Source organism: Pelobates fuscus, chromosome 8 (genome assembly GCF_036172605.1).
Source record: "Pelobates fuscus isolate aPelFus1 chromosome 8, aPelFus1.pri, whole genome shotgun sequence".
In the NCBI taxonomy this organism is placed as follows: Eukaryota; Metazoa; Chordata; class Amphibia; order Anura; family Pelobatidae; genus Pelobates; species Pelobates fuscus.
In genome coordinates, this window is record NC_086324.1 from 129,743,763 (window position 1) to 129,865,658 (window position 121,896).

The following is a 121,896-nucleotide window of genomic DNA, read 5'->3' on the forward strand; positions in this document are numbered from 1 at the left end:
ATTAATTTTTAAGCTGGTTTGTTTCTGTCTGATGCAACCATGAGAAGCACTGTGCGCCTGATTAGTAAGTCCTACACACAGCTCCCTCTTGGGTCCACTGTAGTGACGTCACACATCACTACATTTCGAGTCACCTAGAGCTGTGTGTAGAACTCTGTATGGCTTGGCTTTCTGGTGTGGCTACGAATGACACTGGCAGAGGTGGAAGATGCCGATTATGTCCAAAAAGTTGAGGGTCTTGTACGGTGCAGTTGTTGGGCCTGATGTAGCACACGGGCCATAAGTTGCCGACCTGCTCTAGAGAATGACCCTGAATGTTTTAATATTTCAGATGGCCAACCAGTGGTGTCATATATTTATATTATCAGTTTGTTTATTTTTAAGAGGGTTATTCACTAAAATAAGAAATATTGGGAAATCAAAATTTTAGACCTAAATATTAGAACTGGAAGCATAGGTGACTTGGAGAATTTTTCCAATTCAGCTTTTTTCCCCATCAATTTGATTTTGCCAGGGACTGATCAACTTGCGTTTTAGCACTTTTTGCAGTTCATACCTTTGCTGTCATTTAAAACAAATCATTTTCATTTATCCATTAGATTAAACATTTTAGTCCCCTTGGAGAAAAGCTCTACAGACAGATTTGTATGAATAAATTCAGGGCGGGATAACTTTTGCTTCTTGTTTGAATTGGATCGCTGTCATTGTTATCATTTAATAGAATATTAAGATGTTTGTTCCATCCTACAGATCTGAAATATCACTCACCTTACAGGTCACTCCCACTGAGGCTGCTCATATCCTAGTCTGTAATTCACACAGGTGAGGGTTTCATCTTCCTCTTACCTTCTGCTGTAAAGCAAATCATCTCTCCATCAGGATTTGTGGGGGAATGAGAGGGAAGATTGATAATTTCGTGCAATAATCAGGTATGTTACTATCCTATATGCAATCCTCTTTTCAGGAATCTAGATTTTCATTATTAGAACTTATTTTTTTAACAAAACGCTTATTCTGTAAAATATGACACGTTTGCATAACCTGCTTTGCTTTGGCTTAATGCTTTGCATGAACAAAACTAAGCAAACGCCATCGTGTGCTTATAGATGTCTATGGTAACCTTCTAGGCACGTCCGTTTTTAGAGAGGAAAATATTAAACTTTAACATTTAACTTAATGTCACCCTATTAAACGTTTTATCTACCTATCTAGCCTTAGAACACCTTCTTGGGGGCTAAATAAATTGGGAAATGTGGAGAATTGATTTGAACTGAACTGGCAAACTAGCAGAGTTAGACAATTAATACAGTGTGGTTTTGAAATAAAATTGGCAATTCTTTGTCAATTCTTCGCAATGCACAGTCTGTTAATAATCCGCTGCATTATATATATAAATATTGTATGTACCTGGATCAGGCAATCTGTGTTAGTTTGTGGATATACAAAGGTTGTCTAGACAACCAGAAACCTGGGCACTTTTACCTTTATTGATTGACATTGTATATTTCAAAATGCTCTCGAGGAGTAGTCTAGAAATAGATATTAAATTACAATCCCACTTTCCTTATTCAATTAGGATTATATCATTTGTTAGGTCCCCAAAACCTTGTTTGTTTGTCTCTTTTACGGAAATGTAGAATTTCTATTTCACAATTAATAATAATAATAATAATCTCTGTGTTAGTGTTTTATACAGTATATCTGCTGAGACAATATACTACAAAAATGTTCCGTTGCAAACTATTGTACAATTTCGGGTTAAAAAAACATAGAAAATTATCCTATCTTCAGTGAATGACTCGTTTAACCCCTTAAGGACCAAACTTCTGGAATAAAAGGGAATCATGACATGTCACACATGTCATGTGTCCTTAAGGGGTTAAGTCAATACGAATATGGTAATTATATAAAAACAACAACAAAATGTGTGCGAGGCGCTTAGCAAAACAAATATGTGCTCAGTGATTATCAAACTTGCACTTCACACAATGCAGACAATTCCCAAATTAACAACCCCATTAAATTCTTGCACTGTACAATTCTGTCTTATGTATGTGTCCCTATTTAGGAAGGACAGTCCTTATTTTTGGCCCAAATCCCCCTGTCCCTCTTTTCTGTTCTAATGTCCCTATTTTCTAGGAGCTCCATATTGTTGGCGTGTCTGGGTGTATACCAGAGTTCCACAGCAATAATACTCACAGTAATGTGTCTTTAAACTACAGTGAATGTGTTTAGAAATCAGTCAATGTAAATGGGATAATTGTTCTTGTTTAAATTACATTTTAGTTGAAAAATTGTTATTAAGTCACCTAAAAACTTTCAGAAAAGCCTCGTCACTTGGTCACACCAACACAAAAATTAAAGGGATCATGCAGTCATCAGCACAACTACAGCTTAATGTAGTTGTTTTGGTGAGCATAGTATGTCCCTGCAGGCTTTTTAATGTTAATGCTGCTTTTTTAAAAGGCAACGTTTACGTTACAGCCTAGGAATACCTCTAGTGGTCACTCCTCAGACGGCCTGCTTCCGGTGCATCTCTATAGGGTAATGTTCAGAACCTCCATGCAGAGCGTGGAGACACTGTGCAGCACTGATTCAATTCCTATGGGAAAGCAATGGATTGGCAGAGATCGTCAAACTGAAAAGAATGATGGTGGGTGGGGTGATGGTGGGGCCAGCCGTGGCGAGAAAAGTGCGGTATGGGAGAAAAGATGAGTAAAATCACCTTTTCAGAGCGATCTACATATTTGTATTCCTGATAGTGATGTCCCGAACGGTTCACTGGCGAATAGTTCCTGGCGAATAGTTCCTGGCGAACATAGCGTGATCTCGTTCGCCACGGACGGCGGACGTATGCGATGTTCGGTCCGCCCCCTATTCGTCATCATTGAGTAAACTTTGACCCTGTACCTCACAGTCAGCAGACACATTCCAGCCAATCAGCAGCAGACCCTCCCTCCCAGACCCTCCCACCTCCTAGACAGCATACAATTTAGATTAATTCTGAAGCTGCATTCATTTTTTATTTATTTATTTATTTTTGTTTGTGTTTATTATACATTATCCTCCATAGCCAGTAACCTGTGTTTATTATACATTATCCCCCATAACCAGTAACCTATGTTTATTATACATTATCCCCCCATAGCCAGTAACATGTGTTTATTATACATTATCCTCCCATAGCCAGTAACCTGTTTTTATTATACATTATCCCCCCCCCCCATAGCCATTTATCGTTGGACCCAGGGCCGGCGCGTCCATAAGGCGGCACAGGCGGCCGCCTTAGGGCGCACGGGCTCTGGGGGCGCAATATTTGAGTGGCCGGCAGGAGGGAAGCTCTCCCTCCTGCCGGCCACCATCTGGACCCCGGTGCGGCAGTGCTGTGGTGTGATAAGGCGTCATATTCCGGCTCCCGCAGTATCAGCAGACAGCCCGCGAGGGAGCAGAGCGGTGAGATTAGAGCTCCCTCGCCGCGCCTGATCACAGCACTGCCGCACGCCGCCCAGCAGCCCCACTGGATCACAGGGAATTTTTTCCAGGTACGGAGGCTGGGTGGAAATTTTTTATTTATTAAAATAATTAGTGAATGTATGTCATGTGTCTGTGTGTGAGTGTCTGTGTCTGTGAGTGACAGTGTGTGTGTCTGTGAGTGACAGCGTGTGTGTCTGTGAGTGACAGCGTGTGTCTGTGTGTGAGTGTGTGTCTGTGAGTGACAGCGTGTGTCTGTGTGTGAGTGTCTGTCTGTGAGTGACAGTGTGTGTGTCTGTGAGTGACAGAGTGTGTGTCTGTGAGTGAAAGTGTGTGTCTGTGAGTGACAGCGTGTGTGTCTGTGAGTGACAGCGTGTGTGTCTGTGAGTGACAGCGTCTGTCTGTGAGTGACAGCGTCTGTCTGTGAGTGAGTGTGTCTGTGTGTGTCTGTGAGTGATTGTATGAGTGTGTGTGCATGTGAGTGTATGAGTGTGTCTGTCAGTGTATGATGAGTGTGTGTCTGTCAAATCAGTGAGAGTATGTTTGTCATTGAGTCTGTGTGTGACTATCAGTGTGTCAGTGTCAATGAATGAGTGTGTGTCAGATCAATGAGTCTGTGCCGGTCAGTGACGTCTGTGTGTTTGTCATTGAGTGTGTGACTGTCAGTGTGTACAGAGTGTAGCGGAGCGGAGCGCAGGACAGGAGCTTCTGTTTCCTGTACCTGGCCAGACTGACAGGAGGTGCTCACAGAGAGAGCACTCTCTGTCAGTCCGGCCGGGTACAGAAAACTGATGCTCCTTTAGGGGATCTGCTCCGCTCGGCAATGCAACAATAGAAGTAGGAGGCACACCAGGAAGGGGAGTGTGACCACTAAAGGGGTGTGGGGTGCACCAAGGAACAGGGAGGGAATGGGAGAGAAACACCAAGAGACAGGGAAAAGAGGGGGGAGGGAACAGGGAAGGGACCACTAATGATTGGGGAGGGGAGAGGGGCTGGTTAAGAGGCACATAGGTTAAGATTTTTTTGGGGGGGGAGGCGGAAAAATGCATCTTCGCCTATGTACCTAAAAATCCAAGCACCGGCCCTGGTTGGACCTAGGCAGCATGATGTCTTAAGCCGGCCCAGAGAGTGAGTGAGTGAGTGAGTGAGTGAATAATATAATTTATATGTTCAGAAACATATTAGTAATATATGTAAATCGGGTTCATGCAAAGAGGGTGAAAAGGTATTAAAGAAAAACACACTTATTGCATCAAATTTACAAAGCCAAACTTTTAAAAGCTTTCATCATTTCTTTCTCAGGATGAGGAATATATCGGTTGTAGACTGAGGATTTCCATCTGCCCAATCTTTTAATAATATGCACTGGAGTGTCAGTGTTGAAGGAGACCGAAGCTGCCCCTATTCTAAATGAAAGACCCGAGACATGGATACAACCCAATCTTAGGAGTAGTGTTCTGATGTAGAATATGAATTTAGCCGTAGTCAGAGGGATTCAGTGAGAGTAGTGGTGAAATGTGTGTGGCATGACTGAGTGTGGGTAAGTAAGAGTCAAGTATTTTAACTGGGCACTAGTTCTAGGTGGGATAAAGTGGTATAGCGGATGGATGAGTAGTTTGTTTCGTTTTTAGAGGTTTGTAGAGAAAGTATATAGTGATCATGATTTTTAGCGATATCCAATATTTTTAAGGTGGTCCCAGTTCCACCACTCATATCTGGTGTCACAATAGCTTGCATTTAAAAAAAAACAAAAACTTTTTTGACTGTAATATAATAGCAGTCAGTTTCCTTCACACGTGTGCGTTTCAGGGCCTGCCAGGGCACAGTGTCACACCAGTGCAACTCATATCTGGTGTAACAGTAGTGTACATTTAAAAAAAAAAATACAGGGGGCTTGTTGTCACCTTTCGGGGACCCTTGGTGTTGTGCGTGGCTGGGTGGAGGAAGATACCTTCAATGACATCAGTGAGGACAAGGAACGGGACATGGCTAGCTTGGTATCCAACCTTGTGCAAATGGGGAGTTTGCGGTTGTGCAAATGGACTGTTTGCAGTGGTTTGCGGTGCGTTAAACGGGGAGTTTGGTCTGTCACTGTGAAGCGGGCATAACCCTTACACTACCTGATCGATACAACATCATACCTGATGTTTTAAAGCACGTTATTCCAAACAATTTAGGAATGTTAGGTGATCTATGCCCTTTATGGATTAAAACCAGACTCTGCATCAACTATGTAATTTTCCATGGGAGTTTTGCCATGGATCCCCCTCCAGCATGCCACAGTCCAGGTGTTAGTCCCCTTGAAACAACTTTTCCATCACTATTGTAGCCAGAAAGAGTCCCTGTGGGTTTTAAAATTTGCCTGCCTATTGAAGTCTATGGCGGTTCGCCGGGTTCGCCCGTTCGCGAACATTTGCGGAAATTTTATGTTCGCGACATCACTAATTCCTGACACTAGTGTTACTTTACATTGTCCATCTTTGTCCATTTGAAATGTTGAGAGGCATGCTAGTCTGATAGTTGTGACTTCAATCTGGATAGATTCGTAATAAACAAACATATAGTGCAAAAATATCTCAGTTCAGTGCACCCCTAAGTGAATAAACACCAGTAGAGAGCCACCAAGGCCAGCACTAGTTATATTGGTGTAGAGGGAGGGGAGATAGCCCTCATTTGAGGGCATTCCAGGAAAGTGGAGAAATGTGCTTACTTCAAAAGAAGGTGAGCACCCACATGGGAGACTTACAGACAGGAATATACAACAAATCTGAGGCTCCAGAAGACAACTGGCATGGTTTGAGAAGAGGTAGAAGATTTTAAAATGGTGGAGACCATGCCACACAGTACCGGAAGAAGCCCAGGTAGCACAGGGGAACACATCACTTGACATCTGGCGTTATAGAAGACGGGGGAGTAAGCACAGCGAGGAAACAACCATACAGCCGTGCCAGTTCTCTTATTACAAATCTATCCAGACTGAAGTTCGAACTATCACATATTGCATACGTTTATACATACTTGTTTTCGATTGCACAGCACAGCACTTTTTATGGGGTTGTCAATAAATATATGGATCTAATTTATATTAACAGCCTATAACTTTAATATTATATGTTAATTTTATGATATATATATATTTTTTTTTATCTAAGGCAGCCCAAGATTATTTGTGCCCTATATAAAGTACATTTTGGCAAAAAAAATCCAGTATATTTAGTATATATAGCAGTTTGATCCATAGATGGACTGATCCACTGAACAATGCTATGAAGTTCAAATTGTATTTTCAAAAAGTTAAAAAAAATTAAAAAGCAGACCTACCACTTTGTCCTAAAATATCTTGGCCAGATATTGTATCACAAAGTTTTATAAAGTACCAGCCTGGAAGCCTGGGAAAACATAAGCCTACAATGCACCCTTTTGCTCATGTTCGAGTGCCTGCCTGGGTGCATACCAGATGATTAAAGCACTTTATGAAATACTTATATTGACAGTTGGAATATCACTGAAATTCTAAACCAGTCAAAAGATAAACTGAGACAAAGTAGGGACTCAAATCTCGAGCATGCTGAAACGCCAGTAGCATAACATGACCATCCGAAGGAAGATGGTGACCAGGGACAAGTTCAGGTAAGTTATATTTTGTCTACCCCGAGCAGTGATGTCACCATTAGGAGTCTTTGCCAATTATGCAAAGTCCCCAAATGTTGACAGTGCTGCTTTAATAGAAAACTTTGCAACAAAATATAATTTGATCGTTACATGTGTTGGTAATTGGAATTTCATAACCGGCAGATCATAATTATGCTCTTGAAAAACAGTAAGATTTCTTGCACATCAGATATCATTGACATACAGAAGGTGGGTTGCTTGTTAAATGGAGTGGTTTAAACAACATATATGTATATAATGTAGCACTCTATGACCATAATATTTGATTTTGCAGAATGTCCCTGGTAATAAGTCCGATCCTGTCAGAGCACACCTGTGATGACGGAACTGCAACCTTCAGACACACCTTACGAAAGCGTCCAACAGAGGTCATCATACAGGAGAAGACTAAATGGTCTTACTACCACAAGCCCATCACTATCACCATTTTTGGAGTAATAGTCCTGCTAACTGGAATACTTTACACAATCTTCTACTTCACTAAATTCGTGGATGTACCTTATGCCTTGGGGCCAGTCTTCCTCTCGATTGGGCTTATGTTTTTGGTGACTGGATTAGTCTGGTTGCCCATTGTTACAGAATCTGTTAGACGTAAAGGTCTTCTGAGAAAGATTAATGCACATACAGCTACCGTGACTTGACTGTCAAACCTCCATGCAGTGTATTTACTTTCGCTACATATATTAAAATAGCACATGGGTTATATCCTTATTCAAGACTATTGATAATGAAAGCAACATACCGTCCTACAAACAATTTTTAATTTTGTCTTTCTTTACATTTGGTCTTATTAATATTCATCCCAATCATAACATTTCATATTGATTAACTATTTTAATCATATACTATAACATGCTGTCCCTAAATAAAATTTCTTTACCAAGGCTCTATTCTTCCCTCTGAACTTGTGCAGATAGAATGCAAATTGTGTCTGTAACGGACACCTTCCGTTGACGGATGCTCCTAGTGCTTCCTGAGGACTCCCAGCACTGCAGACGACACCACAACCACCGCAGACTCCACAACCGCCGTAGCTTAACTGGAGCCGCGCCGTCTTCATTCCACCCTGAATGAACCTCCAGCATTCAGGACCGTGTGGGAAAGACCTCTCCTCCAAGGAGAGCGTAACAGGAACAAGAGTTAAGTGATTAAAGCTCAAGGGAGTATGCAGAGCATAGCAATACCCAGTGTGATATAGCAGTTCCCTCCAATAACGAGACAAGGCTACGTATTGAGGGTCAAGAAGATCTCTGATGTTTAATGACAGGGACTCTCCTTTTATGCAGTGCTCCCCTGCAAGGGAGACGCCCACAGGCAATCAGGCATTAGCCAATCACATATTGGTTACATCCCACATATTCCCTCCCCTCTGCTTGGGAGATAATTGAGTTTCTTACTGTATCTACTAAATTATCTCCAAGCTAAAACGTATACATTTTTATAACTCCAAAACTATACATTCAATCATAAAAAACACATATTAATAATCAGCATACTTTACTTACAAACATATCCAAAATTCAGCTAATTCTATACAGGGGTTGAAGAGTTAGCTGGAAGTCCTTTATGACCGACCGCAAGCACATTTTCATGCCCAAAACAGTTCCACAGATTCAGGCTGTGCAGTCGGTCTATTTCTGCCCTGAAAAGTTACAAAGTCCCATCCGAAGGCGGCGTTCGAATCGTCGAACTCACTTCAACTTTTGTCGAAGTGTCGAAGTGGAACCGGGGTTGCGTTTCCGTGGTGTTATTTTGTCTACCAGAGGTCTATTTTACACCCAGAAATGACAAAGTCCCGTTCGAACGTGTGTTCGATTCTTCGAATGGGACTTAGTCTCCAGCCGCAGTGTCGAAGGGTAGGGGAAGGTACAGCTCACCACGTTCGACTGGATTAAAATGCCCGCCGCCACGTGTTCGACTGTAATGGCGGCCACTTCGACGACTTCGGCACTTCGACTGCATCCGAAGTGCCAGTTTAAAAGTTGTAATACTGCTCCACAGTATTTAACCCCTTAACCCCTTTTATACCAGACCCCTTTTATACCAGAAGTTTGGTCCTTAAGGGGTTAAAGGGCCAGGAACAGCATACAAACATCCATTGTGCCCAAATACCCTTCTTACAGGGTTAACACACCCCAGGGCCATAGTCGCAGGGCAGGAGGCTAGCAACCAGGCTTCTCCAGTTCACAGTGGCGAGGTTGGTTCCGCCACAGTGTCTGCTTTCCTTTTCCAACAATCTACAGCAACTATTGTATATCAAACTTCATGTTCACTTTCTAACAAGCTAGCCGGGAAGGAGCGAATGAGTTTGCTGAACACACAAAGCATACTTCAGGGATTTGCTAAGAGCATTATCAGTGTGTATTGTGCTATACAAAATGCACATGCTATGTGTTAATATTTACTTTATGTGAGTATTATGCTCAAATATAGGTATTTTTACTTTGTGTTTTTAAATTTAAAGGAACACTGACATTATCAGAAATATCAGAAATATGTTATATCGCAGATTGTTTGTCTGCATGAGACTCATTTCTGCATTAAAAATCCACCTAAATTTAAATTTAAGCAGTATCCCCAGACTTATCATGCTTATTCTCCAAAAAAGACTAAAGGTGCATCTATTTTATTCCAAATGGACTGGATGTTCCAAGTAGACTAACAACACGTGGATCCTATGGGTCGTCTATTGGTACTAGTGGGCACTTTAAATGGTATTTTGCACAACCCAAATTTTGTTGTGAAAGCCTTTAAGATAATACAGAAAATTGAGGTAGGACATGTTATTATATGTGGGGACTTTAATAGTACTCTCGACTAGGGATGTGCATGGGCAAAAAATTTGGTTATGGAAATTCGGGTAAGGAAAACAATTTGTCTGCTTCGGCAATTTGGACAAATGTCAGTCGGTTCGGCACTTCGGAACTGCTGAACGTCGTCACTTCGGACATTTGTAAGCATCCGAATGTCCAAATTGCATTAAATTTGGAACAAAACAAATTGCACATGTCTACTTTATATATCCTATATAATAATTGGCTAAGGATGTTTGTCCGATGCAGTCATGCGCAGTAGAGACTGCGAGAGATTGAATGGGACAAACATCCCATGGCAGGCAGCTAGGGAGCAAAGTACTTATTGTGCTCTTGCAGCACAGCTCCCTTTCACGTCCATCAGGGTCCGCTGGTAGCCACGATGTGATGCGTACAGGATATGACATCGTTGCACAAAATGAATTAGCTTATTGGTTAAGATTCCTGTCATCATTCACGTAATTTTCCCTCCCTCTCTCTTTTTTTGCCACTTTTCAGAAATCCGAATAGCTTTGGCGCTTCGGCACTTCCGAAGTACCGAACTTCCGAAGAACCGAACTTCGGACATTCGTAAGCATCCGAATTTCCGAATGGCATAAAATCCATACGAATGTACATTCGGAACGAAACTAATCGCACATGTCTACTCTCGACCCTTCAGTCAATGTATTATAAACAGATGGAAGAAGCCTACACTCTTCTACCATTTATGCCAATCAGAAGCTTGCCACGCTGCTCCATAATAACAACTTATTTGATACTTGGCAATGCTTGTACCCTATGGCTAAAGAATATACATACAGTATTATTCATCTCTACATTTGACCGATTCACATATAGATGCGTGCATAGTGGATCAACCTACCCTTAAAAACTTTCTGGCAGTAGAGATTGGGCAACGTACTTGGTCTGACCACGCACCTCTCATTGTCACCTTCCACTCACAATACCCTGCCAGGGGTAAGTGGAGAGTGAATAAGAGTGATCACCCAATGGTTGGCCTGTAAGGCTGTAGTCCGAGGTGTTCTGATTAAACTTGGATCTCAGGAAAAAAGGAAGGCGTGCACGATTCGATCATGACTTCGATCAAGCTTCCTCAACAGTTTTAAGTAAACGTATGATCAAAGTTAAACAAGAATTGGACACATTGGCACTCTAGGATACTGAAAAACACTTAAGAGCCCTGAAACGCACATGTTATATACATGGTAATAAATCTGGGAAATTATTGGCTAGGAAATTAAACTATAAACTATCTAAAATTCCCTATTAAAATTCAACTACAAATTCCAAGTTATTCGATCCAAATGATATTGTAGAAGAATTGGCCAGATATTATACTACACCAACCTTCTAGTATAGAAATTGAGACATTTCTGGGAGAAATATATTTGCCAAGCATTACATTAGACCAATGCAAACTATTAGATGAACTGTTAAGTAAAGAAGAGGTCGTTAGTAATTAAATCACTTCCTAAGCATAAAGCCCCGGACCCGACGGGTTCTCAAACTATTATTTAAAAAAAATAAAAAAAAAATTAATTCTTTATTTTTCTTTGTGCATGTAAGAACAGGTAACAGTTTATCTTGCAGTGCCACAACAGCAACTGCAGGCTCATCTTAGACATTAAAACAATATGGCATGCGATTGAACAGCACATTTTTTGTTATTTAATCACGCTAAATTATCATGCTATATATATATATGAATAGTATGGGCTTTGAATCTAACCAGAGTGTTCTGTGTCATTTTACACAGCGTGGGAAAGTTCTTTGGAATTTTCCCACGCTGTGTAAAATGACACAGAGCACTCTGATTGGTTAGATTCCAAGCCCACCAATCAGAGTTCTCTTTGTCATTTTACACAGCGTGGGAAAATTCCAAAGAACTTTCCCACGCTGTGTAAAATTACACAGAACACTCTGATTGGTTAGATTCAAAACCCACCAATCAGAGTTCTCTTTGTCATTTTACACAGCATGGGAAAGTTCTTTGGAATTTTACCACGCTGTGTAAAACGACACAGAGCACTCTGATTGGTTAGATTCCAAGCCCACCAATCAGAGTGCTCTTTGTCATTTTACACAGCGTGGGAAAATTCCAAAGAACTTTCCCACGCTGTGTAAAATGACAGAGAGCACTCTGATTGGTTAGATTCCAAGCCCACCAATCAGAGTGCTCTTTGTCATTTTACACAGCGTGGGAAAATTCCAAAGAACTTTCCCACGCTGTGTAAAATGACACAAAGCACTGTGATTGGTGGGCTAGGAATCGAACCAATCAGAGTGCTCTGTGTCATTTTACACAGCGTGGGAAAGTTCTTTGGAATTTTCCCACGCTGTGTAAAATGACAAAGAGCACTCTGATTGGCTTAAACCAGCCAATCAGAGTGTTCTTAGCCTAATTGCAGGGCGTGGCAAGGCTTTATAAGCCTTCCCCCGCCCTGCAGAGCTCAGTCTGCGCGGAGCCCTCCATAGGTGAAGATGGATACAAAAAATTTGCGCTCGTTTTTTTTTTTTTTTGGAAATTGCGTCGGTTCTTATGGCTTTTTATTTGGCCTTTTTTGGGGCTGAAAAAAAGAAGATTTTAGAAAAAAGAAGACATCAAATGGTAAGATGAATTTTTCTTTACAGGTTAGTTATTTTATTCCCCCTTCACTATTTTTTAGGGTGAGGGGGGTTAGGTAGGGGTAACTTTTTTGGGGTGGGGTGGGGGGTGACTAGGGGCTTGGGGACCCCTAGTCACCTTTGATTGGGGGGGATTTTTATTTAGGGCCCCCACCCACCACTAAGGGGTGGGGGCTGGGGGGGGACAGTAGGCCCCCCCTTATTGTTTTTTTTAGGGCCCCACCCACCGCTCAGGGGTGGGGGCAAAGGGGGAGGACAGTAGGTCCCCCCGCTCATTATTTTTATGGCCCCCACCCACCGCGCAGGGGTGGGGGCCGGCGGGAGGACAGTAGGTCCTCCCCCCATTGTGATTTATGGCCCCCACCCACCGTGCAGGGGTGAGGGCAAGGGGGAGGACAGTAGGTCTCCCCCTCATTATTTTTATGGCCCCCACCCACCACGCAGGGGTGGGGGCGGGGAGAGGACAGTAGGTCCCCCCCCAGTGTGTATCAGGGTCCCTGAGGGCAGGTGTCAATCCATATCTGCCAAGTGACCCTATGTAGGGGGAACAGTCCCTATTCTGCTCTGTGTCAGTGTGTATCAGGGTCCCTGAGGGCAGGTGTCAATCCATATCTGCCAAGTGACCCTATGTAGGGGGAACAGTCCCTATTCTGCTCTGTGTCAGTGTGTATCAGGGATCCTTAGGATAGGTGTCAATCCATATCTGCCAAGTGACCCTATGTAGGGGGAACAGTCCCTATTCTGCTCTGTGTCAGTGTCTGGGGCGAGTATCTGCAGTAACACAGAGTGTCTGGAGGGAGTATCTGCAGTAACACAGAGTGTCTGGAGGGAGTATCTGCAGTAACACAGAGTGTCTGGAGGGAGTATCTGCAGTAACACAGGGTGTCTGGAGGGAGTATCTGCAATAACACAGGGTGTCTGGAGGGAGTATCTGCAGTAACACAGAGTGTCTGGGGGGAGTATCTGCAGTAATACAGAGTGTCTAGGGGGAGTATCTGCAGTAATACAGAGTGTCTGGGGGGAGTATCTGCTTGTAACATTTATATGCTGAAAAAAAAATAATAAATTGAAAAAATAAAATAAAATGGTTGCAGCTTCCGTACGAATCTAAAATGGATGCTGTCCAGTAGGTGGGAGGGTCTGCTAGGGAGGGTGTGCTGCTGATTGGCTGGAATGTGTCTGCTGACTGTGAGGTACAGGGTCAAACTTTACTCAATAATAAAAAATAGGGGGCGGACCAAACATCGCATGTGTTCGCCCGCGGTGGCGAACGCGAACATGCTATGTTCGCCAGGAACTATTCGCCACGAACCGTTCGGGACATCACTACTCCACTGGGTCCCTGCATGCTATTCCCCCCGCTCCTCAGGTCGTGCTCCGACAGGCTACTGTAAGTGGCAGGCTGTGGGCCAAACTTGGTCTCCCGGGCTTGTGGCTTCCCTGCCTCTGCCCTGTTTCTAGAGAGTGTCCGCTGGGCTCAGGATTCCTCAGGAGGTATGTAGCCGGTTGTCTTTGTGATAGTCTCTGTGAGGCTGAGTAGTGTATTATTAGGCAGTTCATCTATGTCCCGTGCTGGACGTGCGATGTCCTCCCGTTGCTTTTCCTACTCGGCAGCTGCCTTTGCCTGTCCCAGCCTCAATGTGGTATTGTGGGTGGTCTGCCGACGGTCAAGAGCTAGAAGCGTGGCTCATCCGCTATACACATCCAGGGGTGTACCGCTGCCTTGTGCTGTGTCAAGTCGCCTGGTTTACGGCTGGAGCAGGAAGCCCCTTAGTTGGTTGCCTGCATTACTCGGGGTACTCCCCAGTTGGCCGCGTGGCGGAGATGCAGTGCGGCGGCCATTTTAAAGTTGGAGTCTCAGAGTGTACCCTGCAGAGCTTGGTGAGGATCGCCTTGGTGTCCTCCAGTGGGGACTGGGATGACCCCCCCGGCCCAAAAGGGGGGGGGGTAGGGGCCTGTAAGATGCATCACAGAGCCGTTGTGTCCAGGGACCCCAAAGCTCCCAGTCTCAGAGCCCGCTGTTGTGCCCACTTGAGCTCCCGCACATTCCTGCGTTCCTCTGGTTCAGTTAAGGGCTGTGAGCTCAAATTATCGGTCAAAAAGGCCAGGTTCAGCAGGAGCCTCTCCCTCATGCGACCGATCAGCAACTAATCAACTAATATTATATTTTGAATGTATGTATAATATATATATATTTTTTTTTACTTTTTAGCAGCCTGGGGGACTGCCTGACAGCTCAGACATTCCCCCTGCTGGCAGCTCCATAGACTCCTATTGCGGCCATGTGATCATGGTGATCACATGGCCCTGGAGAGCCGGGGTGGCCGGAACTGCTGCAGGGGGATTGCTGGGGGCTCAGGCAGTCCCCCCGACGGGATCGCTGGTCCAGGTAAGTCCAGAGCTCCTATTTGCCACGGACGTACTAGTACTTCCGCGGTTGTTTAGGAGATATATGTATTTATAATGTCATTCTAAATGTATTTTGATTTAAATATATATGTATATTAATATCAAAATACAGTTAGAACAAATTTAAACCAGTATATAATTTTTTTTTAATGTAATTTTATTTTTTTACATTTATTATATATATATATATATATATATATATATATATATATATATATATAAAATTAACGTCAAGTGTATTGTAATAATATATATATATCATTATATATATTAATATTAAAATACACTTAGAATAATGGATTGTGTATGTGTATCTAAAAGTACTTACCGTATATACTCGAGTATAAGTCAACCCGAATATAAGTCGAGACCCCTAATTTTACCCCAAAAAACTGGGAAAACGTATTGACTCGAGTATAAGACTAGGGTGGGAAATGCAGCAGCTACTGGTAAATTTCTAAATAAAATTATATCCCCAAAAAATTACATTAATTGAATATTTATTTACAGTGTGTGTATATAATGAATGCATTGTGTGTGTGTATGAGTGCAGTGTGTGTATGAGTTTTTTTTTTATTTTTTTCGCCCCCCCTCCCTGCTTGATACATGGCCAGGGAGGGGGGCTCTCATTCCCTGGTGGTCCAGTGGTGTGCACAGTGTAGGAAGGGGGCTGGCAGAGAGCTGTTACTTACCTTCACAGCAGCTCCTGTCAGCTCCTTTCTCTCTCCTCCGGTCCGGTCAGCTCCCCTGACAGCTCCCACTGTAAGTCTCGCGGCCGTGCGGTTCGTTGCCACGGTAACCCGTGGCAACACTCTGACTCCGCGGCTCTCGCAAGACTTACACTGGAGGAGAAGGGAGCTGACCGGACCGGATGAGAGAGAAGGGAGCTGACAGGAGCTGCTGTGAAGGTAAATAACAGCTTCCTTGTGGCGAAACCAACCTCGCCACTGGGCCCTGGAGAAGCCTGTTTGCTAGCCTCCTACCTACTGACTATGGCCCCTGGGTTATTTGGGGTGTAACGAACGAAGCAGGAACAAGCTCTTACAAGAGCTCAGTCATTATAGCAAGGGAATATGCCTAGCATAGCAATCCCTTGTAGCAGATTCCCCCAATAAGAGACAGGACTCAAGTTGAGGGTAAAAATAGAACTCCCTGGCTGCTAGCTTGCAGCCCTTTTTATTAGGTGCTCCCATGAAGGGGAGGGACACACACAGTAACGTACATTAACCAATCACACAATAGTTACATCCCACACATAGCCCTCCCCTCTACCTGTAAACTAATTATCTGTACACACAGGAAAATACAATTATCCTAGGTAGGGAAAATACAGTTTTTACACAACATTCATAACTCCCAAAATATACATCACATTCGCATAAAAATACATATACACAATCAATCCATTCGGGGGAACAACATACTCAAAAATCATACGAATTGGACCAGGGGTTCAAAAGTTAGTACAAATGTGCATTTGACCTTCTGGAAGCATGGTTTTTAGAAGCTCAAACTAGTTCCCCAGAATCCTCTATCCTGGAGACAATGGAGAAGCTGATTTAATTATATCCAGGGACAAACACAGCCTCCATTAAGCACATGTTACCAGCAACCACCAAAAGACATAAAAATACATAACTCCTGTTATACTAAACAGAACCCCCACATTCAACCCATCCCCAGATGGCTTGGATCTGAGCGCTCAACATATCCAAACAGCGTTTAGATGCCACAAACACAGTTCAAACGCCATGGGGTTTAAGTTTCGTATGGGCTGATGAGAGGGCCCATAATCCTGGGGCAGCCCAATAACCCACAGTATGCCCAAATACCGTGCATAAAGGGCCAAATCGCCCAGGGACCGTAGTCACAGGGTAAGAGGCGGGCAAGCAGCCCCCTCCAAACCACAGTGGCGAAGTGGCTTTCGCTACATGGGGCATATTGTACTTTATATGGCGGCTACTGGCCCTTTAAAATCATCTATGGACAGATTGGGACTTTTGGGACTACTGTCCCTTTAAGACTGTGGAGCATATTTCAGTATATTGCCTTTCATATTATATATGTTATACTGTGTTCAGTTTTACCTGGGATATGTATGCAGCATTCATCTGATTGTTCGGTAGAATCACTCCATTCAGTATATTGAGTGAAACTACCGAACAACCAGACCACCCAGGAATAAGTGTGCCTCCAATTACCGTTTGCAACAATGTTGCAAATGGGTAATTGGCAATCAGTGTAATGTATGCTTTGTCCTCTGGGTGGCCGCCATTCGGGAAACGAACACGTGGCGGCGGCCATCTTAAACTACCGAACAGCGGTGTTTTGCCGTCGAGTGTCTGGAACTAAAATCGGACACTCGACTAGGCAAACACCGCTGAGACCTCCATACTTCCAGAAATTCGTATAGAAACTACCGAATGACCCGCCGTTCGGTAGAAAGAACCCCACAAACAAGGGAATTCATTCAAACCCTCTCCAGGCTCTATAACACAGGCAATTCGTCTGTTTTCATTCCCTTGTCTGTGACCGACCGCAGGGCCAAAATGCATGGAACTGTTTTCGGATACTTTACCCATGCGGTCAGTCAAATCTTTGGAACCCCATATCTCCCGAACCATTCATCCGAATGACTTGAATTTTGAATATGTTGTCCCTCTGAATATGGGCTATCCAGCGATGCTGGATTTAAAGGTGTACCCCCGGGTTTTGGGGTACATCCAGAACTTGGCTGGAAAGGTGTACCAGATAATTGGGTTTAATGTTATCTGAGGGGAGGGGATGTGTGGGCTGAACCATGTATGTGATTGGGTATTTTATGCCTCCCCCTGGGTGTGGACTGTATGTGTATTATTGTAATAAAAGCCAGGCTGGATGAGCCAGTCCAGAGTTCCTGTTTTACCCTCAAAGTGAAGTGTCGTCTCATTATTGGGGGAAGGATTTATTGCATGCTGTTCCAGTTGACTGCTAGGAGTGTAAGCCTATTCGTATGGTTCCTATTCAACGGTCTACAGCATTCATATGCTAGAGAGGATTCCTATTATGTAAGTATTACATATTATGTAAGTTGCCATAATACAGACACTGACTCGAGTATGAGTCGAGTTGGGGTTTTTCAGCACAAAAAATGTGCTGAAAAACTCGACTTATACTCGAGTATATACGGTACCATAGATTATAATGGTCCAATCCAGTGCTCCCCCAATAAGATTGGGGACATGAAGCGCATGCACCCAGGGCCGGCGCTTCCTATAAGGCGAACTAGGTAGCCGCCTAGGGCGCCATATAGGAGGGGGCGCCCTGCGCCCCCATCGCCGTCCCTTTAAATAATGCAGCCGTCTGAGCGCTCTATAGAGAGCACTCAGGCGGCTGCCGCACTGCCTCACCTCCCCTTCCTGTAGTGTGGCCGAGCTCCTCTCCGGTCCGCGACCCGGCCGGACTGACAGGAAGTGCACACACAAAGATTGGAGTGAGGGAGGGGGAGAAGATTGGAGTGAGGGAGGGGGAAGAAGATTGGAGGGGGGAGTGGAGAAGATTGGAATGAGGGAGGGGGGGAGAAGATTGGAGGGGGAGTGGAGAAGATTGGAGTGAGGGGGGGGAGAAGATTGGAGGGGGAGTGGAGAAGATTGGAGTGAGGGAGGGGGGAGAAGATTGGAGGGGGAGTGGAGAAGAATGTAGGGGGAGAAGATTGTAGGGGGAGTGGAGAAGATTGGAGGAGGGAGTGGAGAAGATTGGAGGGGGGAGAAGATTGGAGGGGGGGAGTGGAGAAGATTGGAGGGAGGGTGGAGAAGATTGGAGGGGGGGGAGAAGAAGAGAAGATTACAGAGGGGGAGGGGGAGTGGAGAAGATTACAGGGAGGGAGGGGGGAGAAGAAGAGGAGAACACGAGGAGGGGGGATGAAGTGGAGAACACGGGGGGTGGAGAAGAGGAGAATATGGGGGGAGAAGAAGAGAACACGGGGAGATGAAAACCCATGGAGGGGGGGTTGAGGAGAACGTGGGGAAGGAGAGACCACTATAGGAGGGAGGGGGTGGTGGAGAGACCACTAGGGGAGGGGGGTGAGATGAGACCGCTAAGGGAGGGGGTGGAGAGAGGAGAGACCACTAATGGAAGGGGGGGGCAGAGGAGAGCAGAGACCACTAAGGGGGAGACGAGAGAAAACTAATGGAAAGTCGGGGAGAAAAGGAGACCACTAAGGGAGGTGGGGGGGAGAGGAGAGACCACTAAGGGGCACAATGTCTCATTACACACACAAACACACACACACACACACAATGCAACCCTTACACATAAAGACAATGCATCCTTTGCACATATAGACAGAAACACACAATGCATCCCTTACACACACATGCAAACACACACTCCTTCTCTTACACACACACAAACACAATGCATCTCTTACACACACTCAACGCACCCCTTACAGACACACACACTGCATCCCTTATGCATACAAACACACATTCACACAATGCATCCCTTACACACAACGAGAAACACACAATACATCCCTTATACACAAACACACTGCTTCCACTACACACACACACACTGGATCACCTACACAAACTAGTATCCCTATATATTCCATAAGCACACACATTAGCTCCTCTACAGTAACACATAACACATCCCTTTCACACTCCACTCCCTGTGAGCGAACTCATGGGTGGAACATATAGGTGGACTTATGAGTGGGCCTTATGGGCATACTCACCGTCAGGCCCTGGGGCCCAGACCTTGAGCTACGTAAAAGGCCCCAAAAAATGGTGCTGCTTCCTGTTCTCCCAGAACATTGAATTTTGTGACCACAGTTACAAAAAGCCTCCAGAGATCCTGTTCTACACCAGACCAGTGGAGCCAAACTGCAGTCAGAGCCCATCACCTGAGTTTTAATTGGTCAGTACATTTAAAGCGGCTATAGTTTCTGTCAGTATGACACACACTACAAGTGGAATTAACCAAGCAATGTAAACACGGACGTTTCTATCATAAATTATTTTTTTTAAGTGTTTTACAATGCAGGGTTAACAGGACAGGGACCACTTAAGATAAAGTGGTCTGGGTGGTGATGGTGTTCCTTGTAATTGATCAACTACTACATCATAATAATGATCCCTATAGCTACTGCTTGAGGGTGCAAAGCAGTGGTTTCCAAACCAGTCCTCAAGGCACGGCTACAAGTCCAGGATTTAGGGATTACCCAGTTGTGTCAAGGTTTTTTTTCTCTCTCTCTGAAAACACCTTAGACATAACTCTGTAACCCCTAAAGCCTGGACTGGTAGCATGCCTTGAGGACTGGTTTGGGTAACTGTTTTGTAAATACCTCATTGCATGTGCCACAAATAGTAAATGAATAAAAGCTGGCATGTATTGGGCACAAGTTTGGCTCTGAAAGAGTTAAGCAAAAACCTGCACGTTTCATTCCAACATTTGCCAGGTCACTCACTGTATAGATAACTTTGCCTATATGCAAATTGAACTTGCTGCTTACAAAGCGATTTACTGGGTTTACATTGAAAAGTGTGGAGGGACAGTTTATAGACACGAGAACAACTACATTAAGTTGTAGTAGTTCTGGTGACTATAGTGTCCCTTTAACCCCTTAGTGAGCAGAAAAATTTTCTTACTGCTAAGGACCAGGGCTGTTTTTAAATTTCTGCTGTGTTTGTGTTTAGGTGTAATTTTCCTCTTACTCATTTACTGTACCCACTCATATTATATACCATTTTTCTCGCCATTAAATGGTCTTTCTAAAGATACCATTATTTTCATCATATCACATACTATAAAAATTATAAAATATGATGAAAAAAAATGTAAAAAGCCCCCACACTTTTTCTAACGTTGAACCCCAAATTCTGTTACACATCTACAACCACCAAAAAACACCTGTGCTAAATAGTTTCTACATTTTGTACTGAATTTAGAAATACCCAAATTAACTAAAGTTACATTGTAACACTGATATCTGTCAGGAATCCCTGAATAACCCTTCACATGTATATATTTTTTAAAAGAAGACAACCTAAGGTATTAAACGTGGCGTATCTTGACTTTTGTCATGCAACCATTTACAACCAATCTATGCCAAATTAACCCCTTAAGACCGGAGGGCGTACAATTACGTCCTTTTTAAAGCGGCTCTAAATGCCGCCGGGCGTAATTGTACGCCCTCTGTTTTTTTTTTAAATTACCCGGTCGCCGGCGATCGCGGTTGGGGGGACTCCCAGGGAGCCCCCTGCGGCAGGTCCGCCCTCCAGCAGCCCCCCCGGCCATGTGAGAGTGAGGTCATTGCGAGGACCTCACAATCACATGGGCGGTATAGCTGGCTCAGGCATTGCCAGCAGTTTGCGGTGCGTTAAACGGGGAGTTTGGTCTGTCACTGTGATGCGGGCGTAACCCTTACACTACCTGATCGATACATCATACCTAATGTTTTAAAGCACGTTATTCCAAACAATTTAAGAATGTTAGGTGATTTATGCCCTTTATGGATTAAAACCAGACTCTGCATCAACTATGTAATTTTCCATGGGAGTTTTGCCATGGATCCCCCTCCGGCATGCCACAGTCCAGGTGTTAGTCCCCTTGAAACAAATTTTCCATCACTATTGTTGCCAGAAAGAGTCCCTGTGGGTTTTAAAATTCGCCTGCCTATTGAAGTCTATGGCGGTTCGCCCGTTCGCGAACATTTGCGGAAATTCGCGTTCGCCGTTTGCGAACGGAAAATTTTATGTTCGCGACATCTCTAGTCATGTGTCCTTAAGGGGTTAATCCTACCGTTTGACAGATAGGAGTCAGTATAAAAGCGAAAATGCTGTAGTTAGTTTGTTTGCTTATGAAGTGAAATAAAGTCTGAGAAGCCTGTAGTATACCGATTGACCGGCAGGGGTCAGCATGTAGGCGAAAATGCTGTGGTTCGTTGGTTTGTACATGAAATGCAATAATGTCTGAGAAGCCTGTAGTACACTGAATGACCGGTAGGGGTCAGTGTGTAGGTGAAAATGAGGGGGTTTATTGTTTTGTACATGAAAAGCAAAAACGTCTAAGAAAACTGTAGTACACCGAATGACTGGTAGGGGTCAGTGTGTAGGCGCAAATGCAGTGGTTCATTGATTTGTACATGAAATGCGATATCTAAGAAGCCTGTAGTACACCAAAAGACCAGTAGGGGTCAGTGTGTAGGCGCAATTGCAGTGGTTCGTTGATTTGTACATGAAATGCGATAATGTCTAAGACGCCTGTAGTACACCGAATGACCAATAGGGGTCAGTGTGTAGGTGAAAAATGCGGTGGTTCGTTGGTTTGCACATGAAATGTAATAATGTCTGAGAAGCCTGTAGTACACCGAATGACCGGTGGGGGTCAGTGTGTAGTCGAAAATGCAGTGGTTCGTTGGTTTGTACATGAAATGCGATAATGTCTAAGAAGCCTGTAGTACACCGAATGACCAATAGGGGTCAGTGTGTAGGTGAAAAATGCGGTGGTTCGTTGGTTTGCACATGAAATGTAATAATGTCTGAGAAGCCTGTAGTACACCCAAAGACCGGTAGGGGGTTTAAACGAATGATATGCATGAACATGCAATGGTTTTAGAACAGACTTAGACATGCAGCCGTTAAGTGAGGACCTGACCCGTGCATGGTGCCGTGGGACTGATGCCTGGCGTAACGGGTAGGTCGACTTACGGTGTGTGAGTCACTTGACACCATCCACGGCGATGGATTGAAGAAAGAAGGTGGTAGGCCGGAAAAGCCTGTGGCTGGATTCATGACACAGCTCAGCTTAGAAAACCTCATGGAGTAATCAGGTAAAATGGCGTCTGGATGACCCGGAAGTGGAAATCATTCTGATGCTGACCTCAAGCGATATGAGTCAGGTAAGGGGTGTCCCTTATATAGGGGAGTGAATTAATTTAAGCCACTCCCACAAATACAGGCCAAACGGCCTTAATACATATATTTATTTTATTTTTAGGCAGCCTGGGAGGGAGGGTAGGGGTTAACTTTGGTTTTAAATGTCAACAAAACCATGCCACATTTACTAAAGGGGTTTTCTATGCACCATAACTACAATCCGCTGTTAATGGTTTCAGTGTATGCAGAATAAATAACGGTTCAGGCCCTCTGGGATAACAGAAATAGCAGCTTTATTGGGGCAAAAGCAGCAATGTTTCGACCATTCCGGGTCTTTATCAAGAGCTTGATAAAGCCCTGGTAGGGTCAAAACATTGCTGCATTTGCCTCAATAAAGCTGATATTTCTGTTATCCCAGAGTGCCTGCACCATTATTTATTCTGCATATCTTGGAAGGGAGGCATGGCCAGCCCTGGCTTCAGATCAACTGGGTAATTTGGTGATTGCGGTGTCCAGTACGTCTCTACTGTTAATGGTAAAAGTGGAAGGAATCCCCTGGTGTCATCCCCCAGTAAGGAATCATACCATTTGTTAAAGATTTGACACTTACATGGGATCCCTCCAGTCATTCAGGACTTTTTGATACAGCGAATGGATAGTTTCTCATTCTACATGAATTTTGTGTAACTTTTGACAGTGTTCATTAGGGGAAGGTGCGAGATGACACTTTGCACAAAACTATTATATTGGTTATGGTGCTAAAAATATTAATTCAAAAGGATACTATAGTTACACGAATAACTACAGCTTAATGTAATTGGTGTAGTGTCTATAGCATGTCCCTGTAGGCATTTTAAAGGTAAACACTGCCTTTTCAGAGAAAAGTCTAGTAACACCTATAGTGGCAGTCACATGAGGTGCTTCTCCTAGCTCAGGCATAGGCAACCTTCGGCTCTGCAGATGTTTTGGACTACACCTCCCATGATGCTTTGCCAGCATTATGTGTGTAAGAGCATTAAGGGGGATGTAGTCCACAACATCTGGAGAGCCGAAGGTTGCCTATCCCTGTCCTAGCTGAACGTTCCCCATACAATGCATCTCTATGAGTAAAGAGTAGTACGTTTGTGTTCCTGACACTATATAGTGTTCCTTTAAGTATTTTCCAGAAAACAAAACAAGGTCAACGAGAAGAAGCAAAAAAAATGTTCTCCATATATTCACAATGAATGACTTGGTACCACTTTAATAAAAATGTATGTACTTACTATAGCTAGCAAAACTGCTAGGACACCCACAGAGCACATTTTATTTTAGACAATGCCTAAACCTGGATGTACATGTCTGTTTTTCCCATACAACCAATTTGTAGCAGTAGGCTGCACAAAGCATTAAGAGGCAGGCAGAAGCTTTTGCATGTAATGTGGCAACCATTTTGGTAATGGAGGAGGTATCTTGAAAGGACAAGTAAAAACATTTCATGAATGGTTTATAGGCAACCTGGAAATAGTTTTTAACTCTGATAGTTGAACCTTAAAAGGACAGTTTAGGCACCATAACAACTTCATCTAAATTAAGTTATGGTGCCAGGAGGACCCCTGGAGCACTCTTAGCTGAAGCGGTTAAACCGCTCTCAAACGGTTTATACCCAAAGCTGCCCCCAGTTTCAAGAAGCGCAGAGTGCAGCCGGTCAGCTGACAATCTCAGTAACTCCCCGTTCATGAAGGGGGGGGGGGGGGGAGGGGTGGAGGGGAGCTGGAGGCAAATTTGGGTTTAAAATATTCAGGAACAGTTAAACCTTTTCAGGTGTGACTGTGCCTGAGGGTCTCCTGGCATCACAACTTCATTTAGATTAAGTTGTTATGGTGCCTAAAGTGTTCCTTGAAGAGGTTGCAAGTTTCCTTTCTCTTTTTTAAAATTCATTACACCTCAGTACTCAAAAAAAAAACCTTACAAGATTCGCTAAAACAATAATTGGAAAATATTATTTTAATCCTCTTTTATACTAATACAGGATTGCCTTTAACCCATAGAAATATAGAGGCCACCAGTACACAGAAAACCTTCAATTTATTTCAGTAGATTTACAGCTACAATGCACATTCAAAACAACTAATTTATTTGGAGAGAATTCACTAAAAAGAACACATCTTTGAGGAGCAGCAAAGTCACTCAAAGTATTAAAGCGGCGCTGTCACTGTCAGTAAGAGTATTTCATAAATATTTGGTCTTTGTGAAATACTCATTTTCCGGGGGGTTTGGGGAGGGGGTTTACAGTGCTGCTCCAATGGATGTAAACATTAAGTGAATTTCTCATTTTAGGGTATATTAGCCAAAAAAAAAAAACAACGAACAGGTAAAGTTGCACTATTTTGGTTTCAAATGTTACATTTACGTCACATTTCCTACAACTCAAACTTTGGTGAATAGACCTGGAGTATTGGCAGATATAGAGTGGCTGCTTCCTGGATGAAACATATAACTGGAATTAGCGGTTTGCTCTAGGAAAGCAAATAGTTTATTCATTAAAAAATGAAACGTGAACAACATTTTCAACTAAGCCAAAACAGTCAAGTTGAGAATACAGGTGAATACAACCTTTCTTGTTGATTTACTTTAAAAAAAAAAAAACAAAAAAAAAAAAAAACCAAACTTTTTTTTGGTGCCAAATAATGAATTAAAAAAACAAACAAACAGTTTTATACGTATATAAAAAAATGCTTTAACAATTGGTGGTAAAATCCACCCTGGTATGTCTTTCAAAAAATACATTACTGTTAAATACATAGAAAGCGGCACATTTAAGTTTTCACTTTTTTATATATCTTCTTCTTGCCAAATCTTTTCTTTTTGATGCCTCTAGAATGTCGATCATTCAGCCAGTTATCTCTATCTGATTCCCACTTGAGTTGCTTGACACTTGAATTGTCCCTATTGGCCACTGCGTTTATCCCAATATTATTTAATTTTGAGCCAGAATTTTCATCCAAGATGTCACCAAACTCCTCTGCAACGGCAAACACGTCCTCATTCTTTACCTTTCTCTTCTTTGCTTTCTGTGCCTCTGGTTTTTTATCCTCATCATTATCTGAAGGATCCATAAAAAGTCCACCAGATTCATCTTCAAAATCTTCCTCACACATACTGCCCAAAGAGACTTCTTCATCTTCGTCTTCAGCATCAACATCCCAATCTGAGTCAGAATTCTCTTCTTCTGTGGACTTCTTTCCAGTTTTCTTGTCTGGTTTGACATTACCAGCAAAATCAAGATCAGCAGGATCAGTGTTCCCGTTGTAAAAACTGTCCCCTTCAAATGTATCGAGAATCTGATCAAATTCATCATCATCTACATCTTCTATGCTACCTTCGTCTTCATCTCGTTTAACCCTCTTTTGGTCTTTTGATACCTTTTTAAAGTATCTGTGAAAGAATACGTCATCTACAGGTATTTCCGTTTCTTCCTTTTCAAGAAACTCAGCACTGTTAACAAGTTGCCTCTGTTCAGTCATGTACAACTTCTTCTTTTGATGCATTAGGTAGCCACGATTTTCTCCTACTTTTGGCAATTTTGGATTACGATACACAAAACGATCCAAAAATCTCATCAGTGTGAAGTCTTGCAAAGGGTCACCTGTATATTGAACTGGATTTCCCTCCAAGATGGTTTTTGCAAACATGGCCACCGTTGGATGAAAATGATCAGAAAGCTTCCTGAGTTCCCAAAGACTGGTGTTATCGGCTCCACAAAATAATGGGTTTCTATTAAGGGGATCATAAGTATTGGCATTTTTTAAACCTTGGAGCGTTTGCTGGTGTATCCATGAACCAGCATTATCTTTCGTTGGAGATGTCAAGGTTTTCTTCTGTTCTTGCTCATCATCTTCCTCATCTGGTGCATCGCAGAAATGTTCTTCATCATCCTCTTCCCCGTTTTCTTGAAGCAGAACTTTCAAACCTGGTTTAAGTCTTATAATCTCTGAGATTAGATATAAGGCTCCACAGACAAACGATGGCTTTTGACAACAGGTGATTTGTAACAGTCTCTTCACAAATGCCTTCACTCGCCTCAGTACAACATCTGCTTTCATAGACTTGAAGAGAAGATTAAGAAACATGGTCTGCTTTGAACCCTGTGACAGGCCAGGATCCAGTAGCTTTTTGTACAGTGCTGCATAGTATCTATTTGACACTGTTTGTTGAGAGTCCATGACTTGAAAGAGCAACATGAGAATTTGCACCCCTGTATTAAAGTTGACAACATGTACAATTTTGAAAAGTGTATCCAACTGCTCTTTAACTTTTTCACTCCCAATATTTGCATACGGATAAGCTCTGTTAACGCCAGTCAATAGACCCCGAAGGATTTTAGAATCAATATCCTTTTTTTTAATGCATGACTTGAAAAAACAAAAATACAACGTTATCAGTTGATTTGCCAAGTCGGCTTCTTCGTGTGAGAACATGATTTGGTTTAGAAAGCAGATTCCGTAATACTGCGCTTTTTCACTTACATTGGGGCGATGCAGCAGCCTTTCAATTTCTAGGCAAACAACGACTTTCATGTTTGGATGCTTGTTAAGCAATACTTCAAGCAAATAGGAAGCTTTGGTGGCAATTCTGTATTGAGGATCACCTAGTTTATTAACCAGCAGTACTAGGAGAGTTTTCTCCTCTTCTGGCTTATTGCAGAGAAGCTCATGAGCCACATTCAACGCCTTTGCCTTGGTTGCAAACAATTGGTCATGTGATAAGCCTTCGAGGACTTTCACAAACTCCACTACTTGCTTCTTCAGCTGTTCTTCAAAATACCACAGTACGAGTCTCCGATCTCTTGCATCCCTGTTGCCACTGGACATTTCTTCCAGCTTGTCAAAAGGATGATTTTCAAATGCAAAGAGTTTGCGGTTGTCAGGCAAAAGATCTGAGAGAAGCAGATCTTTAAAAGTGTCCAATGCCATTAGGTTCTGGCGTTTGCTACCCTTCTTCCTTAACATGTTCAGTAGGTTTTCCAGTAATCGAACTGTGTGTATGGGTGCATCTTGAAGGAGTACTGTCATGGCTGCCATTCTATCAGGAATTGTGCCGGTAGATACCACAGTATTCATCCAAGCAGAGTTTGCTCCTTTCCGGTGTTCCTTCTTAGTTTTATACAGGATCACTTCATGTTCATACAGCTTTTCAGCCAAAGATTTATATTTGTTTACGTCTTCTGCATTTTGAGGCTGCGAACTATATTCTTTCGTGTACTCGTGGTCATACCATTTTCCACCTGGTTTAATAAGCAATAGTGTCCTTTCAATAAATTCAAATGTTGGCCTCCCTTTGGTTTTGGAGGCAGTGGATGTACTCGCTTCTTTCTTCTTAGCCTTTTTCTTTGCTTTTTTTTCGGACTCTTTATTTAATTCTGTGTCGGCTTCTGTTTTCTGACCTTTCTTTGGTTTGGTCTTCCCTGGGCCAGCCTGTGTCTCTTTCTCTTCCCCCTCTGCTTCTGTCTCATCCTCCTTTGCAACAGCCATGGATAATTTGGGTAACCCCAACTTGTTAATGAAAGCCTGCAGTTCTCCATCTTCCAGATCATCAATGACACCCGCTTTCTTCCCACCATCCACCAACTCATCCACCTCCTCCAGACCTGCCAGCATGACGAAGTCATGCTTGGTGCCTCCTAAACGCAGCACCTCTTCCAGAGTGAAGTCTCCCTCCTGGCCACCTTCCTCCATGTCCCCGTCCTCCTCCATGTTCGCGGTTCCGGGGCTCGGCCCCAGGGTCGAGGTTTTCATGCTGCGCTGGCTGTGCACGGGGACTCGCTGTCTGAGACTGGCCCGAGAGAAGACCCACGTGTGTCTCGCGACCTGTGAAGCCGGAAGTAGCTAGGTCCTGCCCGCACCGTGCATGGCCGAACTTGCTTCTCCATGGCAGAGTATTGTAACATCGCTCTAGTGGGCAGACAGACCCCGTGTAACGTTACTGTCTGCAACCATCACGTGATAAAAAAAATGTATTTGGCTCTATTTCAGTGTATTATGTGGGTTTATTATCAACCTGTTCTATGGCCTGACAGGACCTGAGTGCAAAGGTCACAGTGCTAATAGGAACGCCTATAGGAACTGCAACCTTACTGAAAGTATGTCTGACTTGGCAGCAATGAGAAATGGCTATAGTGTCATTATGCATCACCAGGGATACTTTATACCATTTATAAATGGGGCAAAATCGCTGTAACACACCTGGACTGTGAATTGTTATCATAATAAATGTTATTAATTTAATTAGAACTGTTGTACACATTGGGATAATTCACTGATTCAGAGTCTGACACTCAGACAGAGGATTATTGAGTTCCTGGCCGAGCATCATAGGAAACGTTGTTCATGTAGTGCCATAGGTTTTATATATATATATATATATATATATATATATATATATATATATATATATATATATATATATATATATATATCCCTGCCATAGGTTATATATATCCCTGCCATAGGTTATATATAACCCTGCCATAGGTTATATATATCCCTACCATAGGTTATATATATATATCCCTACCATAGGTTATATATATATATATATATATCCCTGCCATAGGTTATATATATCCCTGCCATAGGTTATATATATATATCCCTGCCATAGGTTATACATAGCTTAGACCAGAGCGTCCCTTCCCCTGCATGAGAGGAGCATGTCAGGGTTTGAAGTACCCCTGCCTCCCCTCCTCTAAAATAAATAAATCTAGGGGTGCAGACTATTTTTTAAACATAACATATTGAGCTGCTGTGGGAGCTGGTACCTCCAACATGGCGGCAGCGTCCTGACAGTTACGTCACACGGCTTCCTGCGCACAGCACTGACCCACTTCCGGTTCTGGGTTCGTTCTGCGTGGTGGATCCCGAGCACGTTGTTGTATCTGGAAGTTGTACTCCGGTCTGTCTGCTCCCGGTATGAGATCTCACTCACTGCCCCGCGCTGTCATGTTATCCACTGACTTTCTAAGGAAGTTATTCCAAAACTCAACATTCTAATGGCAACATTCGGACTAAAATATCCCAGATTCCATAAACTGGAGAATTTCTTACCCGGAATTGTTGCCTAAACGTTGTCTTTCTGATTTTAATTCACTACAATTTGGTGTTGGTGAATGTCTCCTTACACGTTTGAGGTTTGCTTTTTAAACTCCAGTTTGTAGTGAAAGTAAATCTGAATTTAGGGAATTATTACTGATCTGGAAAAATACTCCTTCTCCCCTATAAGCAAAGCTCGGCTATATTAACGTAAAAAGGACCGTAACGGGTTCTGTAACCACAATAACCCGCTGTCAAACCATTTTAGAACTGTTTGACAACTTACCGTTAGCCGGATGTCTTTACTGAGCGTACGGTTAGTACAGGATTGCACTCATTGGCTGAGAGTGTTAAAGTGACACTATCCACCAATCAGCGCAGACTTGCGCAACGCTGCTTATCTCAGTGAAACTGCGGTCACAGTTGCCTGGTGAGACCCAGGTGAGTTGTCAAACCATTCTAAAACAGAATGGCAGATTCCTCTGGAAGGGAAGCAGGGCACTCCTAGCACCATAACCACGACAAGGTTTGGGTGTTAACGGTGTTGGTTATTCTTTTTAAACTTTGCCGTTAGGTCTTCAATTTGGAATCTAGTTAAAGCCATCAATTTTCCAGTGTCTCCAACCCCATGCATACCCTGTTAAGGGTTAATAAGTGCCCCGTTCTGTCTCAATAGAAATATTGCCTTTTAGCTGAAATCAGTAAGGTGGATAATTTGTGCAGGACTCCTCTAAGATGTTTGCTTTGACACAACAGGTTCATGACCACTGGAATGATAGTAAAAATGTCCTGTTATATTAGTGTGCATAGGGGTTTATGATAGTGCACTGGTAACTTGCTGTTGCATGCGACCGATGAATCAAATCCTTCTATCAAACACCGGGACCCCTTAGCCAAATGCCACTATCCTAGCTCATAGTGAAAAACAGAACATTGTACCTTCTAATACACTAGAACTAGTTTTCCAAACTCTGGCCCTGCAGATGTTGCTGAACTACAACTTCCATGATTCTTTGAATGAAATAGTCTGGGAATCATTGGCGTTATAATTCAGCAACATCTGGAGGGCTAGATTTTGGAGAACCCTACTCTAGAATAATCTGGTTTGAGGCTGAGGACCAACGTTTCTGTAGAAATCAATTAACACTCAAAGCACCATAATCACTAAAGCTCACTGTGGTGGTCATGGTGCCAGGGAAGTCCCGAAGCCGTCCCACGGTAAGTTGTCAAACTAATTTAGTACAGGTGCCCCATGCAGGCGAATCAGGATTGTTCTCCAGAGACTTTTTTTCATATTGCCCAAGAAATGTGCAAATATATATTAAATGCAGGTTTTAGGTGCAATATTTATTTTAAATAGTATTCCTTTAAATTCCCTGCTTATCTCCATTTGTGCCCCCCTTTGCTTCCCTCGTCTTGGTCCCCATCCTTTAAAATGTCATGTTCTCTCATCCATCTGTTCCAACTTTTCCAGGTTTGCTTCCTATGTATGTAGCCCATTGTGGTTATATTTAGGCATTGTATAATGTATTACATTTCAATAGTTTGCTTTCTTCCCCCAGCAAGTGTCAAGATGCTGTGTGAAAGTGATGACTTTTTGAACTCTCCGCCCAAGAAAACTGTGAGGTTTGGTGGGAAAGTAACAGAAGTCTTGTCCAACTATTCACAGGTAAAATATCTTTTTTTCCCCTGCAAAATAAGGGTAGAAAATGTCAAAGAATTGGTGTAATATTTTAACTTAAAGGTTGATATCAAATTAGGTGGTTGGCCATGTACCTTTCCAATAAATATATTTTATAACTTTGTAGAGGGTTTTGTGAACTGAAAGCGTAATTATTAGTGCCACAGTTGATGAACTTGCTTACAATTCATTAGATGACGTCTTGTGTGTGTGTATATATATATATATATATATATATATATATAACATATTTTTGGCACTGGTAGCTGTGTTAAAGCATTTATGGGGTGCACCTTTGCAGTTCGTATTGGAATACATTTAACACTGGATAAATTGCAAAGCATGCTGGAATGTGTGCGCATGGTCATGGAACACGCAGATTTCAAAAGCAAAATGCTGCATTTGACATTTACCTACACATATAGTAAGTCTTCATTCCTCTCTATAAACCTTATCGTGTTATGATGTATGGAAAACAGTACAAGCTCTGGGTACTTCCATCTTGGAGGCAGGATAGAGGTAGAATGTTATCTTTTCTGAGGGGATCTCAACGTTTACTTGATTAGAAAAGCTTCCCTCTTAACACTGTTATAAAATGAACAGAATCTTATTGGCTAAGAGTATCATGTGCCACTTAAAATGGCTTGTTGAATCCACATCTCTGTCTTGCCACGGCAACCTAGAAATGGGACCCAGTGTCCTGAAATTGTCTACCTGGATGTAGGCAGCAGTCACGGGAGTTCAGAGATCTTTCCTTACTAGGCTTATTATCTGCAACAGAATGGACTTTTCCTGTCTGCTGCAGCTTAAAAACAGTTTCCATGCTCCCTTACTGACTCTCACATGCAATCACATCAATCGGAGCATGGAGCGACAGCCTGGCATCGTTTGGTATATTTGTAATTGTTTACGTAGAAAAATGTTAGTAACTAGGTGTGCGTTAAAGACTGGTTGCATTGTGTGACTTTGTCACTAGGTGAATTACTGTGAGTTCGGTAGTTGCTGATATCCTTTTTGTCACTAGGTGAATTACTGTGAGTTCGGTAGTTGCTGATATCCTTTTTGTCACTAGGTGAATTACTGTGAGTTCGGTAGTTGCTGATATCCTTTTTGTCAGTAGGTGAATTACTGTGAGTTCAGTAGTTGCTGATATCCTTTTTGTCACTAGGTGAATTACTGTGAGTTCGGTAGTTGCTGATATCCTTTTTGTCAATAGGTGAATTACTGTGAGTTCGGTAGTTGCTGATATCCTTTTTTGTCACTAGGTGAATTACTGTGAGTTCGGTAGTTGCTGATATCCTTATTGTCACTAGGTGAATTACTGTGAGTTCGGTAGTTGCTGATATCCTTTTTGTCAGTAGGTGAATTACTGTGAGTTCAGTAGTTGCTGATATTCTTTTTGTCACTAGGTGAATTACTGTGAGTTCGGTAGTTGCTGATATCCTTTTTGTCAATAGGTGAATTACTGTGAGTTTGGTAGTTGCTGATATCCTTTTTGTCACTAGGTGAATTACTGTGAGTTTGGTAGTTGCTGATATCCTTTTTGTCACTAGGTGAATTACTGTGAGTTCGGTAGTTGCTGATATCCTTTTTGTCACTAGGTGAATTACTGTGAGTTCGGTAGTTGCTGATATCCTTTTTGTCAATAGGTGAATTACTGTGAGTTCGGTAGTTGCTGATATCCTTTTTGTCACTAGGTGAATTACTGTGAGTTCGGTAGTTGCTGATATCCTTTTTTTTTTTGTAAATATAATTTTTATTTCCTGAATATGGGGGAAAAATAAGGTCATGTTTGCGTAGACTCGCAGGTCTGTGCAATCTTCAACAATATGTTAGGGTAAAACATAAGGCGGGCACGCAGGTCCAACAAGGATGTCGGACACGCAGGACCCAGGAATTAACAACAGTGAGAGCTTATGGAGATGTATCCCCCACTCCCTCCCCCCAACTATTCCCTTTCTACTCTTGTATTATGTTCTTCCAGAGGGGAGTACCACCCTTGGTTAGACTGTTGTCCCCTGTAGTTGAGACAAGATCCCCCTGGTTGACTACCTCTCGGGTGTCTAACGGAAAGGTCCCTATTACCTCTCGTGTGTTCCCTACGAGGACTCCCCTGTTATCTGCCTATGTGAGAGGGATGAGTACTTGATCAGTTGAGTACATCTGTGGGGGACCATGTCTGTCGGGGTTCCCTGTTGACAGCTTATTATGGCAGCGTATTACTATTTTGTAGGGAAGTGAACATGTAAGGACCCGTTTCCAGAACCTTTATTTCTTTGCAACCTTTGAGCAGTATCTCTCTCTTGTGACTATCGGGTAGTGGGGAAGGGAGGGGGTTAGGAAAGTGAAGGGAAGGAGGAGGAGGGTCTGTCCATCGTCCCCTAAGTCAGTTAGGCAAAGTATAGTCTTGTTTTAGTTTTGTAGCAACGTCAGGAAGTCCTGTTTCGTCGTGGTCAGTATCCAGTGAGTCCAGATGTCTAAGTATGTCTGACGTTGTTTGTCTGTTGCTAACATGGAGAGCTCCTCCACTGCTCTCAAGTCCTCCATGTGAGTGAACCACTTGAGAAGGGAAGGGGTCTCGCTCTTTTTCCAATATTGTGGTATAGTTTGCTTGGCCATGTTTAGGATACGAATTGTAAGCGATTTTTTGTACCTAGAAGTCGGTATAGTCGTGTGATGGAGCAGCATTGCTGCAGGTTCTAGTGGTGGTGGGTTGTCAGAGAAGCGGGATGTGATTGTGTGTATCTTCCTCCAGAATGTTTGGATGAGTTCGCAGTCCCACCAAATATGTATGGGTGTGCCCGGTGCATTTGCGCATCTCCAGCATATGTTGGACCCATGGGCATGTATGTATTGAGTTGTGTCTGGGGTGCAGTACCATTGCGTGAGTATCTTGTAAGCTGTCTCCTGGCTCTTACTAAATATGGAGCAGTGGTGTGTGATCTCACATATCTTTTCCCATTCCCCCTCGCTAAATGTATGGCCAAGGGCCTCCTCCCATTTTCCCATGAAGCGTGGTGTAGCCGTGGGTGTGTGTGTTTGTAGGAGGGTGTAAAGTTGCGAGATTCCATGAGGTAGCGGGTCAGGGTCTACACAAAGTTGCTCAAAAGTGGTGAGTCCCCTCATGAGAGCTCCTGCCCGCGGTAGGGTTTTGGTGTAGCTCGCTAGTTGCGCGTATCGGAAGTGGGTCGTGAACGGCTGGTTAGGGTCCCCACATAGGTCAGCTAAGGATCTCAGCCCCTGACCGGAGCACACATGTCTCAGCCTTGGCAGTGGGCATTGCACCAGGGCCCTCAGTGCCCTAGGGTCCTTACCTGGTGGGAAGCCTGGATTATGTGTGAGGGGGAACAGTGGGGACGGGTATGCGGAGAGTGTGTGTCTACCGGCACTCCCTCGCCAAATCTTCAGCGTCGCTTTCGTGTATGTGGAGTAGTGCGTTTCCCTTCCGTCTGTCCCCCCGGGGAGCCACGGGATGAGGGCGGCTGGGATCCCAGCCAGCCCCTCCTCCGCCTGTTTCCACAATTTACTGACCCCGGTTTTAGACCACTCCACTACCCGTTGTAGATGGCATGCCTTGTAATATTGCCGGAAATCGGGTAGGGCTAGGCCACCTTTGTTCCTAGGTTGGGTAAGTAGAGCATATTTTAATCTGGGTCTCCTCCCGTCCCATACGAAGGCTCCCATTGCTTGTCGGAGCGTGGTAAAGAATGAGGTGGGGATCGCTATGGGCAGAGCCTGAAAAAGGTAGAGTAATCTCGGTAGCAGGTTCATTTTTATTACTTGGATTCTGCCTAGCCAGGAGATGTGCGGTAGGGCCCACTCCCTCATGTCTGCTTGGAACCTAGCCAGTATCGGGGCAAAATTTGCTGTAAAAAGCTCCGATTCCCTAACCGTCAGCCAGGTGCCGAGGTAGCGGATTTTATCAGCAGCCCACTGGAACGCGAAGCTGCGTTGGAGCTGCGTCGCCCTCCTTGCGGGTACGCTGACGTTTAATACATATGACTTTGAGAAGTTGATCCTGTACCCCGATAACCTGCCGAAGGTCTGAAACTCCTGCACTAAATTGGGGAGGGAGATCTCTGGGTGAGTTATAAAGAATAAAAGGTCGTCTGCGTATGCGGCAAGTTTATGGCATGTATCACCTATGTGTACCCCCTTGATGTCCGGGTGGTGTCGGATAGTAGTGAGCAGGGGTTCCAGGGCCAGGACGAACAGCAACGGAGACAGGGGACACCCCTGTCTCGTTCCATTGTAGATCGGGAATGCCTCCGTGGGCGCCCCATTAACCAGGACGTGCGCTGTTGGGTGAGTGTACAGGGCCTTGATCCATCCCTGTAGGTGCGGCCCCACACCCAAGTGTGACAGTGTCCGGAACATATACGTCCAGCAGACCCTGTCAAAGGCCTTCTCCGCGTCCGTGGACAGCAGGAGAAGGCCCGTGTCGTCCCCTGTTTTTTTGTGCATTATAGTAAGGGCCCTTATGGTGTCATCTCTGGCTTCCCTGCCCATCACAAACCCCACCTGGTCCGGATGAACCAGAGAGGGTACGTGCACCTGGAGCCGGGTCGCCAGGACCTTCGCCAGCAGTTTGATGTCATTATTTATAAGGGATATGGGCCGATAACTCCCGCAGTGCTCCCGGTCCTTGCCCTCCTTCGGAATTATGGTGATGTGTGTCATGAGCGCTTGTGGGGGCAGTTCGTGTCCCTCCCTGATGGCATTGAACATGTCTAGGAGTGGGGGGTACAGGATCTCTGCATAGCTTTTGTAATATTTGATGGGCAGGCCGTCCGGGCCTGGAGTCTTGCCCGGTTTCATGGATTTAATAGCTAGCGCTAGTTCCCCCATAGATATGGGTTCGTCCAGCTGGTCGGCCGTGGCGGCCGTCAGGGAAGGGAGCTTATGGGTCTTTAGGTATTCATCTATTGAGGTCTGGAGTGATCGTGATTGGGCAACGGTGTGAGGGCGTGGGAGGGAGTACAACCCCGCGTAATATGTGCGGATGATCTCCTGGATCTTGGCCGGGTGTCTGTGTAGGACCCCCGCCTTGTCTCGGATCCTGTCTATGTATGTGTCGTGGCGCCTTTTGGCTAGCATGCGCGCTAGAAGTTTCCCACTTTTGTTCCCATGGATCGCGAAGAAAGCCCTATTTCGCAGAGCGTCCCTTTGATGAGTGGAGTGAATGAGTGTGGTTAGTTCTCTACGCAAGCTGAGGAGGGAGGCCTGGTGTGTGGGGAGTTGGTGTTGTTTGTTAAGTGTGTCTGCCTGTGCTATGTCCGATAGTAATTTAGCCATACGGGCTTCCCTCTGTTTCTTCAGGAGCGCACTTTTTTGGATGAAGTGGCCTCTTATGACGCTCTTGTGTGCCTCCCAGCGTATGGTGGGGGAGGTCTGTTCGCAGGTGTTATAGGTGAAATATTCCCTTAATGTCTTCCCTATGTCTGTGGTGATTGTAGGGTTTGTAAGCAGTGATTCATTTAACCTCCACTTAGAGATCTTGGGCCTGTGGAGGGGGGAGTGTAGTTTGATGATCACTGGGGCATGGTCCGACCACGTCACAGTGCCCTGGTCAGCCTGTAAAACTAGCGGAATGTGGTAGCTGGGAATTAGTAGATAATCTATACGGGTGTAGGAGTTATGAGGGTGGGAATAAAAGGTGAAATCCTTTTCGTCGGGGTGGAAGGCTCTCCAACAGTCCACAAGCTTATTCCTGGCCAGGAGAGCTTTAATGGCTGTAAGATATTGTGAGGGGATGTGTGAGTGGCCCGCGGAGGAGTCCCATTTGGGGTCTAACGCTACATTTAGATCCCCTCCCACTATTAGTATGCCTTCCTGGAAACCCACTAGTGTGCGAAGCGTCTTAGCCAAGAATTTATATTGCCCCCTGTTAGGGGCATAGAGATTGGCTAGGGTATACATAGTACCTGCGATCGTCCCCTTGAGGAACAAGAAACGGCCCTCCGGGTCCGTTAAGACCTCAGTTTCTATAAAAGGGAGATGTCTATGCAGGAGTATTGCTGTGCCCCGGGATTTACCTCCCTGGAAGTCACTGTAGTATCCCCTGGGGTAGTGTTGGTTCGTCAGCGTGGGTCGTGAGCCTGCCCGAAAATGGGTCTCTTGCAGAAAGACTATGGATGCGTGGGCTGTCCTAAAGTCCTTATGAGCTCCCGCCCTTTTTTCTGGTGTGTTTAGACTCCTAGTGTTCAGTGTGAAAATGGTGAGCGGGGCCGGTAGTAGAGACATGCTGGATATGTGTCAGTCGCTCACAGGTGGTACGGTCACTTTAGTCCGGTCGTCAGGTACAGCGGGTATGGGATAGGGTAACTTGGGGAAAACCGGGAAGGTCAGAGGGGAAGAAGGGAAGGAACGTACCCTCTGGGTCTAGAGACTGGGTACAAATGAGTAACACTCTATACAGCGGAAAATGGAGTCGAGCGTTGGGGGGCAGTACTCACCCCCCCCTCCCGCAGGTAGGAGGGGTGCACCGCGCACCCAAGGTCAAAATGCTCCAACCAATAGGGTAACAAAGGAGTCCAAGAAGCCCCAAGTAGGCAGAACCCAGCGGGCCCAGGACGCTCCCAGAAAGATCGTCACGTGCCTCTGCGAGCCCCCGGAGTTCCGCCCAGTCAGGACATCCCGTCTCCCCGCTTCTTGGCTCACTAAGCAGGAAATGTGGCCTATGATGTACCTCTATAATCAAATGTGTGCAAGGTCTGTGTCATGACCGCAATTCGTGGGCTGACCGGCCCATCGATGTAATATGGTGTCGTTCATCTAAGTGTGTTTCGCCCGCCACCCCCCCGGTGACTGGGTGGTTCCCAATTATCTAGGGTTGAAGAAACCTCGGTCCCCTCCGGAGACCATATGCTTCCCCACTGTCTCCCCCCCCCCCATTAGGTTTCGCACCATACCTCCACCCAAGCCCAGCCCTGACCCCTATCAGCCATCTAGCCCCTTTTCTACATGCTGCTACAACATATGTCTGGTTGGTCCCAATAAAGCCTAACACAGTGCTCCCCTGTACCCCTCTGCACCCCGGTAAGGGTGAAATCAGGATAGCCGGGAGAGCAGCAACGATCTATAAAGTCCGAGGGAGCCCACCTCAAAGCTGTGTGGGCCGCATCACCCCTCCACGGTGCTGATATGGCTGGTTCACCCGTCTCGTGTGGGCGGTATGATGGCATTAGTCGGTTAGCGTCCCAGTTTGTTCTGGTAGATTGTGCCTGAGGGTTGCAGCCTTTCGGGGTGACTATAGGGGTGGGTTATGTATTCCTCCCTGACTCCTCGCATAAAGAGGGGACAAGTCCAGGGCTTGAAAGTGTCCATCCCCCCCCCTCCGTGTCATGCTTAGGCAGGGTGTGCCACTCTCTCCCCCTCCCCAACTGGAAGCGTGTAGTCCCGTACCCCCCCTGGCCCCTCAGGCATACTTGCGGTAATGAAGCGGAAAGAGGAGGGCTGCCACCGGACTCCGGGTTGATTGTCCACTGCTCCTACGGCTCCGCTCTGACTCAGGGCTTGGAGGTGGGAGGTCAATTGTAAATCCTAGGGTTGGAGTGGAGAAGCTCCGAATAAGGGTGATGTTCAAAGCGGTGTGGAAGCAACAAAGAAAAAATGGAGGGTGAAAAAAGCATACAAGTCATCTCTTTCAAAGCGTAGTGCATTCCGTCAGAGTCCCGGGGGTCGGCAGGGCCGGCGATACATTTAGTTCTGTGTTCCCGCTGGTCTTATCGTCTGCATGCGGGGATTCCACAGTCGTTGGGGTTTGGGACCCAAGCCTTGAGGCCTAGGGCCTTCTGTGTAAAATCTGAGCGGGTTCGGCCAGATTAACTTCTCCGGCGGCAGATGCAACTCCCGTTGAAGCGTCTCTAAGTCTTCTGCCCCCGTGACCATGAAGGGGCCTGAGGGTGTCGCTACTTGAAGGCCTGTGGGGAAGCACCATCGGTACCTTAGGTTGGCGGACTGTAATTGTCTGGTGAAAGGCTTCAGGGCTCGCCGGTACGCCAGAGTAGCAGGGGACAGGTCTGGGTATAGCTGGATTTCCGACCCTTCTAGCAACACCTTGTCCGCGGCCCGTGCCTTGCGTAGGATCTCTTCCTTAAGCTGAAAACTCTCCATGCAACAGATGATGTCTCTGGGGGGTCCCCCCGGTGGCCCTTGAGGTCTCAGGGCCCGGTGTGCTCTAATAAAGCCCATGTGCGTCAGTGGCGGCCTAGCTAGGAGCCTATTAAACAGCTCCATCAGTGTACTTTGTACTGGGGCCTTGGTGTCCAACTCCTCAGGGACCCCTCTTACCCTAATGTTCTGGCGTCTGCCCCTGTTGTCGAGGTCCTCTATATGCAGGGCCATCTGTCTCATCACTGTGGTGTGGTGTTTCAACATGTCGGTATTAGCAGACTGTGCCACTGCCATGTGGTCACAATCCGCTTCAATCTGCGATACTCGTTGGTTGAGGCCCTGTAAGTCCTCTCTCAGTGCGTGGAGTTCCGCCGTGATCGAGGAGTGCAACTCCGCGTTGGCTGTCTTGAGATCGGTTTTCGTGGGTAAGTCTTTTAGCAGAGCCATTAGGTCCGGTATCGCAGGGTCTCTCGTCGCCTGCGTCTCCGGGGCCTGCTCTCCCATTGGGGAACGCTGGGAGAAAATGTCCGACTCAGTGGAATAATTTGAGGCCTGCGGATCCAAGTCCGCCTGTGCCACCAGATATCGTTTCATTGTCGGGGTCGGGGTTCCTTTTGGGGGATCCCCTGGTCTTTGGACGTGTGAGGCTCGATGAGTCTTACCCATCACTGCGGTCAGAGTGCGGTTTTAACGAGGTTACGAGCCGAGCCAGCGGGGAGCTCAGGGATCAAGCTGCCATCTTCTCGGACCGCTAAGCCACGCCCCCTGATATCCTTTTTGTCACTAGGTGAATTACTGTGAGTTCGGTAGTTGCTGATATCCTTTTTTGTCACTAGGTGAATTACTGTGAGTTCGGTAGTTGCTGATATCCTTTTTGTCACTAGGTGAATTACTGTGAGTTCGGTAGTTGCTGATATCCTTTTTGTCACTAGGTGAATTACTGTGAGTTCGGTAGTTGCTGATATCCTTTTTGTCACTAGGTGAATTACTGTGAGTTCGGTAGTTGCTGATATCCTTTTTGTCAGTAGGTGAATTACTGTGAGTTCAGTAGTTGCTGATATCCTTTTTGTCACTAGGTGAATTACTGTGAGTTCGGTAGTTGCTGATATCCTTTTTGTCAATAGGTGAATTACTGTGAGTTCGGTAGTTGCTGATATCCTTTTTGTCAATAGGTGAATTACTGTGAGTTCGGTAGTTGCTGATATCCTTTTTGTCACTAGGTGAATTACTGTGAGTTCAGTAGTTGCTGATATCCTTTTTGTCACTAGGTGAACTACTGTGAGTTCAGTAGTTGCTGATATCCTTTTTGTCACTAGGTGAACTACTGTGAGTTCAGTAGTTGCTGATATCCTTTTTGTCACTAGGTGAATTACTGTGAGTTCGGTAGTTGCCAATATCCTTTTTGTCACTAGGTGAATTACTGTGAGTTCGGTAGTTGCTGATATCCTTTTTGTCACTAGGTGAATTACTGTCAGTTCAGTAGTTGCTGATATCCTTTTTGTCACTAGGTGAATTACTGTGAGTTCAGTAGTTGCTGATATCCTTTTTTGTCACTAGGTGAACTACTGTCAGTTCAGTAGTTGCTGATATCCTTTTTGTCACTAGGTGAATTACTGTGAGTTCGGTAGTTGTTGATATCCTTTTTGTCACTAGGTGAATTACTGTGAGTTGGGTAGTTGCCAATATCCTTTTTGTCACTAGGTGAATTACTGTGAGTTCGGTAGTTGCTGATATCCTTTTTGTCACTAGGTGAATTACTGTGAGTTCGGTAGTTGCTGATATCCTTTTTTGTCACTAGGTGAATTACTGTGAGTTCGGTAGTTGCTGATATCCTTTTTGTCACTAGGTGAATTACTGTCAGTTCAGTAGTTGTTGATATCCTTTTTGTCACTAGGTGAATTACTGTGAGTTCGGTAGTTGCTGATATCCTTTTTGTCACTAGGTGAATTACTGTGAGTTCAGTAGTTGCTGATATCCTTTTTGTCACTAGGTGAATTACTGTGAGTTCAGTAGTTGCTGATATCCTTTTTGTCACTAGGTGAATTACTGTGAGTTCAGTAGTTGCTGATATCCTTTTTGTCACTAGGTGAATTACTGTGAGTTCAGTAGTTGCTGATATCCTTTTTTGTCACTAGGTGAATTACTGTGAGTTCGGTAGTTGCTGATATCCTTTTTGTCAATAGGTGAATTACTGTGAGTTCGGTAGTTGCTGATATCCTTTTTGTCACTAGGTGAATTACTGTGAGTTCAGTAGTTGCTGATATCCTTTTTGTCACTAGGTGAATTACTGTGAGTTCGGTAGTTGCTGATATCCTTTTTGGCACTAGGTGAATTACTGTGAGTTCAGTAGTTGCTGATATCCTTTTTGTCACTAGGTGAATTACTGTGAGTTCGGTAGTTGCTGATATCCTTTTTTGTCACTAGGTGAATTACTGTGAGTTCGGTAGTTGCTGATATCCTTTTTGTCACTAGGTGAATTACTGTGAGTTCGGTAGTTGCTGATATCCTTTTTGTCACTAGGTGAATTACTGTGAGTTCGGTAGTTGCTGATATCCTTTTTGGTCACTAGGTGAATTACTGTGAGTTCGGTAGTTGCTGATATCCTTTTTGTCACTAGGTGAATTACTGTGAGTTCGGTAGTTGCTGATATCCTTTTTGTCACTAGATGAATTACTGTGAGTTCGGTAGTTGCTGATATCCTTTTTGTCACTAGGTGAATTACTGTGAGTTCGGTAGTTGCTGATATCCTTTTTGGCACTAGGTGAATTACTGTGAGTTCAGTAGTTGCTGATATCCTTTTTGTCACTAGGTGAATTACTGTGAGTTCGGTAGTTGCTGATATCCTTTTTGTCACTAGGTGAATTACTGTGAGTTCGGTAGTTGCTGATATCCTTTTTTGTCACTCGGTGAATTACTGTGAGTTCGGTAGTTGCTGATATCCTTTTTGTCACTAGGTGAATTACTGTGAGTTCGGTAGTTGCTGATATCCTTTTTGTCACTAGGTGAATTACTGTGAGTTCGGTAGTTGCTGATATCCTTTTTGGTCACTAGGTGAATTACTGTGAGTTCGGTAGTTGCTGATATCCTTTTTGTCACTAGGTGAATTACTGTGAGTTCGGTAGTTGCTGATATCCTTTTTGTCACTAGGTGAATTACTGTGAGTTCGGTAGTTGCTGATATCCTTTTTGTCACTAGGTGAATTACTGTGAGTTCGGTAGTTGCTGATATCCTTTTTGTCACTAGGTGAATTACTGTGAGTTCAGTAGTTGCTGATATCCTTTTTGTCACTAGGTGAATTACTGTGAGTTCGGTAGTTGCTGATATCCTTTTTGTCACTAGGTGAATTACTGTGAGTTCAGTAGTTGCTGATATCCTTTTTGTCACTAGGTGAATTACTGTGAATTCGGTAGTTGCTGTTATCCTTTTTGTCACTAGGTGAATTACTGTGAATTCGGTAGTTGCTGATATCCTTTTTGTCACTAGGTGAATTACTGTGAGTTCAGTAGTTGCTGATATCCTTTTTTGTCACTAGGTGAATTACTGTGAGTTCGGTAGTTGCTGTTTTCTTTTTTGACACTAGTTAAATTACTGTGAGTTCGGTAGTTGCTGATATCCTTTTTGTCACTAGGTGAATTACTGTGAGTTCAGTAGTTGTTGATATCCTTTTTTGTCACTAGGTGAATTACTGTGAGTTCGGTAGTTGCTGATATCCTTTTTTTCACTAGGTGAATTACTGTGTTTGGTAGTTGCTGATATCTTTTTAATTTTCTCCACATATGAGAGAGTGATTTTAAATTTACGTTGTTAGTCATAGAATCTAGGATATGTCGAAGTGAACTTCAGATATTGGATTCAAAGAATTGTGTTCAACAACATCTGAGCAGTCACAAGCTTAATTTTTTCTTTTGTAGAATAATGCACTGGATTTATCGTCTAACAGGACTTCTTACTAAAATGAGAATCGTTGGGAATTCTAAATGAGCTTCAAATTTAAGTCCAAAATATCCTTAAATGGACACTGTAGGCACCCAGACCACTTCAGCCCATTAAGTTTTTATAAACTACAATAATTACCTTGCGGGGTTAAGTCCTCCTCTAGTGGCTGTCTACCAGACAGTCACTAGAGGGACTTCCCGCTTCTTAGATGACCATTGGTCGTCTAAGCGATGCTGGACGTCCTCACGCTATGCATGAAGACCTCCAGTGTCACCGGAATCCCCATTGGAAAGCTTTGAATAATGCTTTCCCATGGGCGATTCCAGCTTCGCATTCCTATGGGGAGGTCTAATGCGCGCCCATTGACGCTCATGCGCATTAGGAGCCTGACCCAGCGCCGAGGGACATCGGTGCTGGATTCAGGTAAGTGTCTGAAGGGGTTTAACACCTCGAGCCCCTTGGGAGGGGAGGCGCGAGGGAGGGGGGCACTTCAGTATTCTCCAGTGCCAGGAAAACGGGTTTGTGTTCCTGGCATTAGAGAATCCCTTTAAATAGGTAGTTTTACAATTTTTGACTACTTTTGGAATTCACTTAGAATTTTTGTCATTCCTCACTGTGAATAACCCTGACTAGTTGCTTTATTACTTTGTAGGAGCTAGGGAAAACAGCATGCATTTAGACAATAGGGGGGTCTCTTACAATAATATTGTAGTATTGGCTCCTGGTCTGAACAGAATTAATCATGATCGTAACTTTTTTTCCCTTTTATTTAGGGTAAAACATCTGACTTTGATCTTTTGATACATCAGCTGTCAGATCCAGAAATAAAGGTACACTCACTTGAAATGTGCTCCTAAAAATGCCGCCCACCCTATATGGTTATAGTGACAGAAATCACATTGATATCCCCGCCTTAATGCTTTTGCAATTTCTCCTTATAATATCTGTTTAAAACGAGAAGCTCGCACAGTTTATTTTTTTGTTTCAAACATTGTCAGAGTAATGAACATGGAATCATGGAAGTTGGCGAATTTCCATATATTGCCAGGCTGTGCCATTGTACAATACATTTTCTGCAATAGATTGGTTCTGAAAGATTTGCTTTTGTTTAAGTTCAGTTGAATTTTTATGAATCACGGTTCGTAAATCATTGTAACACAATTGGCTCAAGCACTTTATCTTCCAGGCTTCCTGCAAGAATGACCCATATTAATATGTTTTTAATTGTCACACAGGATGCACAAATTATAAATTGGCTTCACGAATTCCGAAATTCCATTACATATCTTACAATCGACTACGAGCAGCTTGTCAGTATTTTGTTGGTAAGAGAGATTTCATTCTTTCTTTGTTTAGAGATGCTTATATCTGCAAAGTATGCAATTTGCGTTTTCAGTGTTAATGTGTGTGTGTGTGTGTGTGTTCTAGTATAGAATGTCTGGGAATGTAATTTCTTCATAGATGTTTAGGTGTGGGTGAACGTTTGAAGTGAAGCTGCATTACTGTCATCTTTATACTCTCTCGCAGAAGTTGCCATGGATAAACAGAGGCAAAGAAGTTGTGGAGGAATATTTGGCCTTTTTGGGGAACCTTGTTTCCGCCCAGACTGTGTATCTGAGGCACTGCCTTAGGATGATAATCTCACACTTTGTACCTGGTAAGATGGGATTTTATTCATTTTCACAGTCATATATTTGACCTGAAAGTTAGACTAACAAGCATTTAGAGGTAAATGCACATATTCAATAGTTTGTGATTTACAGTTTGTGTTAAGATGCACTCCTTTTCTTCTACTCTTAATCTTTGCAATGCACAAGTTAATTAAGTATTCACAATCAATATTCAAATTAGTAGACTACAACATTTTGTTTTCTGACTTAAATGACCACTATAGTGCCAGGAAAACATACTCGTTTTCCTGGCAATATAGTGCCCTGAGGGTGCCCCCACCCTCAGGGTCCTCCTCCCGCCGGGCTCTGGGGTGAGGAAGGGGTTAAACTTACCTCTTTTTCCAGCGCCGGACGGGGGACTCTCCTCCTCCTCTCCGCCTCCTCTTCGGCTGAATGCGCATGCACAGCAGGAGCCGCGCGCGCATTCAGCCAGTCTCATGGGACAGCATTCTCAATGCTTTCCTATGGACGCTGGCATCTTCTCACTGTGAAAATCAATGAGACAGCCACGAGAGGCTGGATTAACCCATTTATAAACATAGCAGTTTCTCTGAAACTGCTATGTTTATAGAAAAAAGGGTTAACCCTAGCTTGACCAGGCACCCAGACCACTTCATTAAGCTGAAGTGGTCTGGGTTCCTATAGTGTCCTTTAATTGTGTTTTGAAAAACCATAACCTAGAAGAAACAGGGGCATCTAGTGGTGATACTGACCATTACAGCCAAATGTTATGCACGCTTGCTTAAATGCTTTGTCTTGAGTATGTCATATTTATGATAGTTTATTTCAATAGAAATTAGCACTATGTAGAGAAAACCCTCTAGGGAGAGTGTGTCAGGTCACTCAAATATCCCCCAGATAGAATTTATAATACAAGAAAAGAAAACACCGGAGTTAACTGTTTAGTTGATGAACCCTTAGTGCTGAGAGTAACCCAGGTAAAATATAACTTTTAATTCATTATTTAAAATATTCCATTTTCGGTCCTTGGTCACGGATATAATTAATATCTACAATAGGAGAATAGTTTCCTACAAGAAAAAAAATAATCTAATAATAATAAAAAAATAAATGGTCAAAATATGAAAATAAATAAAATGTAACGAAAAAACTTGAAATCAACAATAAATGATGATAATTAATATATTTATTATTATTTTTCTCGTAGGAAACAATTCTCCTATTGTAGTTATTAATTATATCTGTGATCAAGGACCTAAAATGGAATATTTTAAATGATTAATAAAAGTTCTATTTTACCTGGGTTACTCTCAGCACTAAGGGTTCATCAACTAAACGGTTAACTCTTGTGTTTTCTTTTCTTTTGTTTAATAGAAATTAGCACTTTTCTAATTGGGGGAAGAAACACCTTTCCTGGTTGTCACCAGAGGATTTCTTCCACTTTTGTGCGCTCAAGGCTCCAGCACAGAGTCTTCTCAATGAAACTGAAAGTCTGTTTATTCTTATACCCCAAAGAAAACACTTTTCATTGGGATAATAACAACTGATATGTTAGAAAATAAAAAATATTGCATTTTAAAAAGAGTGTTCCTTTAAGGCAAAAAAAAATAGAGAATATCAAGATACTTGACTATAGTGTCTTCTTAGTCCGTTACAGCGGACTAAGCAGACTGTAGCTATAAAAATAAGGCCAGGATAGTAAGGGTTGCTCGGTAACATCCTACTGTTCTTGAGTGAGAACTGTTGGTCAGTTTTTTTTTTAATATGGCCCCTTAAGAAGCAATTAGAAGAAGGGAGCTGATACTGATTGTTTCTAACCGGTGCCAATATTTTGTTGGGGTAGATGAGTTGCAGTGCTAATTTTGAGGGGGAGGGGGGAGATTACCTGGTGTGCTTCAGAGGAGGGATATGAGTTGGTGTGCTGGAGAGTGGGGAGATGAGTAAATGGTTTTCAGAAATTGTCTGCTATAACGATTACACTGAAATCGGTATGTTTTCTCTCTCTCTCTCTCTCTCTTCATTTTTTATTCATGGTTTTTCTTTCCTCCTTAATAGCTCGGATAATCATAAGAGAAGGTGATGTAGATATATCTGACTCGGATGATGAAGATGATGGTGAGCATATATATTTTATTAATGACATTCTATGTACAGAGGTGGTTTAGTCAACAAACAGTGAGTTCTGATGAAATAATAAGGATCTCAAATCAAAGGCCTAAATATCAGAGATGGAACGTTTCCACAATCTCAGCTGTATTTCCAGCGTTTCAACTCTGCTACTTTAGATTTTACAATTTAAAACTTGGCCATTGACCTAATGACAAGTACGTCATTTTGGTCCCTAATAAAAATTATTTTTTTTTTTTAAAAAAAGGTCAAAGTGAACCTGTTATGAATAATCTAACTTTCCTGCAATCGCTTCCTTATGCATTGAATACACCATTTATCACCAAGATATGCCAGTCTGTGAGTGTAATCTGGTTGTCCTCCGCTCCACCTCTTCTTTTTTTCATTTGCTCTACTTGGGGCTTCCGCAAGCAGGGCAAATCTCTTGTCAGTGACATCGGCATGCTGCCTTCATTGCCAGCGTTCTGTCGTCGGAATGGAGTCCCACAGGAGATCCCTCTGTTCTCCCCCCGTAGTAACCACAGTGCATATGCTGCGATTGCTATGGAAACTCCTAGTTTCTAGCGCTGGCTAGGGAGTCTAGGAAAGGATTGACCCTAGAAACGCAAGCTTGGGGAGTTTCCATAGCAAACGCAGAGCATGCACTGTGGTTGCTATGGGAGGTCTTTTTCTCCTGTCTCTTGTCAGTCAATGATCGGCATGCCTCGGCATTGATTGAAAGCTGGGAGAAAAATCTATTTAAAATATTTTATTTCCTAATCTATACATTTTTCTAGCAAATCTGCTATCATAATGTATAGATAAAATCGTATGCTCAATCTAATGAGCATACGTTGTTTTGGGCATGACAGGTGCCTTTTAAGAACTGCTGACGTGTAGCAGAGCAAATTTTAACTTCTCAGGATGTGAATACAGATACATGTCTACTTTCCCTAAGTAGTAGTGTGAATATTTGTGAGTTTACATTCATGCGCCTCTACGTATCATTTGTTTTCACAACTAGTAATAAAATGCAAATAGGTTTTTATTCCCCCCCATGTTCAAATTTTACATGAATGACCTCCATACTGCATCATTGTACAAATTCAGTTTTTGGGGGTTTAGATTTTGTACTGAACAAAAACATTTTGGGTTTTTCTTTTTTTCTTTTTTTTCGCCTTCAAAAAACAATTATTTATTTATTTTTAAAATTCTTTATTTGGCAACAAAAATTTTACACATTGCAAAACAACTTCACATGTGACAGTAGTACAATTTCAGAGCTGTCCAAATTTTAGAAATAGGAGTAACAAGTAAGACTTGCAGTGTTATTCTACAGATCATTTAGGGTACTGGCACAATACAGTTATGAGCTCTATAAGTTGAGAACTCCCAAGGGTCTTATATGATGAGCAAGATCAGTTCACTCCTTAAAATGTATACAAAATAGGAACTAAAAACAAACAAAAAAGGGGAGTACTAAATCATTTAAAAAAAACTTTTCCAGAATGTTTGTGAATGTTAATGTTTTTATGTTTGTGTGACCTGTAAACATTTATTCTGCAGGTATATTTGCAACCTTTAATACTTGCCACAGGGCGCTCCAAATAATAGCACGATACGTTCCTTCGTAAGTACCAAATGATTTTCGTAAACGTCAACTTTTCTTGTCCGATACAAACACGTTCATATGAATTTAAAGTTCTTGCATTTTCTCAGCTAGTTTGTCAAAATATTTATTTTTCTATCTGTCTATGGCTTTCAATTAATTTCTGATGTTTAATTGTACTTTCTAGTGTTACACGGGCCATGACCGCTCATTAATCAGCCTATCACTGTCACCCTTTGAAAGTAGTACGTTCTATTTGTCTCAATGGGCGGCTATCCTCATTTGCCCAGCAGATTAAGGAAATCTGGGGGCAAAATAGTTTGACCCCTAAAGGTATGACGGTGTGTCCAGACACCTCTGCCCCATAACAGTTTCAGTGAGTTGACGTTTTTATAAGTGTTCCTTCCGTGTACACAGCTGTGACATACAACTGCACCCCCTTTTCCATCTCGTGTTTCCTCTTTCACACATTTAGAAACAAGGTCTCTCTCTTTTTTGTTTTGGGGTTAAATGTCACTCTGTTGGTGGAAGCTTTCTTTATTTTTGTGATGATCAATATGCACATGAGGAGTTGGCAAGTGTCAATAATTCAGCCAAATTAAAATATATATTAAATTCTGTACAGTGAAACATCTTCATAGTAAATTGGGGAGGGGGGAAAAAGATGATTATTTGCACTGGGGAAGGCAACAATTTAAAGGTTTATTCCAATCAAAAACATGTGTTTTTATAAATCCCTGGTTTTGTTTAGAGTAATCCTTGGGGTGGTCCCTGCCCCCCTTCCAAAGAAAAAAAAAAAACACTGAGAAAAAAAAAAAAGGGGAGGGGGGGGAATTCTTACCTAAGCCCAATCCTCAATGCCGGATGTTACTTCCCATTCTGGAGCGGGATGGTGAACTGAAGAAAGGATTGCGGTGGCATGAAGCTCTTCATTTATTTATTTTTTTGTGTCCGCAACATCCCCTCTTAGTTTCAGAGTCTCTAAAGTGAGAATTCAAAGTGAATTTTAAATTTACAGGGATCCTGTCACAATGAACTTTGACTCTTTTAAAAGAGGTGAAAACTCCATCTATCCATTGTGCTAGCAGTTTCGCTAGCAAATGTATAGATTTGGAGAAAAAAATATATATTTTTTTACTTCCTATCTGACTCTCAATGTTGGGGAATTGATAGTCATCGAGAGCAGAAGAGACCTCCCACGGGACATCCCTTTCCTTTCCACCCATAGCAACCACAGCGCATGCTCTGTGTGCTATGGTAACTCTCTAGACAGCGCTGACTCGGGATTATAGGAATGGAGTGACGTCACTCCGTTCAGATGCCGGCACTTTGGCAACAAAACCAGCATATCGGCGTCCTGCTTTGGGAAGTGTACCCAAGCAGGGCAAATCAACGGAGATCAGAGAAGGAGCACAGGCAGACCAGAGGTGGGTGCTACAGAAGTGTGGACAGATAAAGCAGTTTCTCTTTAATATATTTTACAGAATAGTCATCCTCTGTATTCTCCGCCCTGAGCAATGTGTCTCTATCTTGTTTTTTTCAGGGCACCAAGATTTCTTATGCCAATACTCGTGGAAAAGTTTCCTTATGTGAACAAATCTGTAAGAACAATGGTGAGTGGTCTATTTCCATATGTAAAGCCATATTCCTATTGTGTTTTTATAACCCACCTCTTTTAGATTCTAAGCTCATTTGAGCAGAGCCCTCATCTCAACCTATTGCTCCTGTCAAATTATGTAATAGTTTCTCATTTGTTAAAATACCCTTGATCATATTGTAAAGCGCTGTGCACTATAAGCGTTGACACTACAAATGCCAATACTAATAAAATTAAGCAACTTTGTTGTTGTGGTTTTTTTTTTTTTTGCAGTTAACATTTTATTGAGGACAAAACATAAAATAAGCAGTAAAACATAGAGGCTTAAGTCTTGCATACAGGAGATTTTAGCAACATTTTTAAGCCAAGACTGCCAAGTTGACGGAAATCATCAATCAGGTGTAGAGAATGTTTTCCACCTTTGCAATTTTTTGGCATATTTTTGCAACTGCTCCCAGCTCACTTTGTTGCAGTGAATAAACCCTGATGTGAAGACTGTGTTGCTCTAATCCTGATAGTGTAACATGTGATGGTTAAATTATTGCTTTTGTCTAATGGATATCACGTGTGGAACGTGATATTAAGAGTTAGGCCGTGTTAGAGAAAAAGGACAGAATCCATGTTCTTTAGCTTAGCAACGCCGTTCTAAGAAGTTATCAACATGTAATATTCATGTTAATGTGCCAAGTTTAGATGTATCAGGGGAGTTTAACTCCTTAAGGACCAAACTTCTGGAATAAAAGGGAATCATGACATGTCACACATGTCATGTGTCCTTAAGGGGTTAAACAAACCGTGTTTTTACTAAAAGTGGCCCTGTCACCTCAAAATTGCCTTTCTCCTATTGTTTCATCTTCTCTTCCTCTTTCAGAATCCTCATTTCTGATCTATTTCTCTTTAAAACATAAGACAAAGTATGGATCTGCTTTGTTTTCCCCTCTCTAAAGGCAAGCTCCACTTCCTTTGTCAAGCAAACAAAGAGTGAAACTTTCCTTAAACTCCACCATTTGTAAAAAGTGTAAGACAAAAAAGTAGTTTCTACCTTGCCTTGTTTAACGAGAAATAGATCAGAAATTAAAGGAACACTATAGGGTCAGGAACACAAACATAGATTCCTGTCCCTATAGTTTTTAACTCACCATTTAGGTTTCTTGCCCCCCCCCCCTTGTCCCCCTATAAAAGTTAATAAAACTCACCTTATTTCCAGAGCCGCGCAGGTCTGCCGGCGCTAGGTCTGCCGGCGCTGGCTCTGCCCTCTTTGTGTCCCTCTTTTAGCCAATCATTTTGAATGAATGCATCTATATGAGGAAAATTCAGCAGCTCCATGCAGAGCTGAACGTCAGGGCTGCTTTTTCAGCAGCACTGACCCAGGAAGCACCTCCAGTGGCCATCTAAGGAGTGGCCACTTGGAGGTGTCCTTAGGGGCAATGTAAACACTGCCTTTTCTCTGAAAAAGCAATGTTTACATGAGAAAAGCCAGAAGGAAACTATTATACTCCCCAGAACAACTACATTAAGCTGTAGTTGTTCTGGTGACTATAGTGTCCCTTTAAGAAAAGAAGATATTCCGAAAGAGGAAGAGAAGAGGAAACGATAGGAGAAAGGTAGGTTTGAGGTGACAGGGCCACTTTAAGAACATTCTTGTAGAAAAAAAGTCACGTGTCTACAATGTTTACTCAGCACCTGACACTCTTCCATGCAGATAATTATATAGAATGGAATCCATCTTCTTAGATCCGTTTAGGTATGTTTGTAGGCCCATACACACAGATCCGTGTTTAACAATGTATTAACTTTCCACTGACTTAAGGTGGAAGGGGTTTTTAATCACTTTTTTTCCTACCATAACTATTTTGGTTTATGCTCCGCAAGTAACGCCAAGCCACTAGCCAACCTCATGCTGATGGTTTGCATTAAAAACAAGACAGATGCCCATGAGTGCTTCACTGGCTTTGCATCTCTTCATGGGTTGCGTTTCAAAGCAGCAAACATAAACTCCAAGGAATCCGTGCTTAAAATGGAATAATGAGACAGAATCCCACAGATCTGTGTTTAACAATGTATTGATCATATATAACTTTTTAGTTAACTACAGTGTGTTTTGTTTTTATGTCAGGAATGCTACGTGCATAACCTTCTAAGGATTACTGTGTATTTCCCAACCCTGAGACATGATATTCTGGAACTGGTCTTTGAGAGGTTACTGAAAATTGATGTAAGTAGAGATATTTTCTATCACGTTCCCCGTATCCCTTGCGTGTTTCCGTGTTTATTATGTGACTATATGCTCTCAGAAAAGCAGATGATGTGAAACCTCCACTTCTGTTCTCACTATTATCACTTTACACGACTAAGAAACTGTAACACTGGCATGCACCTCCTAATCATCGATGATGGGATTTCCTTGCACTTTACATTTAGCTCTGAGAATCCTTGCACATCCACAGCCATTTAACACTGGTGCTTATTCACCATATTTGAGCACTCTTCTCTAATTACTGCCACCATACCTGGTATGAATCGGTATGGGACAAGGAGGAAACATAGCTGCACCTCCCCCATATTGTCATTGGATTCCGGGCGGCTTATCTCTGCTAAACAATGATGTGGGATCAGGTGCCCACGGCCTGCAGGCAACATATCCACTGGTATCTGTTGAAGTGGTTATGGTGCCACAGTGTTCCTTTAATGCTCACTAGAACTGGGACCCATCTTCCAGATACTTTGATTAGCCATCCTCTTTTGATGCTCTTTGGCATGAATTACCATAGTTTTAAGTTGCATGGTCAATGTGAATAGTAAAGCTTACATTGCCCGTCATTCTGGTTGTGCACAGTCTTATATGAATGTCGTCTTGCAGGTGAGCGCCTCACGCCATGAAATAGAGGACGCCGAAGAAGCTGCGTTACAGAAAGATGGAGCCAATAAAAGCGGCACAGAAGAAGGGCTTTTCAACATGGTGAGATATGCTTTTTAAAAGGTTGGCTTATGAAAAATATTTTGTGTTAGATTTAATTGGCATTATGTATGTTCCTGCAGAATGTATTTGCTTCTGGCGACATTTCAAAGAGACATCCACTGACCATTTGTTGCAGCATCATACAAAAGAATCTAGATATTTTTTTTTTATACAGAATTCATGATTTCTTAATTTTTTAACACCATTGTGTTTGGATTTTACCCTTGTTTGCTGCTTATGGCAGATGGCAACACAATGCAGCTGCAGGAAACATGTATTTGAGATTTTGGATAAAACTATGTGCAGCGTTCCATTCTAGTGAGTGAACTTGGCACACACAATGAAGCTGCATGCACCATCTCATCTCACCATCACAAAAGCTCAAGTAAATAGAAGCCAGTGATGCCTTCTTTTTGTGCAAATGGGGTTGTCTTCCTTTTTTTGCAATGATTGCAGTATTGTGGCTGCATTGTGCATGCGCTGTTGGCAGCTTATAGTCCTCTACAATGATCTCTGAATTATTAATATCAGCCGGTGTTACTGGAGGCAGACTGTTACCACTGCTTGTATTAGGATAATTCACATACAGTATAAATACATAAAACGTCTTCAGTAAATGAGAATTGTTCAATTATGGTGCTGCATAGTGATGCCACCAAGTGGACATGGACAACGTTTTAAGCTTTCTTTTGTGGACTAAATTAATTTCCTATCCACTCAGCAAATGTAAGGTATCGGTTACAGTTTTAGTATTTCTTTCTTAAAAAGTGCAATCTCTTTGTAAATAAGCTTTTAGATCAAAGTGACACTATAGGCACCAAAACTACTTTAGCTTAATGAAGCAGTTTTGTTGTATAGCTCATACCGCTGCAGTATCACTGTTCAATTCTCTGTGATATAGGAGTTAAATCACTTTTGTTTCTGTTTATTCAGTCATAGCTAGACCTCCCCTGGCTGTGACTGAGACAGCCTGCACGAAAAAAATGGTTTAATTTTCAATCCGATGTTAACATGCTTTATAAGATTTCACCCCCTGCTCTGTGTAAATTTCTTTAACCACATGCAGGAGGCAGGGTCTAGAATACTATTAACAGAGCAGGAGATAAGAAATTCTAAATAAACAGAATGTGCAGTAAAGGAAGTTTTAACGTTAGATCTCTCGTTGCAGGAAGTGTTTAGGAAAGCTTTGCATGTCACATGCAGGGAGGTGTGACTAGGGCTGTGTAAAAAAAAAAGTATTTTGACTCCTAAATGGCATTGAGCAGTTAGACTGCAGTGGCATGATCTATACCACAAAACTGCGTCATAAAGCAAACGTTTTTTTTGTGCTTGCGTGGTCCCTTTAAGATTTTTCATTAAGCTCTTCAAACTTTACTGTATTGTTATTGTTTTTATTATTACTCTTATTAGCATTTAAAATTGCTTTTCAAATAATAGGATGAAGATCTGGAGGAGAATGTATCTGTTACAGTAAACAGTGATATTATGGCTCATCCTGCAGCTGACCGTCTGGATACATTGATGCTTGTCGTTTTTGCTTACATAAAAAACATGTGCTACACCAGTGGTAAGTCTATTTAGTAATACTGATTGCAGATACTGTCTTTTATCACTGCAACTCCACACACCAGTAACGCAAGCTTATGGATTTTAAATGTAGGGGATCTAAACATTTACATTTCATAACCTACTGCCTATACTTATCATGAGTTTTCTCAAGACTATTTGGCAGGCAAAATAATTCCCTAAAGTCCCCTATTGGGCATTGTGATCTGTATGGACTCTGTTAACTTGTGTAGTGCAACATATGTTTTTATCTTGCAGGCTCTTTGGATCTGAACAAAACGAAAGATTTATACAAAGATCTGCTGGCAATATTTGATAAACTGATTTTACCGACACACGCTTGCTGCCACGTGCAGTTTGTCATGTTTTATCTCTGCAGCTTCAAACTGGTGCGTATCCCATGTACTCTTTTCTTGCTGGTTAAAATGTTACTTGGCGTAGTGACCTGGGCTGCTAACGCAAATAATGCTCTGCATCTGTTACTTTATCTTGTAGGAAGGGGAAAGTTATCATGAAATATACTGTGAGAATGTCAGAGAAATTGTTTGTAGCATTAAATGGACACTCCAGACCCCTAAAGCAATGTCGCTTGATGTAAAGCATTGTGTATAAAGAGTGTGTCCTTTTTTTTTTTTTTTGCAAAAATTGCAGATTTCTTTAGAAACTGTCACTTTTATAAATTAACCTGGTTACTCCCACCTGGCTTTTAAGTAGACGATCGGTCTTGTTACTTCCTGGTTTGGTTAGCTCAGTGGAGATAAACTCAAGAGGCAGCAATTGCCCAGAGCACCTGCCTTGCAAAGACTTCTCATTGATCTACATTGTCTGTGATTGGACAGCCACAGAAAGTCTGGGCAGGGTTAGAAGAGGAGGGCTTGTAAAGGCAGCAGACTAGAGAACTACAGCTTTTGCAGGCAGTGTTTAGATATACCACCTATGGAAAAGTGCATAATTAAATGCATGCTATTTTTTAATTGGGGTTTATCTATTAAATAGTGATTTTTATTTTGAGCAGTGGAGTGTCACTTTAATCAGTGGAATCACGCGGTCTAGTTTTTGTCGAGTAAGTGACCGTTTGATAGCATCTCAATTGAAAAATATCTGTTTCAAAACGATGTACCATGCATCACATAACCCCATTCATTTTATCTCAAATTAAATAAAACCAAATTACATTTTTTTTTTTTAATTCTTTATTTTTGTAGTGCAGGTGATTACACAACGGTTTCGGAACGCCACAACAGCGTGCATATTTGTAAACAATTATAACATTGGCATGAAAAAGTGTGCACATTTTAAAGTTATGTACAAGCCTAGGATTCCTAGTGTGTGTCTTAGTTAAAGTGGTTGAGTGTCGTGTGTACAGCTTCATTCTTATCATTACGCCATAAGTAGTTACATGTGCCGTCTGTTTCTGCGTACTGTGTGGTATGATTGTGCGTAGCTTGTATACTTCGGGTATCCATGGTGTGTTGCCTAGCTACGGGTGTTTAAAACTCTGGCTTCACGTAGCGACAGCTCTGTGTTTAAGGTGTAAGTCGTGGGTTACCCGTTTCGGTTAACCTGGGTGCCTCTCGTTTGTAGTGTGATATGGAGCTCTTAGTGTACCATGGTAAGGTTTGGCTGACATCAGAGGGTATGCAGGTAGAGAACTAAACGATGAACAATGAACTATGTACATTAGGTAACTTGCTGGACCTTCGTTGGTCCTGGGATGGGGTTGCTGGGCAGAAGGATTTTATATAACATTGCCTTTGCGGTACGTTTTGTGAGACTGGTAAAGTCAGGTAGGTCAGTTTGTATGTGTCTATGTCAGCCTACAGGCTTGCGCTAATGTTTAGTTTACTATGAGGCAGTGCAGAGTGGTATCCCTGGCTTGGGGTTCTGCGTTACCGGTGCCCCGTATCTATAAGGGCATGATGTGTCCCCCTATGGATTAAGAGGTGTGCTGTGGGCGTTACGGTGTTATGGTACTTTTTGAAAGTAAACCAAAATGTTCAAAGTCTATCTGTTCCTGTCCAAATCAATAAAATTAAATTGCGTATATACGCTGAAGTAATTAAGTCTGACACACGAGGTTCAGGTTAAAATAACTTCGAGAAAGTTTATTGGCAAGTGAGAAAAAAGCGGGCGCGCAGGCCCTTTTAAGAGGCATTTTGCGTCATCATTGATTATTAGAATATCAGCAAATAAACATCATCAATTGGATTAATTGTTAAGTGACGGAGTTAGTGTCTTACCTATTGGTTAGTAAAATTAAGAGGTTAGTCCCGTGCCCACCCATCAGAGGTGGGATTATTCTGGACACGGGTGGGGGACAAGGGGGTCCTAAGCGTCATTTTACACGGTCAGTGATATCAGGCTTTATGTCCAGGTGCAAGGTCTCTTATGAATAGAACATTTCATTACTACTGTGTTCTGTGGCCTTCAAACTGTACTATCTTACAAGCTCTTAAGGAGTAGCCGGCAAGTCTTAAGGAGTAGCCAGCACCTCCTGGTACTTGTCCTTGAAGGAAACACGGTCTTTGTCTACTGTATTAATTGGGTTGAGAAGTTCAGTCACGTAATGTAGTTTTAAAATGAACAAGTTAAGTCATGAGGACAAAATGGAGGATTGAAGAAGTCAGGTTAGGAGGACAAAATGGAGGACGAAGTCACAGTATAAAGTTAAAATGGAGTTAGTACAATAATTCAATACAAGTACAATAATAATTTTTAATAATTCCACATCAGTCCCCCCTATGAAATGTTAGATTCTAAGAGATAAAACTTTATTATGTTAGTATCAGAAGACGTGTTAACCCAAAGGCACAGAAACCCCGTAGCTGCTAGCTAGATGTTAATGCAAAGTGCAAGGCTGTCCCTAGATCTGACCCTGATAGGCTAACCATCCGTCAGTATGGCTCTCGAACGCTTCACACCCAAGGGTATCCCATGGCAGCTAACCCACCACTTCTCCACATGGGGCCTTTACCATTCACTGACAGATGCTGTCCCTGAGCTAGTCCCTTCCTAGAATTCCTGCACTTTATCAACAAAGGGGATAATTTGCAGCGGCAGACAGGGTGAGTTGATGTCTTGGAATTCTTGGTCATCAACTTCGAGATGGGTCAAAGTGGGTGCTGCTTGGTCAACAGTCTTCATGAGGGATTTTCTCAGACATGGGAGGACACAACAAAAGAGAAGAGCAAAAATAAAAAGAAAAATTAGTATAGCCATACCAATCTGCATTAAAGCCTTTTGCCATCCTGTCATCCAACCAAACCATCTTTCCCAGGGATCTTTTATCCCAGAATTCCTTTTTAACTCTTCTGACAGGTCATTTAATTTTTCTATAGCTAGTGTGACTTTACCATTAGGGCCTGTGTTTTCTGGAATGTAGGTACAACATGTCATAGTGTCGGGCAAAATCTTACAAACCCCTCCTTTTTCGGCTAAGATCATATCTAGGGCCATTCTATTCTGGAAAGTCATTTGGGATGTGGCCTGCAACTGTTCGGCCAACCCCTGGAGGGCGTCTCTGGTGTAATTGACAAAACGCTGTTGATTATAATAAATGTAATTTATCCAATTTAGATTCTTGTTTGCGGTAACTATGGTAAAAATTTATTCAAATCCTGCAGCAACTTCATCCCTAGCTTTAAACTCGTTGGGCACCCCCCTGGGCACTCCAATGGCATCAATATATACATGAGGATCAAAACTTCCTTTCACTGGGGCGTCACGTTTAACCTTAGTGTGGCTGAACTCATGGGTGTTGAGGTGTGTATCAGAAATAATATGTATAGGCATAATGGCCTTAGTCAAAGTACACTCTCCCCACCATTCTGTGTCCATTCTGGATCTTAGCTGTAAATCCCCACACAACCAATAAATGTCCCCTAGTGACCTAGTGTGATGTTGCAGCAAACGTACAGGGACAGTTCTGTATGTAGCACAATAGCCTTTGGAAAAGTTACCTACAAATTTACCAATACCATCGTACATGGCATAGCAAGTGTAATTACCTTTATATACGGTAATACCATCAGGGGGTTTGACATCGTTGGCTAGGAGAGGATACTCCTTTGTCCATGCAATACATATGGACCTGTTAAAATTATAGTGATAGGCAAAAAGGCTTAAAATACATTCTTCTATATCTACAGGTAGGATTAAAGGTACGGTACCCAGGTGAGGCCGGGCACCTCCACACACGTAACATGCAGTTCTATTATGCTTATTAGCATTATATTTCATCCATTCTAACCATAAATTTACATCATTGAAACCTGTTTCAGCGGCCATGGTATCTTCAAAGGTGGGGTTAGCAATGGCCATCATGTCTTGAAAGGTCTGGATATGAGGTTTTAATGGGTTAGGGACCATATGGGTGGCCCCTTGCCACTCAGAAGAGTTGCACATATCTTTAAGGTAGAAATGCCCTAATTTTTGGTAGGAACCCTTTTTCCAATACATTCCCATCACATACTGGTCTGCATCTGTTGGGCTTGGGCGCTCAATGTTAAGGATTAATTTCATTGGTGTACTCCCCCCAGGCTTTCTCAAAGTCATTCTCTGGAGGAGGGATCTACCATGATCATCTACTTTAGATACGGCACTTTTTGGTTTGTAACCCCAGGCAGGCCCGGCATTCCATCCCGCCGCCCCCCAATGGTCACAATTGTGCCCCCATTGCTTGTCAACTACACAAACATATGGGTCTTTCGAATGAGGGATATCTCTATAGATGCTCTGGATTTGTGGTGTGGGAAATGGGCATTCTACAATATCACAATAGTCAAAGGTATAAGTAGCCACCTGGGTGCATGATGAATTATACCAGAAGGTGTACCCACTAATGTCTTTGGTAATGGCTACTTGCTGGGCCTTCATAAGGCTAATTAAGGAGAAGATGTACCAGAGATACATGTTTGTGCGATATTCGCTTCCTCTGGGGCAGGGGATTTCTTGCAGTGGGAAGCGTGGATCCAATTTGGCCTACCGGCCAATTTGACGGAGGTAGCGGTAATCAGGAGAACTTGGAATGGACCGTCAAATCTTGGTTCCAGGGTATTTTTCCGCACAAACTTCTTAACCAGGACCCAATCTCCAGGAAGTAGGTTATGGGAACCTGTATCCAATTCGGGATCTGGAATTGAAGAGAAAACTTGGGCATGTATTTTGTTTAAAACACTTGCAAGTTCAGTTACATAATCTACTAAAACATCTGATTGGAGCTGTAACTGCTGTGGATAATAACAACCTAGTCTGGGTGCTGTCCCAAATAGAACCTCATATGGGGACAGTGAATGCTTCCCTCTAGGTGTGTGCCTGACACTGAATAGAGCTATTGGTAGGCTTTCTGGCCAGGGCATCTTTGTTTCTTGTGACATTTTTAACATTCTGGTTTTTAGAGTGCCATTCATGCGCTCCACTTTACCACTACTTTGTGGGTGGTAAGGGGTATGGAAGGCTAGGGTCACCCCTAGAGCAGTCCAAATTTCTTTAGTCACAGTTGCTGTAAAGGCTGGGCCTTGATCACTCTCAATAACTTCTGGGAGTCCGAATCTACATACAATATCTGTAAGTAGGCGCTTTGCGGTTGTTTTTGCAGTGATATTGGCCACTGGGTAGGCTTCTGGCCAGCCTGAGAACATGTCCACTATTACTAGTGCATATTCATGGGGCCCACTCTTGGGCATTTGGATATGGTCGATTTGAATTCGTTGGAAGGGGTACATGGGCTTTGCCAGGTGTTTCGCAGGCACCTTAATTGGTCTTCCTGGATTGCATTTTGCACAAATGACACAGGCCTTGCAAAAACTATTGATCAATGTTGTGACTCCAGGCGCTTCATAATACTTCTGTATGAGGGCGGCCATCAATTCTTTTGACAGGTGCGCAGGCCCATGTGCCCATTGGACCACTGCTGGGTATAGATTTCTGGGAAGACAAAATTTGAAGTTGTTGTAATATATTCCGTCCTTTTGGACAGCTCCTTTCTTTTTCCATTTCTGGATTTCCTCAGGAGTGACTGCAGCTTGTTGTTCTTGTAAGATTCGCAAATCAGTAGGAAGAGTTTGCAAAGCAAAAATAGGGACTTCTTCTTCTTCTTCTTGTCCGGACACTTCTTCATCCACTTCCTGCAAATCCCTGGCCGCTAACTTAGCAGCTTGATCAGCCAAATGGTTGCCCTTTGCTTCATCTGTATCCAATTTCCCATGGGCCTTGACTTTCAAAACGGCCACCTCTTCGGGGAGTAGGAGGGCATCCATTAGCTCCTTGATTGCAGTGCTGTGTTTGACTGGTGTACCGGCGGTGGTAAGAAATCCTCTTGTCTTCCAAATTAGGCCGAAGTCATGTGCCACACCCAGAGCATATCTTGAATCTGTATAGATGTTGGCACGTTTTCCTTCGGAAATTTTGCAGGCTGAAGTCAGAGCCTGTAATTCAGCTTCTTGTGCAGACATTGCTGGTGGTAAGGATGATGATTTAATAACTTCATCTGTTGTGGTTACGGCATATCCTGTATGATATGTTCCTCCTTCATCGGCATATCTTGATCCATCCACAAACAGGGTAAAATCCGGATCTGGTAATGGATTCTCATGCACAGTTGGTAAGTGCACTGTTTCCATTTTCATCTGTTCAAAACAGTCATGAGGTGTTTCTGGGTCATAATCATTCTTTATGACCAGGTCTTGAAATTCCTTTTCCAGGAAATGGCGTGGCCATGCTTCCAGAAGGTCAGTTGTTGGGTATTTGACAATACCATTTTCCTGTAGCTGTTCTTCATTCATGGTGGCCCATAGTTTTGCCATGGGCCCAAGATCATTCCATGACTTTGTTTTCAACTTGGTAACAGGAATATGTGGGATAGCGGTATCCCAATGGCGGTAGAGGTAGTTAAGTTGTTGAGGTAGCTGGACCAAGACCATGCTATTACCTTCAGAGTCACAATAAAAGTCTTGTGCAGTGAGCTTTACATCGGTCCAGTGGTAAAGCTCATCTTCATAGCAAGGTTCGGGAGTAATATTTGGCTTGTACCACATGGTACAGAAGGCGTAATCCGGGCCTTCACAAAGAGGTGTCTCATCTTCATGAAATGATAAATGTGGATGCATGACTTTCTTGATACATCCACAGAGCAGGTAGATGTAGGTTTCATCTGTGATAAATCCATAATAGATACCCCCCTCAGGGAGTGGAAGAAGAGTGGACGGATTAAGCACTTGACATCTTTGGATGGAAATGTTGTCAGGCAAAAGAAGATGACACTGTAGGCGCAGGTGTCTGGCTGGAGACACGTGCTTGAGCTGGACTTGGTTGACGATGGCAGAGATGTCATGAGGGGCCAAAACAACCAGAGGGTGGCCAAGGACCAGGTCTGAGGTCTTCTCTATGAGTTCTCTCGCAGCAAAAACAGCCCTGAGACAGGAAGGAGTCCCTCTGGCCACAATGTCCAGTTGACATGAGAAATATCCAATAGGCCTCTGGCGGCCTCTTAAGTCATTAGTTTGGGTGAGCACTCCTGTTGCGTGGCCTTGTCTTTCAGAGACAAACAATTTGAAGGGTTTGGAGTAGTCAGGTAGGCCCAAGGCAGGAGCAGAGGCAATGGCCCGTTTTAAAGCATCGAAATTGGCCAGGGCTTCATTGGTTAGACAGAACGGGTCAGACTTAAGAGCATCATAGAGAGGTTGCATAAGCAGAGAGGCTTCAGGGATCCATGCTCTGCAGTAGGAAATGAGGCCTAGGAAGGCATGAAGAGATTTAGAAGTCCTTGGGGGCGGAATATCCAGCACAGCTCTTACCCGGTCCCGAGTAAGATGTCTGGTACCTTGAGATAGGCAGTGTCCAAGGAAAACTACTGAAGGTTGGCAGAACTGTAGTTTGATGAGCGAAGCTTTGCATCCTTGTTCTGCCAAATAACAAAGCAGACTAATTGAGCACTCTTCGGTAGTGGGTACGTCATCTCCACAGAGCAGCAAATCATCCACATACTGAAGCAGAACAACTTCTGGGTGCTCGGCTTGCCATGGGTCAAGGATGGTGGCCATGGCCTTTGCAAATTGACTTGGTGAATTTTGTGCCCCTTGGGGCATGACAGTCCAGGTATACTGCTGCATCTCATGGGTGAAAGCAAACAGGTATTGGCAGGATGGGTCCAGTGGGACACTGAAAAAAGCATTTGCTAGGTCAATAACTGTGAAGAATTTTGCAGATGGTGGGACTCCAGAAAGCAGAGTATGAGGATTTGGTACAAGAGGGGTGTCCAGGACTGTAGCTTCATTAACAGCACGGAGGTCCTGGACCATCCTGTACTTCTCTGGTTCACCCTTTGGAGTTTTCTTTTTCACAGGAAATAACGGGGTGTTGCATTCAGATTTACATTTTACCAGGGCACCCTTCTCCAAGAGTGCCTTGATGTGGACAGAAATTGCAGCGGACTGTGCTGGTTTTAATGGGTATTGTGGTTTTCTTGGTAACTTAGCTCCTGGAATAAGCTTTACCACCACAGGGGGAACATTTAGGTGACCTATGTCCTCTGGGCCTGAGGACCATAACTTAGCGGGCACCTGTGTTTTTAATTCCTCTGGGAAATTGGACCTTAATTCTGCTACCCCCTCACGGGGCATTTCTAAATGCAGCATCAGAGGCAAAGAGCATAGGGCTGAAGTGTCTGATACAGACAGAGGTGTAAACATTTCTACCTGCCCATCCGGGGTAAAAGTGATGGATGCTTGCAGGCGTGAGAGGACATCAGCACCTAACAGGTTAATGGGGCATGTGGAGGATACTACAAAGCGAGCGAGCAGGCTAGAACCAACTCGCAGCGGAGTTGTTAAAGGGCTACGTCTTGGCTGGCCATCCACTCCAACACAAGAGACATCAATACTGGACAGGAAGGATGGGTCTGGCAGGTCTTGTTCTCGTAGAACACTACGGGCTGCACCTGTGTCAACTAGAAATGTGGTGGGGTGGCCTTCAATGGGTAAAGTCACTGTGGCAAGTGGCCCCCCTTTGTCCCCTGTAGACACTGCCATGACAGGGGTCACAGACACAGGCTTGCCAATTTCCTATTCATCGGGTTCCTCAACTATTGGAACCTGTTTGGTGGCTTTGGGAGCCGGGGCAGGCTTGGGTAGTTTTCTGGGTTCCCTTTGCTCCCTTTTAGGTTCTGGACAGTCATTCCTAAAGTGACCCTTTGCTCCACAATTAAAGCAATGTCCCCCCTCCTCCGGTCTGGGACCTCTTGGGGCTGGAGCGGAGCGGGATACCATGAGAGGAGCTGAAGTAGGTCTCCTTGGGGTCTGAACGGATTCCAAACCTCTAGCAACTAAAAGCAGGGTATCCAGGGGAACAACCTTATATTCAGGGCGTGCGGCAATGATTCCCTTGCGTATAGAGTCTTTAACACCTTGGACAAACGCACCTGACAGCATTTGTGAATGAATCTTATCTGTAAGATCAAACCCCAAATCTGTGAACATTTGATACAGTCTTGCATGAAACCTTTCCACTGATTCTCCTTTATCTTGAATAACATCAGTAAGGCCAGCAGCCTGATCCGCAAGTTTGTCCTTAGCCCATTCTCTTAATTGGGTGCAAAAAGTTACTCCAGAGGGGAAATCAACATCACTGCTGAGCAAATCTGTACTGAGGTGTCGGGCCATACTTGGCCAATATGCATCCCCTGCTTTGATAGCACAAATGCTCAGCAAATCACGCCATGCGGCGGAATAAGTCTTTTGAATTTGAACTATCCCTCGGTAGAAGGGCATAGGCTGTTTTTCTGGGTCAGGGAGTGATTTCATTAGAGCACTAGCTTGAGTGGGATTGAAAGCAACATATTTAGGAGGGGCCTGTTCTCCCCGACCCTTGTGGCCAAAAGGGTCATCGATAGAACGGTGAGTTGGGGCTCCCGCGGCAAGCTCCGATGAGACATGGGACACCCTGTCCATCTCGTCATCATCGAATTCTATAATATTGGCTCTTTTGCGTGGTGCAGGGCCCGAATGAGGTGAAAGGATCGGTGGTTGGGAACGAGCCCCAGATGCAGGGGTGGCTAGTGAGTCATTACCTGGGGATAGGTAGTCACCGGGGATTACCGGCATCAGGGCCGAACTGGGGGCCGCCATATTGGTGGCCGGAAAAGGTACTACATTAGGGTTAAGGGAAGAAGTGGCGGCCATGTTGGAAGAGGGCACATCCGGGGCAGACTGTGCCGGACTGGGCATGACCGGAACCTGGGGCGTGGCTTGGGGAGTGGGGAGTGGATATCCGGGATAGGGCAGGGCCATGGGATATGGGAAGGGGTAGGGCCAGGCTGGGGAGGGGAAGGAGGTGGGGTATTGAGCTGGGGTGGAGATGGGAGGGAACGGAGAGGGATTGGTAGGGGTGGGTGTAGAGGGAGGAGCCGGGGCAAGGGCGGAGGAGATGGTTAGTTGGGTGGAAGGAGAAGGGAGGGGGTCATGAACAGAGAGAGAGTGTAGGGCAGGAATGGCAGATGAAGTGTCAGGGGAAGGTATAGCGGGTAGCATAGGGATGGATGAGGATGATGGGAATGTTAAAGATGGGGCAGGGGAAAAGAAAGATCCATCAGAATTCAGGACCGGGCAGACAGGGGAGGTGATGGGATGGGTATTGGGAGTGGGGAACATAGTCAGCTGGCTATCACTTATTGCTGACTGAACCTTGGGGATAGACATTCCCTGGGCGCCGGTTTTGGGCGCTGGCTGAGGATAGACCCCAGCAACACAATTATTATGATACACAAACAATTTCACACCTTTGTGATTTATCTCTTCCTCAACCCAACCTTCTAGCTGAATAGCCTTCGCTACTCTATACCATGCTTCAGCAGTCTTTAATAAACCATTATCTGTAAGCTTGCCTTTCTTTTCTGTCAGTAACCTACGCCAACTTTCTGGTTGCAATCTTCCACATGTCGGTACAGCAATTCTACATACTTTTGCAATTTTTTCAACACCTTTAACCATTTCCTCACCCTCTCTGTCTTCGACTAAATCACATGCTAACCAGCCCTTACTGGGCTTGCTTAAATCCTGTCCCATAATCCCTTTACCCCTATACCAGCGTCCTAGATATAGAGAGAGAGAGAGAGAACTGAACAAGAACGTCTACAATGCTCGACTGCCACCCGAGAATCGTGGGATTTTCTCAGGTGCGTCTTCCCAAAACGTAGACTAGTCACTGAATCCGCCTACCCGGGGTGGTAGACACGGATTGGAGCGAAGTGAGAAGTGTGTGACCAATCACTTCTCTTTTTAAGAGGAATGGGAGTGGATAGTATAATAATATAGGAAGTATAGAAAAGATGAAAGACAAGGAAAATCCTTAGAGACAGACACAGGAGTTCATGAGACTCCTAATTAGACAAACAAGACAACAATACAATTGAAATACAGTGCATGCATCACAGTTCAAATGAAATCAACAATAATCCCTTTCCTTTACTCGTGTGCTTACTCCAAAGTCACCTCCCTCAACCCCGTAGTGTCTCCGCTCGGAGAACGACTTTCGTAAGTCTCACTACCAGCGGCCACGGAAAACAACTGACACCGGTCCGAGTTCCGTCAGCCTCTCTCTACTCTGCAGTCCACAAGAATGTGGCCACGTCTATCCTCACTCCCGTAGTGCCCCTATAAAACCCACTTATAAGTCTCACTACCACGTGATGCGGAAAACAAGCAATGCCTACTTGAATCCCCCCCAGGAAACAAAGTCCTCTGCCACAAGACTAAGCCCCCCTCACAAATAAACAGAAATACCATGTGCACAAAGAAGCTAGCTAGGCTCTCAAAGTGACACAAGAAGGATCACAGGAAATTATGAGTCTACACAAAATCCACAGTTCCAACACCCCTCTTTTTCCTTACAGCCACAGCCACGAGGCTCCTAAAAGAGGTAAACAGGTAAAGAAGACCCCCAGGAACGCATCCGCAGGTCAACCCCTCTTTTTCCTTACAACCACAATACCGTGGTTCCTAAAAGAGGTGAAACAGGCAACAGAGACCCCCAGGAACGCATCCGCAGGTCACCCCCCTTTTTCCTTACAGCCACAGCCACGAGGCTCCTAAAAGAGGTAAACAGGCAAAGAAGACCCCCAGGAACGCATCCGCAGGTCAACCCCCCTTTTTCCTTACAACCACAACACCGTGGTTCCTAAAAGAGGTAAAACAGGCAACGGAAGACCCCCAGGAACGAATCCGCAGGTCCACCCCCCTTTATCCCAAAAGAGGTAAAATACAAACAGATAGACACACACACTGAAGACCCAGGCAAGTCCCCTCAGGTCCACCCCCCTTTATCCCAAAAAGGGGAAAACAAGCAAGACAGAACCCCAGGCAAATCCCCTGCAGGTCCACCCCCCTTTATCTCAAAATGGGGAAACAGGCAAACAATTCAAACACACCCAGGCAACAGATAGACTAAAATGCAGGTAAACAAGTGAGTAACGAGACACCGGGCAAGATATTACCTGTCTTTGATGTCCTCCCGGGAAGCAGTCACAGACACGTGGACGGGTCAATCAAAGGGGCCGGAACGTACCGGTGGCTCTGCAGAAGTCTCTACCGTGTATCTGGAGGTGATCAATCTCCCTTCCTTCCCCCTGGATTCCTCCGTCCACCCTTGTCTTCCTTAGGACGGCTCACCGGCCGGACATAGCCCGATGCCCCACGTTGGGCGCCAAGTTGTTATGGTACTTTTTGAAAGTAAACCAAAATGTTCAAAGTCTATCTGTTCCTGTCCAAATCAATAAAATTAAATTGCGTATATACGCTGAAGTAATTAAGTCTGACACACGAGGTTCAGGTTAAAATAACTTCGAGAAAGTTTATTGGCAAGTGAGAAAAAAGCGGGCGCGCAGGCCCTTTTAAGAGGCATTTTGCGTCATCATTGATTATTAGAATATCAGCAAATAAACATCATCAATTGGATTAATTGTTAAGTGACGGAGTTAGTGTCTTACCTATTGGTTAGTAAAATTAAGAGGTTAGTCCCGTGCCCACCCATCAGAGGTGGGATTATTCTGGACACGGGTGGGGGACAAGGGGGTCCTAAGCGTCATTTTACACGGTCAGTGATATCAGGCTTTATGTCCAGGTGCAAGGTCTCTTATGAATAGAACATTTCATTACTACTGTGTTCTGTGGCCTTCAAACTGTACTATCTTACAAGCTCTTAAGGAGTAGCCGGCAAGTCTTAAGGAGTAGCCAGCACCTCCTGGTACTTGTCCTTGAAGGAAACACGGTCTTTGTCTACTGTATTAATTGGGTTGAGAAGTTCAGTCACGTAATGTAGTTTTAAAATGAACAAGTTAAGTCATGAGGACAAAATGGAGGATTGAAGAAGTCAGGTTAGGAGGACAAAATGGAGGACGAAGTCACAGTATAAAGTTAAAATGGAGTTAGTACAATAATTCAATACAAGTACAATAATAATTTTTAATAATTCCACATCAACGGCAGTTCCTGGTGAGGGTGACCTAGTGGAGGTGTGACCTACAATAGATAGTGGAATCTGAAGTAACTTAAAATAAAAAGAAAATTAAAGTTCAGCTGTATGCGATGTGAGTCTATAGTATTGCAGCAGGGGATAGGCATGGGGTTCCCCCCGAAGTTCGGTAGATCAGGTAGTGGCTGCTCTAACGGGATTATCCGAAGGACCTCGTGGTACAAATGGTACCGTGCCAGCCGGGTCCCATACATGTGTCGCGGTCGCCGTCCTTTGCTCCCTGCCGGTTAAGGAGTCTCGCGGGAGACCCAAAGTCTCTATTATGGCCGCTGCCTCATCAAAGGACTGGACAAGGTGGGAGGTGGTACCATGGAGGACAGCTAAGGTACGTGAGCCTTTCCACCTATAGGTTATACCTCTTTCCCTAAGGAGCAGTGTAAATGGTTGCAGTGTCTTGCGCCATGCCAATGTGCTACCTGATAAATCCATGAAAAAGGATAGCGATAGGTTTTCAAAGTTGTAAGGGGTTTTTCCTTTGAGGGTTCCCAGAACCGCAGCTTTGTCCTGGCCTGATTGAAATCGGACTATCAGATCCCGCGGGGCTGAGGCAGGTGCCTTTGTTGGTTTTGGGATCCGGTACATATCCAGTGGCATCAAAATTTTCGCCTGTTTGGGGGGCAGAATTGCAGCAAACAGCCGTCGTATGAAGTGCGGTAGCTCCACGTCAGGGACCGATTCCGCTACTCCCCTGATTTTTAGATTATTGATGCGCCTGTAGTCCTCCATTGCTGCAAACCGGTGCTCTGTTGTAGCTTGTTGTCTTTGCAGCTCGTGAACCGCTTGTTGCAGTTGGGTAATGTGTGCCTTTGCATTGTGTGAGTCACTCTCCACTGTGCTTATTCGGCCAGTGAGCCCCTGCAATTCTTTTCGGAATGTCGCCATATCTGATTGGATATCCCTCCGCAGGGCCGCCAGCAGTTCCTGCATGTCGGCCTTGGTGACCGGTGCTGAGTCCAGTTTCGGTGTCGCGGGTGTCAGATTCCGGTTCGGCTCGCGAGGAGCAGGTAGGGGGATGTCCACAGGTTCCAGACTTTGATCGTCCGAGAAGTCGGAACTTTCTCCCATGTAAGCGGCCATCTTAGGCATCGTGGCGCCATGCGCCTGCCGCCAAAGGTCGCCGATGCTGGTGCCTGGTTTCGGCTTGTCTGGCCTCTGTTTTTTGATTTTTCGACCCATGCTCGTGTGTGGTGCCGGGGGGTCCGGTTTGGGTCGATTTGATGGGGGTTGGGGTCTGTAAAAAACTTGTTTATTAGGCCTCTGGCCACGGAGCACCTCGAGCTTGCGACCGTTCAGTTCCGTAGCGTAGCTCCGCCCCAAATTACATTTTTATAGTAAGCATATAGTTTCATTAAAAAGTAATAAAGGCTTTAAAAGACTTACCGTATATACTCGAGTATAAGCCGAGTTTTTCAGCCCATTTTTTGGGCTGAAAAACCCCAACTCGGCTTATACTCGAGTCAGAGTCTGTATTATGGCAATTTGCATTGCCATAATACAGACTGGGGGGAGAGGGGGGCTGGCAGAGCTGTACTTACCTTTCCTGCAGCTCCTGTCAGCTCTCTCCTCCTCCGCGCCGTCCGTTCAGCACCTCGGTCAGCTCCCAGTGTAAGTCTCGCGAGAGCCGCGGCTCTCGCGAGACTTACACTGGGAGCTGACCGAGGTGCTGAACGGACGGCGCGGAGGAGGAGAGAGCTGACAGGAGCTGCAGGAAAGGTAAGTACAGCTCTGCCAGCCCCCCTCTCCCCCCCACTGAACTACCAATGCTGGACCACCAGGGAAGGAGAGCCCCCCTCCCTGCCATATATCAAGCAGGGAGGGGGGACGAAAAAAAAAAATATAAATAAAATAAGAAATAAAATAATAAAAAAAAATTAATAAAAAAAAAAAAGGGGTATAAGGACCACTATGGGAGGGGGGGGGGGGGGTGTATAAGGACCACTATGGGAGGGAGGGGGTGGGTATAAGGACCACTATGGGAGGGAGGGGGTGGGTATAAGGACCACTATGGGAGGGAGGGGGGTATAAGGACCGCTATGGGAGGGACGGGGGGTATAAGGACCACTATGGGAGGGAGGGGGGGGGGGGGTAAGGACCACTATGGGAGGGAGGGGGGGGATAAGGACCACTATGGGAGGGAGGGGGGTATAAGGACCACTATGGGAGGGAGGGGGGGATAAGGACCACTATGGGAGGGAGGGGGATAAGGACCACTATTGGAGGGAGGGGGGTATAAGGACCACTATGGGAGGGAGGGGGTGGGATAAGGACCACTATGGGAGGGAGGGGGGGTATAAGGACCATTATGGGAGGGAGGGGGGGGGGGGGTATATGGACCACTATGGGAGGGATTGGGGGGGATAAGGAACACTATGGGAGGGAGAAGGGGGATAAGGACCACTATGAGAGGTAGGGGGTGGGATAAGGACCACTATGGGAGGGGAGGGGGAAGTAAGGACCACTAGGGGAGGGGTGAGTCAGGACCACTGGGGGGGGGGAGTGAAGGAACACGGGGGTGGGGAGGTAAGGACCACTGAGGGAGGAGGAGGGGAAGTCAGGACATATGGGGGGGGGAGGGGGCGGCAAAAAATGTTTTGCCTACGGCGGCAAATATCCTTGCACCGGCCCTGCACACACTGCATTCACACACTGCATTCATGCACACACACTCTGCATTCATGCACACACACACTGCACTCATACACACACGCTGCACTCATACACACACACATACGCACACACTGCATTCATTATACACACACTGTAAATAAATATTCAATTAATATATTTTTTTTAGGATCTAATTTTATTTAGAAATTTACCAGTAGCTGCTGCATTTCCCACCCTAGTCTTATACTCGAGTCAATAAGTTTTCCCAGTTTTTTGGGATAAAATTAGGGGCCTCGGCTTATATTCGGGTCGGCTTATACTCAAGTATATACGGTAAATAGAATTTCACATATCTCTTCCTGCTATTGACCCAAATTTGAAGTGATACCCTGTTTTGTCACGAATCAAACGGCATTCCGATTTCTCCTTGGATCAGCAAGCTGTCACCTCTACACGTTATACATTACATCCTTGAATATTCAGGTTTTATTTTTTTCACCAAAAAGTATCCAGATGCTTAAAAAAGTGTGTACTGAATCGAATAAAACAACTTCTATATGTAAAGAATTCTACATCTTTGTTGTACTTAATGTAAATAAACCTTTCCTCAAGTCTAAATGGGGGGCTTCTTGTCCTTTGTACAGTCCTGTTAATGAATAGGTAACTTTGAAGCTGTATATAACATTTTTATGCAGCATCGTGGAAAATATTGACCCTTATTGATCCCTAATGACCAAATGTTACATGTTGTCATCTGTGCCAGCAATGTCATATTTATTTACTACCAGTGGGCTCTCTTCAGCTTTGCTGTGATCAATTTGTGGCCATTTGTGTGTTCGAATAGGAACCTTATCCATTATACTTTTTTGGCGGCATCAACTTTAACGCCCTTAAAGGTTTGAAAATGCTCTCATGCTTAGCGGGAGCTCTGGAGGGCTCTGTTTCAATTCGCAAATCCCATCAGTTCGCTGTTAGAATAAAATGCCAAACAGATACGGTATATAGATCTGCTGATATAACTAAGCATGTCCAGAAGTGATAGCCTCACGAAAATTCGGTGCACAAGTGCAAGTCTCCAGAAACATCTCTTATCTATCTTGCAAAGATTATACGCTGCAGAAAGAAGTGTAAATTTGACTTAAATATCGAATTTTTCCTCTCAAATATATTTTACTAAGAAGATTATTATTCTGTCCACTTTAACCTTATTTACGCAAAGCCTCTGGTCTTTGCAAGTATAAAATCCACCGGTGACACTTTTATGCTAATATAATACTGTTCATGTTTTATAAATCTCCGCGTTTGACATGGTCGCTCTTTTATTGCAGGGATTTGCAGAAGCATTTTTGGAACATCTTTGGAAGAAACTGCAGAATCCAAACAACCCTCCAATTATCAGACAGACTGCTGCAACCTACATTGGGAGTCTTCTATCTCGAGCCAAGTTCATTCCTGTGTTGTAAGTGCTGATTTCCATTTTATCATGTAATGGGTAGGCAAAGACAATAACTTGGGGGTGTCTGGGTTGGAATGAGGGGCAATTTGTGGCCTATCCCAATTATTCAGTGTGAGAGAGGATCATGATACAATCGACAGATCCTTTCCATACTCTGTAGATTCCAGTCTTAGATTCCAAACTACAGGTTGTTGTGGATACACCTTTCATGCTACATGCTTTGTAAGTAGACATGTTTGTTAGTCATTTTTTTTTTTTTATCCGTGCTTATTGTCAAACATACTTGATCATATTACATATTAAGACAATATGAAAAGTATTTGTTTGTTAATTTTTTTTTTTATGGCACTTTTTAGAGTAATATATATAGTATCAAACCGCATTTTAGAAGTGATCACTTTAAGGTAATTAAATTATCCTATACACGAGAGAGGCTTTGAGAATCATTAACGTTCCACCCCAGGTATATTTAAATTAAGGATATTAGGCAACATTACTGAATATTTCAATAAAAATAAAATAAACTATCACACCGGAATCAGATAGTAGTAGATTCTGAATATCAAGGTCTGATGAGTCACTAAAAGATAAATCTGAGGATGCCGGATGCCTGCATTCACTCACAGTCAGCCGGCTACCTCGGGGCCTCAACGTGGACAAATCTCCAGCTCCAGTACAAAATTCCTAGTCACCATGGTGACCTGACGCTTTGGATTTGTTGAGCCCCGACTTAAGAAACATTCCATCCATGAGTTGCTGTCTGCAACTGTGTTGCTGAAGCTGGCTTCAATCCTCCTTGGATACTCAGATTGGCCAAAACAGTGTGGGGTCTGCTAACTGATTTGTTTTTAATGGATAAAATAAAATGCCATGCCATCCAGTATACTTGTAATCCATACATTCTGCCATCCTCTATAACTGCTAATTTAGCCAAGCATTTCACTTGTGTGGAGTGTAGTTGGCATTAGCTGATTCTTCTACTCCTCCTCCTTCTACTGCCGTGGTTTGGCCCCACTGGGCATTCATCTCTTCTTCTACAATTTCAGACTGCTATTGCACATGAATTATGCTTATTAGGAGCTTTTTTCTCAATAGTCTGCAAAAGCAAGTCTGCTATCTGGCGGTCTGTTAGGGAGATTAGTGCCTTTATATTTTTGCTCATCGTGCTCTTTTCGTGAGTGGCATTTTTGACTAGTGACCAGATTAAGGGGGGAAAATGCCTATTTTTTTGTAATATAACTGAATTCTGTGCAGAGCATTGAAGAAGACGTTATTCAGATATTTCAGAGTTCTATGTTGGTTAATTTATGTTAACAACTAGATATTGTAATGCTTCAAGTTATATTTAATCTTGTCTTTATATTGCTCACTCAGGACTGTGAAGGCATGCCTTGATCTTCTGGTGAACTGGCTGCACGGTTACATTGATAACCAGGATGCAGGTAGCCGAGCTTTCTGTGATGTATCCCTTCATGGCCCGTTCTATGCAGCAAGCCAGGCTGTTTTTTACACCTTAATATTCCGTCATAAGCAGCTGTTGGAAGGAAATTTACGAAAAGGTACATTGTGGTTTCGTTAAAATGTGTATATGAAGTTCCACGCAAAGTATTATTCCTGTTTTGGAACCATTCTGCCTAATGTATGGTCACAATGAATGAGCCGCTTTCTGAGCATTCTCGCGTTGCAGTGTGAAATTGGTCCGGTTACGTTATGCTGTTGAGTGTAGTTTTGTTTCTAAGCAAGCCAGATGCAAAGTAACACATTGCATAGATTTTCATATGTAAGAGATACTCTTAACATTAAAACACATTTCAGCTTAACGGGATACCATAGCAATTTTTGTGTATAGATCACACCCCGGCAGTCTAGCTGCACAATTCTCTGCTATTTAGGAGTTAAATCTTTTTGTCTATGCAGCCGTAGCCAGACCTCCCCTGACTGGCTTACTAAAACAAAATAAAACAATTTCAATCCGATCCAACAGGACTATATGTTTATTTCAGAAGTTCTTATCTGCTGCTTTGTCAGTTTAACTTTAATTACACACAGGAGGCTCTTGCAAGCTATATCAAGCTATTAACAGAGCAGGAGATGAGAAATTAAACAGACTGTTTATATTATTGTATGTTACTTATATAGTGATTAATTGCCGGTGGAAACACACTCTTATATTTCTTCCCTCTATGTTCAGGTTTGGCCTATCTGCAGAATTTGAATTTTGAGCGAATCGTCATGTGTCAGCTCAATCCTCTAAAGATTTGTCTTCCTTCAGTGGTTAACTTGTTTGCTGCAATTACGAGGTACACAAAATCAGATGATTAATGCTTGGGTATCCTATAGAAAGCTATACATGCCCATGTTTTTAATGGGCACTCTATGCAATTTTAGTTGTTATGGTTCTTGTTGTCTGTATCTGCAATCCCCCTAGTTTTTGGTCAAACAGTTTTCTAGCAGTTTAACCAAAACCAGGGGACCTGAAGCAACCACAGCCTGACCCCTGCTATCAAACTGCTAATTTGCAGGTTATGTACAAAACTGATGTTGTTAATGCAAAAATGGAACTTCCTCAGTACATATCTGGTAAGTTAGGGCCAGGCTGCAGGTGCCTTGTAGATTACTTGGAAACGGTTTGACCAAAAATGGGTGGATAAAGTCATAGTCTATTGGCAACCTAATCACTACAACAGTGCATGATAGCTGGTGGTCATGCTGTCTACATTCTGGTTTACATAGAATTCTTTCCAGTCCCTAGCTTGTATTGGCATGAGATTTCAGTGATAAGACCTTGATGATGATAAGCTTTTAAATCCTGATTAAACATTGGAATTAAAAGAAAGGTCTATGTCTCACTTGTTAATGTCTAAGTACTGCCATAAACAACCAGCAGCTATCATGCAATTCAGTCATAATATGTAGAGGTGAGTGATTTTCCTATCTCACAAGTAGGAAAATCAATTGTACTCAAAGCAATTGCAGGAGTGATAGAGATGTCGGCAAACATTTGGAAAGAAAAAAAAACTTAATGTGGCTGATACAGTTCTGTAGGCAAAAGTTGATTTAGAATGCGAGCTAATTAGAAGGTTTGACATCTCTCCTGCTAACACGGTGGATTCTAGGTTAGTTAACGGGTTTATGACAAATCCTTGGTCATGAGAGGATTTTAAAGTATATGTTCTCCAAGGAACCCATTTGTCACTGAGGTGTGTGATCTAGTAAGATGTTTCTGGACAGAGCAGAGGTACTCCACCTTTCTACAATGTGTGAGTGTAAAACCTCAGCAGATTAAGACCTGTCTGGCAAACCGTTCCCTGGATGTGTAATATTATGGTTACCTATCCCCTGTATTTAACAAATGGGTATGAAAATTAAATGTAGAATTAATCCTGGTATCCGGCAACTGAGCACCTCTATCTTAGCTCCCTGTCAGTCATTTTTATAAGCCCTGTCCAGACAGAGAAAGAATATAGAGAAGAGGAGAAATTAAACCGGGCATCTGTTTCTCTTCCTTGTAACAGAAACAAAGATTTGCGGTGCAGACAGAGGTCTACATCTCAATGCAGATTTTTCAGATAACAGAGTGACAACGTTTCGACTCAATCCGTAACTTGATACAGGGAGGGAAAAAAGTATTTGATCCCCTGCTGTTTTTGAACGTTTGCCCACTGACAAAGAAATGATCAGTCTCTAATTTTAATGGTAGGTGTATTTTAACAGTGAGAGAAAAAAAAAGAAAAACGCATGTCAAAAAAGTTATAAATTGATTTGCATGAGTGAAATAAATATTTCACCCGTTTCGAGTTAGTACTTGGTGGCAAAACCCTTGTTGGCAATCACAGAGGTCAGACGTTTCTTGTAGTTGGCCACCAGGTTTGCACACATCTCAGGAGGAATTTTGTCCCACTCTTCTTTGCAGATCCTCTCCAAGTCATTAAGGTTTCAAGGCTGACGTTTGGCAACTTGAACCTTCAGCTCCCTCCACAGATTTTCTATGGGATTAAGGTCTGCAGACTGGCTAGGCCACTCCAGGACCTTAGTGTACTTCTTCTTGAGCCACTCCTTTGCTGGCTTGGCTGTATGTTTTGGGTCATTGTCATGCTGGAATACCCATTCACGGCCCATTTTCAATGCCCTGTCTCTGGGAAGGAGGTTCTCACCTCGTCCATCGTCCCTTTGCTGCCGTGCAGTTGTCCTATCCCCAAAGCATAACGTTTCCACCTCCATGTTTGATGGTGGGGATGGTGTTCTTGGGGTCATAGGCAGCATTCCTCCTCCAAACACGGCGAGTTGAGTTGATGCCAAAGAGCTCGATTTTGGTCTAATCTGACCACAACACTTTCACCCAGTTTTTCTCTGAATCATTCAGATGTTAATTTGCAAACTTCAGATGGGCCTGTACATGTTCTTTCTTGAGCAGGAGGACCTTGCGGGCGCTGCAGGATTTCAGTCCTTCATGGAGTAGTGTGATTGTTTTCTTGGAGACTATGGTCCCAGCTGCCTTGGGATCATTAACAAGATCCTCTTGTGTAGTTCAGGGCTGATTCCTCACCGTTCTCATGATCGTTGAAACTCCACGAGGTGAGATCTTGCATGGAGCACCACACTGAGGGAGACTGACAGTTATTTTGTGTTTCTTTCATTTGTGAATAATCGCACCCACTGTTGTCACCTTCTCACCAAGCTGCTTGGCGATGGTCTTGTAGCCCGTGCCAGCCTTGTGTAGGTCTACAATCTTGTCCCTGACATCATTGGACAGCTCTTTGGTCTTAACCATGAGGGAGAGTTTTGAATCTGATTGATTGCTTCTGTTGACAGGTGTCTTTTATACAGGTAACGAGCTGAGATTAGGAGCACTCCCTTTAAGAGTGCTCCTAATCTCAATTCATTACCTGTATAAAAGACACCTGGGAGCCAGAAATCTTGCTGATTGATAGGGAATAAAATACTTATTTCACTTATTGACATGCAAATCAATTTATAACTTTTTTGACATGCGTTTTTCTGGATTTTTTTTGTTATTCTGTCTCTCATTGTTAAAATACACCTACCATTAAACGTATAGATTGATAATATCTTTGTCAGTGGACAAACATTCAAAATCAGCAGGGGATCAAATACTTTTTTCCCTCACTGTAAAGGCTAACGTGTAGAGCTGAAAGGTTTCCATTAATTTGTCAATGTAAATGTGCACTTGGAAGACCTCTTGGTTCCCAAACATCTCTTTGTTTCATGGATGAGAATAGGAATAGTATTATTGTTTTTATAGCGTGTGCCATACTTTAACTGTATTTCTATTTTTTCTCCTTATCTGCAATGTGTGCCCTGGCTGTGCCTTGACTGAACTAGACTGTGATTTAATAGCTAAATCTTTAATATACATTGAAAAGAAAATAGAATTTCACTTAAAAAAAAGTTCAACACAAGTTATAGGTGATTTTCAATGTTTTATTCACCATTGTAATTTCCTGTAAACTGATTGTTCTCATTTAAGGAGAAAAGTGTAAATGTGACATCAGAGTATACAAATATAGCTTTAAGCCTTGTTGTTGCATCTTTGCTAAACCTTGTCTTCTGTGAAACCCCAGGAAATACCAGTTGGTGTTTTGCTACACAATCATGGAGAGGAACAGTCGGCAGATGATCCCCATTGTAAGGAGCAGCTTGGGCGGGGACTCTACCCAAACATGCACAAACCCACTTGACAGCTTTTTTCCTTTTGATCCCTGTATTTTGAAAAGGTAAGGGTTTTTTCTTTCCTTGTAGGATGCCATTCGTTATATACTTACTAGTACACTTATCTTGATAAACTCAGCAGACAGGAATAAATGCAGGTCACAGCATTATAGCCAAACATTAGTGATTCTCATACTAACCCCCACCAGCATGGTGAGGAGGCTCAACTCTGGGGTAGGTTAATCCACCAATTGTGGCAGATCAACACTTGTCCTGCAGCTAGATTACCAGGACGGAGCTCTGAAATCTTTCTCGTGGTATCCCACAACTGTGCACAAGTGTGCTTCAGCCAAATTGTGATATATATTTTTCAGAATATTTCTGTCAGCCTGAAGAGCAACGTCTGTGGGCATGCACTTGACATGGTGCCCAAACCCCACACCACATTTTTTATTATTTTTATTTTTTTTAAATGTCTTGAATGCTTTGTGCTCTTCATATGAGGATTTTTGTTCAGTCGCAGCATGTAACCCGTGTTGTCTTGATTATTTATTCATGTTGTGCCCTTTTAAATTATGATGTTTGAAACAATGATGAAGATGATGAATAAATAATGTTTCGAGCTCAAGAGGTGCCACAAGTTTTAGTTTTGTTTTGTTTGTTTTTGTGTTAAATCATGGGCACTATCTATTAAATAAACACTCCAAATATATATATATATTTTTAAATATACATTTATTTTTATTTGTTAAACAGTTTTATAGATATACCCACAATAAAAACATGCATTTTATTATGCATTTTTTTTTTTGGGGTATATCTAAAATGCCTTTCAAAAGCTTTAAGTTTATTGTGTGGGGGGCGTTGCTAACTGCTGAAGTAAGCGGACACATGGAGTGAGAGCTCCCAGTCCTGAATGAGCTGGCAAAACAGCACTCTAGCACAGCCCATACGATGGCACCGGCAAAACAAACTAAGTTAACGAACCCGATCCGCCAAGCTAAAAAAGACCTCCTACGGCCTACTCAAGATGGCGACGAAGGCCTATCTCTATCGCAGATGTCTGAAACCCACAAATCCCACAAAGCCTTTTTAGGCAACCCGAACTGTCTCCCCAAACTTAAAGGATCACTATAGGGTCAGGAATACAAACATATATTCCTGACCCTATAGTGTTAAAACCACCATCTAGCCCCCTGGGCCCCTCATGCCTACATAAATATAGCAAAATCTTACTGTATTCAAGCCTGAAGCTGTAGATCTGCATGCTGTTTGCCTCAGAAAAACAAGCTGTCTGCTGACATCATCAGAAGTGGTGGCTTGATCCAATCACAATGCCTCCCCATAGGATTGGCTGAGACTGACAAAGAGGCAGATCAGGGGCAGAGCCAGCACAATTCAAACACAGCCCTGGCCAATCAGCATCTCCTCATAGAGATGAATTGAATCCATGAATCTCTATGAGGAAAGTTCAGTGTCTGCATGCAGAGGGAGGAGACACTGAATGTTTGGATGCATTTTAGGCAGCCATGACCCAGGAAGGATCTCTAACAGCCATCTGAGGAGTGGCCAGTGAAGTTATCACTAGGCTGTAATGTAAAGACTGCATTTTCTCTGAAAAGACCGTGTTAACAGCAAAAAGCCTGCAGGTAATGATTCTACTCTCCAGAACAAATTCAATAAGCTGTAGTTGTTCTGCTGACCCTGCACCTTACGAAACTCTTCAACAACATTAAACAGTCAGGTAAACTGCCAGTCTACTAGATATGAATGAACTGCTAGATATGGCAAGATCCCTTCCCCTTTCTGTTCCCTATCCACCATCCAGTACTATAAAACCGTAAAACACTACTGATTCATGTTAAATGTGCACTGCAAATGGCTACTGACATTTTGGTTAACATTTTGCCCTGACCAGAATAGAGCAATGTCGTACTTGACAAATGATGTGCCGACAACCTACAAATATTTTGCTCGTTTCAACTGTTGTGTTAACGCGGAAATATGTTTCCTTATCGTTGTATCACGGTCGCTATTCATTATGTTTTGAATATGATGCAAGCTTGATGTGATGTACATTTGTGCCCCGTGTGAATTAAGAACAATGATATATGATTAAAATAAAGTTTATCGTGTGCACATTCTGTTAACTCGTACACACGAAATGTTGTGGAAATGATTTAATAAATTATTGGAACTTTTGAATAACTGGGACTCTATAATAACCGGAATAGTTTTCAGGAGAAATCTTCTTAGGGATTAGAGGGGTTGATTAGATGCATTCCGAAAATAAATGTGTTTGTAGACGACCCTTGTGACTATATAGACAGCTATTCTATAATGTTGATAGAAATGGCAACATTTCTATCAACATTTGTTTTTATTTAGTTTATTTTTTTTTTCCTTTTTACTTATTGCTTTAAAACTTGAGCCATTGCCCATAAAATCATTTTTCTTTTACCGTGCTTTTTATGTAAATGTTAACTCATGATCACAGTTTTTATTTGTCTTGCCAATTTTCAACATTTATATTTGAACAGGTGTAAGAAGGTTATTGATCCTATTTACCAGATATGGGAGGAATCGAATACTGAAGATTTGAAGGGAGGTCATAAACATGTTAAGGTAACGGTGCATATACCACATTTCCTATGTTATATTATTGTAAAATTAAGGCGCTTCTACCAAGCATTTCCATCCAAATATAACAAACACAAAAACGGAGAAAACACTGGTTGTATGGCTCAGTATGAGAACGCCTTGGTAGGAAGTGCTCAACCTTTCTTGCGGGGCAATTCTCCCTCAAAGGCAAGAAGAACAGACAGGAGAGCAGAGAGAGTGTAATACTGTTGACTCCAATAAATACAGGGAAAGGGGGTTAGTATATTACAACTAGCCTAACCAAGAGCTGGAGGTACCTAGCTCTGAAGTATAATAGCTAAGGTTAGTTAAACAACTACAGCTTATTGAATTTGTTCTGGTGAGTATAATCATTCCCTTCAGGCTTTTTGCAGTATACACTGCCTTTTCAGGGAAAATGCAGTGTTTTATATTACAGCCTAGTGATAACTCCACTGGACACTCCTTAGATGGCTGCTAGAGCTGCTTCCTTGGGCAGAGCTGCAGAGTAATCAGTACTGCCATTTAGTGTCTCCACCCTCTTCGTGCAGACACTGATATTTTCTCATAGAAATGCATTGATTTCATTCATCTCTATGAGGAGATGCTGATTGGCCAGGGCTGTGTTTGAATCATGCTGGCTCTGCCCCTGATCTGCCTCCTAAACCATCTCAGCCAATCCTATGGGGAAGCACTCTGATTGGCTCGGACCACCACTTCTGCTGATGTCAGCGTATCCCCTATACTTCTGGTGCCCACTGTTATTAAGCGCTCCGCACTTTGATATACAGGAGATTTTTCACTTATATATACTTTTTGTTTTTACATTGGGTGAGGGAAAGAAGGTTCACATGTGTTTTTGAGCTGCTTGTTTAATATCATTTACACTGGTTTTTAAGCGCTATTGTTACACATAAAAAGACACTTTTATATTTAATACATTTTAAGTTAACTTATTTAAGGCTGTTTATATTTACTCCTTATGTGAACATTTCTTTATCTGTTGTGTATTCCATAAATCCAGGGAGTTGGTGCAGATGAAGAAGATGACTTTCTAAAAGGAGAGACCCCTCACAGCGATACTATGGTTGGAATGACTCCAGGTTCCTTGGAGGCTCACTTCAGGAGCCCTGCAAGCAGTGTGGGCTCTCCTCCAGTGTCTTTCCTCCAACGTCCCTTCTGAGCACCTCTCAGTAAACAAGAATACACAACATTGCTCCACGGAGCTCCTGCGTTAGTCAGGCTTCACCTCACCTACGCTCGTCAGTAAGAGGAACGAACACTACGTTTTGTATGTGAGTGAATAGTATGACCAGCAGGGAGCATCATTACACTAACACTAGAATACCAGTTCCAAAAATCACAGGACAATATTGAGGATTGGTCATGTGATTATCAGTGTAATCAATTCAAATTTGAATGGGATGTGCTGCTCAGGGGCTCTGATCTTCTAGCAGAGGGTGTCAAAACAAACAACTGGTTTGAGCCTGGGTTTAGTAGTCTTATATCAGACATAAACTAGTTGAATCAAGAAAAGAGCAGAAGAGGGCGATTTCACCTCCTATTCTGCTATGATTGGGTACCCACCTCCTCTGCGGTCTCATGGTAACAAAGTGTACCCTATGTAAAATTAAATGCTCATGTATTTAATTTAAACTCTGACTGTTGAATAGATCGGTTAACAATATGGCACTATGTTCCGGGCAGTGGTTTATATGAAATCAAAGTTTTCCTTCCAGATTTCTTTATAAACACAGTACTTTGTACTGTGAACGCCAGAGTGATTGGGCGTTTCACTGGCTATAACTAATGGTGGCTGTTTAGAGCCTTTTAAAATACTCCTGTTGTAGAATGAATCCTGCAGCATTCTCTGAATGTCAATTGATCTCTTCAAAAGGCCATTTGGGTAAGATGCAGTCTTTGTCCTATAGCGAGTCTCTTTCGTTCACTATAAATAATACCAGATTTTTATCCAAAGGTAATATTTTTTTTTGCTGAATTTGTCTGATTTATTCTTAAAGCAGATGTGTAAGTAGATTACACAATGTGATGCTAATTATTTATTTGTAATTGGGGGAGAAAGGGCAATGTGGGGAAGTGAAGACAAACGACACAACAGAATTTTGATCCCTGTTGGCAGATTTTCTTCCCCTGTAAGTTATCATGTTGTATAGTTTGGAACAAATATATACATTGCCTTCATATGAATTCTGATTTTGTTTGTATTAAAATCGATATCTTAATATATTTTTTGTTTGTGACATGACACTATTGTGCAACTGTACCTTGTACGCATGTGCTAATTTTACTTCCCAAGATTTGTTTTTGTGGATTTCTTTTATTTTTTTTTTGTTTGTACTTGTAATTGTTGAGTGTTTAAAAATGGAAGGAGTTTGTCTTGTATTGTATTTAAAATCTGCTGTTCAAATAAAATGCTTGCTTTACCTGAATAGTTTTTTTCCCTCTAAAGAGTCTAAACTATTATACATACTGTTAATGAAGTTTGTGTAAATATTAATAAAAGTTGTATTTATTTTGCTTTCATTTGGAATTTAAATGTAGCAATTACCCAGTTATACAGCTCTGGAAAAAAAATAGATACCACTTTTTTTTCCTTAAATCAGCATCTCTAAATGTATGGGTTCCATTCCATTGTCTGTTAATAACAACACGGCACACCTCATGAGCTACTGATTTAGGTGACCCAAATCTCTTTTAATTAGGGGAAGTACAATAGCCACTGCAGTGGTCAGCATTATCCTCTTGTAATAAGACCATTTGGATGGACAGCAAAAACAGGCCTATTATTACCTGAAAAGTAATTGGAATCCGTAACTATTGACCTTGAGAAAATAATTAAAAAGAAAGGTTTTGAGTGAGGAAAGGAAGGGTTCTATTGACATTACTGGTAGAGGGATACAATGAGCATCGTGCTGCTACCATTATTCAAATTACAAAGATGATGGTTCATAAGAACAAAGTCAGGCAGCAGACAACAACGCTACAGAACAGCAGAGAGAGAAAACAACTCTCCACTGACTGGGATGACCGCCAACTCATTTGAATGTTGGTCAACAACCGTAGGATAACCTCAAGTGACCTACAAAAAGTATGGTAAATGGCAGCTGGGGAGAAGTGCACACTGAGAACTGTTCAGAATAGGCTCTTAGCAGCAGGACTGAAGTCACGCAAAGCTATTAAAATCCCTTTATCTAGGCAAATATGAGCCGAGGGGGTGTGCTTCAGCAATGCTGGAATTGGGCTGATTCATCTTTGTGAAGAAAACAAATCAAGCCACATAAAAGGTTATCTTGGAAGAAACCTTGCTTCCTTCTGCTCTGATAATGTTCCTTGAGTATTGTTTCACCTGGACAATGCTCCATATCTCACAGGCAGGTCATTTGAGGTGTGGGTGCAGGACCACCAGATCAAGACCATGTCACGGCCAATCCACTCTTCAGACCTAAAGCCAATTGAAAACCTCTGGAATGTGATTAAGAAGAAAAGGATGGTTACAAGTCATCAAACAAAGCCAAGCGGCTTGAATTTTTGCACCAGCAGTGGCTTTAAGTAACCCAACAGCAATGTGAAAGACTGGTGGCGAGCAGGCCAAGACGCATGAAAGCTGTGATTAAAAGTCAAGGTTATCCCACCAAATATTGATTTCTGAGCTCTTCCTACAATAAAACATATGTATTATGTTGTTGTAAAATAAATCTAAACTTTTTTTTGACCAGTTGTCATTTTCTGCAAAAAAAATGCTCAAATTTACTATTTTTATTTGGATATCTGGGAAAATGTCAGTAAAAAAAAACATGTTCATTGTATTTAAACATATATCTATGAATAGTAAAACCAGAGCAACTGATATGTTTGCATTGGTCTTTTTCCAGAGCTGTATAGAAGAAAAACACATGGGTCTGGGATCCAGTATCCTGGAATTATATTTCATAGAATCCCTTGTTCGGCCCTAACTTCGAATTACCATTTTCAGTGTAAGTGCATGTTATACTTGAAAACTACTCCTGGGTACCGATCCATTGCTTATGGTTGTGTGAGCTTGCTCAGTATGGTAATTCATGGAATAACATTTTACCAGGTTTGGGTAGACCAATACAGGGAGGGTTAGGGATGAGGTTCCAGTCCTTGGTTTCCCTCATCTGAATACTTTGTCTTTGTCAGGAGGGACTCTGCTCAGTCTGTGTAACTTTGTGTTCGTGAACAACCTAGAGGTGCTAACTGTGGGTCATTAAGCCACAGGTCTCATATTTTAAGAAAAAAGTGTAAGGTCTCTACTGCTTCTTTCATTTTGCGTATCACAATGTCTAATGTAGGATTCCTCATAATTCGACAATGGCTCGCCTTGCAGGCAGTGCTATCTTGGTAAATAGTTTGTTTTGTGCTCTTGTAAGTGCGTTACAGGATTTGGATAGCAACCAGATCCAAGGATCTAAGAGAATATCATGTTGTAGGAGTCTAGATAACATCCAAGCCACTCCCCACAATCCATCGACCAGAGGGCAATGCCACCATATGTGAATATAGGTGCCCCGGCCTCCACATTGTTCCAGCATAAATTATATTCTGTCCACCCCATTTCAAATAATATAATGGGGGTGAAGTGCCATCTCAGGAATGTTTCTTAGGATTAACAAATATAGAGATGGAGGCAGTGGCTTCCCATATCTCCTGTCTATAAGAGGATTATGTGGGGGTCCCTGTCCCAACCTCAGGCACATAAAAATGCAAATGTTGGGAGGTTTGATACCAAAAATCGGTAAATGGAGATTTGGCTTTTTTTTGTACTGGGTATCCATGCATGCCCTCTTGAGAGCCATTAGTCTAACTGTGCATGATGTCTTTTAATTTGTAAGTATCTAAAATTTTCAAGTGTAGTGACGGTGGTATGTCATTGTGGTAGATCTTAGAAGGGTGTTACTTGTCCCTCTGTGAAAAGGTAATAGTACCTGCTCAAGTCATTATCTTCAAAGTGTGCAAAGTTACGAGGATTCGTGCCCAGAAGGAAGAGTCTGTTGGAGTAGTGAAGTGACTGTTTGTGAGTGGGAATTTCCTTGAGGTATTGTTACATATTTCAATGGAGTTAGTCAGGGCTGGTGGTATAAGAGAAAGAAAGGGCCTGTGTGCTTGGGTAGCCAAATATATAAAGATGGGATGTCCCTTCCCAAGGTGTTGTGAGGTTTACACAGAGTTTTACCCCACTCTATACATGTAGATTTAGAATTTGTGCAAATTATGTAGCATGGTAATAATGTAGGAATTGTAGCATTCCCAACCCCCCGATCTATTAGTGACTGTAGGGTCTTAAAGTTCGGAGCAAAAATGTGGAAGCTAGAAAGTAGGTTAATCTTTACTGATGCTAACCTTCCTTATCACAATTGAGAGAGGCCCTTCCATGTTCCATGAGGTTTGAGAGGTCTGCTGGAAGTTGAATGCCGAAGTATTGTATGTTTGAATCTGTGAATTGGAATGGTATGTTGATTGCAGGTGGACCCTAACCTGAGTATCTAAATTGAGTGGGAGAGCTTTGGTTCTGTCTATATTTACTTTGTACAATAAAAATGAAAATCCAGCGCACTCACTTGTCTACTAAACAGTTATTATAGTGCTGAACAATTTTCTTAGTTTTATTAAAAACACCTAATCTAGGGGGGTTTAGTTACATTATAATGGGGGTTTAGTTACATTATATGATCATACATTGCATAAGCCTGCCACAAACGTCAATGTACCCCATCTTTGGCAGGTCCTACTCTGTCTTCTAAATGAGCTACTCACTTGGGGAAATCCTTCCATCTCGAGTTCTCTGCAGTACAAGACTTAAATAGGGTCCTGAGATGAGGCACCTGTAACAGGGAGGGGTGCAAAACCAAGGAGCTGGCTAGACTCCTAAATATATACATATAAATGAGTATCTAAATTGAGTGGGAGAGCTTTGGTTCTGTCTATATTTACTTTGTACCCACATATTTTGCATATTCATCCATTAATGCCAGAAGGTGAGGTATCGCTGTGCTGGGTTTGGTGATGGACAATAGTAGGTCATCTGCATGTGCTGCATCCTTGTACTGCTGAGATTGTACCATAAGACTTATTATCAATGTATTCACTCAAATAGCTTGCAGGAGTGATTCTAGAGGTAATACAAAAAGTATAGGGAAGAGTGGACACCCTTTTCTTGTTTCATTATATATATGGTGAAAGTAGGAGGATTATTATGTGGGTTGAGAAGATTGGCAGTTGAGTTGGAGTATGTGAGCATTTTAGTAAACAGCTTGATATCTATGTTAAGTAGTGATATACGTCTGTAGTGTCCTGGTTCCAGGTGAGACTTATTAGACTTTGAAATGAGGCATATGTTGCCTGAACCATGTCTCGGGGGAACAAGTCTCCTCGTAATATTGCAGTAAATAGCATACTTAAATATTGGATTAGGATGTCTGAGAATGTTTTGTAGTAAATAGGAACATTATTAAGATTAGAAAAATGCTTTAAATTTAACCTGAATTATGAATTTCTATCCCATCAATGTTGATGTCTCCTATGTTTCCATTGGAATAGGAAAAGTGTATTTATCCTCTGGTCAGGTTACTACCAACAGAGTTTTACTGACTTATGACTTCAGTGAGTATATATTGTATGAGTGAGTGATAGTCTTGTGTGGGTCGAGGCCTATCCAAGGTTTCTCGCAGTCTGTGGAACATCTTTAGTTTGTGGAGAGAGTCTCTTTCTTGAATGTTGTCTTGATGTTTGAGGTTTGTCCCAGAGTGGTCCCTTGAAGTAGTTGGTCAGTGAGCTGGTGGTGTCAAAAGAGTAATTTCTAGCATTTTATCTGTGTCCAAGAGATTGTGGGTCATATTGTTCTTTTGGGCCATTAGTTTAAATTGGAGTCCACATCTACAGCTTATTACTTTTAGTTAGCGGTAGTTAGTGGTTTCAGATCCCTGCACTTGCTGAGCGTGGTTATGGAGAGGTCTGTGATAATATTCCATATTAATTAAGTATGATTGATTGATCACTATTGAGCATATAAGCACACATAGCACATATTACTAGATGCAGGCTTGAAGGCCACAATTACTAGATGCAGGCTTGAAGGCTTTATGCCACAGCTATTAAGAGCTGACACAGCACTACAGCTGTTTACTAAGCTGACACAGCACTATAAGCTGACACAGCACTTCAGCAGTTTGAGAAACTTATGTTGCCATCTCTAGAACAGTACAAAGAAAGCTTGTAGATAAGCGATAATTAACCGCACAAGACTTGGCATAAGTTCTGGTGGTCCTGAATAGTCTGGCCAACTGCCAGGTCCATCCAGCTGCTTGTATTAAGGTCTTTTGCTGGGCTGCACTGGTAAGGAACTACTGACTGTCCTTGAAACAAAACAGCGAGGCAACCAATGGGGTCAGGTCTTTGCGCTACAGATTGCTATAGTTGCACCCGATGGAGTCAGAGCACAAGCCTCACTCATTAATCTTGCAGTGCGGCCAAGCTTCTCCCCAAGGGAACATTAGGCTCATCAATAAACTGCAATCTTTAAGTATGGATTCCAATATTGTTCAAAGGTCCGTTTGGATTCCGGAAGTCCCTCTAGTGGCTGCCTGGTAGACAACCACTGAGGGCAGACTTAGAGCTGCAATGTAAACATTGCAGTTTCTCTGGAGTGCAATAGGGACACTGCACCCAGACCAATTAAATTAGCTGAAGTGGTCTGAGTGTCTACAGTGTCCCTTTAAATCCCTCTAAGTAAATCCAAAATTTAAGTAAATCCCTCCAAGACAATCAGCCCGAAAAAGGCAGACGGGCTCTATGTGAAACAAAGGGAAAAGAGAGCACAATGGGAGCCTCAACAAACCTCACAATGTCGAATAAATAGAAATGCCAGAAATATGAAGATGCATTCAAAAGATGCAGGAAGAAAAAGTTATTCTCAAGCATCTACACATTTTCTTTTCTTTTCTCAGAAAGAATTGTACAACAGAGAAATCCTGATTGAGGGCTACCACCCATCTTTATACATAAGCTGGAGAAGGCATTGGATCTTTTTCTAGCAGCAGCTCATGCATAGTTGTGATGCCCATACCCAGCTTGTTACCCATGGAGCACAACCTCTCAGAAGCCATAGAGTCAAAAAGCTTGCCTATTTGGAAAGTTGGAATAAAAATGATGGATTTGTCTGTACTGATATATAGACAGTCATGACCATCAAGGTCTATCGATGTCAGCAGGAATTGGATGTGGACAGGTGGTAGGAATGTGAAGGAGGCTCTGTCCAGACCAGCTGGGAAGTATATTGTCATTGACAGAAACAATTTGTGGAAAATATTTCTATAAATGTTAAAATGAGTTTAAGGCTGTTATCCTTACATAAAAAAAAGAACAAAAAAGCAACCAATCCCCCTACGTGAATGTGTGCATGTAAGCACAGTGGTGTTGGAGAGCTGTCTCTGCAAAGAATGCAGAGACAGCTCACTACCTCGCTTCAGCAGGCAAATGTCCACACTGCTGCCAGGAAAACAATTGGGAGGGTGGTAATAGTAAAAAAAATTGGGAGATTCAGGAATGACAAGCCTATGTGATGGATTGATACATCTGCACTATACCCTGCAACAACTGGCGTGAGCACAATTCTACTATTGAAATATATACTCAAACAGGGTCTATAGATTTCTGTTTGCTTAAAACATTAAAGTGGGTTTGTAACCCCTGTCCGTCATAAAGATAAAATCCCAATTAAATAATCACAATATACTGTGTTGGAATTTCACTGAAATTCCAGCGCAGTCAAAAGATATACCAAGGCAAAGTTTTTCTACGCTTGACAAAACTTGTTTTGTCGTTCCCGCCCCCCCTCCAGTGATGGATGTTGGGGAAAAGGCTCTGTCTATGGAGGAACCCTGAAGCACTGAAATAGGCTCCTGGCACATGATGCGCCAGGAGCTGGAGAGGATCAGCAGGAAGACCATGGTGGTGGCCAAGAGGAATAGATTCAGGTAAGTAAACCCCACCTTCCCCAGCACACTGTGGCCACCGGACACCCAGCGGAGTAATCACCTTCAGGGGTTTTAGCAATTTATGCAAAGACCCCAGACAGTGACAGAACTGCTTTAAGTGGACAGAAAAGAGAGAGGGAGAAGAAATACTGCCCTTGGAGGCTTCATGAAGTTGTTACTCTGATGCTGTTTCAAGCTGTATATTACAAGAAGAAACACACTCTAAAGGTGAATATAGCAATGTTTTATGTTCATCAATGACAGTAGTCTGCAATTAGAGCCATTAAAGACACAGTGAAACCAATGCAGGTACATTAGTAACTATTTACATAGCTTCTCTCATGCATTTTTCTCAATGGGAGAGCCAAGGCTTTTGCAATAAAGCCAGGGATGGGGGTGAGGGGCAGAGCGGATGGGTGCCATCGGCTCATTGGGAGCCAAAAGCAAAATACAGACAATGTTAAATACTGTAAGCAATGTCCAGATTTGGCTTTTTGGATGGGCCTCATACAGAACTGGATGGTTTGCCCCAGGGGTCATTCAGACTTGTCGGTGTCTGCACTCATAGCCTCCCTCTCATTCATAGACGTTTGTACATATAAGGGAGCCTTGTATGTATGTATGTATGTATATATATATATATATATATATATATATATATATATACACACACATATACATACATATATAAATAATATATATACTGGATCAGCTGCCCCTCAGCCAATAAGCTAGACGTAGCTTAGGAGAATTTAAGGATCTCCATACAGGATTCAGGGGGCGACGCACGACCCTGGGTAACATGTCAAGCTGGTAGCAGTCGGTTTGACTCTGGGGTGGCGTTAGGGCACTTCTGGCACCATTGTCACCACAGTACAATGCAGTGGTTATGGTACTTGTAGTGATCCTCTATGGGGTTAATTACCCATACTGTTTGCATGCATAGACTGTGGTGCAGGCATCTGCGAGGTCCCTGGTCTCCATTCCTTAATTTTCCTGAAAGGAAAACTCCAGTGCCAGGAAAACAATACGTTTTCCTTCCACTGCAGGTACCCTCTCCCTCCCACCCCCCAATCCCCAGTTGCTGAAGGGGTGAAAACCCCTTCAGTCACTTACCTGAGGCAGCGACAATGTCCCTTGTCGCTGCTTCCTTCTCCGCGCCGCTCCTCCTTCTGACTCCGTCGGTCGGTGGGCGAGACTGATCCCGCCCACCGGCCGAGGAGACCTAATGCGCATGTGCGTCAATGCCGCGCATGCGCATTAGCGCTCCCCATAGGAAAGCATTGAAAAAGGTTTTCAATGCTTTCCTATGGGGAATTGAGCGACGCTGAAGGTCCTCACACAGTGTGTGAGGTGGAGTTAACCCTGCAAGGTAATTATTGCAGTTTATAAAAAACTGCAATAATTACAGTTGCAGGGTTAAGAGTAGTGGGAGTTGGCACCCAGACCACTCCAATGGGCAGAAGTGGTCTGGGGGCCTGGAGTGTCCCTTTAAAAAAAAAATTGCCTGTATTTGCAAAAATATTGTTATCATGGGGAAACTATGCTGTACAAATCAAGTACTCTCATTCTTTTCTATGAGACCGCTTGTACCATGCACTGAATATGCAAAACATATTCACAGAATAAAAATGAAAGGACCAGAATCAGTCTCTGCCCCTTCCTGGAAGCTCTATTCATTTTTATATAAATATATTGTAATCACATTTCTAAACCCACATTGTTTTTAATATATTTGCTTCTGAGAAACTGCGGCTAAACACATAGCTAAAAAACAAAACAAACCCCCACAAAAACCAAAGACGCAAAAATGAGTAATATAGAGGAAAGGAATGAAGTCATGTACCCTCCCTGTGTTTCTATTACACTGGGACTACCAATAAGCTCCAACATGTGCACTTGTCAGAACTCCAGGCGCTGTGCATGCAGGGATGTGCAGTCTCCCAAGTCAGATCTGATGGATATTCCAAAGCCGTACGCACTACAGCTCCCGGCGTGCACCGCGCCCTGGTTGCTGCCTGACACTGTCATTGTGGAGGAAGTTTGGCTGCCTGGAGCCCACACTTTGCTGGTATGCCACTGCTAATCGGCAGCCAGAGGCTGGATGTCAGTCTGTCAGCTGCCAGGATTGTCCAGGTGCACCCTGAGCTGGAGGTGAGCAGATTGCATCATGGGGTGGGGGAGACTGTGCAGGGACATGCTCCCAGGGCTTGGCTTATGGAGCATCCAATGCAATGATAGAGAGACAGCTGGACTGAGCATTGCCCTCCCTGGGGTGTTACTATAAAGGGGCATTGCATGGTATGTGCTGGGCTGTGTGCATGCCTGCCATTCCCACACACTGCTGTCTCAGGGTATTGAGGGGGCTGATATACTGCTATTATTAGCCCCCTCCACCCCCCTATTGTTATCTAGGCTGTATTATAGGTAGGGATTTACTATGGAAATAAAAGACTGGAAACCAGATTTTGCTTTTGATTATAGACACCTAGAGCTATTCATGGGAAAAGGTGCTACATGTTAAGAGCAATGTTCACAGGCATAGTGATTCAAGGCAATGTTATTGTATGTTTCGTGGCTATGCTAATTTAAACTTTTGTTCACTAGGTGCGAGCCAAAGCATTAACAAGCCAACCAATCCATACCTTTGGACCCAAGGGATTTCTATACGTTCAGCAGAGAGAATTAGCTGTAACCACATCTAATGACAGTACGTGAATTTAATTTTTAATAGATTGTCAACTCCCGTTAATAGTTGATTAATTTAATTCTTCGTTTTTGCTTGGTTTAATACACAAAGAGCAAGATGGCTGGTTAGTCTGTTTCATGTAGATCTAGAATTCTAGTAATCTAACATTAAAAACGATTACTCTGTATATTAGGAGGTGCATTAAAGGAACACTATAGGTGTTGGGGATTAAATCAGCCCAGGCCCTTTGTGGATGATGGATATTTGCCAACTCATTCAGAGCTCTGGAAATTGGAAATGAATAGCAGAGACATGTTCAATAACCAATTCAAATTTTAATTAAACGTCAGTTGCATATATACCCCATTTTCATGTTGGTGGGGGTCATGAGCATTTATTACATAATCTGTTTTTCACACGTTATAAACAGCTGTTTCTAGTTATAACTTTCGTCATATAACGCATTACATATTTGATTAAAACCAGATATTTACAAATACCGATATCTTGGACAACATTTCGAAATCAGTACTTTTCCCGTAACTAGGATTGTATATAAATCCTATTTCCGAGAATAGGAGATAAAATGCCAAATTTATTCTTCGTTCAAATTAACCCTTATATGAACAGCTAGGATAGATATCAAAATGGATATTCGTATCTACAATTCCCCTCTTAGATCATATTGTGGTGGAATCTCGGTAAAAATAAATTTAGTAGGCCGAGATTACCACGTGGCATGTGTACGTGCATATGCTGACGTATCGATCAGTTGGTTGCACGAGGCAAGATACGATCAGTAGTGTACGGAGCATGGGCAAGCATACAGGATATAGTATTCCCCTCCTCCATTGTGCTGGACAAGCCATGCGGTCAAACAGGAAGTTACTTCTTATGTGTATTGATTGGTCAAGAGAATGTGCGGGTGGAGCTTAATATGGGAGGAGTTATGTGCCTATGTAAGGAGCCTGCACTATTGTCCGGGGCTCAGAACTTGCTGTATTTTGGTGACATTAGTCCCTCTGAGTCCCGATCGGTGATCCAATAAAGAATCTCTTCCTTCCTGAAGAAACCTGTGTCCATCTCTCTGTGCTTTGCTTCCGTCAGTTTCTCCGGTATCATTTGGTGCGTTGGCCGGGAAGCTCATCGTTCAACGGTAGCTGAGAGGCAGAGGCGTGAGACGGTCTATCTTTGCCCACGTTCTCTACGGCTGCACCCCTGAACTTCTGCGTGGACCTCCCTTCGTCTCGGCGCCACTGGTCTGTTGTCCAGGAGATCATCGGCCTCTACGTAAGAAGTGCTGGGGTGTCCCCGTCGATGAGTGTGAACTCAGGTTCAGGAACGAGGAGGTAAGACAACTGCTGTTTTAGACGGCAGACCCACTAGGGGTATACCGATTGTGCGGTAGGCCCATAAGGGGTTATTTGTGTATGGAATCTGCCCCCTCTGTCGGAGGGAAGGAGCGAAGGCGCACCGCTCAGTCGAACGCTCTTTAGTCAGACCGTTTGATTTGGTTAGTCAGGCGGGGTCCTGTGTAAATAGCCCTAGCCGGACACCGGTGTCTTGTCTAGACTAGCGTTCTAGGGTGTATATTACGTTCGCTAGGTCGGAGGGACCGGGAGACTAAGCGGCGCCTGTGTAAATTCGGTTCGCTAGCTCTCAACCTATCTTGGCTAAGTGGGAAGGCGTGTAAATTTGGAACCCACTAGATTTTTGATAGTAATCGACTAAGAGGCGCCTGTGTAAATTCGGTCCTCTAGCTCGCTATATGTGGTGCTTGGGCAGTGTGGCTAACCAAAACGGGTGTACATAGTTTTAGGTAGTCCATTCAAGGTACTGGCCAATAGTTTAGTTGGGAATTGTAAATGTGTTAAAGATTGTTTAGTAAAGTGTATATCTTGTTAGATTGCGCGAGCTCAGCCGTCTAGCGAGAGTGTTAATAGTGTGTTGCTGTATCATAGTGCACGGTACCATAACCCTGTATATTTACTGACACTGTATATAAGTACTAATCACTGTCGTCTATTGCATGTTTAACACCATAACCACTAATAATTGTATTGTGACCTTAAATTGTGCTTTGACCTATGCTAACCGTACTGTAACCGCTATTTGTAAAAGACGATGTTACTGGGGTGTGTTATAGACGGGTAATTCATATATAGAGAATTATAGCGTGGGTGACTGTATAGTTTCGCCAAAGGGCATAATATTGATTATTTAGTGACTGGTGTAACAGCTGTGCGTGTACGGGAATTCCCTGAGTGTTTATTGTGTTATTGTGTACGTTTCACTTGGTAACCGTACCACATGGTGCTGTTGCCAGAGGAAACGGGTGTGACTGTTGAAAAGTACGCGTGCATAGTATTCGTTGTCAACGACGTTCCATTGATAAGTATGGGCGCGTCGCAGTCAACGATTCCGGATCCCTTAGGTTGTATGGTGAAGAATTTTAAAAAGGGATTCAAAACATGTGATTTTGGGGTTAAAATGTCTCCTGTACGTTTGGTCACTTTGTGTACTAGGGAGTGGCCTACTTTGGTTGCGGCATGGCCGCCACGTGGCAGTTTGGATCCAACTCTGGTACAGCGCGTACACGTGGCTGTATCGGGTAGGCCTGAACTTTACGGGCAGTTTCCTTATATTGATTGTTGGAGACAGGCCGTAAATGACTCGCCAAAATGGATTCAGACATGCCACGAGGAGCAATGTCGCCTCATGGTGGCTAGGACTTGTTTGTCCACTAGGACTGGTGTTAGGCCCATTTTGGACACGCCCCCTGAGTCCGAGATCCCTTTGCCGCCCCCTTACTTTCCTTTAAGAGGAAGTGACGCGAATGCAGGAAGTCCTGCACCCCTTCCCCCATTGCCCCCATCCACTTCCGCTTCCTCCTCCAGTACAGAATCCACCCCCTCTCGTACTAAATCTCCCCTTCCGGAACCAGAACCAACCCCCATTAGATCTGAATATCCTGATTTGGCGCCACTTCAGACTTCCGGTCAAGCTTCTTCTAGCTCGGCTCGAAGTGTTCTATTTACTAACTTTTCCCAAAACCAAGCTCCCACATCCTCATGCTTTATTACCCCCCGACCGGAACCTCTAACTGACGCCCCTCCACGTAGCCCCATACTAACCCGACAACTGACCGGTACCCAACAATTAAAACATTATCAGATGCCTCTTCGTCTGAATCCCGGGTCAGCCTATATTGATGCCGCAGGTCAAATGGCACATGCTGACCCAGTCTTCGTATATGTCCCGTTCACGACTACCGATCTCTTGAATTGGAAGACCCACAATTCCTCGTATACTGAGAAACCACAAGCTATGACTGATCTGTTCACCTCAATAGTTCAGACACATAACCCGACATGGGCTGATTGCCAGCAGTTATTAATGACTTTGTTTAACAATGAGGAAAGGACAAGGATTAATCAAGTGGCCATTAAAGCACTAGAGGATAGAGCCCGTGCCTTGAATCAAGCCAATCCGGCAGCATGGGCCGCAACACATTACCCTAATACTGATCCCGACTGGAATGTAAATGGTGCTGATATGGTTCAACTCAGAGCCTATAGAGACGCTATAATTGCTGGCATGAAAGCCGGAGGGAAGAAAGCCATTAATATGTCAAAGACAGTTGAGGTGATTCAGAAAAGTGATGAAGCGCCCAGTGTCTTTTATGACCGATTATTGGAGGCATACCGCTTGTATACCCCCTTTAATCCGGAAGACGCAGATAATTCCCGAATGGTGAACTCCGCCTTTGTCAGCCAAGCTTACGGAGATATTAAGCGCAAGCTACAGAAGTTAGAAGGGTTTGCAGGAATGTCTATCACCCAATTAATGGAGGTAGCGAATAAGGTATACATGAATAGGGAAACAGAAAGTAAGAAAGAGGAAGAGCGCAAGATGCGTAAAAAGGCTGATATGCTAGCGGTAGCGATCGCAGGCGTAGATAGACGGGGCCCAGATAGAGGCGATAGTAGATGGAATAGGGAGCCTTTGAGTAGGAATCAATGCGCGTATTGCAAGGAAGAAGGGCATTGGAGGAACGAGTGTCCACAAAGAGAGCAGTACGAGAGAGACCAACCCAGGGCAGGATACGGAAACTTTAGAAGCAGAGCGAGAGGTAGAGGAGGCCCCGGAGGGAGTAATGGTAATAGAGGGAGCAATGGGAACAGAGGAAGTGTTAGGGAAGATAGGTATTTTCCAGCAGCGCAAAGGTCCCGCGATAGAGAAGGTAGGGACTTTGTAGGATTGACTGACACGGTCATGGAGGACTATTGATACCGACCGGGCTCCATCCCCCTTGGTCGAGCGGAGCCTATGGTCGATGTATCAATAGGGGGAAAACGGAGTGCGTTCATGATCGACACTGGTGCTGAACATTCGGTGGTGACTGACCTAGTTGCTCCTCCATCTGGAAGAACTATTACTGTAATAGGAGCAACTGGAAGAAGTGCTGCAAAACCGGTTCTTAAAAGTCGACTCTGTACATTGGGAGGCCACGTAGTAAAACATCAATTCCTTTATATGCCTGAATGTCCAGTCCAACTGCTGGGACGTGATATGCTATCTAAGTTACAAGCGCAGATTACGTTCCTACCAAATGGAACAACATCCTTAAAGTTTAATGGACCTTCAGGTATTATGACATTATCCGTACCAAAGGAAGAAGAGTGGCGACTTTATACAGCGTTGACTAGCCAAAACCCTAGGAGTGATGAGTCCTTATTCAACATACCAGGAGTTTGGGCAGAGAACAACCCACCAGGACTGGCCCGCAATATTCCACCTATTAAAATCGAACTAAAACTTGGGGTTTATCCAGTGAGCCTAAGACAATATCACATCCCGCAGAAGGCTAAGAAGAACATCCAATCTTATCTGGATAAGTTCATACGGTATGGTATCCTAAAATTCTGTACTTCCCCCTGGAACACCCCATTGCTGCCTGTTCAAAAGCCCGGTACAGATGAGTATCGACCTGTGCAGGACTTGAGAGCAGTCAATGATGCGGTTGTTAGTATACATCCAGTTGTACCCAATCCATATAACCTGCTTGCTTTAATTCCGGGCGGGGCTACTTATTTTACAGTCTTAGACCTCAAAGATGCCTTCTTTTGCCTCCGAATTGCCGCAGAAAGTCAATGTATCTTCGCTTTCCAATGGGAAAACGCTGTAACGGGCTCAAAACGCCAAATGACCTGGACAAGACTGCCCCAAGGGTTTAAAAATTCACCTACCCTATTTGGTTCAGCTCTAAGTCAAGATTTATTGGATTTCGAGTCCATCCCAGGAGAGTGTGTATTGTTACAATATGTAGATGACTTGTTGATAGCAGCAGTTACAAAGGAAATATGTCAGCAAGCAACGCACGATCTACTACACATTCTCTGGAAGGCAGGATACAAGGTGTCTAGAAAGAAGGCTCAGTTGTGTTTGCCAACTGTCAAATATCTGGGATTCCATATCTCTGAAGGTCAAAGAATAATGGGGCCAGAGAGAAAAGAAGCTGTGTGCCAAATACCAACACCCAAGAATAGAAGACAAGTGTGAGAGTTCTTGGGGGCAGCAGGCTTCTGTAGGATATGGATTCCCAGTTATGCGATATTGGCGAAACCTCTGTATACAGCTATCAAGGGTACAGAGCACGACCCCTTCTTATGGACTCAAGAACAGCAAACGGCATTTGAAGATGTGAAGAAGGCTTTGATGAGTGCCCCAGCATTAGGTCTACCTGATCACACACGACCATTCTACCTGTATGTACATGAGCAAAGAAGAATGGCTGTGGGAGTATTGACACAGTACTTGGGATCATGGCAAAGACCTGTTGCCTACATGTCTAAGCAACTGGATGCAGTGGCCAGCGGACTTCCACCTTGTCTAAGAGCCGTAGCTGCAGCCGCCCTGCTAGTAGCTGAAGCCGATAAACTCACTCTGGGTCAAGAACTTTATGTACGAGTCCCACATGCAGTACAGACGTTGTTGGATTACAAAGGAAATCATTGGTTTAGTAATAGCCGTATGACCAAGTATCAAGCAATGTTGTGTGAAAACCCAAGAGTGCATTTAGAGACTGTAAACACCTTAAATCCAGCTACCCTTTTGCCACAACCTACTGAAAGTCAACATGATTGTTTGGAAGTAATGGATGAAGTATTTTCAAGTAGACCAGATCTTCGTGATTTTCCCATCCAGAACCCCGATGTTCAATATTACACCGACGGCAGTAGTTATGTGAAAGAAGGGATCCGCTATGCAGGATATGCAGTAACAACAATTGACAAGGTGATAGAAGCTCGGCCACTGGCGAAAGGAACATCAGCACAAAAGGCAGAATTGATAGCATTGACACGAGCGTTACAATTGGCTGAAGGTTTAAGAGTGAACATCTACACGGACTCCAAGTATGCGTTTTTAACCACTCATGCCCACGGAGCTTTGTATAAAGAAAGAGGACTATTGAATTCAGAAGGCAAAGAAATCAAGTATGCAGCTGAAATCCTACAACTATTGGAAGCAGTGTGGGAGCCGAAAGAAGTCGGTATTATTCATTGTCGAGCGCATATGAGAGGAGATGGTGATGTAACCAAGGGAAATCGGATGGCAGATAGTGCAGCTAAGCGTGCCGCTGAATCGGGAAGACAGGAGTATGTGGGGCATATAGCTGCTCTTATACCAACTCCACTGTCTCAATGGACTCCAGTTTATACAGCTCAAGAAGAGGAGTGGTTAAAGACTGAACCTGGAAAGTATTTGGAGAACAAATGGTTTCAGTTAGAAGATGGAAGAATAGTCATTCCAGCATCACTAGCGGTAGAAATTGTCCAAAACTATCACAACGGGACACATTCTGGGAGAGACAGCACAGAAGAATCTCTCAGAAAACATTTCTACATACCAAGATTGTCCAACTTGACTCAGGCCATTGTACGAAGATGTGTAACGTGTGCTAAAAATAATGCAAGGCAAGGACCAGTAAAGCCACCAGGAGTCCAGTTTATGGGGGGACTCCCCATGTCCGATTTACAAATTGACTATACAGTGATGCCTAAATCGGGTGGACATCGTTACCTGTTGGTAATTGTGTGTACCTATTCAGGCTGGGTAGAAGCATGTCCTACTCGTACAGAGAAAGCAGGAGAAGTTGTGAGATTCCTGCTACGAGAAATAATACCCCGATATGGACTACCCTGCTCTATAGGATCGGACAATGGTCCAGCTTTTGTTCATCAGTGCCTACAACAACTGACTCATATGCTTGGTATAAAGTGGAGGCTTCATACGGCATATAGACCCCAGAGTTCTGGTAAAGTAGAGAGAATGAATAGAACTATTAAGAATCAGTTGGCTAAAATGTGTCAGGAAACCCAACTTAAGTGGAACGTTCTCTTACCCATAGCTCTATTGCGAATCCGCAGTACACCTACCAGAAGGATGGGCCTCTCTCCTTTTGAAATCATGTATGGGCGACCACCTCCCGTACTTGGTAACTTAAGGGGGGATTTGAGTCAGTTGGGAGAAGGAATTACCCGGCAGCAGGTTGTAGAGTTGGGTAAGACTATGGAGGAGGTACAGAAATGGGTACAAGATAGATTACCTGTGAATATTTATCCCCCAGTTCATAGTTACCACCCAGGAGACCAAGTGTGGATTAAAGAGTGGAATAATGTACCGTTAGGGCCCAAGTGGAGAGGACCTTATGTTGTTCTTTTGTCTACCCCTACAGCGATAAAAGTAGCCGAAGTGACTCCGTGGATACATCACTCCAGGGTTAAACCAGCAGCAGTCGATTCTTGGCAAGTTACAGCAGATCCAGAGAATCCCTGCAAGATCCGGTTAAAGCGCACGACTCAGTCGGAGTAACCAGGAACCTTGTGGATTACAAATTTTATTGTTTCAGAGATTTGGTAAAGTGAGTGTTTAGACGGCCATAATAAAGCCTGTCCGCTCACCAACGTGTGATTTAAAAGCCAGGAAAGTCTCGAAGGGACCCCTGTGAAGACGAGCAGAACTCCATTCCCTGCAGCCCTTACATCCTGGAAGCTGAGGTGCCTTCGCACGGACGAAGACTGAGGATGACGACGAAAGAAGTGCTTATGATAATGTTTATTTATGTGTATTTTTATATTCAGGAAGGTAGAGGTACCGACACTCCTAGCTGTGAGGTATGCATTAAGACTACAAGAACAGGTAACCATATTTCCCAAACCCTAATTTGGCATTCACAATACGAGTGTAAAGGAGATGTATCAAGATGTAGATACCTAAATATAGAATATAGTGTGTGCCATTTAGGAGTAGGAGAACCTAAGTGCTTCAGTCCGGAGTATCAACCTCGTACAATTTGGTTGACTCTCAGGAATGGAGATCCTCAGGGGACCCTAATTAATAAGACGGTGTTAGAATCCGTACATTCTTCGGGTGTTCTGCTATTTGATGCGTGTAAGGCAATATCAAGTGGTAGAAAGCCGTGGAATGTATGTGGGGATCTTAGATGGGAGAGGACGTATGGGTCTAACGATAAATATATTTGTCCCAGTAGTAAAAATAAATATGTGAGTCCTAGATGCCCAAATAGAGATTATAACTTTTGCCCATATTGGTCTTGTGTGGGGTGGGCAACTTGGGGACAGACAGTAGACAAGGACATGATTGTGACTAAGTTGCCTACCAGCCCATATTGTAAGTCTATGGAATGCAATCCAGTCCATATACTTATAAATAACCCCGACAAGTTCTTAGATAAATATGGTAATTTATTTGGGTTTCAAATATATGGGACGGGTTTAGATCCTGGGACAGTATTGTTTATAGGGATAGAGACTGATACGGTATCCTCCCAAACTCATCAAGTATACCATTCCTTTTATGAAGAGATGAGCATAGATAATAAGATCCCCCATAATGCTAAAAACCTGTTCATCGATTTAGCCGAAAGTATTGCCGGTAGTCTTAATGTTACCAACTGCTATGTGTGTGGAGGTACTAACATGGGAGACCAATGGCCTTGGGAAGCAAAGGAGGTAATGTCCGGTTCTGAGGCAGTTGACCAATTAATATCTACACAAGCCGATTATCATATGAGTGTTAGAGGTAAATCTGAGTGGAGATTAAAGACCTCCATCATAGGTTATGTTTGCATAGCAAGGAAAGGAATGATGTATAATACTTCTGTAGGAGAATTAACTTGTCTAGGGCAAAAAGCTTATGATGATGATACAAAGAATACAACTTGGTGGTCGGCTTCAAATGTCTCAGAACCATCTAACCCGTTTGCTAGATACGCCAATTTAAAGGATGTGTGGTTTGATCTATCCATCACATCTACCTGGAGAGCCCCAGCAAATTTGTACTGGATCTGTGGTAAGAAAGCCTATTCGGAGTTGCCACAGGACTGGGAAGGGGCATGTGTGTTGGGTATGCTCAAACCATCCTTCTTCTTGTTACCTATTGAAACAGGTGAGACTTTAGGTGTTAAAGTGTATGATGTGAATCATAGGAAGAAAAGGGGACCCATAGAGATAGGCGCCTGGGAAGATAATGAATGGCCTCCCCAGCGTATTATAGATTATTATGGGCCAACCACGTGGGCAGAAGATGGTACCTTTGGTTATAGAACCCCTATTTATATGCTCAACCGTATTATACGATTACAGGTGGTGGTTGAGATCATTACTAACGAGACATCACAAGCGCTCAATCTTCTAGCGAAGCACAATACCAGGATGAGGACAGCAGTCTACCAAAATAGATTAGCCTTGGATTACCTTTTGGCAGTAGAGGGAGGTGTATGTGGGAAGTTTAACCTGAGCAATTGCTGTCTTCAAATAGATGACGAAGGGCAAGCAATAGCTGAGCTTACTAGCCATATGGTTAAACTAGCGCATGTGCCTACTCAGGTATGGAAAGGGTATAATCCAAGTAGTTGGTTTGGTAGCTGGTATGAGTGGTTTGGAGGGCTTAAGGCAGTGGTAGGTGGAGTCCTACTGATTTTAATGTTGTGTCTACTCCTGCCGTGTCTTATACCCTTAGTAGTTAGGTCTGTGCAAAGCCTGATAGAAAATATAGCAGAGAGGAAGGCTGCTGCACAGATAATGGCAATTTATAAATATAAGGCTCTAGATCAGGGAGAACCAATGCAGGAAGATGAGTGTTGAAGATTCACATCATAAGATAAGTCTGGTCTGGTTCAAGGTAACCTGCGGTGTATGCAAACTAAGGTTAAGTGATGCCTCAAGTAATTGTGAAATATCAAGAGGCATCAAAGGGGGGAATGTGGTGGAATCTCGGTAAAAATAAATTTAGTAGGCCGAGATTACCACGTGGCATGTGTACGTGCATATGCTGACGTATCGATCAGTTGGTTGCACGAGGCAAGATACGATCAGTAGTGTACGGAGCATGTGCAAGAATACAGGATATAGTATTCCCCTCCTCCATTGTGCTGGACAAGCCATGCGGTCAAACAGGAAGTTAATTCTTATGTGTATTGATTGGTCAAGAGAATGTGCGGGTGGAGCTTAATATGGGAGGAGTTATGTGCCTATGTAAGGAGCCTGCACTATTGTCCGGGGCTCAGAACTTGCTGTATTTTGGTGACATTAGTCCCTCTGAGTCCCGATCGGTGATCCAATAAAGCATCTCTTCCTTCCTGAAGAAACCTGTGTCCATCTCTCTGTGCTTTGCTTCCGTCAGTTTCTCCAGTATCAATATCATGATCTACCTTACGGTAAATATCCATGGGAGGCCTGCGGCAGAGAAACAAAAGGAGGTATATTCAGACGTGCTAATCACGTTTGTGGGACTTTTGTTATTTCTTCACCTCGATTTCCCCATTTGCTCTGTGCCGTAGGTTTTCCCTTTAAGAGGAGTTCGAGCTGTTGATTTCAGCTTTTTCAATTATCTGTTGAATACATCTTTTAAGCGTACAAGTTAAATATTTCAAACAGCTGACATGTTAACCATTTTTGAACACACTAAACATCATGTTATCTGTATCTTGAGCCTTGGGTCAATACAGGCAAAGTGTATTATTCCCAACAACGGGAATATTATTATTATTATAATTCATAATGTAAGCTCATATAGTCAAAACGGGAATAATATCTATCCCCCTCTTTGGACCAGGGTCCTGGATTACCAGTCCACCCTGTGATCTGGGGCCAGGTCAAAAAAACGAGTGGCAAAAACTCATATTTGAGGAAAAAAGCACATCTGGAAAACCCTGAGTGAGGGCCATGACTGTGTAGACATGTCATCCCCTCACGTTGACAGCATTAGTGACTTATAAAACCCGCACTTGTAAGTAAATAGCTCGGGTATCGGGATTGGGAAACACTTCCTGATTAGTTTCAAAAGGCCCATTTACATATTAAATCATGAGATAACTTATAATCAGTTTGTAATTCTAACAATAATCCCAATCATGACCTTGCGTCCTATGCCTCCTAATCACATCCCTATTTCGAAGGTCCAGTCATATCCATACTTAATAAATGGGAATCCATCCTTGGTACACTCAACAAACTTAGTACATCCATGCCTGAGTAAGGCTAACTCTACAAAAAAAAAAAAAAATAACAAAATAGTTCAATAGTCCAGCATAGTCCAGAAAAATAGAATAAGTCTTTCAAGGAGAATAAAGAATGTTAGACATCATAAACTTTGTTCCATAATCTTAGACACCATAACATAGCTAAGGGTAGCAATATGGCTGACAACAAGACAATGTCAGCTTCCACATAGTTCTTAATTCTTCTGTTTGCTGGATGTTCACCACAATGCTCTGTGCAACACCCCAATTGTTGAAAGGGTAAAACAGAAATAGCGGCATTAGACAGCGCTGCACCTTCAGGACTTTCCAAGTTAGTTTATGTCCTCATTAAGTAAGCATCTCAGTTTCTTCGGCCAGCATGGATTTTGACCAAACAGATTTAATTGCAAAAAAGGTAGGTAGGCAGGTAGGTCAGCCAGAGAGATTGGTGTGTAGTCCCAAATAGCAGGCGGCACAAATACTCCAGTATGGTCTCTATAATCATACAAACACAAGGATCAGTACGACATCAATAAAGTAATTATCTAGGCTAAACTCAAATTAGAGACTAAAGTTAAATCCTTAACTTGTGTAACATGTACTTCTCTCAGTGTTGCTTATATTTCATTGCATTTGTCCTTTATAAAATTTTAATACATAATTTCCCTTTAGAATGCCTTTGTATGGATGAGAGAAGCACTCATTTAATATAAATGCTTGTTGGACAGGATGAGTATTAAAACACTAACATATACATATTGAAATAATTCCCAATAAAATACTGTTCTTAAACTTAAACCTTAATATGATAATCCCAATTAATTACTTTAATGGAATTGGAATGCTGAATTCTGTCAAAAATGTTGTGGACCCAGGTAACATTTTTTTTTTCCCAAACCAAAACCTTTTATAGATCCCGATGTCCAAAAATCCACCAGTTCTGTATGTGTGTGATCATGTTTTATTACTGTACAGTTATCCCACTTACAGCCTATGCAAACAATGTCTAGGTCCCAACTTCAGCTTGTACATCCTCTAAGAGCCAGCATTAATACTGTTTTATCACTCAAAACTATAGATAAAGTATTAAAAACATGAACCATCTGTGTATTAGGCTGATGTTGTTGGGTATAGGTATAGGTTGGAAGCTGTGGTTGGTATTGAGGAACCTGCCAGGGTGGGTCCTTGAATGCCAGCTGGGTCAGGTTCTCCCTTAGCACCGGGTTCTCCTTTGTTTCCTTGAGCACCAGGTTCACCATTGTTACCCTTAGGTCCAGGGGAACCTCCGGGGCCTTGAGGTCCAGGAGCACCACAGGCACCAGGGAAGCCAGGGGGAATAAGCAATACCCGGAGTACCAGTGGGGCCAGCTTGATCGGGAGAACCGGGTTCACCACAAGCACCTTGGGGTGAACCCCTGCTATCCACAATTAAAACAGTGCTGAAGTTGCTACCTCTACAAAAGTTAGACCCTTTGATCAAATTCTCTACCTCTGCCTCTAAAACTTTTCTGATTCAATCTCCTATCACCTCCCAAATGTCCTTGTCTCGCCTGCTTAAGATCACAATCCTTTGTGACCGATACAACATACTCCTTTCCCTCTTTCTTTATATAAAAACAACTTGCTGTATCTTTCTCATGAATCTTCCCAAGAAAATAAGTTGGGGTCAAAGAGGGCCAGTCACAGACCAACAGTTTAACCAAAAGTGAACAAGGAGAAAACATATTCCATAAGCAGGTCGAGATTACCTAACTCACACCCCCTCTTTGTGTACACCTCTTTATGTACCACACAGATATAATATTAATAAGCTTTTGAAAATTATTGTATATGTATAGCACGGTTGTCTAGGGGTGTATACATAAACAGTGAAAGTAGAGTCTTCATGTAGGGTTTGCAATACTGACAGTCTGGGTCATAGCATTAATGCAGACATGCGGTTAGGTACTTTTCCATTGTCAGAATACATTGAAAACACTAATATATTGCAAATATTAAAATCATATTGCAGCTGTTACCTATACCTGCAAGGATATGGTTGTAATACTTCAATTGAGTTCAAATTGAGTATCAAAAGTCTAACCACAAAAACTACATTTTATATGCTTATAAAAATGAGTTTAACCCCTTAGCGATTTAATAGGTTGACCTCTTCCCATAGTATGGTTCCTTTTATAATTATTATATTATTTATTCTCAATTGGGTCTGCAAAATGCTTTCAATTTACCAATACAAATATAATACAGTAGTTTAGAATTGCCTCACTTATAATCATCAATTGTCTTATCTCTTAAAAATACCATTTCATCATTTTGCTATAATCAATGAGGCATACTAGATGAATCTTTATCTTGGAAAAAACTTATCCTATACATCCATTCATTTTTTTTCTTGTTAAATAACCATATAACATAACAATTGTTTATGTTAAAGATAACATTTTTCTTTTTCTTTGATTTAGATAATGCAATGCACTTTAAAAGTAGAGTTAACTCTAAATACTCCCCTAATAATACGGAGAAAGAGAGAGCCATTTAAAATTCTAAACGTGGATCCACGATTTTGAAAAGCAGATTTTTTCCAGGGGCCCCTTTTTCGTGAGCTGATCAGCATTTAATCTGTTGTAAAAAGACACTAAAGGCTTGAGTTAATGACATGCAAATATTCTTTAAATAGTCTTCATACTCATTGTAATATCACACATGTCCTCTTATAACACAGAACACAACGAATGTAGCAGATATCCAGCAGACATGCCAATACAAAAAGCATATTCATGGACAGGCAATTAACTCAATCCAAAATAAATTAATAAACGTCACACTCAAAAGAAACACAGACATAATGTAGGTTCCCATGTTCGTGCATTATGCATTTCTGCAAACTATGCAAGCAGTACTGCTTTAAGATTAGATCAGAGAACCTGGCAACTGGACAGGAAACTCGAATATTGGCAAGAAGTCCATTATTACAACAGAATTTTGGAAAACAGCTAAAACGTACAAAGACAGTGTTTTTTTTTTTCTTTTGCTTTAAGGATTACAACTCCTATTGCTCTTGGACTAGTATTCAATAATAAATCAGTTATTTAATAGATTATTACGCTGCCATTTCCATCTGTATCAATACTGAGACAAACTTATTCAAATATAATTTAAAATAACACAGCAAAATACCCATTAACATACATGTCAATTAAACTGCATACTTCAAAATGAGTAACCAAAACACACATTTATCACAATCACCATTTACACAGAATAAACTTTCAACAGTTAGTATCAAATTTATTTAAGAGTTCTGGTACCAAAGGTTTTTTTTTTCTTTTTAAAGAAGGGATCCCGTACGGCCATATAACGCGTTTGACTTAAACATTTGTATAACACTTGCATTAACCAGTTGCAACACATGTACCCTGTCAATAGAATTTCTCTCTTATACGCTTATAGAACATTTGGACCAGATTACACAGACATGGTATCACCTGCATTTGTCAGAACTCTCAAAGACTCAAAATATTTAAACTAGTCCATGTTAAAGGCATGGCAAAATTTTGACCGGTCAATTTGAGTTCCCAAAAGTCATAACAACACAGGTAAAAACCTTTGTCCATGGTTTTCTGATCCTACATTCCATGAAAAAAAATTGCAAACCCACTTCTGCACAGTTTGGGTCACAATTAATAAAATCTCAGCATCCCCATACAAGAATTTACAGATTTTCACAATGCTACAGAATACATACAATGTCAGAGGAGCTGCCCAATCCTTTCTCCCTGGGGAGGGGGGTAAAAGGGAGCTTTATGGAGCAGTGGGAACCCCTTGTCCCTGCTTGGGGAGTTCTAACTATCACAGCAAGGATAGCACCCAAATCATTATTATCTTTAGGGGACAGGATGGGTATAATGAGTATGGGGTGTAATCAGGAGGGAGTAATGATTTGGAGTTGTTAAAAACAACGTTCCCATTTTATTTATCTTAACCCCCTTATCACAGACTTTATGCTTAAAATCAGAGTTGCACAGTCACTTAAAACAGCACATAAAGTAGCAAGCTTGAGTAATGCCAAACATACATCATACAGGGTTAAAACAATTCCGTCCTTTTTTTTTAAATCTTTCTTTGCAAAAGTGACATGTACATAAACTACAACGCAGTCTGCCAAAGACTGAAAATCTGTTTTACAACCTACCAAAGGCAACCTCTTCCAAAGAGGGATCTTGGGACGTCTCCCATACACACTTTTACCACCTGCCAAAGGTGAACCTCTACCAAAGAGGAATAGTCTTTTTACCATAGACAATTGTGCACAATGCTGCCTGCCAAAGGCTTACCTCCTACCTAAGGAGTTAAAAAAGTCTACCTGAGACTTAAAAAAAACATGTCTACCAAAGACATTATGCAGTGAAAATCCCTTTAAAATTTAAATAGTAAACAACCCCATTTAAATAACTAAGCAATGTGTGGGGGATAGGAGATGCAGGTAAAGAAGGTCTACAAAGAACCTCGTACCTGTCATCTCCGTTCCGACCAATTGCACCCAAAACTTCTGACACCAGAAATGTATTTGTAGATACAAATATCCATTTTGATATCTATCCTAGCTGTTCATATAAGGGTTAATTTGAACGAAGAATAAATTTGGCATTTTATCTTCTATTCTCGGAAATAGGATTTATATAAAATCCTAGTTACGGGAAAAATACTGATTTCGAAATGTTCTTGTTAATTGTCCAAGATATCGGTATTTGTAAATATCTGGCTTTAATCAAATATGTAATGCGTTATATGACTAAAGATTATAACTAGAAACAGCTGTTTATAACTTGTGAAAAACATATTATGTAATAAATGCTCATGACCTCCACCGACATGAAAATGGGGTATATATGCAACTGACGTTTAATTAAACTTTGAATTGGTTATTGAACACGTCTCTGCTATTCGTTTCCAATTTCCAGAGCTCTGAATGAGTTGGCAAATATCCATCATCCACAAAGGGCCCAGGCTGATTTAATCCCCAACAATAGGGTCAGGAAAACAAATATGTATTCCTGACTCTATAGTGTTAAAAACACATTTTAGCCACCCAGCCCCACCTTGCACCCTTAAAACAAAAGAAAACGTACCCATAGGAGGCTAATGGTATGGACGGCAAAAGACCACGCTGGCCAATCAGCATCTCCTCATAGAGATTTATTGACTCAGTGCATCTCTATGAGGAAAGTTCACGTTGTGCAGCACTGACCCAGGGAGCACCTCTAGTGGCCGTCTGAGTTACTGCCAACTACATTAAGCTGTAGTTGTTCTGGTGACTATAGTGTCCCTTTGAGACAGAACACATGAAGTGTCTGTAAATCTTGTCTGTCTCTGCAATTGCCTGCTTGAATTAAAGGATATATTTGATTTGCAGTACCTTATTATGTCATGGGATGGTTACACTTACACGTAAGTGAAGACTAGTCCATCTGACTCTTTCTTCTCTGAATAGGTGCCATTTCTATACTTGGTTCTGATGATGCCACTACGTGCCACATTGTAGTGCTAAGACACACAGGTATGTTACTTTCTCCAATTGCGACTAAAATGGTCATAAACTGGTTTGTTAAAATACGGATTTAAGGGATGGGTTGATGAGATATGGCCCCTTATTTAAAATAAAAATAAAATAAAAAATATCAGTTTATCTTCTTATAGAACTCTCCTCGGCATTGAAACTCCTTTTTGTAAGATTTTTGCTACAACCAGGCCCTTTCTAACAAGACAAAATATACCTACAGTTTTATGATGGGAAAAAATGTCAGCCTCTGTCTTTGGAACATTGGACAATTTTTTTAAAGGTCTAGAATCTATGATCTTAGGTTTATTCGGAACTGTGTGCCCTGTGTGATGTGCTTTTTCATCTGAAAAATTATATTTTATTGGCAAGATCTTTGACCGTTTTAATTTACTTTTTCTTTCTCTACTTTTCTTTTTCCCTCTTTTATCCCTTGCCTTTTCTTCCTCATTCAGCTTTTGATATGCTTTATATTTTTAATTACTGAAGTTATGTTTCTGTATTATATGTAAAATATTCAATTAAAGCAAAAAAACCCCAGCAATTTAATTGTCTTAGAAATGCATTATAACATTAAATTTGGTCAAATAAGACCAACAGTTATTGACCATGGTTAATGTTTTATTAATGTCATAGTTTTGAGTGTTAGGATTGTGTAGATTGAATATTATCACATCATTTACCTCTTATTTAGTTTTACAGATCTCTAACTTCTAGACTGAAGTACACAAACACAGGTCAAATATTAAAGAGACACTCTAAACACCATAATAACTTCATCTCATTCAAGTGATTACGGTATCTGGATCCCCTGGAGCAGTTCCACTATTCAATGTTTTCAATTGGTTCAACACAGAATCAGGGTCCTCGGGTGTATGCAGCCCAGGACTCTTTCTGATACTTGGGCTAATGCTTCCGTATCACATCAAGCAGCAGTGATAGGCTGATCAGAATACTATTGCTGTTGTCCATCGCTGGTATGAGTAGATGTAGCCATATCTTCAGTGTGGGGCAGATCTGGGGGAGAAGGGACCCTTATTCAGTGCTATACCATTTGAAAACAGGTTAACGTTGAACAGTGTTACGGCCTTAGGGATCTGTGGGTACTATAACCACATCAATGTGTCCCTTTACACAATAAAATAGGATGCAGTGAGAATACTATATTTCTTTATTTTTTTGTAGTCTCGTGTTATCCTCCATACACATCAATATTGTACTGTCACACAATCTCACCTATACTGATAAAGGTTATTTTTTGGTGTATCAAACTAATTCTGAATGCAGGACACTGATAAGGTCCGTAGTAGCAACATAATATAGATGAATATTTAACTCATTTCCACTTCACCCCTTACATGCGGTATTGTCCTTACTTTGCGTTTATAGATTTAATTTTCACATTTACTGTATACATGCTCTTATTGATAGAATGTTTTGCTTCAGTGTGCTCACATTGTTTTGTTTACACCAATCATATATCAGGAAGTGAGGCCACGTGCTTAGCACATTGTGATGGGTCGGATACGGAGAGCGAAGTGGCAGACATTTTGTATGCTGTCCAATCCTTATCTCAAAATACTAAGGAAGGAAGGTATGTTTTTTTATTGGATACACTTGAGAACAAGAATATACCTGACATACTGCTTCAGTATCATAAGAGAACTTCTATAGGTTTCAGATATTTAATATTGTGTGAAATTGGCTATGCCAAGTCCTCTTAAAAATGGCTCCCCTCAGTTTGCAAAATTAAGTTAAAGGGACACCATGGTCACCAAAACAACTATAGCTTAATGAAGCAGTTTGTATGTATAGATCATGCCCCTGCAGCCTCACTGCTCAATCCTTTGCCATTTAGGAGTTAAATCCCTTTGTTTATGAACCCTAGTCACACCTCCCTGCATGTAACTTACACAGCCTTCCTAAACACTTCCTGTAAATAGTCATCTAATGTTTACCCTTCCTTTATTGTAAATACAGATTAATTTCAAATAGGTTATCTCGTGCTTTGTTGATAGCTTACTAGAACCTGCAGGAGCTTACTATATGTAATTAATTTGAATCTTAACCCTAATTTTGTGTTAAGAATTGTTATTTACGGATAAACTGTTCTGCTTTTCTCAGGCTAGAATTACACCTTATTGGAGGGTTCATTGATAAAAGACGTCTGTCACAGAAGCTATCAAGTCAGCTCCTTAGTAAGTCAATGAGTAGAATATATGTTTTGTAATAGTTGCCCTTAATGACCTTTAGTTTAATCAAAATGTTACATTAATTTTAACAGTGCAATTATTTAAGTGAGCACCTTGAACACCATAACCATTACAGCCTGCTGTAGTAGTTATGGTGCCAGGAGTCCTTGGCACGCTCCCAGTGTAATTTGTAAAACTGTTTTAGAATACAGTAAGAACTATAAGGATGTGGAATTCTCTGCCTGAAGAGGTGGTTTTATCAGAGTCCATACAGATGTTTAAACAGCAACTAGATGCATACTTGCAAAAACAGAATATTCAAGGATATCATTTTTCAATGTAGGGTAATAGCTTTTTGATCCAAGGATAAATCTGACTGCCATTCTGGGGTCAAGACTGATTTTTTTTCCCCCTTGTTTTTTGCAAAATTGGAAGTGCTTCAGACTGGGTTTTTTTTTTGTGCCTTCTTTTGGATCAACCGCAAAAAACAAATGTGAGGAAGGCTGAACTTAATGGACGCATGTCTCTTTTCAGCCTATGTAACTATGTAACACCTGTGTGCCCGCACCACATCTGGTCTGCTCTTGCAAAAGAAGCCAGATGTCGTCCCTGAGCTAAGCATGGCTCAATAGAGACAATCAGGGCAGCTTTCTTAGCTCAGTGGACCTTAACCAGATTCTGTGACCGCAGGCAGCTGGTGGTTCCAGGTAAGTTGTCAAAGTGTTCTTAATCGGTTTAAGAAATTATACTGGGAAAGTGCTAGAGCACTCCTAATACCATAACCACTGCATAGGGTTTTAGTGGTTATGGAGGCTAGAGTGTTCTTTTTAATAAATGTCAGTAATTTTATTTAATTTAATTTTTTTGCTATTAAAACATTATTTATGGAGAACTGACAAGGGGACTGTACATTTTAAGCCAAAGGTGGGAAGGAAATAGATCTTCAACATACCACAATTTACCATTGACAAATTATGTTTAGGCAACTTCTCAGGAACTGTTACCCAGCCTTAAAGAAACGTTTAAAAAAACAATATTCAGTTTTAACATTTGGATTGTTCCTTTAACTATGAAGATGCACTCCCAAATAAAAATAAATGAATACATTACTTGTCTTTTTATTCAGCGGCAAGCTCTCTCTCTTACCACTGCTCCGTTCCGCTGCGAGGAGATTGTCCGTGACGATAATCTCCCCTTCCAGTTCAGACCAAACTTTCGCATGCGACTCATTGGGAAGCATTAACTAATCCCTAAGTAAGCTATTTGCTTCTGTTTGAACTGTCATTCAGGAAGAGTCAAAAAGCAACCAAGATGGCGATCAATCAGAATACCATCAACATGGTCCTGTATGATATGTGTTGCAAGTTGGTGTTCCCTCCATAACTTTATCCTTTTCAGTAGCCACAGGAAATTCATCTGACCTTGGGTCACTCTACCCATTGGATGTGCATAGACACACCAGGAATGATCTGGTAAAAAGCAGCCTTTCATGTAAATATTATAACGTCTTAATGTATAGTCATTTTTATTAATTTTCGCAGAAGCCTTCGACAGACAGACAGATGACATCTATCTAATTACGTTTTGTGTTTCAGGTACAATACTAGTATAATCGTTATTTTTGTATTTTTTTTTTATCATGACTATAAATCAAACACTGGGCATTTTGTCATGTTTGATAATCTTTAATTACTGGTTGTGTGCTTTAATGCAGGAATGGAACACCAGAAGCCATGTCCTTATTCCGGTGGTTATAGTTTCCCCATTTTACAGTTAAAGAATTCTTAACCAACTTCCTGGTTTAACTTTTGCTGCACCATTGATTCACACTTGGTGGGAATTACAAAGTCTTCTAAATGGGAAAACTATCGGTACAGGAAGAATGTTTGGCAATTTCACTATCTGTAATAACTGTCTTTGAAGGTCCATCAGTCTCCAAGCTAAATATCTATTGACCTCTAACTAGTGGCTTCCAAAAAAACCATAGCACAATTTTTTTTGCATGTTACGGACACGTATAGGTGTCTCAGGTGTTATGTACCTTTTGGTTATTGCCATTGTATGGCTGTCCTTGGCTGTCTCCTAATGCATAAAGTTTCCCATTCAGACGGTGGTTTCTCCTAAAACAATTACAATTATTTATGTAGTACCAAACTATTCAACAGCCCTATGCAGTAGGTAAGCAGGGCAAACACATTTTAATGAAACATGTTTGACATACAAGAACAGTAGGTGAAGAGGGTCTAAATATGCTTACTATGTGATAACAAGGTGCCAAGCGTGATGATTAAGGATCATAACCTGCTATAGCTTTATCGTTTCAAATTTAAAGGGTAGGCAGCAAGTGTACCCACATTTTAATGTTTTTATATAAATCCATTAAAATTATAAAAAAAAGAAAAATTCTCATTTATAAAGTTCAGAAACGGCAGCATTTGTATGGTTTACAGAAGTTTACTGCAAGTGGCAGACCCTTCACTTGCCAGGAAGGCACTGCCAATCAAAGGCCCCCCATTATCGTTTATGGAATTATTCTTACCTCTAAACCCTTGACCAGCTAGAGTCTATAGGACTTCAGTTTTAATCATCACATAGGATGAGTGGACCTGTTCAATAAGCTAATAACATCCATACCTCAGCTCCTATTAGTTTTTCACCATCATAATCTTACCAGTGATGCTTAACAGAATGCTCCAAGTACCATAACCACTACAGCCTCCTGGAGTGGTTATGGTGCTAGGAGTGCTCTGCACTGTCCCACATTAAGTAGTAAAAGCTGTCATAGCAAGGTCTGACCACTTTCTGGTTTCTGCTACAGGCCGTCCTTCTAGTCTTTTATAAGAGAATTCTGTCAGTTCTGCAGGGCTAAGAGAGTGTCTGCGAGTGTCTGCACCCTAGGCCAATTAACTCATCCTGCATCGGTCAGTGACCTCCAGCTTCTTCTTGCAGGAAAAGATTGAATGCTGGTGCATGGGGGACCCGGCTAAGTTGTCTCGCTGTATTTAAACAGTTTGACTTCTTATTGTTGGACGGTGCGTGCCAGGCAACTCCTGGCACCATGACCATTACATGTACCATGACCATGTAATCTGCATGTATTCAGTGTATTGGTCACTAGCGTGTCAAATGTGCGGATCTGTCCTTAAAATCTAATATTTGACATGGTTTGCAATGTATCACCACTTGCTGTCATTTACTAATGCCTAAATACTAGGTAACAAGATGGCAAATTTGACACAGTGTTTATTTTCTCTTTTTCTACAGAATTAAATGACAAGGAGGATAAAGGTATCCATCTTCCAATAATATATGGGATAGGTACGTTTTATCAAGAAAAGGGGAAATAAGTCATTTATCTGGAGTAAAATTACTGATGGTGATCAGTCAGAAGAAAAATCTTATTAGAAAATAACTATTCATATAAACAGTTTAATATTTACCGTATTTTTTCACTCCATAAGACACACCTGGCCATAAGAAGCAGCTAGTTTTAGAGGGGGAAAACAAGGGAAAAAAAAATTCTGAATTAAATGGTGTACTAAACTATTTATCAGAATAATATTTCAACCATGTAAAGTGAACAGCAGTCAACAGTGGCATCAAGAACACTGGTACAGTTTACACACGCACGAATGCATACACACACTGACACACAGATACACATACCTAAACATACACACAGATACACATACCTAAACATACACACTGACACACAGATACACATACCTAAACATACACACTGACACACAAATTGCAGTTGACATATAATTAACCACCCCGTGTTTCCATACCTTTTGCTGCAGGGAGGTGAATTCCTGGAGCTGGCTGATGGGATGGGAATCTGCCTGCAGAGCTCTTTCTCCTCCCTCCTCCTCTCTCAGCGTGCCTTCAGTCCTCCCAGCCCGCGCGGTCAGTAAGCTGGGAGGAAGTAACAGATAGTCACTTCCTCCCAGCACACTCTGCTCGGGAGAAGCTCAGTATCGGCTCTCTGCAGCCTCTCCTCCTCCATGCCGCACTATCTCAGTATGCATTCGCTCCATAAGATGCACAGACATTATCCCTTACTTTTGAGTAGGAAAAAAAGTGAGTCCTATGGAGCGAAAAATACGGTATATGGAAACTGAACAAAAAAACACAACCAAAAACTTAGTTATTTACTAGGTTGAGATTTGTCAGGAATTACAAATTTAAAATACAAAAGTGAATTACAAATTTAAGGCCAGAGTTGCTGAACTGGAAAAGTTCTCAGCTGTACTTTCAGTTTGGCTATTTTGGCCTTAAATTTGAAATTCACTTTGAATTCCTGGCATTTCTCACTTTAGTAAATATCTCTGCTGGATAAATTGTTTGAACATGTCTTTATAAAAAAAACAATGTCTATTATATTTTTTAACAAACATTTTATATTATATCAGAGTTGCCTATTTTGCCGTTTCCATGCTTATAATTCTGATACCATGTAGTAGAGCTCCTTAACCCTCTCCTCATGGCACACCTAACAGTCGAGTATTTAGGGATTACCTGGGTGTTTCTAAGGTGTTTAGAAAAGGAAAAACACTTTAGAGTCTAAGATGGTTTTATTTATTTACATTTTTTTTTATAAACGACTTAGACACACCCGTGTAATCCTTAAATCCTCAACTGTTAGGCGTGCCATGAGGAGAGGGGTGAGGTGCTCTGTCATAGAAGATACGATACGAATGCAATAGGTGAAATATAAAAACCCAGTAGATTATATCAAGGATCTATTGTTGCGTAGAGCCATGTGAACCGGTGATAGGGGGATTTTGTACCCTTTGAGAATTACCCCATTTCTTCGAGGGAGAAGCAAGTGGTTGATTACTTTTGTGCTTTAGATGCTTTTCAATTATGCTTAAATCTGGTAATTGTGGAGGTCATAGACAGAGTTTAGGTGGTTCCATGGAGGTCAGGTTGTGTGGTGTGGTGCATATAATGATATTACACTGGAATATGGGAAAGGCTTGATGGTACAGTGTTTCCTTAGCTGGATGCACTGGTCCTGCCACATTACCTTGTATTGACCATGCAGAGCAACCATCAGATCTGATGACTTCAACTTCGTTGCTACCATGTATCTACAGATCCCACATCACTTTTTTAACAAACATTGTGTATTGAACAAATCCTTAGGTTTTGTCTATGAGTATGATGCAGCCAGGAAATAATTTGTAATTTGCTGGATACGTTTTGTGTTGCAAACAGTGTCTATAGGAGGTATCCAGTGGATCCAAGTGTCTTCTAGGTCAATAAGAAACCAATGAACACCCCTCATATCCTCATCTGTGAAAAATACAAATGTGGTGTAATGCTTGGGCATATGTTTACGCAACTAGAACCTTTTAACTACATAATTCAGGCATTCATTGAAGGTTATTCACACAATCGTTGGAGAATTTTTCCAGTTTAGCTATTTTTAGATGTGAAGTGATAATACTGATTTAAGTATGATGAGATTTTTTATGGCTGTTAATCCTAAAATGGACGGCTTTTTGTATCTAATGGACTGTAGTTTCTAGATGTTTTTAGATGGAGATATTGTCACATGAAAGGAATGCTCCAGACACGTAGAGCATGTCACCTTGCTGAAGTGCTTTATGTTTTTGGAGTCACATTTGTGCCAGGAGCACCTTCCTGGCTGTCAATCACAGAGCCAAGGAGGTTTTCTTCTGCTTGTTTGCTCTACCGATCGAACAGTGGTGGCTAGTGCACGCCTGCCTTCACCCATTCTCAGTGAGTTGTATTACAGCTCATTGAGAAGCAGTAGAATCCACAAATACATGCGCAAACAAGCTCGAAAGCTCCAGCACAGAGGCTTTTCAAATTCTGCAGACAAGAGACCTGCAGCTTATGCAAGCTATTTTTAGATATACCCCAAATTTTAAAAAAATACATAAATACGAGCAGGCATGTTTTCATTGCTAAAACCTTTCAAAATATTTTGTCAGGCTGCACTGTAACGTGTCATTTTGTGTTTTTTTGGGGGGTAATACTTAGGAAGCTAAAATACTTATGGACTAATCCATACTTTCTCCGGTTGACTATCTGCATTTTAAATCATACTGAACATGTCTTGTGACAAACTAATAACTTTATGTTCCCTTAGCTGTAAATGTTAAAACCGCAGAGATCTTCAGGGCAAACTGCCAAGACAGACATCCGGATGAAGATTTGAGATCTGCTTACACTTTCACCGGAGGAACGGTATAAAAAACTTGTTACGAATAATATATAATATTATAAACCTCTGTTTATTCACTGGGTGATAATTGTGGCAAGTTTACAAAATAAACAGTTAAGAACAATGTGAATGGGCAAAATCTCAGTAAGTTGTCTATTGGTCTCATAGAAGTTTTAGTTTGCATTGTCATTGCATTATATTGTTCTATAATATTGTGTAAGCTGTAAGTGGACTCAATGATCATCAATAATTTTATGCATAAAGATGTGCTTATATCACCATTTAAAGACTATACCTTTTTTTTTTTTCTACGTTCACAGATGCTGAGTATTTATGATCCAAAAAAAGAGCAATTAAAGATCGGACCTTATTCCTGGATACCTTTCCCAAACATTGATTTCTGGTTGGAGCAAGAGGATGAACAGATTCTTGAAGTAAGTAATTACAAATGGAGAAAGTGTTTTGTGTGTGTGTGTATATGTATAATTTGTGTGTTTTTTTTTCTTTTTTTTTGTGTACTAATGGATAACTAGAGTGGTTTGTCTTTTAGTGTAGACTTTGGAATCTGATGATCAGTTTTAATGCTAAATATCTCTAGCAGTTATCAGAAACCAGCTCGGCTAGTCAATCATTTAATTTTTTTTAATTGAAATGGGAACTGTCCTGTCCTATGATTTGTAATATCAATAGAATTACATGTCCAAATCCAAACCTTGTTATCCTGCAACTGGGTGCCTCCATCTTACCTCCCAGTCAATCATTTTTATAAACTCTGTGCCCTGGGAGTCAGCAAGCGTACAGGGATGAAATATGAATTTGCAATCTATACCATGGCTGTGCCTGGACTGAACTGTCAATTTCTAAATTCAGAAACTTAAACAAAACACACGTGCATCACATAGAAAAGATGTAACCTATATTCAGAGGTGTAATGTCCAGAGCAGTATCAGTTCTCCTTTGATCATCTTCAGGACTATAATTCACAATTTATTATAAGTGTCCTGACATCACCTATGAAAAGACCGAGCAATAAGGATCCTATGAATGCTCGGTCTGTGAAAGTGTTGTGACTTCCTTTGACCATAGTTGATGCAGGTTGTGCCGAAGTCACAGGTGGACCTCCACGCTGACACACGTGCAACTGATTTGCTGCTCTTTTCATTAATCTGTTCTTTATTCAATTTAGGTCAATTTATTTTACATTCCAGACATTTCACCCAGTAAAACCTAGGATAAAAACAAACAAACTATAAAATAAAACCAACTTCTATAAAAGATATTCTGCACAACCTATTAAGGAAACATGAATGCATATATTTATCATTTGGGTTTCTTAAATAATCTCCGAACTGTAGTGAATTAAAATACAAATGGCAAAATCTTATCTAAAATCCCCAAATTGAGAGTGTAGTTTAGTTGGATACTTATTTTTTTCCAAATACATTTGTGGCTTATTCAGCAAAAACTATGAGTTAATTATGATTTCTCTTCCAAAGTAATTTTTTCAAAACAATTTTTTTAACGGGACATCATTATTGAATTGGTTCTTGTTCCTGTAGTCATCCATCCAGCTATCGTTAAGCCATTTTCAGGCAGATTAACACATAATGAGATTTCCTGGCCACGCACAGGCCAGTCCCCACTTGATGTACAGCAGAGATTACTTCCTTCTAGCCATACAGATTCATACTAGCCATGGACAGTTGTGATTTGCTAAGAGTGTGAGCAGACTGTTTACAGCCTATCACAGCCATCCATTGCTGCTCAGGCTAATGCGTCCTCATTACCCTAAGCAGCAAAGAGGGTATGAGCTGCATGGATTCTTCTTTACCATTAAAAATGTTTTAACAATAAATGAAGTGTGGTGCCAGGGAACTTCAGGCGCAATAACCACTTCAATGGGATGAAACACTTACAGTGCCAAGAGTGACCGTTTAAGTTTAATCTAATGTTATACCTCCTTCAAGCCTCTTGTGTTTTTAGTACAATCATTCACACTAGCGTTCTTACACTTTCCTTCTGAGGCCAATTCCAGTTTTGTTGTACTAATTGCTCTTGATATCTCTACATTCATGCAAGCAAGCCTTTTAATAATTTCTAAGTGAAAAAAGTGCTTTAAGATCCACATTTCTAGTGTGCCTTGACTATCAAGTGCTGTTGGCGGTGTCTGACTCCCCTACAGTCACGGCTTGAAGTATCCAAGTAATTGTTATACCATGCACAACGGTTCCACGTGTCTCTTCTTTTCACAGTGTTTCTCTACGTCACCACTGGCAGAGCCACCACATTTTGTTGCCCACATTCGATCAACCCTTCATTTTCTTAAAGAAAATCCACAACCAACAAAGTCCATCTTTACAGATCGAAAACCACGTGTGTACAGGAAACGGGTGGACGGGACCTGGGAGAGAGTGCTAACTGAGATGGTTTAGTGGAATTAGGGATGTGGATTCTATGATCACAGTGCCAAAACTGCCAGTTACTGTACTTATTTTTTATATGGAACATTATGATAATGTTTCTGTGGCACATAATCATAATTCTGAACAGACTGGGACCATTTAAGGGCTGATTTATCTTGTATATGCAAGACTTGTTATCCATTTGTATTTCAGATCCTTTCACAATGCACATTCTTTATTTTCCATATGTGTGAATACCACTTGTAAAAACACATGCCATTGGACCATGGTGCTTTCATTCTATGCAATTCCTTTAATATGAGGGCCAAGATTGTAATGAAAACATTTGAGGGCTAGAAGTGTGCGAGACACATTGCAAAACATGGCGTTCGCACACCAATGTTGGTTTTAGGGTTAAGAGACATCCTCTAGCCTATGTACATGGACTTGTTTATATTACTGTTTGCATTGTTTTAGACCAATTGTCCGTCTGGATTTTATGGTGACCTCAATAACAAAAAATTCTGAAAACACTGACTTTGCATTGTCTTTATTTATTTTATATCATGATTATTTAACTCGTATGTTTGACATGTTTCAGATCATTCCATGTTGGTGTAAGGTGTTTAGGAATCAGATTGTAGTGAATGCAATATATAATGGGCTCTTAAAGGGTTAAATTTCAGTATTGTAGTGCTGACATTTTATAGGGTAAGTTAATATAGAGCCGCTATAATGGCGCCACACAGAAAGGAGTGCAGTGCCAGTTTGTCATCTGCATTTTTGTTAATTTTATTAAATGTAAAACCTCCTTACAGTAGTTTGAGTGGTGGTATTTGAAATGTAACTTGTGAATTTGAACTTTTTGAGGGATTGATTCTATACCTTCTTTCACCAAAGTGCTGGTAATATAAAACACAAATATACCCCTCATCTTCAAATTAAAGGAACACTATAGTCACCTAAATTACTTTAGCTAAATAAAGCAGTTTTAGTGTATAGATCATTCCCTTGCAATTTCACTGTCATTTAGGAGTTATATCACTTTGTTTCTGTTTATGCAGCCCTAGCCCCACCTCCCCTGGCTATGATTGACAGAGCCTGCATGAAAAAAACTGGTTTCACTTTCAAACAGATGTAATTTACCTTAAATAATTGTATATCAATCTCTAAATTGAACTTTAATCACATACAGGAGGCTCTTGCAGGGTCTAGCAAGCTATTAACATAGCAGGGGATAAGAAAATCTCAATTAAACAGAACTTGCAATAAGGAAAGCCTAAATAGGGCTCTCTTT

The 121,896-nt window shown here is 42.3% G+C and overlaps 3 protein-coding genes across 5 annotated transcripts; 2 read left to right on the top strand and 1 right to left on the bottom strand.

Moving 5' to 3' along the window:
• Positions 1-25,608: 25,608 nt before the first annotated feature.
• Positions 25,609-28,706, bottom strand: CEBPZ (CCAAT enhancer binding protein zeta). Its single transcript, XM_063430307.1, has one exon. The coding sequence runs from the start codon at positions 28,633-28,635 to the stop codon at positions 25,657-25,659; it is 2,979 nt and encodes a 992-aa protein (XP_063286377.1). The 5' UTR covers positions 28,636-28,706; the 3' UTR covers positions 25,609-25,656.
• A 1,025-nt stretch (positions 28,707-29,731) lies between these two features.
• Positions 29,732-83,283, top strand: RRN3 (RRN3 homolog, RNA polymerase I transcription factor). 3 transcript variants are annotated; one of them, XM_063430309.1, is made up of 18 exons: positions 29,732-29,806; positions 31,495-31,597; positions 44,434-44,490; positions 44,896-44,985; positions 45,188-45,317; positions 47,347-47,406; positions 48,964-49,027; positions 50,550-50,619; positions 52,720-52,818; positions 53,464-53,562; positions 55,000-55,129; positions 55,387-55,517; positions 72,585-72,715; positions 74,087-74,271; positions 74,904-75,012; positions 78,295-78,447; positions 80,923-81,007; positions 82,026-83,283. In XM_063430309.1, exons 2-18 carry the CDS (start codon positions 31,502-31,504, stop codon positions 82,182-82,184), a joined length of 1,848 nt encoding a protein of 615 aa, XP_063286379.1. In that variant the 5' UTR covers positions 29,732-29,806; positions 31,495-31,501; the 3' UTR covers positions 82,185-83,283. The 3 variants fall into 3 exon arrangements, with proteins under 3 accessions (XP_063286379.1, XP_063286378.1, XP_063286380.1); XM_063430308.1 differs by having other exon boundaries at positions 29,734-29,806; positions 31,491-31,597; XM_063430310.1 differs by lacking the exon at positions 82,026-83,283 and having other exon boundaries at positions 29,734-29,806; positions 31,491-31,597; positions 74,904-74,991; positions 78,273-78,447; positions 80,923-80,995.
• An 8,720-nt stretch (positions 83,284-92,003) lies between these two features.
• On the top strand, positions 92,004-121,133 carry NTAN1 (N-terminal asparagine amidase). The gene is made up of 10 exons (XM_063430312.1): positions 92,004-92,169; positions 92,623-92,725; positions 109,741-109,806; positions 111,292-111,400; positions 111,931-112,004; positions 113,540-113,593; positions 115,263-115,316; positions 118,123-118,220; positions 118,518-118,631; positions 120,450-121,133. The coding sequence occupies exons 1-10, from the start codon at positions 92,089-92,091 to the stop codon at positions 120,627-120,629; spliced, it is 933 nt and encodes a 310-aa protein (XP_063286382.1). The 5' UTR covers positions 92,004-92,088; the 3' UTR covers positions 120,630-121,133.
• The last annotated feature ends 763 nt before the right edge of the window (positions 121,134-121,896 follow it).

Bases quoted from the DNA above. Each gene is read 5' to 3' on its own strand.
- CEBPZ (XM_063430307.1), bottom strand. From the start codon at position 28,635: ATGAAAACCTCGACCCTGGGGCCGAGCCCCGGAACCGCGAACATGGAG.
- RRN3 (XM_063430309.1), top strand. From the start codon at position 31,502: ATGCTGTGTGAAAGTGATGACTTTTTGAACTCTCCGCCCAAGAAAACT. The intron at 55,130-55,386 runs GTAAGTCTATTT...TTTATCTTGCAG, and splicing joins AAACATGTGCTACACCAGTG to GCTCTTTGGATCTGAACAAA. The intron at 55,518-72,584 runs GTGCGTATCCCA...CTTTTATTGCAG, and splicing joins ATCTCTGCAGCTTCAAACTG to GGATTTGCAGAAGCATTTTT.
- NTAN1 (XM_063430312.1), top strand. From the start codon at position 92,089: ATGCCACTGCTAATCGGCAGCCAGAGGCTGGATGTCAGTCTGTCAGCT. The intron at 111,401-111,930 runs GTATGTTTTTTT...TGCTTTTCTCAG, and splicing joins CAAAATACTAAGGAAGGAAG to GCTAGAATTACACCTTATTG. The intron at 118,632-120,449 runs GTAAGTAATTAC...TTCTTTTCACAG, and splicing joins AGGATGAACAGATTCTTGAA to TGTTTCTCTACGTCACCACT.